Here is a 119,174-nt window from a genome sequence, read left to right as displayed (position 1 = left end):
TATTGTTTCACTGTGATCATGCACACTCCAGCTTGTTTCAGTACTTTTTATCAATGTGCTAATTAAAATTTCCAATTTTTTGTGAACTAGTTACATAAGCCAATTTCATGTGGTTCGCAGTGTGGAATGTGGTTCATTTACCCCTCTCTTTTTTCTACATTTGGTGGACTTGGTAGGGAGGCAACTATATTCTATAGCCGTTTAGCTGATTTACTCTCTAAGAAACATTGCACACCCTATACCAAGACACTTTCACTGATGCGATGTTCCATCTCATTTTCTTTACTCCGTTCTGCCATCTTGGCTATCCGGGGCAGTAGGACCGTGAAACCTGTGGAGCGCACCATGCACTACCTCTGCTGAACTGTGCTTGGCATGGCGAGGTACAGCTTGACTCATCTGTTTAATGTGTTTATTTTATTTTGTATCTATTAATGTGTTCGTTTTGTAAAATTAAACTGGGGAAAAAAACCATTGTCTGCTCTCTTGATCCTCACTACATTAGTGTTACATTAAAGAAGGTGTTAACCCATAAGTAAAATGTATATATGAATTATTTCAAATAGTATAAAAAGCTACTAGTTACATTCCCTCAGTCACTGTGGTGATATTGGCTTATATTCTACTAAGGTTTTCTCTCCAGTGACTTTGTTCAGTAAAAATGGGATCAGTATAGGTGTTTGCTTCAGCAACTTCAAATCAAGCCAGATATTCTCATCTCCTGTTTGTATGCTTGGTTATAGCTGAAATTACAGACAAAATACTATTTATCTAGCTTTGTTCTACCTGTAACTTTTGTAGAGGGAAATACATTGTAGCATCGTTCACCTGATCTCTCATTTCTTGTACAAAACCATTGGGAGATGTTCATCTCTTTGATATATTTGGCATTAATTGGCAAGGCTCAGGCATGAGCTGACTATAGTTACATAAGATGGCCATGGACTGTTACATGTATATACAATTACAAAATTGCATGTGTGGGTTGAATGTATTTGATGAATGAGACTTGGTATGCAGTAGTATTATTACTCATAACGTTTTTAAAACGAAAGTAATAACGTGCATATGACGTCATAATTCAAACCCACAATCGTATATCACACGCTAGGGTATATAAGCAGTGGCCTGTGCATGCAGGATAACTTACCTGGCACAGGGGATACCATGATCAACAAGGTGGTTCCCTCAGGTCGAGGCCAGTGCATTGCACCCCGCCTGGCTGAAGCCTGCGATCTCCCCAAACGTGGGAGACTCGGGTGCGTAATTTTTGTTAGTGGGGGACTGCGTTCGCGCATCCCCCATTGAAAAAAAAACTGAATGAAACATAAATAAGTATCACGCCCATTCTTTCTTCTAAGCATTACAACTAATTATAATTACAAGAAACTAAACTACTTAAAAGCTACATTATAAAACCTAAACATAATCTAGTGTCCTCCGAGCAAAGAGCGTAGTAGTAGCTATACCGTCTAGGATCATTTTGGCATTGTATTTCCATAAAGTCATGCACTGATAACCGTTGTAACAATTGCCTCCGAGCCAACTTCCGAGGCAAACCATTTTTAACTGTAGTGCGATCAGCAATTGTAAAGAGTGGACAAAGCAAAAAGAGACCAAACACCGTAACAGATTCCGTAAATAACGATTGTCGTTAGCTTCCTCAGTCACCGACAGCAGCAGCCACCCCAGCCAGAGGATATAAAAGCAGGCTGAGCCGGTTGCGCACCTGACAGAGAGGTCAATGTAAGCTGGACGAGCCAATGAGAAATCAGGGTGATAAATAAAATTACGTTAGTTCTAAAAATCGATGCGGCGACTATTCGATTTTGACCACCACTCGGATGTTCGAAAATGATGCTATTTTTTTAAACAACATAACGATAAACTAAAACAATCACTGCACCACTGTTCAGGAGTGGATTTAGGGGAAGGGCCAAGGGGGCTGTATATAGCTCCATTTCCATTTTATATTAACGAATACTTGGCCATCATAACTCAATTTCTTCATCAAAAGCAGACTTATTTCAGAAACTATAATGCCTATTTAGCATAGATAATACACGTAATATTATTACGTGTATTATCTATGGTTACAGAAGAGGATGCTCCTTTTCCCCCTAGAAATGGTTTGATTGTGGGTTACATCTCCATAGTTACGAAAGTTTTAATTGTGGGTTTTGTTTTATTCAGAAGATAACTAGCAGTATTTTCCACTATGGCAATTAGAGGTAATTCTTAATCAATGTATGATTGTTTTAGTTGGCTCAATTTGGTTAGAGCTTTATTACTTTGAAATTCATAGCTACCAACTCAGCCATTTACCATACAGTCTGATAAGGTAGCTATCATGAGCACAATTTAGTTATTGAGCCACAGTTGTATAGAATCTGTGTGGAGTGCATTCTGATATGATCTCATGTGGTTTTACAGATGACCAGATGCATGTGTAACTAGGTTAGTCTTGAATGTCCAGCAATTTCAGAAACCATAGAACTGAAGAGGCATAAGAACGCAGTGAAGCACAATCGTATACTGTAGCTACTAGTATATAGCTAAAGTAGTCCATTCTATGGGTCAGGTGTTTGTTAGCAAGATACAGGCTCTAGCTACAGTGTCCAATTTTTAAAAACATCAATGTCACCTCTTACTTAGATATCCGGCACTGTTTCCATTTCGCAAACTAAATTAGAAGATGACTAAGAGGAGCTGGTATACATCCAAGAACAGATCATGATCTTCACATCAGTTATAAAAGCAAAATGACATTGGTCTAAAAACTGCTGAAAACTGATGTCAAATTCAATATTAGAGAGCCTAATTTTCAAAATTTTCTGGGGGAGCACCCTCCATAAGTTGGCATGCTTCGCGCACTATCTTCTTTCCACATAATTTTACTGCACACACTAGATGAATACTCTTGCATTCACAGTAACCCTTGGCATCACAGATTGGCAGTTACAAAATTGTGCCGTTCGTTTTATACAAATATGACCGCATTACAGAATATCACAATTGTTTATATTGGTCTCACCTTATCAACTTTAACTTAGTTTGTACTGTGTTTCATCAGTATACCACTCCACAAGAGGGATTCCATTTCTCCCTTCGATTCAGTTTGGTAATAAAACTAACTACAACACTAGGACTGCACCATATTTTGCTTGCCAACCCATAGTTTAACTTTTATGCAAGGATTTTTTCGATACAAAGCCACTCATTTGTGGAATTCCTTGCCAGCCAAAAGAACTTCATTCTTTCAGAGACTTTCGAGACTATGCAAAAAGCCATTTCTTGTCATCTATGAATTCAGTGTTGTGTGCATGTGTGTGTGTGTGTGGTGTATTGTTTGCTATTGTCTTGCTTTGTGTTTGCATATTGTGTGTTTAGCTTGTTGTTTTTTGTATCACTCCAATAAGGAGGAACAGCATTGTGCCGATTGTTGTGAGTATAAAATAATTAATCAATCAACCATTGTTACATTAGTCACCTATGTCCATGTCCGGCTCAGTAAGTTAGCCCCTCCCCCTTTGGAAAATGCCTAGATCTGCCCCTGCCACTCGAGTGCAGCTGCCAAATGCAAAACAGTTCACTGAGGACCAAAAGGCTATCAGTGAAGTTCGTAATCAGAGAAAGACAACATCTGCTGAGATGAAGAGAAAAAAGCAGCAACCATTGTCTGCTCTCTTTGCAGAATTGTAAAGTTTGTGTGATGTGCAGTGCTTAACAGAATCATTTCAATATAATTACAAGAATATTATCCTATTAGTTATGATTATCTATGGCTTACAGAAGGAATGGGCATTACAGAACAAGGAGGTATCTGGGCTCAGAATTGGCCAATAACTTGCAGTTGTGGTCAATACTGATTGGTCATCCCCTTTATTTTCAACTTTGACCATGACTTCAAAATTGGCCATTTCTTGATATTTAGTTTGGACCTAGCCTGAGAAAGGGGATGGTATTTGAGGGCACCAGGCCACAAAATAGCCTTTCAATTACAGTTAATGTCACAGAACACACATTCGGCACCCTATATTCTCATATGTCCATAGTGTTTTATCCTCCAGAGTGTATCCCCTGGGGCTTCTTCACAAAGCCGTATAGGCACATCTGACATAACTGTACAGGCTGTCAGAACACCAGCTTCTAAAAAGCAGATCCAACAAGTTTTAAGTATGGAAATTGTTAGCCTGATAATGCAGAAGTAAACGCAAAAATTTTGCTTTCATTGTTTATCACATTATACTCCATGCATATTTGTTTTATTTAATGTGCTCGTAAGTCTATAGCCTATCATTATTTGAACAAGCAAATGAGGTAGTTTTGTGCACCTAAAGTATATTATAACTACCTAGCTAGTGACATATAGCTCCCTATAATAGTAGACTCTAATTATACCAGCAGACACAAGCAGAACTAAAACCCTGTAATTGCTCACTCACGCGTACATTTCTAAAGTTTCAGTGTGGGCATGGCTCCTGAAGATAAACTCCCATTGTCCATGCACTTGCTCTTGTTAAATTTTTGGACAAGTTTTCTCTATATACATCCTTGCACTCAACCTTTGAAAAACTCAGGTACACACACAGATAATGGACACTTTATTATAGGTACAAAAATCTCTTTAATGCATGCAACAGTGTAGTGCAGAATGGTCTCTTAGGGCTTGTCACATCTGATGATGTAAATTTCAATATAGATTTTAGTATTATAAATTGTTTATCTAATGTGTGTATTTATATAGTGAAGATACTATCATAGTTTGACAGCATTGTAGAAGGTACATCTCTCAGAGTAATATTGAAATGAAAGATTAAGTGAAACAAAATGTTTTGTTCTTGTTTAGAGCTGTTGTTATGCAGGCATAGGTGCTGGATACAGATTACTATAGGAGTATAGAGTTTTGGAATGACTGAATTGTATTTAAGATGACTGAGTCGTATCATGACTGAATTGCAAATTATTACAACTCAGTCATCTTAAATACAATTCAGTCATTCCAAAACTCTATACTAGAATGTTCATACTTCTATTTTTAGATTAATAGCATATGTACGCATTTAAAATACAACTGTGTTGGCCAGCTATAAAGTCACATACATAACTAGCCAAACAGCAATGTACCTCATGGCCATATGCATCCACGGTTAGGTATCATATCATGTATATACCATGCATGGGTGCTGGTACCAAACTAACATTCTTATGGTGAGAGGGAAATGCTCTGGTATGAATTGTAGCAGAGCTTCTTTATATTACTTCATATGATATGAAGTTATGAACACCTCAGACACTGACACTGGGTGGTGAACTCTGATTAGTCTCTGTGCTTTGCAATGATCATGACCATCAACAAAACTCAGGGCCAAACTTTTAGGAGTAGAATTGACTGATGATGGCATTACACATGGAATGCTTTATGTATATAGCACTGGCTCTCCAGACTGCCCAACACTGTTGGTAAAAAGAGAGGACCACACAACACATAATGTAGTATTATAATGAAGTTGTAGTTTATTAGCTCTATACTACTTATGCTATACTACTGTTATGTTGCTGTTGGTATTGTGGGTCAGATTATGTGGTTGTGGTGAGGAATGTATCATGGTAAACATGTATCGAATGTGAAATGTTAGTTCAGTGTACTTAATGGACCATCTTACTTATGTGCATGACATTACAGATTGATACCACTATATAGAAAGTGTCTGAATGCTGTATATCACTGTGCATGTGATTGTTCCCAATTACAAGTGCATGCATGTCTATCTATTGCAGGAGTACAGTCATATCAAATAGCCTAATAAACAGCTTGTATCTTCATCTTTTACATTGCAGGAATGATGTTAAGGTGAATTTGTGTCAACTTGATAGCACACTGACATGTGAGCTGACAACCTTACAATTCTGATTTTACTAGCTAAATATGTATGGAAAAATAGAAGGAAAATGTGAGTGAGTATACAGATGCAGGCGATGGACAGGAAGCAGAGAATTTATTTGGAGTGGTCCTTAATATGTTTATTTTCACTGTAGGGTAAGAAGAGATTGGGAATAGGTGAAGGAAGTGTTCGATTTCACTAGTCTTTGTTCCTTATAGTTTAGAAGAGGTTTAATGGTGAATGTTCTATTAGAGTATTTCGATTTTAGTAACTTTATAGCAGAAGAGATTAGCTTTTCCTTTCTTGCTCTTCCCGTCTTCTTATTGCCTATGCATTTTGAAGATGTAACTACACCTGTATATGCTGATAGTAAATTTTTGGAGGAGCATCCCAAGTGCTCCCTAAATCTGCCCTTAATTAACCGTAACACTGTTGAGCTTTGTACATGTAGGACATTTGTAGTAGTAGTTGCTGTAACTTTTGTCGCATTCTTAAGATACTAGCTATAATAATATACACTTATACAGCTATATGGCATACTATCAGTGGACAACAATAAGTGAAACTGAATCCTCCCTGCAAAAACAGCTTGGCTGTAAAAAAGCACATCCAAGGAAGTAAAAGTAACTGGCAATTGAAAAGGTTGATATCTGGAGTGGTCAAGAATGAATGTTAATTATATAACTGAACCAGTATGTAATGAACACAGTTGTAACATTGCATGGGCCTTTATCGTTGACTTTTGCTCTACATAGAGTCTTGCTGCATTACTAAAGTTTGAACTTAATTGACTATTATTTTATTATTATTATGACTGTTACTAGGACTGGGTCGCATATATACAACAAGTACATACACCAATGTGACAACCTCAATAGAGCATGTACAAACAGTATTAGTGATATAGCAACAGTGTGTTTGCCAGTGAAATATCAAGAAGTTTGCTGACATTTTCTATATTTCGTTCATGCCCGCTGGAACAGGCATGTCCAATACATTTTGGTTAGAAACCATTAAAAAGTATAGTATATACCATCTACTTTGTGTCTGTTTAGTAACTTTCCAGGTGTGATATGTGTAGAGCAACCCTCTGTGAGTACAATGATGCTATAGAAGAAGTCCAATTTGTGGAAGTTTAGCAATTCCCTCATACATTTGTATTTGGCATTTCGGTGATAAATGGCATAATAGTCCACGACATGTGATAGATACCTGACCAGATTTGGAAAAAGCAGCAAATAGTGATTTAAATGAGCTATAGCAGAAGGAACTTAGAGGAAATTTACTGAAGCACAAGATTGAAAACCGCTTTCTTTTTTCAATGGCGAATTAATGGTAGATATTTGGAAGGGAGCCATTCTGATGTCTTGACCCTCACTACATTAGTGTTACAATTGTATTAAAGGAAGGTGTTAACCCATAAGCAAAATGTATAATCATTTCAAAAGCTATATACTAGATACATTCCCTCAGTCACTGTGGTGATATTGGTTTATATTCTGCTAAGGCTTTCTCTAATGTAGCAGTTCTTGCGTTGAGCCAGTGACTTTGTTCAGTGATATAGGTGTTTGCTTCAGTGACTTCAAGTCAAGCCAGGTAGCTATTCTCATCTCCTGTTTGTTTGCTTGTTTGTAGCTGAAATTACAGACAAAATATTATTTATCTATATATAGCTTTGTTTTGCCTGTAACTTTTGTAGAGGGAAATACATTATAGCATTGTTCACATGATCTTGTACAAAACCATTGGGAGATGTCATCTCATTGGTATTACTATATTTGGCAGGGCTCAAGCGTGAACTGACTATATAACATAAGATGGCCATGGACTGTTACATGTCTACAATTACAAAATTGCATATGTGGATCTAATGTATTTGATGACTCTGTGAATGAGACTTGGTATACAGTAGTAGTAGAAAGTGTGTAGCTATTACCTACATAGATTATTAGTTATAACGTAGTAAAAACGTGCATATGACGTCATAACTCAAACCCACAATCGTATATCACACGCTAGGGTATATAATCAGAGGCCAGTTCATGCTGGATAACTTACCTGGCACAGGGGATACCATGATCATGAAGGTGGTTCCCTCAGGTCGAGGCCAGTGCATTGCACCCCGCCTGGCTGAAGCCTGCGATCTCCCCAAACGTGGGAGACTCGGGTGCGTAATTTTTGTTAGTGGGGGACTGCGTTCGCGCATCCCCCATTGATACACTTTAAACAAAATAATTATACGTATGTTACCAACTTTTCCAAAGAAGGTACGACACGGTTCACGTGAGCCATAGGTTTTTACAAAGAACCCATTTCGCTAAAAACTTGTACCAATCGAAAAGCTTTTATGTTAAATTCAGTGGTGTAATTAATCAACCCCGATGGGCGATAAATAACCTGACGAAATGGAGGACAAGCAGCCACCAGGCAAGGAAGCACTGCCGGTAAAGAGTGCCCAGGGAGTTTATTTCGTGTAGTCTCGCGTAGCCGCCAGACCACGACGGCGCTTATAATGCAATCGATAAGTGCCGTCATAGATTATATATACTACGTACCCGGGATTGGAAACGCCGGTTTTTATCCAAACTATCCGCGTTGGAGCGCACCCTTATGACAACGAAGCGCCTAGCCAGGCGAGTAGTTGATTCTTTTCATCTTCTTGTGAGTTCATAGCTAGCTAATAGAGATATAAAGGCTACTTAACTCAACATTTCGTATTTCGTAGGTTTACTAAATGAAGGCATTATTTGGAGTTAGCTGACCAGGTGAACTCTACAGGAATGGGCGGTCAGCGGCGGGGTCACCAGTTCTTTGAATTCTTACTCAGACCATGCTCAGACACAATGGTACGTACGTTATTGTTACAGAGCAGACAGCACACGTGATATGGCAAGGGAAATTACAAAACAAATTAAATTTTATGCAATTAGGAAAGTAGCCCTTAGAGTAGAAATTTTACTTGTGTGATGAGTTTGGGAGAATGAGACAATGACATTGATGGTATAGCCTGGTGAATCTTTCCATTGTAATGAAATAGTTGAACCATCCAGTTGGTGTCTAAAATTGTATCGGAATCTACCAATGATTGAAGTCTTCTGGTTTTATCATAATGTAATGTAATTTAAGCACACGGGGTCACTAATACTGCATGCTTGTGATGTAACCTCATGACATGTCAAGACAAATGGGGATTTGAAACAGACCATTTCTCCCCTACCCAGTGACAAAGAGAAAAAAAGTGGTCTGGCCTAACGGTATGGGTACCGGTCTTAAAACAACTACAGCATGTTCCATTGACGGGGTAACAGTAACTGTAGCTATGGTTACAAGTATGGTGCATTTCTTGTACAATATTACGTTGTAATACAATTAACCATTGTGGGATTCTTCCATTGCTGAGGACAAGCTAAGTGTCCAGAATTACCTGTCCTACTTACCTTAAAGTGAATGTGCCATAGTAGTGACAAGAGTAGTGGTGATAAACGTACATGGCATCTCTGCTTAGCACAGTGCAGTATATGATTACTGTGATTTCCCTCTCTTTTGACTGTTGCATTGTGAATGCATGACATCAATGTGTTTGATGTACAGTGGAACCTGTCCTAAGCCGGTCACCTTCAGGCCAACATTTCTTGACGTTTGCTTTATACAATTGGGTTAGTGTGTAGCTGCCTCACTAAAGGAATTAAAGTTAGCCAATTTCAAGAGGTGACCTTTCTATACAGGACAGGTTCCACTATACATTATACAATGTTAGTGTTGCATTTGCTAATGTAGCTCAATCTTTATATGTAGACTGTTTTTGTAGGTCAACAAAACTCTTCCTGTGCTGTGTCTTTCTACCACTTGTCAAAGGATACAGTGACAGTGGTTGTTGCTGTGAAAGATTCATCTCACATTGAAACTGATAGGATTTTTGTAGTGGACAAGTTGACTATAGAAAAATTATATAATTTCTATGCTGTACCAAGCTCAGGCTGTTCTTAGTAATAAACTAACAACATGACGGTACGGCACAACAGTATATGTTGCAACATATTGCTAGAGGAATGGTTGTGTGTATCCAGCAATGGAGTCGGGTATGACATGTCACGTATCTAGACTCTGTAGTTGCTGTGAATACATGTAGCTAAAACAGCCACTGCCGTGAAATTGAGTATGATGGTAGGATGTAACATACTCTATTACAATATTCATTATGTACACTCAATTGACTTTCTGTTCCAACACAGAAACATTGTGCACTTGTCTCAATCAGTGCTCCATGTGACTATCAAATGTTAAAACTGTAGCTATTAGTAGGTCTTCTTTGGATAAATATTTTGACTAGCTGAAGTATTATTCAAGTTCGAGAGCTGTACAGTACCACTCTATATGGAATTGCCTATCATTTTAACTACTGAAATCGTCCGGTTTACAAATGATTGAGACCAGAAGCACTTAAGAGTTTTACCATATTCTTGTAGAGGGGGTAGGAACAAAACAGCTAAGAAAGGGACATAATTACTTAGCTAGTACCACTTGGGTAACTAAATGTTAACCTCGTATACATTTTTTGTGGGTTTGAAATGATCCCACTACACTGCACACTCCCGATAACTTTTTTGAGTCCATCGGCTAAATGGTTTAGACGCGACAGAACAACGAATTCGCTAGGTACGAATCTCTGGCCCCGGTAGGCGCCTAAGTAGCTATTAACCTACCAGTATTGGTGGCTTTAGGCGTATCTCAACCTGGATATTAAGCCTTCTCCTTCGTCTTCTACCATTCAAACACTTTGAAAATGGGCGGTTATTTGGGGGGTGCGCTCCAACGCGGATTGCTTTTAGCAAATGTACACGAGTAATTGGATCACGTGTCTCCGTTTCCAATCCCGGGTACGTAGTATATATAATCTATGGTGCCGTGCCGAGAAAAAGTGGTCTGGCCACGCGAGACTATATTTCTTGTTGTACCTCCTCTGCTTTTTATATAACACTCAACATATTATAGGTGGATATGGAGCTTACTCAGCTTAATCAAGAGCAGTCAGTGGAAACTGCATTGCAGCAATATACATAGCTCCTCAGAATAATACTCTCTAATAGAACAGTCACTTTTGTAATGGGACATGAAGAGCATACAAGGTGAAATTATTTTGGTAAAAATTTGAGTATATTTGACTCAGGCCTGCAACTGAGAGACTGCCAATGTTTGATTTACTCACTGGTCCATGCCAATCACTATCGCACACAATTAAGTGACTAATAACCAATACTAGATTTTGACTGGACCCTAGTATTGACATGATTGTAGAGGTTAATCTAGAGGGGAGGTGGGTTAAACTATTGCTCCCCCTAGGTTTATACCTAAAGCCTTGAGAAATGGAAAGGTTTAATTGATCCCAGAGTTGTATAATTGAATGGAATTACAGTAAAATTTCACCAAAATTGAGTATATTTATGCCTTGGGGAGCATGCCTCCAGACCTCCCTAGAATTGAAAGTGGCTTACTTTTCCCCTCCACTATAGCTTAATATTTGGGGTTGAGCCCTAGATTGGTATCTAGTACAATGGCAAATGCAAAGATCAAACAGGTGAATATATTTGAATATCAAAATAACACAGGTGCTGAATCTATACAGTGACAGCGTACAATAATATTTTACATTTTTATTGTTGTAATTATATAGAACTGTTATGAAGGAAATATTAAGCACTGCACATAACACAAGCTTCACGGTTTTGCAAAGAGCAGGCAATGGCTGCTGCTTGTTTCTCTTCATCCTTAACTGATGCTCTCTTTCTCTGACTACGAGCCTCACTGATAGCCTTCTGATCCACAGTAAACTGTATTGCATTAACAGCTGGTCTTGTTCGCAAATAATACATCCCAGTTTTTAGTCCCTAAAGAGAATATTGGCCAGTAAAGTTAAGAATCAATAAATATTCTATCTACCTTCTTCCAGGCATAGAAATGCATGCTTGTAAGCTTGCCAAAGTTAGGTTCAGCAATATGAACGTTGAAGGACTGGCTCTGGTCAATGTAGGCACCTCGGTCAGCAGCCATATTAATCAGTGTCTTCTGTGACAACTCCCAAACTGTCTTGTACAATACCTTGATGTCGTCTGGTATCTCAGTTATGTGCTAATAAAAAGAAAGAATTAGCTAAAACAATCTTTGTATAAGTAAAATTAGGATATTGGGGTTAAATTCCCCCCTAGTGTATCTTCAAGGCTACTTCATGTATCTATGATCCCTATTCTTCCTTATACTTGGTTAACTTTTTTTTTGGTACCATTATGACTGGCGAACCCACGCACACTGCACCAAAAGAAAGTATGTTTCTGGACATGATGTTTTTATCTGAACGCATCCCCCAGGTATCAATTACAGTTTGTTTTCAACTTTGCTGCTCAGCCTGTTACAAACAAAATACAGTACAAGAACCTCTATAATCAATCCAGCCACAAAGGAAATATAGATGATTTCCATGTATGGAAGCCATCATGTGCTACCATGAATCAACACCTTGGACTGTTGGCAAAGAGAAATGGGACACAAAGTAGGACAATGGTAGCCCACAATGTGTGCATTGTATGTACTGTGGTATGCCAAAAGGAACATGTTTGACTGAAGTGATGTCTAACAGTCAAAAAAAAAATCAAGCCTATAGAATCAGGACACTTTTGGCTTGGTCCTACCTTACCAATACTGCCAAGGCACCATGGAAGAATTGTGAGTGAGGTCAGTTTCTGGTTACAGTGGAACCTCTCATATCCAAGCGATCTACTGTCCATAACTAAGAATTGCATACTAATATACTAAAGCAATTAACCTAAATACAAGTAATATTGTTAGTGCTATGCAGTTTATTGGGCAGATGGGAAAGTCACTACAGTGCATTCATGGTCACTCCCTTGGGCTATAAAAATGCATTATCACCTAGCAACCAATTGATAGTTATTATTAGTAGCATAAACAAGCCACCAAACAGGTAAATAGCAACCTTTAGGCTCTCTCCTTGTGCTAAACCAAACTTTACTATGGTCAATAAACTACAAGCCCCTACTTTAGGCTGTCTGACAAAGGTGCCTGGATAATAGAGGTCTGGGTTCCACTGTGATTTATTTTTGTGAGGTGATAAACTTCCATGATTCCTAATACACAATATTACTATAATGTATGATAAAACAAACCTGCACAGATCCATTGTATGCTATAATCTTCTGTTTCATTGTGTCATCCCACAAGCCCAGTTCTGTTAGGTCCTTCAATAGATGGTGATTTACAACTTGAAACTCTCCTGACAAAACACGCCTGCTGTAGATGTTGCTAGTGTAAGGTTCAATGGATTCATTGTTGCCCAAGATTTGTGCAGTGGATGCAGTCGGCATCGGAGACACTAAGAGACTATTGCGGATGCCATGCCTGTAAAAAAACAAGTTAAATAAATCTAACCACTATTACACATACTTTGCAATATCTGCTTTTAGTTCATCCCAGTCCCACAAGTTTGTTGGCTGCACATCCCACATATCATGCTGAAGAATCCCTTTACTGACTGGGGATCCTTGATAAGTTTCATAAGGACCATGTTCTTGGGCAATCTCACAAGAGGTCTGTAACATAATGATAGTATACTGTATTTCACAGTGGTGTTGTGTTACCTTCAAAGCAAAGTAATAGATGGTCTCAAATATTTTCTTGTTCAATTCTTCAGCTTCTGGACTATCAAATGGGTAACGCATGAGTATGAATGCATCAGCCAAACCCTAGGAGAAAAAAACAAGACTTAACTTAAAAAAGAAGAAGCTAAACACACAGGGTACCTGTACACCAATTCCAATGGGTCTGTGTCTTTTGTTAGACTTCTCAGCTTCAGGGACAGGATAGTAGTTGACATCAATAATCTTGTTGAGGTTTCTTGTTACAACACAAGTCACTTCACCAAGTTTTTTAAAGTCGTACTTGCCACCAGGTAGGATGAACCGATTTAAAGCAATAGATGCAAGATTGCACACTGCAACCTAAGCAACAAAAACATATCCACCAAATTTTAAATTCTTTAAAATTTACCTCGTCTGGGCTGCTGTATTCTACAATCTCAGTGCAGAGGTTGCTGCATCTGATGGTCCCAAGATTTTGTTGGTTGCTCTTTCTATTACAAGCATCCTTGTAGAGCATGTAAGGAGTGCCTGTCTCTGTCTGTGCCTCCAAGATGGCAAACCACAGTTTCTGTGCTTTAACTTGCTTGTGGAATTTACCCATCTTCTCATACCTACAGAAGAGATAGTTTAAACATTTGAGTTACACACAATTAAAGTCATTACCCTTCATAAAGTTGCTCAAATTCATCTCCCCAGACATCTGCTAGGCCGGGACATTCATTGGGACACATTAACGACCAGGTCCCATCTTGTTCCACTCTTTTCATAAACAGGTCTGGAATCCAGAGGGCATAAAACAAGTCCCTAGCTCTTTGTTCTTCCTTCCCAGTGTTCTTCTTTAAGTCAAGGAAGTCGAAAATGTCTGCGTGCCATGGTTCAAGGTAGATTGCAAAAGCCCCTGGTCGCTTGTTTCCTCCTTGGTCGACATATCGTGCAGTGTTGTTGAATACCCTCAACATTGGGACCAGCCCATTTGATGTACCATTAGTGCCAGCAATGTAACTACCACGTGACCTGATACAGTGTACATTGATGCCAATTCCTCCAGCAGATTTAGAAATGTTAGCGCAAGTCTTGAGAGTCTCATAAATCCCCTGAGATACAATAGATCATATGGAATGCATTGCTAAATCTATTAAGATACCTCAATGCTGTCATCTTTCATGGTTACCAAGAAACAGCTGGACAATTGTGGCTTGCAAGTGCCAGCATTAAACATGGTTGGTGAAGCATGAGTAAACCATCTCTCTGACATCAAGTTGTATGTCTGGTGGTGAATAGGAGTGCTTTACATGACATGAAACAGGATGGAGCACTTTCTACCTCAATTGCTGCATCAATGTCTCGTTTGTGAATGCCAACTGCAACCCGCATTAACATTTGCTGTGGCCTTTCAGCAACTGGAAAGAACATTTGATAATAATAGCACCAGTACAAAAAAAAAACTAACCTTTTCCATTGATTTTCAACAAGTAAGATCGTTCAAGGGTCTAAAGAAACCAAAGTAAAAATAAATAAAACCACACAAGTGTTGAATATGCATGCATGCATAAACATGTACCAGACCGCAAAACCACAACAGCCTTGAAACTGGCAGGGTATACCATGGGCTGGGTGGGTGAAGGAACTGGCTCTGTTTACTTTATGACAGCTAAAATTGCAAGACAATTTTCCTTCATGTAATGCATGAAACGTTGCTGTCAACTGTCAGTAATGATGACAAAATGTTTACCTTAAATCCAAAATACTGGTACTCAAAGTCTCTGTTGTAAATGATGGCTGAATTAAGTTTCTAGAAATACACAGGGAAATAAATCAGAAATCAAAGTAAGCAAATATCTTACATCTCCATTCTCTTTAATGATCTCGTAAACTTCATCAGAAATCATTGGCTGGTGTAGACCATTTTTTGGGTTTACATAAGAATGAAGATCTTCCATGACAGCTAAAATATCAACAAATAAAATGTTAACAAATACAAAACCGCTGTGGTTCTTACATGTAAACAGTTTCTTGGTTTCCTTGTGCAAGTTAGAGACGGCGACTCTTGCTGCTAAAATGGCGTAGTCCGGGTGTTTGGTAGTCATTGTAGCCGCTGTCTCTGCTGCTAGAGTGTCCAGTTCTACCGTAGTGACGCCTGGGTAAATCCCTGAAATTACTTTCATCGTGATTTCAGTCTGCAGAACGACACATTAAAAACTCGCTAATCAACACCTCGACCTCTTCTTGCCAAACTCACCGGATCAACAAACTCCGAGTCCAGCCCGTAACAGAGCTTACCAACCCGGGTGGTGATTTTATCAAACATGACTTGTTCTTTTCTGCCATCTATAAAAACAACATGTCAAATTGTGTTACAAAAAGTAGCCAGGTAGCTACCTCGTTTCACAACGTATAATTTGGACATTGTTTCGAGTTAGTTTGACGAGTAGAAAAATAACAGGAGGCTAGGATGGCGTAGCTCTACTACGCGATCAGTCAGGAAATACGAAAAGCGGGAAATCGTTTCCCGCTCGAATTTCCCGCGCATAGTTTAGGTAATTTGCTAAGTCATTCTCCGTATATCTTAAAATAACCGGAGACCGTAAAGTCAAGGGATTTTTAAAATATAATTACATTCTATCTAGTGCTCCCCATGGACCCAGTAGACGCGGTCTTCATCCTTTCTACTTGTATTAAACTACTGTTGATTCCTTCATAGTAAGATAAATAGTGCATTATTGGTGTATCGTGTGGTGATCGTATTGTAGTAAATCAACTGATTTTGAGGTGCACAGGAATTGGCTAGCTATTACACACTCACTACCTTTATCTCAATGGTATTATGAGGTAAACAATTTTTGAGTTGGAAATCCTGCAAGTGTGTTGTGTTTTTAGGATACTTCAGAGTGGACATTGGATTATCCACCATTGTTTGCATGGTTTGAAAAGTTGCTGTCTTTTCCAGCAAGCATTGTAGACCCTCATATCGTAGAGGTGTCTAACTTGAGATACTCTGTCTTTACGTGTGTCCTATTTCAACGTATTTCAGTAATTATCACTGACTGCATCCTATGGATAGCAGTGAAACAGTACGTAAATTAGCAACATTTAGATGCAACTTATTTTTAAAACAGGTATTGCAGTTTTCTTAGAACAAAGCAACTGTCCAGCTCCCTTCAAGATGTGCAGACAACATTGCTGGCTTACCTTCTGCTAGCAAACTATGGTCTCATGGTTGTAGATCGTATCCTTGTATGGTTTTTGCGTTGGTGTTTTGTTTTTCCTTTACTAGTGAAGACATTCATTTTCAGTATAATGGATTTCTTTTTGGCATACTGGTACTCTCAATTAGTTGTGTATTTAAGGTATGGTTATAATTTCATAGTATTGATTCATTGTTTTAATTTTTTTTAGGGTCAGGATCTACTTGCTGCATTCCTGTTTGCTGTTTTACTAAACTTCAAACACTTGTTCTTGTACATGGCTCCAGCGTACTTCATTTATCTACTAAAGCACTACTGCTTCACTAACAAAGGATTTTCACTGCTCAACTTCATAAAACTAGGTACCATAGTAGCCACTGTGTTCCTCATCAGCTTTGGTCCTTTCGTCATATTAGTAAGTTTTAAAAACAGATAAGTATGCAAATAATGAATTATTATTCATAGGGACAATTAGGACAAGTTATTTCAAGGCTGTTCCCTTTCAAGAGAGGCTTATGTCACGCCTACTGGGCAGCCAATTTTTGGGCAATATACAGTACAATAGATAAAGGAGCTGCGATAGTCGGTAAGTCACAAGTTAAATGTATATGCTATACAATTTTGTGTCTCAGGTTCTCGTCTGGGGCTGGTACATAGTACTCAAGGTGGTGGTATGACATCAGGTTTAGTTGGGGACATGACTACACTAGTGTTGCCATCAGTACCCCCTGTTGTAACAGTGATATTGACACTGGTGACTTGGATGGTAAGTGTTCACGGTATAGCAAATTGTTGGTGATTTTTTTAAAACTATTCTATAGCCAGCAGTTATACATCTGTGGTTCACACCTGCAACTCCACGATCATTTTTGAAATGTCTTGTGCTCTGTTCCTATGGTTCATTTCTGTGTGGCTGGCATGTTCATGAGAAGGCTATTCTTATGATCACAATTCCACTGAGGTTGGTACACTTCTATTCTTAGACTTATAAGCTATTTTAAACTTTTTTAGTATTTTAGCAGTGGAAGATACCAAAAGTGCTAGGGTGTTCATGCTCATTTCAACAGCAGGTCATATAGCACTGTTTCCATTACTCTACCAACCAGCTGGTGAGCTATACAAGACACAGTCACACAGCAATTCCAAAAATGAATGTGATGAAGTGTACGATGATAGTGGCCATAATGAAAGTTCTTATAAAACTGATTTTAATACAGCCTCAGGCGTGAGAGTTTTCAGAGTCACTAGGGTAATGTGGTAGCCTGCAATGTTAGATTAGCTATTTCTAATCAATTGTGAAACCTTAGAAACAAATAATAGCACATTACACAGTGTTATGGTAACACAACACAAAAGCATGGCATACCATACACTTTGAGTCAAACATTAATAGTTTTTAACATTTTCAAGTCCTGTCTGCTATGCTAGAAGGACTGGACAAGTTGAACTTGTGGTGACTCCACTCACTTCAGCTCTAGCGATGCACAAGTCAAGGCCTGGTACAGGCATGGAGTTAGTCATTTTTGTATGTTAGCAGGCCTGTAACCTGCCGTATTGTGTACAACAGGCCTGTGTTACATTTTATACAGGCCTGTATTATAAACTGGTAACAAGCCAGTGAAATCGTCAAATTCTGTGGCAGGCTTGTAAAGATTCATTCATTTCGAGGTGTGGATGTAAAGTCCTGTACCAGGCCTGTACAACTGATACAGGTCTGTAAACACTGCCGCATTTCGAATCCTACAATGACAAGTTTACTTGTTAGTAAGATTATAAATACAAAACGAAACCTTTAATATAATAGGAAGATGGAATGGCAAGTTAGTCAGTATGGTGTAATCAAGAGTATGTAAATTTTTTTTCACAGTCTATATATAAACTACATAATAAATAAAACGTTGAAATAAAAAAAATCAACAGTCAAGCTGTAGTTCTCCTTCAGCAACAGCCAGGGATGCATCATTTTCCAGCATTGGGTGTCCAGCTGAAGAGCGGCTGCCCCGAATGCACATAATGGCACATCTCAACATAGCAAAGGAGATTCGACATTGTAGCTAACCCATAACTACTGAATAACTTTCCTTGCTTTTGACTTACACGCTCAGCCAAGAGTATATAATTGGTATAATGTATAACTGCTTCCTACACTGCAGGGAACTTGGAAATCTACCAAGTGAGCTAGTTAGTAACTAAGCAATACAGTAACTAGTAGCAACAGTGATCACCATAGCAACAAATTACATGTATGTTCCAGGCCTGTTGTGACAATTTTTTTTGCAGGATACCCTGGTCTTTGACAGGCCTGTGAATTGAAATTACATACCTGCCACAACACTAATACCATCCTGCAGCAATCCTGTCAGATGGGCCTGCCCCAGGAATGGTACAACAGTGTAATCTAGAATACAGTGCTGTGACAGGCCAGTGACATATAACATTGACAGGCTTGCAGAAGGCTAATAATTTTTATAAGCTTAAGGGGAGCTGTTTTTCCACATTAATGTCTTTCTGGTATATCGCATGTTGGCACGGCCATTTGCATTTATATTGGAAACCAACCTTTACCCTAGGTTATAATAGGGGTTAGTGTAACTGCCAGTGAGCAAGGCTTCACTGTATGTTGATGTACTGAAGTCTCTTTTATTGTAGAGTTACCTATCAAGATATCACTGTGCTTTGTGTACTGGTGTGTGTCATACATTGGACTAAACTACACGATCAGGTTGGACTGGTTTGTAAATGAAGTATTAAAGTTATCATGGTTTATGCGAATACAGTTTCAGAAAGAGACCACAACGATTGTTGTCAACGTTCGATAAATTGTACCTCCTTTCACTGGTCTTCATTCAAATCTATTGCTGTTTTCTACATGATCTATTGGGACTACATTCAACCCTGCAATTCCTGCCTCTTCTATTGACTTCAGTGTCGTGTGCTTTTGGTGTGGCTTATTCTTGGGTACTATTTTACTATAATGTACTAAACGTTTAAACCACTAGAACAAGTATGCGTGTACAAAATGATGTATTTTTATTAAATTATTTTTGTAACAACTACTTAGCTATGTGTACAAATCAGTTAGTTTCTTTCTTGATGTAATGGACACTTCACTTAAATATAAAACTACAACAAAATAATATACAATACATGTTACTATAAATAGACTGGGGTACTTACCTATAAGGATATCCTTGGTATTTCATTCTAAAAATGGATAATGTGTATCCAAACACAAGAACTACAATGGCTAGCCCAACCATGTAAGAACCTGGAGGAGCAATAGCATGTACTAAAGAAATATTAGAGCATTAAAAGTGTTAACCTTTCTGTATGGTTCCTTCTACAATTGAGAAAGACAGTTCTTTATTCATTAGTATTACACCAATGGTGATACTGCCATCTTGAAGTGATAGTTAAAGAAATGCACTAGGGGGTGGAAAAGATGGATACCATTGTGAATCTATTTTTGTCCTTTGTAACGAGGGATGTGCTGTGTATAAACTACTGTTACATGATTTCGAATCTAGATAGGTGTTTTTCATAAAGATGCTGTTCAGGGGTGTCCATTAAGAAAGGTTCTGTTGTATGTAATTTAAACATTACTAAAGGATACACAATGCCATCATGATATAAGTCTCTGCCACAAATTGATACTGGCTGGTGCCACTGAAGTAGCCCTGATAGGAAAATGGTTCAATAGATACGTAGACATTTCTAATACATACCACTTCGCCTGTGTGTGGATTCTTATGTGCTATGGGTGGCCCTCGAATGTGATTCCACATCTGTCCAGACACCATGTAGAGAATAATGATCTGTAGAAGACAAAATCAGATGAAACAATTGTGCACTTTTTGTACACACGTACAATTGCCAAGAAGGCCCAGTTCTGGCTGTTGTATAAAATAGTCAAATTCTCCCTCTTCCAGTAAGCAAACACTAGCACAACAATTACTACAGCAGCCCATATCATCAGTACTGTGTAATTTGGTGGCCGCATTATGGAAATCTGTAATGACAGGTAGCATTATACAGTGACTGTTCTATTAGAGTATTTTATAATCACTTGTATTCCACTCCTCTCATTGACCCACTTTGCCAGTGCATCTGCCTGGTAACCAACTCTGATGTCCGACAAGTAAAAATTGATTGTGAAGCTGCAAGAATTTCAACTGTTGCTTACCTTCCGACATCAAATCGGTCTTCTGGCTTTCTCTTTCCAGTTGCAGGAAAGTGAAAGTACGTTGGAGCAGTTGTTAGCCTTAGCTAGAGAACACACAATATCTTATAAACTAGTTACTCAAATCACTAAAGTTCTTACCCATTGGAACACCTCATAGCCATCTTCATCAATATCCACCATCACAAAGAAGAGACGGTTGGAATACACGTTGGAATAATGATAGGAGTTAGCTAATATATTGTACTCATCGTTAGCATCCCTAATGTAACTTGTAAAATAGCACACAAAATGTTTTCATATAACATACTGGCATACGGAGCACTCTCGTTGCGGCTTTAATGCAGTCATCATGGCGACAATGGAATAATTTCGAGGTTTACTCTTTACGTACGTGTTAAATTTCTCTGAACTTAGCTTGATGACGGAGTTACGTTTGTTCCATTCCAACAGCTGGGAGATGCGGCTTTCCAGTTTGGACGAACTGCTCTGTTTGGAATTTAGAGATACGTTAGGCAGTCAGCTGAACGTACCTAACCTTCTGAGCAGCTCCTAAGCAAGCACATGCTAGCAGCAGAAGAAGACACGTAACCCACGCTGCTTCCTTCATTTTCAAGCGACCGAATATTAATAAAACCCACAATCGGTAATTTCGCATAATCATGTATATTAAAAATACACACACGCATACACACATATAATTACACGAACACATATTTTTTAAACTTCAGCGGACGCGAGCCCAGTTAAACTAGGTCGGCCACCAAGCATTTCAGCATAATTAGAACTATAATGCATACTATAAGATGAGATATGTGGAGAGAATCCATTTGTTGAACTACGTGAAGCCTTTTTTGTTGAGGGAGTGGTGGTACCTGAAGTGTGAACAGCTTGAGTTAAAAACTGTCCCCCAGTTAAATAATTATGATGACTGTTTTCTTTTGATAAATGATTTCGTAAGGGATTAGATAACAGTTCGTGATGGTTGCTGACAAAATCTTCAGGTTTACTTTCCAGTTCATGTGAAGCATTAGTGACACTGTCTATAGTATTAGTACTCCCTCCACTAGGAGCATAGCCACTTTGTGATAATGATGTGCCTGATAGTGGTCTTGAAATGTGGTGGCTGCTTGGTGTGTTAGACTGTGATATGTTGGGTACCGAATTCTGCCTCCGTAAGTTGCTAAGTCCCTAGATGAAAATAAAATTTAAACACAAAAGTAAATACATGTACCATACTGTAAATATCACAAATACAGTGTATACTACATTTATGCTAATTAAATTTGTGAGGACAAGAAAGACTACACTGCTGCATGGTCAATTGTTGATAATAACATCCACACAATTGAAAAAAAATCATACATTGACTGGATGATATTTCAGTGAAATACTCTTATGTACGCATGTACTCTAGACATACATGTCCATATGACTGGCTCAGTTCATCATTAACAGATGATAGAGAACTTGATGCTGATACAGCACGTTTTAGTTGACCAGTTGAGGAGACAATACTGGAAACAGAGGTTGCCACTGTTGTCCTAGTTGATGTTGTTCTGATATTGTTGTTCAGTGTAACAGGTTGTTGCTGCTGCTGCTGCTATCAAACAAAAGTACATTTGTAATGCATAATCAGCCTCACAATGTCAGCTATTATATTGATTATACGTGGACCTCTTTTTTTTTTTTTTTTTTTTTACTAGAACACAATCATTTGTAAAGCATTTAATGGATTACACCAGTTGTGGTTAGGCTTGAATGCACACTAAACATTTTAGGTGTACTTTGTTTTGTAACTTGTTAAGAACAAGTTCACTTGTGACAGATTGAAATTTACAAACATTTTAGCAGTGTTGTATATAGTGGTAAGAAAAGCCAATGTGGGTGCAGCCATTGCACTACAAAATCGTTCTTATATGATACACATGAGTAACCAGTGATCATTCTCAGAGCAATTCTAAACCACCCAACCACCCACCAGCATCAGAATTGCTACTTTTCCTGATGAGTCTTAGCCAAAACCAGCCAGAAATTTTGAACTTTCAAAACAGCATGTGACAGTGAATTGCTTTGTTAACAATTGTATTCAATATTTGTTGCTTACTTTTTAACCACACTGCTAAAAATAATGCTCAACAACCCCGACACCATTTTATCGCTATTGGAGCTAATAGACGTTAGTCTGGCCAATTTGTGTCAGCTGGATTGGCTTGAAACCAGTTTGAATAGAATTTCTGTTAATTTAGTTTAAGGTGTGAAATCGATACACGCATTCAATGCATATTCGACTATAGTGGCAATTACATTCTTAACAAACCCTTACAAAGTGACCACTACTGGTACAAGACTAAAACTAGGTGTACACCACTGGCATTGAACAACACACAAAGGCACATTTATCTCGTGGTGTAAACAGTAACACTTGAATAACCACCACTAATATACATGCCCACACGATGTATCAACAATGCCCTTTAAGTGGTAAGGAAGGGAACACAATAAAACAGGGACAACAGAAAACACCTTGTGTTGCACACAATATTGGATACCATATTTACTTGGTTAAACACCACAGGGTTTATTTTCTTAGTTCAAAAAATCGATTATTCAAACTTAACCACTACTCGATGCTCAAAAAACAATGTTCAAAATCAATTGTAACGCCACCCAATGTGGCTACTATTGAAGGTGTGGCATTTAACCAAGGAAATATGGCAGTGGATTAAAGATGGGATTTACTGTCAATGAAAATGCCAAACACGATCTACACAAATACTCTTCCATCACAATTGACCGCTGAGTCTAAAACATGCAACTACAGTCATCGTAATTATGTTTCAGGGGGTACACCTGACACTACTATTTCATTGCTAGAACAATAAAGTTCATCACATATGAAAGCTGCGGCAAAAAGTATAGCAAATTTGCATAACCAAAATGGTAGCCAAGCACTGAATGCTTAAATGGCATGGTAGCTATGTGGTCACAATCATTAAGCGACTTAGGACTTATCTGACATACAAACACAACACTGAAATCACAATTTTTCTCACAGATAAAAGTTTTCCAGAGTTATGTAACTAAGAAAAGATCATTTAGCTAAGAATAGTAAAAAAATAATTAATAACTTATAGCCATTTGGACCAGGTATAAGGTGCATATGAACTTCCAACTATCCACCCAGTATGTACCTGTGTGCCCCTAAGTAAAGTACTTGATGAAAAGGAACTCATTATGTACAATGTTTTCAATGTCAAGATGATTATAGACACAACACTAGCCTAACAAGAGTTTAGATGTAACTTCTGGCATGCTTATAACAATGGTATGATCAATAGTTGAAACTATATATGAAGCTTTCTCTGCTCAAACCCTAGCAGTCACAGAGGGTAAACTACTAATAAAATTATGCTGGTACAAATATTTTGGAGCATTTTTTGGACCACATAAAATATAGGGAACTTAAAAAAAAATAATACAACTCCTTCAATGGATCAAACTACACATACCCTTGCAGACGACATCATTAGTGTAGATAAAGGGAAACATTTAGTGAAATAATCATCTGAAAATTTTTCAATAGAAAGTTAGTAGACAGAAACTACAGCAGTGTTGCTACATAATGAATATATAGTTACCATGTCAACACCAAACACAGCTATTGTACTTCATGACCTCAAAAGTAAGACCACCCTATTATAGTAACCATGGTCCCAAGCATACTGAACTTCATGACCTCATCAATAAGATTAGAGTCTTGTCTCCCATAGGTGACCCTATTAATGGGGTTCACTTGTAGTAGCTGGTAGATAAAATGAAGCAACGTAGGTATATAATATTTGGGACCTACTTCACATGGTCACTGGTCTCATTAATGGCTACAGTAGGAACGAATTCTATGATGAACATAATTACTTTGCCAACACACAAATATGCAGACATGAAATCCTAGAAGGGAGCACAAGACAAGACTGCATTGCTTGAAATTTGGGCAGTGTCCCAATAGTATTCCAAAAATTTGGTACTGACCAAACAACTTAACGTCCTTATGTACCAAGAAACATTAGAAAGTTAATTGATAGGTGATAGGTCCATCCACTCTTGAGTACTTTCAATGAATAGTCTGTTAAACGTCTGGGAAAACAATCCAGCATGGCTGGTTGCCAAGAAATACTACCTCTTAAAAAACTATGAGTGTACCCTATAGACACAATATCCTGTGCTAAAGTGGACAGTTGTTATTGTGTGTGTGTATTCACATACATCACAGCTGGGTGATTATCAGGTATCTGTGACTTGAGAAATGTTTATCCAGTTGTACATTCCACGTACACGACAAATTGATGGAAAGTAACCCAATATGTGCATATACTATACTCTATATAACATGTTTGTCGACTAGAACGTTTGTCAATTTAAATCTATAAATGTCACAAGTCAGCAAATTGTAAGCAAATCAAATAAAGCAGTAATCCTCATTAAAGTGATTAACAAACTATTGCTAGGGGTGAAAGTGTAAATTAAACATTAACTAATATATTTTTGAAAGCTGTATTACCAAGACAATTTGAACGCTATCAAAAAAGAATATCTGTCAATAATAACAATGCACATTTCCTAAAACATCACAGGGGATAAAAATAAATGCAACCTTTGATAGTGAAACTGATATAAGAAGACTTTGAAACTTACAGAATTTGACAGTTTAAGAAACAAAGTATAACTTGCTAACGTCTGCACAAAACAGTAAAAATCAACTTATTATGACTAATAGATCAGACAGGTGGTGTACTTGATTAACCAATTTTTAAGGTTAAAAGTTCTATTAGTAAAAAGTTTAATGGTGCAAAGAACAGGTCATGAAACAACTGAAGTGCACCCACTAAAATGTGATCTACACCACCCACGTACACTCCTGAAACAATTGAAGTGCACCAATAAAACTCAACTGCTAGTACTGACACTGACACGTGTGCAAATGTGTACATACTATCTAATAATATCGTGTTGAAATGGTATAGCCAGTTTAGGACAGAAACATTCGCACAAATTGATTCAGATAGTTTCTGTTTAAAATCATGGTTTACACCATCCAAACCAGAAGAATTTAATGCCACCAGAAATCCATTACAAGTTTAACTATGGGCTATAGTAAAAAATTCAAGCAGTCCCAATACTTCACAGTAAATGTTTACTTAAAATTCCACTTGTTGCTATAGACACCAAGTTCAAAGGGTGCATTATTATTATTTGCCAGGCAACAGTTTAAAATATCATAACAATACATCCAATCTTTGAAGAACCTAAACACAGTGTACTAGCACATGATAATTTCTCTGATGTTTCTTGTTCAGGTAATTAGTTTAAAGTACAACATGGTTCATTAATTATACCTAAAATGGAATCTCTGAATCTATTGTCTCTAAAAGGAACAGCAAGACTCAGACAACAAAACAGAGATTTTCAGTGCCTGGTTCCACAAACTTAAGAGCTCCTTGAACAAAGTTGCAGGTCACACACAATGTACATTTAGTAGAGCATTAATGAATTTGTTTCTGTCTGACATGTACTTCCCAGAACATGGCAGATGTCAGTTCAGTCCCTATAACTTTTGCTTCATGTCCTGCTGTTGTTGATATTGCAGAAGGAAGTACCCCATCATGAATTTATAATAATCTATGATGCAATATAGTGCCAGTAAACATGGTCCAGTGTAAAGTGCAGAGTATTGCTATTGATCCAACCATCCTGGAGCCAAGAAGCTTTCTAGATATATTTACTAGCGCTGACAACTGTATCAAGTTTACCATGCAGGTTTTAACACTATGGCCACAGGGATTGATGCTTAAGTACACAGCCATTTTTTTTTCTTCTACATTCTGACACTAAGATGAGATATTTCAGGGTATACACATACAACCAATATACCTACTTCAATATCACAAAAATAATTATTATAAAGAAATATTTTTATGAACAGTGTTGTGTTTTATTGTGGTCAAAAACAATGGTGAGAAACAATGGTGGGAGAAACTGTTAACAGCAAATTTAGTCGTTGGGAGCAGATTTGGGGGAGAATACGCCAAGTTAACAGCTAAATTTGCCAATCTTTCTCCCACAAATTATTCACTACCACAAGAATACACTTAACAGGGGCTTGACTTCCTTACCCACACCATGGAAACATAGTCACTCAGTATAAAAATATAAGTTAATACCCAAACCATAGTTGAAGTTAGACTAATTAATTTTTCACAGACTGGGAATAGGTAATTAAACTATATGGTGGTGTGATTGTTACTGGAAGTTTCATAACTATTGTTACATAAGCATTTTTGATATTGCTGTAAGTTATAAAGTCATGTTGCATAACGATAAAGCATTGACTTGTGTAGCCATGTATTTGCTTACTTGATTAGCTTTGGTTGTAGTATGGGAATTTGGTGGTTGTAGCTCTGCAGACGAAGAATGTGAAAAGTTGTGGAGCTGTACTCTATTTTCCATTGGTAGGTTAGGATTCCTCAGGTGCACTGGCTACAAAAAAAGTAAATAAATTATTCCACAAGAGTGAAGAAATCTTACTATTTCTGGCGTATCCTTGGTATCTACTACTGCAAGATCTTTAGGTGGCTGCAATGTAAGTGGATCTTGGTATAAATGCCGTTTCTTTTTCTTTGCTTCATCCGTACTGCCGTTACAATTAGTTTTAGATCTTTTTGCTCTTCTTTCCCTCTCTAAGGAAGAATTTGTTTGTGGTCTATGGAAGCTCCCAGGAGGGGGTCCCCCAGATGTAGGCACAGGCGGCTTAGGTTGAAACATCGTTTCATCATCACTAGACGATGGTGAATGCAGCCTATCACTAGCACCACCTAAAAGTTGTTCATTTCTATTAGAGTTCTTATTATCCAGGGATCCAATAGGGATTTCCCCTGTGTGTACAGTTCCATTGGGGATCTTGTGCGGTGGTGAAGTGAAGTGAATATGAGAAATTGGTAGTGAACGACTTGGCGAACTTCTTCTATTCGGCGAGTTGACACCATTTGGCTTTGTATTGCTAATCGGAGGTGCAGTAGAATATAGTCTGTGTGTCTTCCGTGTATTCTTGTATGACTTTGTAGAAGGGAGCATCTCCTTTAAAAAAAAAGAGAAGAAAATTGGTATATGATAATGACGTGCTAAACAGAAACATTGCTGGTTTCAGCACACCTAAAATAACCAGGCAATTACCACAGTTTTGAAAGGCTATAATGTGGTCACAGCTGTAAGTCTTCCTACCCCACAGCACATAAACAACAATTAATATGCGGTTCCATCCCACCCAGAGTTGTTTTAGCCCCTCACTAACTCACTTCTTCATAGTTGGCAGCAGACTGGGCCAACTTGGCAGCAGATTCCGCCAAAACTGCAGCAGTGTACATGTTCTTCTCCCGTTGGGTCATCTCTTTGTTTACATGCACTTGGACATCAACCTGTTGTAGAAGAATAAGCAGCATCAATAACTACTATGAAATATCTTATAGAAAATGTCACTCTTAAAAGCCATAGCAACAATAAGAAACCAGCTAAAAGTGTATATTATTGTATTAGAAGTTCTAGAGATCATAGCAATTAAATGCAAACTGTATGAAGGAAAACAAAGAAATTAGGAATGCAAGGAATTTATACACAAAAGAACTATTTCTTAATTACCGCCACAAAAGGGTGCTCAGGAGAGTCGGTGGTCTGGTAGGCTCCAGCTGATCGCAGGGAATGGTGAGAATTATTTGAGTTTCCTGAATGAGTAGAAGAGTTGCTGTTTGTGCTTGTGACGGATAAGCTGCTTCCGCCACGACTAAGACTAATGATACGAACTTGGGAACCAGATTTTCGTCGGCTCATCCGTGCAACTGAAGGCTGCATCTGTTGCTGTCCCCCAACTCCAGTAAAGCTCTACACAGAACAACACACATAAAAATCTATATACCACATGGCATCAATGTACCTGTGCACGACTTATTCTATCATTATGTGTGGATGAAACTGACGCCAACGATGACACACTGGGGGTCCCAGTGACATGCTAGTAAGCGAAAAGAACACAAGTATTTAACCTACTTAAATAGAAGGGAACATAACAATGCAATTACCACTAAGAATTCTTAAGGCTATCAATTTACAAATGTTTTTGTATAACACTCCCTTGAGCCATTCACATTCTCATAATGATAGTGACTCAAGAATTGATGAGACAGACATTCACTAGTTTATTCCATTATATACTCTTGGTAGTACCCATACCCTTATGGTCTCTTCACTGCCTGAGCTGTTTCCTGGAGAGTGGTTCTTCCTGCGGCCATATTTCCCCGTTATGCTATTGCGTGGTGAACGCTGGTGTTGGTGATTCGACAATGACGACATGAACTGCAACTGTGGAGAAGCTACAGGAGTATGTTCAGAAGATAAGATACCTATAGCAACGGCCACAAAAGAGAGGCATAATTAGTCTTATGTGGTTGCAATATAAACACCATATGTTTTAACACATAATGCACAGGTAATTAGAACTTGGCTTGAAAGTGAAGACTTATAAACTACTTAAGTAATTAGTTGTGGTGATTTCTAATATTACAAGGTTAAAAATATTCATTTGACAAAAGTGCTTACTAATAAAGTCAATGAAATCAATAAAACTCTATGTCAATTCACATGTTAACAATAGTACAAGAAACACTTAGTGACTTCATTAAAGGCCATGTTTATTTTGCTAAGTCGACAAACCATATCTAAAGCAACAACTAGATTCACTATGCAAACACAACAACTTAAAACTGATGAGTTTCTCAAAGTCTCACTTACCTGGGCTCACCACCAAGTTTCCATGGAAACTCTCAGGGTCACCAACATTGTTTGAAACAGGAGAAGAGAAGCCAGTCAAATTAGGTGAAGGCAGAGATGCTTTGATACTAGCGTGAAACACCATACATTAAATGCATTTAATGCAACATGGACAAATTACCTTGATAGCTGAATTTGTCCCATATCATTACGAAGGTGTCCTTGCTTGTAACAACAGCAGATACAGGCAAGCAACACAAGCACAAACACAGCAATCATTGCAACCAACAGCCAGTACCAATTCTCCCCCAGCCAACTTTCACCACTGCAACATACAATATTTATGAATCATATCTTGTGTTGCTGTTTTACCTGTTGGTGCCTCCTCCATCTGTGCCGTTATTTGCTTGCCTTGTTAGGCGTACCAGACCATTAGAATTTCCATCTAAATAGATTAAGTAGTCGTCAAACAAAATTGTGTGCCAACATTGATGATCTTTGTTGGCTTGTTGTGCATAATGAAAACGCTGTTAATGTATTTTTATGTTTTAGTTTAATTACCGTGTTTTTCTGTTGTTCTAGGCTGGGGGTTGGCTCCATCTATCATCTTCGCGCCGGCCAAGACGCAACAGAACAATGCAAACGTGACATAGCGACTATACTGGTGGTCCATTCTTTCATCTCAGCCTCAGCACTCACTTACAAAACACGTGCGTAGCATCAAAACGATCTGTAAATTGTTGATGACATTGATAACTAAAGATACTTCAATTTACACCAATTTATTCAACTATTAAACTACTACATCGAACAGTTGGCTCAATTGTCACTGTACAATCGTCTTTATCTAAACCAGTAAAATTCACCTGTTAACTACTATCGTCCCACAGCCAGTAATAGCCAGACCTGGTGGTACATATGTTTATCTAGACCTTTTACGTTAATTATTAATCTTATCGATTATCGACATTCATATAAAAATTTACCGGGTTACCCGTCTGTTTTAGGGGTTTCCCATGTAGGGTATCAACATTGCTCGTTTTGAATTATGCGCAAGGTGGGCAGAAATTCTGTGAAGTGGAAAAAGCGTAAGTTAGCGTGTTTAATAAGTAACGTGTGTACAATTTAAATAATTTGTCTCGTATAGCGCCTATTACATATGGAGCCAGAGCCAATACTTCTTTGCCGCCTTCAGTGGAGGGACCAATTACAGGGTATCTTAACGTGCAGTTGTTACAGATAAAATGGGACTTCAATATCCCGCCACCTGCTCCAAGACTGCACGTGCGCCTGAAATGGTGGGGAGAGGCGGGCGCCGGAACTATATTCAAGTTAGCTGGAAATATAAAATTAGTACAGGTCCTTAATATGTACTGTTTTTGCAGAGTTCCAGTTGTTGGATCGTCTGTGCGTCCTGTGAAGTCTAATCAGTTATCAATGAGTGCACGTTATCTTATTAAAGCAAACTGGAAGAAAATGGGAGCCTACCTGAATGGTAGGGACCAAAAATGGAAGAACTAAAATATAATTTTATGTTGCTGTTTAGACATGGGTTCACTTATACTGGATATTGGTCTTGGAGATGTTTCTAATGAAGCAATGTTGATTGGCCAAACAGTTGTCAAACACATCGGCAGATTAGGGCTTGATACCCCAATAGAAGAGTATGCATCTTTTAGAATACTTTTAATGTGTTTTATTGAAATACCTCAGGTATTGTGAAATTGCCAACGCTGATGGAATTACATTGGGAAAGATTTGGGTGAAGCTTTCACTGAGTATTGCCAAGATTGAAGCAAGGAAACAGCCATCTACAGAACCATGTGAATTTTTAGTAGGACCAGCCCCCACAAAGAGTATACACTGCAATAATAATTCTGCTCCAAAGGAAGATGGTAGCAACACAGATGACAGCATCACTACAAATGACACACTTGTAGACAAAGAACAAGAAGTTATACAAACTACTTCCAAAACAACTGTGGGAAAGGAAACAGTCTCCTTATTACTTGACCGCAGCAAAAGGCTTCGCGATGCTATGATTAGCTCAATACTGGAAACAGAAGATACCATCAAAGCAGCAGAAAGACTTTATAAAACCAAGGCCAGTATCCCACAGATTAGGTACAAATTGTACAATGTAAATTCATTGTGTTGGTGGAGGAGGTAGACACTTGGGTGTTAAAAATCATTCTCTCCTCTCCCTAAACAATTTGTGACCGTTATAAAAACTTATCCAGCTACTGCCCCCATCGTTACCTTTGTGGTCACACCAACAATGTATTATAATGGTATTTATGGTGTGTGTAAGTGTAGAATTATAATCATGGTGTGTCTAGTACTAGTTTTTATTATATAAGTGCTTATATATGTTATCTCTATGAATATACCAACAGTCCTGAGCAAAATGATTTGGCACTGGACCATCAACCCATAGAGTCATTGGTAACTGTTAATCGTCATAAACATGATCATAAGAGAGATGTTAGACATGATGACAGGATCATTGATCTAGTTCTGCAAGGTTACAAAATGGATCAGCGCAAGAGTCAAGACTGTGTGCTTGATCAGTGGTCAAGCTCTGACGATGAACATTTAGATGACAGCATTCTCACCGAGTCCAGTATACCAACAGATAATAGTGGATTACTGCAAGAGTTACTGTACACTCATAAAAATAAGATTGACTCATCCGAAGTGGTACTCCCTGCTGAAGCATTTGACAGTGATAGTAGTAGCAGTACTAGTTCTGGTGATAAAAGGGACACAGCTGAGAAAAATGTAATTACAAAAGCATTGAAGGATGATATTGCAGCTACATGTAGAAAGCCCTACAATAGAGATGCTGTGATAGACAAAGGCTTGGGCAGAAGAGGAGAGCTAAAAGAAAAGAATATCCTTGGTAGTATAGGCCTAGACAGGCTAACAAAACTAGGAAGAGTAAATGCTGCCAGAGTACTAGTAGGTCATGTCACTATCAACAAAGACCAAGCAACCAACAACAACAGGTGGGTAATATTTTAAACCTTACGTAAGCATATCCATCTGTCATTTTGAAATGTGTTTTTCTTTTCAAAATCCTTTTTTGTTGGTGGGTCTTCCTAAGAGTCTGTGTTACTTTGGCTGCTGTTTTCCTTTGTATAGGAGTACCTACTTTGTGGAATATCGGTTTCCAGTCATGGCCAAGTCCACGCACACACTCACACCATCTCAATACGAAGTGACCAGAGTAGCGTCGAAGAAGACACTCAATGGAAGTGAGATTTAATTGCAACCACTAGAAGTACACTTAGCTTGTATATCAAGTTTACACACTCTTAATTAGCACTGCCTATAAGGAAGCCTTAGTATGACAGTGTTAGACATATAGAAAACTCTAAGGTCTCAGGACTTCCAATGTATATACTTACACTTCCAGGAATTTGGTGAATTTCTTTTAGCCTTTGTATAGATTGGGGATGAGCCCTATATCTGTAGTCATTTCAATAAGTGTAATGGTAATGTATGGTGTGATTAGGGAAGATTAGTTGGTGTATTGCAGAGAGCCAGCCAGGCTAACTACATTTCAACCGCTTTGTTCCAAATTGTATTAGGCCTTGTAGCTAACCGATTTCTCATGCCAGTAAAATGATATTGTTATATTTTTCTACAATGACAGACAAATTCAATATTGACCACCAAAAATTTGTCAAAGTACCTATTCTAGTATTTTGTGATTCACGAAAATATGTTATATTAATTTTTTTATGTAGCAATCGGGTTTAGTCATCGTTCTGTGTTCCCAGTTGTGTTCAACAGTGTGGTAGTTAAGAAATGGTGGAATAATGTCCTCTTCTTTAGACTGTACTGTCGTTCTCCTGGTGAACGAATGGTAAGACAATGTATGAAAATGATCATTAAATATTTATTTTCCCATCTCTTTGTTTCAGCCACAGTTAATCGGAAGAGCTTGTCTGCCACTGCGACGGATAATGCGTGCATCTCATTTCTGTCTAGACACATTGTTACATATTCACAGGATGAGTCTAGAGCAGGCAGCTAGTGAAGAATATATTGACGAGGACTCCCTTCATGAGATTGGCACAATGAAGGTATGTATGTGTGCTGTGTGTAGATTGTGTGAAATGTGTGTGATCTTCATAAGGTCTGTGTTGAATTGTTGCCTACATCTGGAAGTGTTAGCAAAGAAAGTGCATTTGATTCTTCACTGGAAACAGTACCCAGTGAATCTGACATAGAGAACGGAGAGCACACAATGGATTTGGAACCTGGATTGGGGACAAAGAATGCTGTAAAACAAGGAGTCAGCACATCTAGTGGTCCACCATTGCTTCAAATGTTACTGATGATTCCTGATGCCTCTAACGTCACTCTCCCCACGTCTTCTGATCAAAAACAACCAGACACTATCCCACCCAATCCATACCTGATCTGTAAGACCTTCTGCTGCAATCCACATCCTAAAACGCAAACAATCTGGAACTCAACAAACCCACAATTCTCTTTCAAGCAGGTTTTCCCTCTACGTCTATCCAAGTCACTACTGGTTAAGATGTGTAACAATTTTATGGTCATCGAAGTATGGCATAAAACAGCAGGCAGCGTCCCAGATACAGTAAGTGTAATTGGCTGGGAGCCTTAGACTAACTAAATCAACAGTCATTGCTAATGTGATAAATGGATTTAAAGACTTTGTCAATTATGTTCATAAACACAATTTGTTCAGTACAAAGTTATAGCTAAACTCAATTGGACACACGGTCACGTTTTTGGTCATTCAAATTCAGTTACCTCTTAAGTAGGGCCAGGTCAACAACAGGTGGATAAACAATTCCAGTGTGTTAAATGATTTTGGTCTGTCTTTGATAACTTTGTAACCAAAGAAATATTTATCACCTACAATTCACTTATAATTTGTGAAATAATCTGTTAGGAACATCAAAGGCTTGAAATACCATCTGTTTGTCTTCAGCACTTTAGCTGTAGAAATTTTGATATGGGTGTGTCTTTTGTAGTTGCTAAGTGTCATACTCTAAACTGTAACATTAGACAAGTATATAGTCTTAAGTTTAACATATGGGATTAGGTTTCATGTTACCAACAGAGCAACAATCATGTATATTTTATCTCAACCACTTCAAATTTGTCTGCCATGAAACTCACAACCAATAATGGGATAGAAAGTTGTGTATTTGTTGTATATGGCATTTTTGTGTGATGTGCATGTGTGTTACATGTGTTTTTGGTGTGTGTGTACATATAATGTGTGTGCATGCATGCATCTCTGTGTGTGCGTTAGTGTGTGTGTGTGCGTGCGTGTGTGTGTGTGTGTGTGTGTGTGTGTGTGTGTGTGTGTGTGTGATGCATAATTTGTTGTTGTGCTTTTTAGGTTAGCTTAATACCACCATACTCAACATTCTTTAAATAAAAATAATTTGTCTACTGACTCATGCAGCACCACAAATATTTCATTAAATGCATTAGATCTAAAATAACTGGCAAATAATAGCATTACATTATTCGGTCCATTAGCCACTGTATTCATCACAATATAACATTTTGTAAATTTAAGGTTGGTGTGTGCTGGCTGCTGATAGTGCAAGAACATAAGTGTATATTTTTTTGTGCGATGAAGGCTCTACACTTACACTCCAGGCTACTACAGGAGTCGTGAACACAACAGTTATTGCTAACAGTTACAAATTTTTCTATCAAATTTAATAGCTGTCAGCAATTACCTAGCAACATAATTCTTTTGTTCGAAATTAAATTACTGTCAGACCTCAACGAAAAAAAATCACAACTAGGCCAACTAATTGAAGTTGTGTGTTTTAATTTTTCTAGCTTGTAGGGCTAGTCAAATTGTCTCTTCATCAATTCTTCCTGGCATTCTCTGATGATGACATGTTACCGTCAGTACTCCAGACGGAATATCCGGTGGTTGCTGTGGACAGTTACTGCCCCATTGTGGATCCGATCACAGCAAAGACACAGGGACACCTCGGGGTACTACTGGCACTTGGGAGTGATTCACAGGTATTATAAAAAATTGAGTTAAAGATAGGCAGCGAAAAGAGTGACGAAGTATGTCTTATTAAGTCACTATAATAAAGCCACCAGTCTAAATCTAATTGTCTTTTATGTACAAAGTTACGTACCTACTAGCAAACTTTATTCCAGGTTTCAGTCTGCAGTAATTGAGTGGGTTATGTTGTACATTAAAAAATTTTATGAACATGGGATGACTTGATAGTGTAAAGATGCCACAATATTTTAATCCCTGATTTCAGTTTCACTAACAACATGATAGGCTAATAGATGTTGATTTATATGTTTATAAATTACATTTATGTGTTGTGACATCATAATTCAATATATTTTGAGTAGGGAGATGTGTAAGCCTTCAAACTACCTGTAAATTACAGTTTAAAACTTTTTACTGCCGCCATACAAGTACTGGATTGTAAATCACGTAATAGTGTGTTAAGCAGAAAATTTATCAAGAAAGACGTCATCTTTAAATGGATACGAAGTCTCCAATTTTTACATATTCCTAGAAATATAATGATGGTTTACTTGCTGTTATGTTGTGTAAGAAGAGTATTCATAATTAGTTATGCTATTCCAGTCTGTTCACAGTGTTTTGTACACACACAGATATCTCGTATTACAAAGGAGTTCTTGTCTGGTCAATACTCTATTCATAGACAACACTATCACCACTATCACGGTAATGTACAGCACTCACAATCTCATCCTGTTGATCCAATAGCTGACAATGAAAACAATGCAGACACTGATGTTGTTAAAGCAAGTAGTCAAAACATCCAGCATATATTTGAAATTGTTATTGAAGGAATTAGGGGCTTGTCAATATTCATGAACAGCGTATGGGGAGAGGCAGACTGTTTTGTACAATATCATTTTCCTAAACAGCTACAGCAAACAGAAAACAGGACAGACAAAGACACAGACCAAACACAGTCTACTTTATCATGCAATGATGACATACAGTTATATCCATATCGTACCAATACTGCCCTCTGCACACCAGACCCATCCTTCTCCCATGAAACAAGACATGTGCTAACCCTACCAATGGACTACCCTGTACAGAAGGCATTAATGACCAGCTATAGAGCAGGTGGTATGAGTGTTGAACTGTGGAAGAGGTCTTATTATCCCAACATTAGAGATCAACTGGTTGCCAAGGTACATGAAGGTGTCTAAATTACTGTATCATGTAAAGTAATTGTGGGGTACAATATGGCTTTGTTAAGTGTTATGGCGTAAAATTGTTAACAACGCTCATTGCTTTCTAAGAAAAATGAAGCAACTTCTCGTAATCACTCTATGTTGCATGTCATTGTTTAAAAATAAAATAATGTAGTACGTCTTCTGTACATGTATTGACATATCCAATGCTCATTGCTTTTCTAAGAAAAATGAAGCAACTTCTCGTAATCACTCTATGTTGCATGTCTTTGTTTAAAAATAATGTATTACGTCTTCTGTACATGTATTGATGTATCGTGCATAGTGATAGAAAAGTTATTTGTTAGGATCTTCTTACTAGATGGTGTTAGCGTGTGTGTGTTGTGTTGTGTTGTGTGTGTGTGTGTGTGTGTGTGTGTGTGTGTGTGTGTTGTGTATAGTGTGCCTGCACACATACGTGCTTTCAAGCACAATTTTTTTTGTCTGACATTTAACTGCTACTTCATGTCTCTTTGTACAGGCTACCCTCCCCACTGCCAAGCTGTGTGCTGTGGTCACAATGAGGAGAACAATCACAGCCAGTATTCAATCATTCTCACTACCACTTGTGTTAACACTAAAAGATCACCACACAGACACTGGGGGATTACTAGATCTCACCATGAAGTATTATAATGTAACTAGTGGACAATCAGTACCTGCACAACTCCCAATTAGTGAGGTTCAGAGCCAGGTGACACTTTCTGTAGGTATCCTACGAGCTGCTGGACTGAAGGATGCAGCATTAAGGGCTTGTAAGGATAGTCCAGTATCAATGGCTTTTGCTGCAGAAGTTGGAGTGAATGCCTACATCAAACTGAAACTACCAATGCTGTCTGCTAGGGTAAGTATGTATTACTAAGAGTAGGGTTGTGAATTGTAATTTATTAATGTATTTCGTTCTTTGCTAAATATTAACTTGGTATATGCCTATATCAGATTTTTATAGTACAAATTATCTTAATTCCAGAATGAATATATTACCAAGACTGTTGCCAGATCATTTGCTCCAGAGTTCTCCCATTTTTTTGATGTGTCATTACCGGTCAAGCTGGACACTCATGGACACACATCAATGGTGGCTACTTCACTTGCTGAACGACTGGAGCACACCAGTGCCTTGTTGGAGGTCTGGCACTGCATGCCCAAACACCAAACAACAACAACGTCGTCTTCAGATGGAGGTCACACAAGTCATGTTCTATTAGGTCGACGATTAGGGGGTACCCTTCAAGATGTATTGTTAGGATCAGTAGAGATCCATCTTAACTCATTGCTACTAAAACATACTGGTGAGATATTAAGCAATTATTAATATTTATATCAGAGTGAAAACTTGGCCATCATCTGGACCAAATAAAGCAATCGTGTATTTGAATACTCTCTATACAAAAACCTGTAGCCATACTTACGTAGTGTGTATGTGACATGTTTATACTGAACCACACGAGCAGCTTACAGTTTGTTTGTTTTTTTGTTTTTTTTTTCAAGTAATAGCAATGATATGCATACGCACTTTGTTCCTGACAAACTAAATCCCACCAATCAAACTACATGGCCTTCATGGTATCATTTCTTGATGCATCATGTGAGCTGATAAATAATGGACTGTAATGATAACTCAAGTACCAATTTTACTACATCAGAATATTTGCAGTATTTTTTCAACCCTATAAATAGTATGTATTGTCATAGTAATGAAGGCGAAATACATTAGGCCGCCACGAAGTCATGAAATTAAAACAAGCCATTGCTATTCTTGTCATCTACTTAGTAACATGGCCTCTATTATGAGGTGGTGTACTTATTAGATAAGACCATGAATCATCTAAGGTGCCTACTCACTATGACCATCATAAAGTGGTGGTTAATAGGTGGGGTTAGATATTATATTACATATGCTTGTCAGCATATCAAGAGAATCTTATTCCATACAGAATCATTAAAAAAAATTTTTTTTTCTGCTTAGGAATCAGTGGATGGTTTCCATTGGTCGCTTCAAATATTGGATATGATGTGTTGCCAGCTACAGAGCAGCTAGCTGGTAGTAATTGTGTGGGAGGGTTAGAAATGAACATCAGTTTCAGTAGTGCTGAAGACAGGATGGCTATCCTACAAGCTGGAACCAAACTGGGCTGGACACCAGCTGTGAAAGGCATTGCCACAGATACCCTTGCTGTCACTCAGGCCATGTCAACTTCTCTCCTTGAGATTCATGTAGAAGGGAGCTTACTACCAGTTGAGTTGGTAGCCATGTCTGCTAAGACAAAAGAGAGATATAAACTCTGTTATGTACGGTACAAATTTTATGACAGAGGTAAGTATTCTAACACATATTACTGTTGTTCATCTTCTTGGTGTTTAGCTCCTGTGGTGTCTAAGCCATACCCCATCACATCACTCAAAGAGAACAAGGCATTTTATAAAATCTTTCACTCATCCAGGGCTGAACTGACAAATACAGATACTCTAAAATGGTGAGTGTTTGTGTGTGTGTGTGTGTGTGTGTGTGTGTGTGTGTGTGTGTGTGTGTGTGTGTGTGTGTGTGTGTGTGTTAGTGGTGTTAGGGTCATTGTTGAGCCTCAAGTTCCACAACCTCTCTCCGTGAGACCTGGACAGTCCTCTTACGGGTTACTAGTCCTACCTCAGGAAGGTCAAGTGTCTGAGTGGTACATGTGCTGCTTGTGTGTGTCTGTGTGTGTCTGTGTAATGAGTATAACCCTGATTTCCATATAACCGCAACACTACCAGTTTCCTGACAAGAGATCATAAAATACAACATTGTGATTCAAGTATCAATGCCACTGTGTTAGAGTCAACACAAGAATTGAAACAGTCTTTTCATTTCTCCTCACCCAGCAGCAGAACAATAAACGCTGCTACTGAACACCAGCAAATGTTTGACACATAATCTTATGTTACTAATGAGTTGTATTGTAGTCACTCATGAAGAAGTGCCATTATTGCCAGGTTTTTGTGAATATTTATGAGTACTGAATGGTTTAGTGCACTGTTGACTGCATGAAGTAACATTAGTAGTAGGAGACTTTCCCTATTATTACCCAGTGTGTAAATTTGCAGTTGAACCGAAGTTTGGAATCACCAAGTGTTCAATTAATTGAAAGTTTATAACTCTGAAGTTATGAATAAATTTTGTACCTCGACTGCTCTAAAAGAACAACCATTTTGGTGTTAAAAGTTAACTGACAGTTTAGACAGCTGGTGTTCAGATAACTGAGGAGCCACTGTATTGTTGCCCACATAATATACATTGATGCCTCACTGTATGCTCTATTAGAGTGTTTAGTGATCCACTGCTAACATGTACAATGACATCTAGGTATCTAGTGGAGGAGTGTCTTGAGTTACAGCTGTGGTTATGTGAGTCAGTAAAGGATAGTAACAGCAGACCAAACTCACGAGACATTCTAGTGGGTACAGCCTCCATACCACTACTACCACTGGCCTGTAATGAAGATCAGCCAGTCACCATCAAGTGAGTTGTGTCTACGTGTCTGTGTGGTGCCACTTATTATCATATTGTAGGGACTCATTTATGTTGTTTAAAGCTGGACTGAATAATCTGTATGGACAGTGTATGTATGTTAAAATCACTATTACACCTGTTAACAAAGACCATACCAGCAACAGTGAATCAGATAAAGCTATGACCATAATGGTATGACATGATCAAGTATTGTCCATGCTAACTTTGTTCTTAGGAGTCGGAGGATTTAGCTAGTGGCTACCAAAGCAGTGGACCATCAGATGACAGTCAGGATGTACCATCATCGGCTAAACTTGTGACCACTAAAGAAGAACACGTGAAACTACCACCTGTCCCCCTGGAGGAGATGTTTGAAGCTTCCATTGCAATACACCAAGCATTGCATGTCTGTCTTCCCAGTACATTTCAGTGAGTAGTATTACACTATTGCTATAGAGTCATTTTCTTTTTTTAGGAGTGGCGGTACTGTCTGTTGCTTTGTGTCCATGCAACCTCACGCTGGTCTGGACAAAGTGGTTACTCCTACAGTGATGTTTACCAGTCATCAGATGGTATGGGAGGTGCAGGCTTTGACACATATACCTCTCAACTGTCTCTCCAAACATGTAAGAGTTATTGTATCTCTAAGTCACTTAACAGTCACTTTATTTTATTATAAGTAGGTCCCATGCATAATCTTAACCAGACATGGGGCCAAGTACATTTGAAAGTACTTAAGTAAAGTACAAGTACTTTTGAATTTTCCAAGTATAAGTACAAGTACTCTGGCGACAATCAAGAGAGTACTTAAGTAAAGTACAAGTACATTTTGCTGTAGCAAAATATACACTTATTCAGTGTATTGTAGTATGTAAGTGTACCTAGTGGGGTTGGTACTTTCAGGTTTTTGTCAACTATTCACTCTCTTAAACACTTAAAATGCACTAACTTTAGCAGCAGCATTGTTTTTATTTGCCAGAATTCTATGACATCATTAATCGTGGCTACATGATACATAGTAAGGTTAGGGAAGGCACTAGAAGAATTGTACTATGCACCTTCATGCAATTTTGTTATGTACCCACTGTGTACAAACTACGTACAATGTTTACAGTACTTACAAGTACTTAGCAAAGTACTTGAGTATAAGTACAAGTACACTGGGGAAATTAAGGAAGTATTTAAGTAAAGTACAAGTACTTTCAAATCTGTACTTAAGTGTACTTAAGTATAAGTACTCATGTACTTGGCCCCATGTCTGATCTTAACTTTCTTTTGAAACCTTAGTAGAAGACGGCCAGTGGAACCAGAACGTGATAGCCTTGTTATAGACAAGAACATGAAGTAGACCTTTTCTAATTATAACTCATAGCTAAGCCACAGGTTATATATGAGGTCACCTCACTACTACGTACATCACATTTTTGATCCCCACTGGTAGTTGTTTTGTGATGGTTATAGATGTTACTGTGCTGTTCTTGCTGTTCCAGTTTGGAGGACTACAGTTTCATGTGTGGTGTAAGGACATAGCTGGCAGAGAGGAACAGATTGGTATAGTCCATGTTGACCTGACTCCTTTAACTTCTGGTCTACGACAATTGTGTGGATGGTACCACATTGTGGACCATACTGGCCAACCTAAAGGACAGATGAAGGTAAGACAAGCTCTATGTACTATATAGGCATCACAAGATAGCTACAGTGTAAGCATGTGGGGGTGGGGCTAGGTTGTTTATTTATTTATTTATAAAGGCTTTACAGCACAAGTGCTGAAGGTCTGTAGGACTGTTGAAAGTTGTTGCATAAAGTATGTTTGAAAAGGTAGAGAAAGGAGAAAAAAATGCATTACTGGACTTGGGAAGCCTCGAACCTGCAGCCATCCAATTAACGCTCGAATGTTTAAGTCCCTTCTTAGTTGGCTAAAGGGGACCTAACCTCCACATCATCAGATGCCCAAAAAGAGTGAAACTCAAGTTGAACAGCTGGTTAACTAGTAGGACAAACTAGTGTAACGTTTATGCCCTGCCACACAGGCAAGCATAACCTCCTTGGTGCATTCCAATAATTTGAGTATGCACTTCAAAGTACCTATAAATGGAGGTTGACATATTATTCCAGCTCATCTGCAATCAACAGCTGACAAGAGTCATTACTATTTTCCTGTCCACCCATCGCTGTTAGCAGGGTTGGCAGTGCTCCTTTCTTTTTTCATCTAGCAGTGGGTGGACTATCCCCAAAATGCCAAACAGACTATTTTCTAGTAGCTTGAGAGCCTGAGACAATAAGAGGACATGCTTGCTAACACAATAGCCTAATTGGGGTATACACTTTACCCAAGAGAATCTTCCAGCATGGCCCTATACAGGTTCTTTAGCTTACTGTGTTTACTCATGGAGTACCAATTTCAGGCCCATAATCCCAACCCTTATTATAGCTCACACGCACTTTGGTCCAAATTACATTCATTAAAGTACATCCTAAAGCAGCATTCACCTTTATCTGGTATCAAATGTGTTACCTCTTGTCTACAACTTGTGTACATTATCATTGTGTCAACTCTTCACCAAGTACCTTTCTCACTGTTTACAAATGGTCCGCATGTGTAGCCACCCTAACAAATTCTATTCTTCACTTGATAAGTTGACCTATATAAAGTTATAGAGTAATCTTATTTCTGTGAACTTTCAGAGATCAATTGGCTGCAGCTTGTGGAAGGTTCCCTACTTCCCCCAAACCCCACTTTCACATTAAACCTAGGATCATAATGCATGGTTTTACACAGCAAAAGCCCACACAAACTTTGTACCACAGAAAAAATTTACAATAACAATAGGTATTTTGCAATCGACTTTATTGTTACATTTTTCTACTCATAGTTGAGTCTGGTTCCCACCAGTAGACTAGTGCCATCAAAGAGTGCTCCAATGTTGTCCACTAAAGTCACCAGTGATCAGGATGAGTTTGGTGATGTACCTGATGATTGTACATCATCATTCCTAGTCAACCACCTCAGGTAGTGTTACTAGTATAGTACTATAAATGTTAATAGATTTTATTAAAATATTCCAACACTTTAATAATGAATGGATATACACTTTTTAGCTGAGTGCTTGCAATCTGAGAGAGTGTATAGTGTTGAAGATCCAGTGTATATGGCTCCATGCAGTGATCTGTGCTGCTTTAAAATTGTTTTAATGCCCAGGACATAACTATACTGGCTGTGAACATGTACCTCACTTTCCTCATACCTTAATAATTTCTATATTTCTTACACAAAATTTTGCAGAAGATTGAGATATTCTAGTAGAGCAGTCATTCACAGAAGTACTTTTACACGAAAGTTTTGAATTATTATTTTTTTTGCAAAATAAAGTGAATTATAGTATAGTAGGTTGGGTATTAATCTCTCACCACTACACAGCTTTTGTCAAGAGTTCATATACTCTAATAGAACAGTCAACAGCAGTAAACTACTCTAACAAAGCAAATGTGGTTAGGAATCTATATAATAATTCTCTAACTCTTTTCCGGCACTGCCCTGTCATTCTTGATCGGATTCCAATCGGATCGGTACCATTCAAATCTAAAATTTGCTGCAAATCTTTTGATCCGGCGATTCGTTAAACTACGGGAAATATCCTTTATACCACCGTAGCTACCCGAGGAAGACACGAATGTGTCCAAAACTTTCTGGAGACCTTTATCGTGTTACCAGCCTTCCCCATCCCAGACGTTTCTCTCCCCTTGTGGACGACAGAACAAGAAACGGAAAATCGAGGCCATAAAATTTTTAAACAAAATCTCCCTGGTTTTTTCCCCGATTAGCTTCAAACTCGCTAGACCAACTACCCATCCAAATCAATGTGTCATAAGGTGGTTTTCGTGTCTATCATTACGTACTAACTTTAGTTACGAGATACTTATCACTGTCAATGGCCATTATAAGTTTACAATATGCGTATTCGGCGTTCCAGTATACACACGTTGCCAATAGTAATCAGATGATGTCAAATGACGTCATATAGAAAAGCTTACAATAAAATAGGATCAATCACTTTTTCATGATTTAACCAATCACATCAGCGAATTTGATCATGTGATCTGGTGTGTACGCTATCATCTGGAAACTTAAAAAAAAAATTTTTATTACACCCACCAGTATAAAAGGATAGTTTCGTAGTGGGTGTGGCAAGTCTATGAGCAATGATCAGGTTACTTGACAGACTACAGAAGGAAGACTCGCCGGGAATACACACTCTGCACCCTGCTGTGCTGTCCACTACAGGGATAGACGTCACACCACTGTGCACCAGATGAAGTATTAGCTACTGTGACACGAATACAAGCAGGATTACCAGCAACACCACCGCAAAGGAGAAGGAAACAGTCGTAGTGGGTGTGACAATTTAACGAGCTATGGTCACTCCAATCAGGCTACCTAACAGACTACACAAGGAAGATTCACCATTATGAGAGAGGGAGACGGAAGGTTACGTTCAACTACTCTAATAATACATACATCTACCTTACCGGGCTATGAATCGTGGACAAAATCATGAAGTTACTATTGCAGTCTTCAATGTGTAGGGAGACACAAGACATGTTTTCACTCCTTGGTAACTCCACAGGGACAGCTGAAACTTCTAGAAGTTCTATTACTTTATCTCCGTTGAACTACCCTAATAGAACACACACAACCTCTCTACCAACAATCAATTTTCAATCAGTCAATCTCTCTCTCAACCTCTCTAGAGTAACCACCCATTATGAAGGATTCATCTTGGTAACGCACCTTGATTCAGAAAGCAACAAAAGACAACTCTTCTCTATCCAAATCCACGTTGTGTTGACCTTGCTCAGTACAGCTGATAAACTTGAATACCCATACTCAATAATGTACTGCATACACATTTGGTCATGCAATAAGTAAACATCACAATACCATGACTATGATGTAGAAATGAAACTACAATTCAGTTACTCAAATTGACTACATCGATATACAAAATGTATGTGACAAAAGCAAGTTGAATTCGAACATAGCTCATTGTGGTGATGCACCAACTATTGGTAAACTGATCCTCATACGACACTCAGACACTTTATGTTAGTTCATGCAACACCATCGTCAAAATGAAGTTGAATACATCCCTGCAATGATGTGATTACTCCTTGATCATTAGTAATGTTCAAATTTAAGTGTATTGACACAATAGGACATAACAATTGTCTTAGTATCACACTCAGTTTGCGTGGGTACCACTAGTTAATAATAATAGCAGTAACAGTTTCGATGTTTTGTTACCAGTTGTTATACTTGTTTCTGCAATATTGTTTTAAGATTGAGTTGTATTTCTTTAGACAAAATATCCATGAATTGGATGCAATACATAAGAATTTGGAGGCACGTCTTAGACAATTGCAGTCAACAAAACCAACATCTGCACCTGTGTGTCAGCCAACCAATCAACACAGTTATCATTTTGATCAAAGCAGTGTATGTACTGATCAAAGCAGCTTGCATACTGATCAAAGCAGTTGTCATTCTTTACAAACTAATCAAAGTAATCAACATTCAGGTAACAGTCAACTATTACATGATATTAGAAGTAGACATATTGATCAACACAGTCAAGTTATACATGGCAATCAAGTAACTTCTCGTACTGATCAAAGTAACTCCCTGATACATAATAATCACCAACAGACACACTATCCTGTACATAATACAAGTGAACCTGTCACATCATCACACAAACAAGAAGACACAGTATATACACTACAACACACTGGCCAGTCTATTAGTGAACACTCTAGTAGCTCCATGGACTATAGTAGTGATGATGAAAGTATTAGTAGTTCAACTGGTTCTTCCATCCACAGTGAAGTTCATCCTATACCATCAACTACACAACAACCACCACACAATACCATTGACACTCATACTAACATCACCCATCATTCAACCAGTAGTAACAGTAGTAGTTTATCAGCTAGTAGTGATGATGAGGAGTTATTAGTTGAAGCTGATGGACCAGCTCATAGTGAAGCTGTACCACTCAATGCTCTTACACGCAGTCAGGATGAGCAGACAGCAGCAATGATGCAGAGTATCACCTCCAACCTGACCACTGTAACACCTACTGAGTTGAGTTGTGACAGTGATGGGGAACACCAGTCTAAGTCTGAAGGAGTTGAAGTAGTAGTGTCTTCTTCTGAGAGTAGTGAACAAGTAGAGGAATCATCTACAGCTACACTAGTTATCAGTCAGCCATTACTGGATCATGATGATGATGATGATGATGATGATGAGAGAAAGGAGCAACAGCAGTCAGTGATTACTGGCCTGAGGGATATCACTAATAGTCTGTCACAGTCACCCCCCATGACATCACAAGTTGATCATGCCATACCCTCATCATCACATTCAACACTCCAGCAGTCTCCTCCTAAGAGGTGAGCAAAGTAGTTTGCTTTTAAAAATAATGAAACGAATGGTACCTATTATGATAAGGTTGGTAGGTTTATTCTCTCACCAGATAATCAGATAATTTAAATTTAACAACCCTCTTATCTCTACATGTAAATATGTCTCTGTCGTATCATTGTCTGCTTTGCTTATATGCTAGTTGTTTTACATTTTACAGGTTTGGACTAGGGAATGCTCCACCGAAGATCCACTTACCAAACTTTTTCTTACCACCACAAGAACTTGAACAAACAATGAGACAACTGAAGATGACTGCTCTAACACGACCTCCACCACGTGGGCTTGACCACACCAGTGTCAGTGACAAACACAAGGAATCTCAACAACCAAACATGGTCAGTGAAAAAACTAGACCAGATTTGTCTTTACAGGACATGCAAAGAGTAGCTAGAATATTTGCATCCAAACCATCTTGATTGCTTACATGTTGTTTAAATTTTCTAACAATTAACTGACATTTATTCAATGTATGTATGTTGCTATACGCTGGGTGCATGCAGGAATTTTGGTATAGAAGTTACGAAGAAGCCGTACAGTAGCTAAGCAAAGTTAAGTTAGTTCCTGTGTCTGAGAAAAACATTATGGCTTTACCAAACACTGTATTTTAAGAAGATTCATTATTCCAGCATGCATGCTTATTAATTTAATATTTCTGGACAAAAGCTTACACACAATACTTAAGCAGATTTCAGCCGTCACTGATGAAAGATCAGAAAGTCTGTATAGAAATTCCCATACATGTATTAGGGATGCCACGATAGTCGTGACATACGACATGTCATGACATAAAGCTTCATGATATGATATGACATAGGCTTCTTTATGTCGTGACATAAATATCTCCTAATAATGCACACTTTCCCATTCATTTTGATCAAATTTGATACAATAAATATGAGAAAAAATTAACAAATAAGTATGAGCAATGTTGGTTGTCGATGTCATAATTAATATTACTGATGTTTAAGTTGATATTTTTGCATGTTTAAATCAAAATAACTATACAGTTTCATAAATAACAGTTTCAGTTGCGAAACGTTAATTATGTCGTGACATAAACCTCTAAGACATGTGAAATAAAAATTTCTATGTCGTGGCATCCCTAGTATACATACACAGTTATAAGAGCTTGAGATGTGCAAACACTGCTCTTGTTCCTACAGCTGTATAGCTATAATACAAAGTACACTCAGCTGCAAGAAAATACACTAGTGTTGTTATGTATAACTTTGATTTGTACTCTTATGTATGTATACACAGCATAGATGTTTAGTGCTCGAAAGCACCACCAGCACCTTTTGCTTTGTATAATAATCTACACAACTAGTGTAACAATATTTTAATTAATATGGCGGATTGCTGTTAAACTGCTCTAAGACTAGCTATACAATGGAGCATGTCGAATTTTTAAGTGTAACACTTGAAATCGTTTCTATTTGGACTCAATGAATATGTTAGAGACCAAGGGAAAACATGAAGTTTCCATATAAATCAGGAGCAGATAAGTAGCTATTGAGAATGTTGGACATCTAGCTAGCTATGCATACATGTAATATTCTGTGCAAGAATTAACATGTATGGACCGGAGCTGTGTAGCAACAATTTCAGCATACTCTTTAACATATCCATTGAATCAGAATAGAGATTTGTGACAATTCCATTTGTTAAGCATTTGACATGTTCCATGTGATCCTAGAGCAGTTTAACATGCTGACTTGTTTGACTCCTGTTTTTCTTTTGTTTTCCAGTAATTTATATTTCCCATATAAGATAGACCAGCCTATGAAAAGGTTCACATGCTATGCATGTATATATCACTGTATATTTGCTTATCATAACACTCAAGGGAAGTAGTGCCTGTACTGTAGATCAGGAAAGATGAAGTTGACAAATAATCTAACAGCTAGTATTTTTAAATTAATCAAACCACACAAAGCAGTGGAAAGCACAGAGCCTGGAATAATTCGTGTTCAGGTCTTGCACACTGTACAAGAACAAAGCTGCTGATTCATCACATATATAGTTGCAAATTGCATGATCTAGATCCTTTCAAAGTTAATGCCACCTGACATGCACTGACTAAATTTGTGTTCTTTTCAACAAACTCAAAAAAACATTGCATTCATTGATGTAACATCACATAGCAAGTAACCATGAATAAAGTTATAGTAAGAACCAGAATTATATGAATTACATGTGTGTCTACAGTTTATTGTTTAGTAGTGGTATGGCTCATAGCAATGGGCAATTTCATTTGACTTTGGAAATGCAATAATAATGTTTCCATTACTTTTCATGGTGATCCCAGCAGGTTCTCTGCAGTTTATGGTACAAACACGTATTCCGTCTTCAGTTAACACAACAACACCATTCCTAGTACTGACCAGTACATGACCATCTAAAGTGCAGCATATTCCAATCGGATGTGTAAAAATAGAATAGTAAGTTATCAGGTCAGTAAAACAAGGGAGAACCATGAGAAATATGCCTGGGGGAGTAAATACTTGCACCCTGTGGTTTCCGGTGTCTGCAATAAACAGCTTATCTTCTACATTGTTCAAAGCCAAGTCAGTGGGACATAAAAAGCAACCAATTTTACTTCCACAACAACCAAATGTGTAATTAAATGTCTCGGCTTCATCTTTGCTGAAAATATGAAATACTTGAATACGATGGTTACCTTTATCACACACAAACAAGCACCCTGATTTTGATGTAGCAAGGCCTTGTGGAGACTGAAACTCACCATTCTTATTTCCTTCTTTGCCAAACTTAGAGGAATAAAAACTGTTGTACCTTCCAAATTCCTTATATTTTAAAATGCAACAAGCTTGAGTGTCTGATACATAAAGACAATCATTGCAGCCTACAGCAACCCCGCCTGGGTAGAAAAGCTGATTTTGGTTTGTAATAACACAGTTGTACACTCGGCCAGTAAGAAAGATCAACCTGTAATCACCAGGATCACTGATCACTATACCATCAGGGGTTTCTGCTACAAAAAGTGGTGTTTTCATGTTACGCTTGTTGTATCTTCCAAGGCAATCCAATGTAAGAGAAGCATAGTTGTGTAATATACCAGGGACCTCCAGTGGTTTTTCACACAATTCAACTTCTTTCCAAATAATTGACACCGTGTGAGTTATCTTTGCTTGAGGGAAGTAGTTAAAAGTGTATGTACCATTTGTTTGATCTTTACTTGAAAACTTTGTAAAAAAATTTTTATTTTTTTCAGAATGCAATACAAGGTGAGGCAATTGATTTGATACTGAAAGTTTGTACTTGTCCTTCAGTTTGACTTCTATGCTGACTGGAACAGTACACTTTGATGCCATTTTAACAGTACAGTTAGGTGGATATGGGTCATGGAATGCATGATGTACCATAAGGGAGTTGAGCATGCTAGCAAACACATCAACACAATCTGTATTGTGCGAAACACACAAGTCATCAACATTGTAAGCTGGGTCAAAATCATGATGCTTTCTAAAAGTCAATCCCAGATCTTTGATCCAATCAATATAAGAAATCACTTCAAAAGACCTACAAGGCTGCAGCACACCTGACACATGTTTATCACAACTTCTCATTTGGCTCTCTAACTGATTCCAACCAGCTTTCTGTGATTTTAACAGTGCTTGAGTGGTGCTCTTGATCGTTTCAAGATTCTGCAGCAATTTTTCTTCATGTTCATCAACTAACTCTCGAATCTCTTGAAATCGCATGTTAATCCATTTTGCTTCTTTGTCTATAGTTTCTTCTAACGTTTGCTCCATCGCTACATTCTTTTCAATAGCTGCTCTTACCTTTGGCAATGCATGGTGCAAAGACTGACGTAACTGTCCCAGCTGTTTCTTGTACAGCTCATATACATGACCAACAGTATCAACATCATGTTTTTTGTTAGGGTCAACTGGTGTGGACATGCAATTGCAGCTTTTGCATGCAAATTGTAAACAAGTTTGGCAATAAAATTCAGCTACCTGGCCACCATGTTCTTTACAGCGCTCAAGTAGTGGACGAAAATTTAGAATCTGACTAGGGCTCCACATAAACTCCTCCAATGTAATGACCTTGTGTGAATTGAAGATTTTCAGCCTGCAGTGACATTTATAACACTCTTCACACATTTCTGATTCTCTACAAGTTAGACACCACATGGTAGCTGGGGCACCTTGATCACATTGACTGCACGTGATGAATCCTGAAGCGTCTTTGCTCCAAGACTTGTTGCCTAATTTGTCGCCGGTCTCAGCTAATCTGTGTATATCATGATATTTTGTAGTAATCGTAACAAGACGCTCAATATGAATGTTCACAGGAAATTTGGCTAGTTGACAATAGGAGAAATTTGTATGGCAAATAAAGCAACTAAAACTCCATCCGTCATTGCTAGATTGAATATTACATTGAATATTAGATTGAACATTAGATTGAATACACTCTTCGCAGAACGTGTGCAAACATGGGATTGTCACTGGATTTTGAAATAGACTGCAGCAGTGAAAACAAGTCAACTCTTCTTCTAGTTCTTTCCATCCAAATCGGGTATCACTAGACATCTTTTCACACGCTTGCAATCGATCGCTTAGGACGTGAGCTCTTAGACCAGATGGTCAAATCAACACGCGACCACTCTATTTCAAGGGGGTGTCACTCCAATAGACACTGTAAGGTAAGTAAGGGGGTTTCCGGACAGCTGCGTATTCCGGACACTTCGTTTTTAATCCGCTACTGAAGGATGGAATGGAAACCAATCAGGCTATGGTTTGAGTACCTAAGTACCCCACTTGTGTGCTATAAAATACCGAAGTGTTATCTTGATAGCTTCAAGGATTACTGAGATTCGTCATGATTTGCTTGCGCATGTAGAATATTTTTGTGTAAAAAACTTTCTATATAAATATACGCGTGTTTGAGGGCATCGTTCGTAATTCTAAGCGACCATATGCACCACAAATTGTCAATCACACTATACAGTGAACGGATATATGGTTTAGAGATAGTACAACTGGATTCCAAGCCCATTACCCTCGTCGTGTAAACTTGAGTGCGCAATCAACACAACCAGCAGCCCGGAGAAGCCTGCAGCAAGGATCCGCTGGGCCACATTGCTAAAGTATTGTTGTTGAAACCATCATAATAAATGAGACATGTATATACATTTACAAATTCAGTAACCCTCGGTCACATGCGACCACAAGGCTGGTGATCAAGTGATACCAACGTGGGCATGGCAAGGGAGAAAAGTAATTACAATTACAAACAAAAACAACGATTACAAAACAAAACAAAAATATTAAATTATAAGTACATTATCACAACCACTCTCGGCAATCACTTGCCATAAAAATCTTCTGGGATGCAGTCATACAAACCTTCGAGGCATCATCCAGCATCCGTTGAACCAGTGACCTTGTGATATTGATGTCCTTATCAATAAAATGTAGTACATTGTAAGTGTTAGTGACTGAAAATTGCTGGAAGTGACCTAAAACGCTGATCTCAAGAGTCTCATAAAAGTTGGTAACATTTAACCGATCTAGCTCTGATAGAATTTGGTGGTATTCAGCCTTATTTTGTTTGCGAGATCTAGCCTGCTCAAGATGGTGGGCACTGTCCAATGGACATGTCAGTTCAAATAAAAGTATACTAGAAGTGACGGTATTATGGATAACAATGTCTGGTCTAAAGGGGGTCACAATCACATTAGGTGGAAGTGTAGATGGAGGTGACTCACTGGCTCGCAAGTTAGGAAGGTCAGCATAAACCCGGATATAAGGCAAGTCAATGTAAACCCTGATGAAACTGTCGACCAAAGACTGAATAACTAAATCATGTCGATAAGTGTACCTTTCCTGAGATAACGCAACCGGGCAGCCCCCCAAGACATGAGCAGTAGTTGGACGTGAGGAATCACAAAGTACACATTTTGCATGACACTGTATATTCCACCTTCGCAAGTTCATGGCAGTTGGCAGAGTGTCCGAAGCCGCCCGCAAAAGAAATGACAGCTGACCAGGATGCATACTGGATGCTATTTCTGTGCTCAGGTAAGGACTGGTACAGATTTCCAGGCAGTAGATCAAGCGTCGCATCTTTGAAAGCGTTGCAAGACAACTGCAAGGTCCGGAGCAGCACAACGCAATTCTGCTGCTAATAAAATCGCTGCCATAAACGAAGTAACCAGCCAAACAGAACGCTATCAGTCTCTGCTGGGCCACGGCACCCAGTGGAGTACAGCAATTCCCATAGCATTGCCAGATACGCCTACTTTTGCTGGTGTCCGGAAACCCCAGCCACATAATTGTTTAGCATTTTCTCAAATTACAAATTTAGACCGTTCTTTCTCCTAGCATCCTACACTTTACCACTCACAATTTATACCACTGATAGCCTATTTCATTGGCTACAAACAAATCAACCTGCAGAGAGATCAGCTACAAACAAATCACTCTGTAGTGTAGAGAGATCAGCTAGAAACTAGACACAATGTAAGGAGTTCAGCTACAAGCAAATCACCCTTTAGAGAGTTCAGCTACAAACAAATCAACCTGCAGAGAGATCAAATCACCTTATAGAGAGTTCAGTTACAAACAAATTGCCCTGTAGAGAGATCAGTTACAAACAAATCAACCTGCAGAGAGATCAGCTACACCGTGGCACAAATCAACTTGTAGAGAGAAGAGAGATCAGCTACAAACAAATCACCCTGCGGAGGTCAGCTAGAAACTAGACACAATGTAAGGAGTTCAGCTACAAGCAAATCACCCTGTAGAGAGTTCAGCTAAAACAAATCAACCAGCAGAGAGATCAGGTACAAACAAATCACCTTATAGATAGTTCAACTACAAACAAATTACCCTGTAGAGAGATCGGCTACAAACAAATTAACCTGCAGAGAGATCAGCTACACACAAATAAACTTGTAGAGAGATCGGCTACAAACAAATCACCCTGTAGAGAGATCAGCTAGAAACTAGACACAATGTAAAGAGTTCAGCTAGAAGAGGTCACTTTATAGAGAGTTCAGCTACAAAGAAACCATCATGTAGAGAGTTCAGCTGCAAAGAAAGCACCATGTAAGGAGTTCAGCTACAAGCAAATCACCCTGTAGAGATTTCAGCTGCAAACAAATCACCCTGTAGAGAGATCAGCTAGAAACTAGACACAATGTAAAGAGTTCAGCTAGAAGAGGTCACTTTATAGAGAGTTCAGCTACAAAGAAACCATCATGTAGAGAGTTCAGCTGCAAAGAAAGCACCATGTAGAGAGTTTAGCTGCAAACAAATAACCTGTAGAGAGTTCAGCTAGAAACAAATCACCCTGTAGAGAGATCAGCTAGAAGAGGTCACCTTGGAGAGAGTTCAGCTACAAAGAAATCACCACGTAAAGAGTTCAGCTGCAAACAAATCACCCTGTAGAGGGATCAGCTAAAAGAAGTCACCTTGTAGAGAGTTCAGCTACAAAGAAACCATCATGTAGAGAGTTCAGCTACAAAGAAATCACCCTGTAGAGAGTTCAGCTAGAAGAAGTCACCTTGTAGAGAGTTCAGCTACAAAGAAACCATCATGTAGAAAGTTCAGCTACAAAGAAACCACCATGGATGTAGAGAGTTTAGCTGCAAACAAATAACCTGTAGTGAGTTCAGCTAGAAACAAATCACCCTGTAGAGAAATTAGCTAGAAGAGGTCACCTTGTAGAGAGTTCAGCTACAAAGAAACCATCCTATATATAGTTCAGCTATATATTAAGTCACCCAGTAGAGAGATCAGCTGCTAAAAAATATCCTGTGGGGAATAATGGGCATGTAATAAATATATGTATATAATTTGTATAATTACTAATGAAATCAAAAATAATTGAAGTATTAAAAATCTTCTGTAAGTTCTTTTCTTCTTCCTGTGGTAAATAAAAAAAAAACACATGGGTTAAAAAAGCCCCAAAGCCAGCCATAGGCCGGCTTTACAGTATACAAATACAAAAAGTAGTGATATCTAATCAAAAACAGCCAAGCTGTAAAAAAAGTGCGGCCCCCAAAAAGGCCATGGTGAAAAAAGATGTGAAATCCAAGGTGGCGGCCAAGAAATGGCTGTGATGGTAGGTTAATGGTAAAAAATTTTAATAACGACAATTCAGGTGAATTTCACATACCTTTTTTCACCATGGTCTTTTTGGGGGCCGCACCTTTTTTTACAGCTTGGCTGTTTTTGATTAGATTAATATTTACAGCAAGAAAGAAAACGTCATTTTCACACCTTTTTATCTCAGTGATCCCTTATCTGATTGGAACCAAAGTTGCTACAGAGTTGCTCGCCAGCTACAGGGGCGGATCCAGGAGCCAGCAAGGAGAGGGGCACAAACAGGCTAAGTTGTAGGTGGTTGGGGAGATCCAGATTCTCTTGCTAGTTGCTGCATTTTTGAAGCAGCAAATAATTACCTCTTAGTAGTATCTCACTGCCATTTTGGCCTTTGAAGATCGTTGCGAAGTCTTAAAAACTGTTAAAAGGCTCCAAACGTCTTAAAAGCAACACGATAATTAATTTTAGAGGCGCTTAGTACACACGAATATGCTGGGTAACAATTTAACAGCTAGTTTGACAATGGTTTGCTTCGGTTTCAGGTGTAATTGTAATAAATGCTAGTAAAATGTGCATATTTTCATGAGTTGTATAGCTAAACTGATCTTGGCCTGACAAAGTTTTATTGAAGTATGACTGGCTTTTCAAGGTGAGAGGGGGGGGCAGGGGGGGGGGGGGGGGGGGCATTTGCCCCAAATGCCCCATCCTGGATCCGCCATTGAGCTAGGGGAGTCTATATTTCAAATTTGAAGGAAATCGCTCCAGCCATTTCGAGCAAGGAATCAACCCGTGTTCTTTTTAGCCTTAGAAAACCACCCTCAGTGTTTCTCATCGACTCTACCGACTATCGTTCATGGCATTTCCAGTGAGTACGTGGCTTGAAAATTAAAAGGAAGCATACGTTTTATGACAAAAGTTGATTAAACACCCCGAGCTCTTGCTTGGGGTGTGAAAACGAGTTTACGTATTGATTCTGGACCAGACCCTATTTCGGAGTAGGCGCTTATAATCTCTAATCGATAAGCGCCGTGACGAAGAAAAAGCGGTCTGGCCACGCGAGACTAGTTCAGGAGTTATGACAGATTATTTGCGTAAAACAAGATCGATTTGTTGTCGCGCCTACAGGGTAAACCGCTTCATGGAATGAGTTGAAAATTGCTATGTAGATGGAGTAACCATCGTAGGAGTGCCTGTTGGTGGTTTGAAAGGAATCGAGATAAAGACCATGGAGATATGACTTTAAAATCCAACCTGTGTCACAATTACGCGATCGATTTTTATGAATAAAAAAGTATTAGTTTTCACACCTACTGGGCAAACCGCTTAGAGCAATGAGCTGAAAATCGGTGTATAGCTGGAATAATCTTCATAGAAAGTACTTGCAGTAGTACAGAAGAATTAGTCTCGCGTAGCCAGACCCTATTTCTCCGCACGGCGCTTATCGATTGGAAATTATAAGCGCCTGCTCCGAAAGGAGCAGGCGCAACAGGCGCTTATAATTCGGAGCAGGCGCTTATAATTCGGAGCAGGCGCTTATAATTTCCAATCGGTAAGCACCGTGCGGAGAAATAGGGTCTGGCTACGCGAGACTACAGAAGAATCGGATTACAAATCACTGAGTTATTTCGAAAGCCAACTCCGTGTAGCAAATGCGAGATCGAGATACTCTAATAGAACAGTCACCCTAATAGAGCATTCGGCTAATTTATTTACTCCATTATAGAATTCTATTACATTACAACTACAAGTTATTCTATAGGGATTTCAGCTGCAAACAGTTAATCTTATAGACAGTTCAGCAAGAAGCAAGTCACCCTGTGGAGAGTTAAGCTACAAATATATCACTGTATAGATTCAGAACATTACAAGTCACACTGAAGAGAGTTCAGGTCATGCACCCTGTAGAGAATTCAGCTACAATTAAGTCACTCACTAGAGAATTCAGCTACACACAAGTCACTGTGGAGAGAGTTCAGCTACAAACAAATTACCCTGTACTACAAACAAATCAACCTTTAGAGCGATCAGCAACAAACAAATCAACTTGTAGAGAGATCAGCTAGAAACAAATCAACCTGCAGAGAGATCAGCTACAAACAAATCAGCTTGTAGAGAGATCAGTTACACACAGATCAACCTGTAGAGAGATAAGCTAGAAACAAATCACCCTGTAGAGAGTTCAGCTACAAAAAATTACCCTGTATAGATATCAGCTAGAAACTAGACACAATGTAAGGAGTTCAGCTACAAGTAATCACCCTGTAGAGAATTCAGCTAAAACAAATCAACCTGCAGAGAGATCAGCTACAAACAAATCACCTTATAGACAGTTCGACAATCCCCTTTTCCCCTAGTAATAGTTCCCCCCCTATAGCTAGCTGTAGTTTATGTAGTTGTAATAGTTGTTTGTAATTGTAATAGTTATTTATAAGATCATGTATATCTTTCTGGAAAAAAAAATAAATAAAAAAGCTACAAACAAATTACCTTGTAGAGAGATTGGCTACAAACAAATCAACTTGCAGAGAGATCAGCTACACACAAATCAACTTGTAGAGAGATCAGCTACAAACAAATCACCCTGTAGAGAGATCAGCTAGAAACTAGACACAATGTAAGGAGTTCAACTACAAGTAAATCACCCTGTAGAGAGTTCAGCTAAAACAAATCAACCTGCAGAGAGATCAGCTACAAACAAATCACCTTATAGACAGTTCAGCTACAAACAAATTACCTTGTAGAGAGATCAGCTACAAACAAATCACCCTGTAGAGAGATCAGCTAGAAGAAGTCACCTTGTAGATAGTTCAGCTACAAACAAATCACCCTGTAGAGAGATCAGCTAGAAGCTAGACACAATTGTAAGGAGTTCAGCTACAAGCAAATCACCTTGTAGAGAGTTCAGCTACAAACAAATCAACCTGAAGAGAGGTCAGCTACAAAAAATCACCCTGTAAAGAGATCAGCTAGAAACAAATCACCCTGAAGAGAGGTCAGCTACAATAAAATCTTCTTGTAGAGAGATCAACTACAAACAAAACACTTTGCAGAGAGTTCAGCTGCAAACATTACAAATCAACCTTTAGAGCGATCAGCAACAAACAAATCAACTTGTAGAGAGATCAGCTAGAAACAAATCAACCTGCAGAGAGTTCAGCTACAAACAAATTACCCTGTAGAGAGATCGGCTACAAATAAATCAACCTGCAGAGAGATCAGCTACACACAAATCAACTTGTAGAGAGATCAGCTACAAACAAATCACCCTGTAGAGAGATCAGCTAAAAACTAGACACAATGTAAGGAGTTCGGCTACAAGCAAATTACCTTTTAGTGAGTTCAGCTACAAACAAATCAACCTGCAGTGAGATCTCCTACAAAAAAGCACCTTATACAGAGCTCAGTTACAAACAAATTACCCTGTAGAGAGATCAGGTAGAAGAATTCACCTTGTAGAGAGTTCAGCAACAAAGAAACCACCATGTAGAGAGTTCAGCTGCAAACAAGTCACCCTGTAGAAAATTCAGCTACAAACAAATCTCCCAGTAGAAAGATCAGCTAGAAGAAGTTACCTTGTAGACATTTCAGCTACCAACAAATCACCCTGTAGAGAGATCAGCTAGAAGAAGTTACCTTGTAGACAGTTCAGCTACAAACAATTCACCCTGTACAGAGATCAGTTAGAAGCAGTTTCCTTGTAGAGAGTTCAACTACAAACAAATCACCCTGTAGAAAGATCAGCTAGATTAATTCACCTTGTAGAGATTTCAGCTACAAAGAAACCACCATGTAGAGAGTTCAGCTGCAAACACTTGAAGCCACCCTGTAGAAAATTCAGCTACAAACAAATCACCCAGTAGAAAGATCAGCTAGAAGAAGTTACCTTGTAGAGAGTTCAGCTACAAAGAAACCATTCTGTAAAGAGCTCAGCTGCAAACAAATCACCTGTACAGAATTCAGCTACAAACAAATCACCCTGTAGAGAGATCAACTAGAAGAAGTTACCTTGTAGACAGTTCAGCTACAAACAAATCACTCTGTAGAAAGATCAGCTAGAAGAATTCACCTTGTAGTGATTTCAGCTACAAGGAAACCACCATGTAGAGAGTTCAGCTGCAAACAAGTCACCCTGTAGAAAATTCAGCTACAAACAAATCACCCTGTAGAAAGATCAGCTAGAAGAAATTACCTTGTAGAGAGTTCAGCTACAAAGAAACCATTCTGTAAAGAGCTCAGCTGCAAACAAATCACCTGTACAGAATTCAGATACAAACAAATCACCCTGTAGAGAGATCAACTAGAAGAAGTTACCTTGTAGATATTTCAGCTAACCCTGTAGAGAGATCAGCTAGAAGAATAGTTACCAGTTACCTTGTAGATAGTTCAGCTGCAAACAATTCACCATGTAGAGAGATCAGCTAGAAGAAGTCACCTTGTAGATAGTTCAGCTACAAACAAATCACCCTGTACAGAGATCAGCTAGAAGAAATCACCTTGTAGAGTGTTAAGTTACAAATTAACCACCATGCAGAGAGTTCTGTAATAAATATATGTATATATATAACTTGTACATTTACTGATAAATTCAGAAATATTTAAAGTATTTAACATCTGCTTCATCTTTTCTTCTTCCTGTGGTAAAGAAAAAATGATCGGTTAAAAAAGCCCCAAAGCCGGCCTATGGCCGGCTTTGTGGTATACAAATACAAAAAGAAGTGAAATCTAATCCAAAACAGCCAAGCTGTAAAAAAAGTGTGCAGCCCTCAAAAAGGCTATGGTGAAAAAAGATGTGAAATCCAAGGTGGCGGCCAAGAAATGGCTGTGATGGTAGGTTAATGGCAAAAATTTAATTACGACAATTCAGGTGAATTTGGTGCTGAATCCTAGTAGAGGAGGCAACGCAAATTCACCTGAATTGTCGTAATTAAATTTTTTGCCATTAACCTACCATCACAGCCATTTCTTGGCCGCCACCTTGGATTTCACATCTTTTTTCACCATAGCCTTTTTGAGGGCCTCACACTTTTTTTACAGCTTGGCTGTTTTGGATTAGATAATAATGGCAGTAACGGTTTTGATGTGATAGAAATGTTTGTTACCAGTTGTTATACTTGTTTCTGCAATATTGTTTTAAGATTGAGTTGTATTTCTTTAGACAAAATATCCATGAATTGGACGCAATACATAAGAACTTGGAGGCATGTCTTAGACAATTGCAGTCAACAAAACCAACATCTGCACCTGTGTGTCAACCAACCAATCAACACAGTTATCATTTTGATCAAAGTAGTGCATGTACTGATCAAAGCAGCTTGCGTACTGATCTATACAAACTGATCAAAGTAATCAACATTCAGGTAACAGTCAACTATTACATGATATTAGAAGTAGACATATTGATCAACACAATCACGTTATACATGGCAATCAAGGCACTTCTTGTACTGATCAAAGTAACTCCCTGATACATAATAATCACCAACAGACACACTATCCTGTACAGGGCCGCCCAGAGAAATTAAGGGGCCCAGGGCAAAGAGTTGAAGTGGGGCCCTTGACCCAAGTTGTAAGGTGAAGACCAAAAAAAAAAAAAGGTCACAACCTGCTGGCAATGACAATAACTTCCCATCACCAACCATATCTCCTTATCTATAAGCTTGCTACACTGCTCCTCTGAAGAATACTGTGACTGCTCTATTAGAGTATTTAGATCTGACTGCTCTATTAGAGTATATCGATCTTTTAAACAGGTATTCAGGGGGCCCTTCATGGGGCCTCCTGGGGCCCCTTTCAGGCTGGGGCCCGGGGCAAAATGCCCCAGTTGCCCCCCCCCCCCTGTGGGCGGCCCTGATCCTGTACATAATACAAGTGAACCTGTCACATCATCACACAAACAAGAAGACACAGTATATATACTACAACACACTGGCCAGTCTGTTAGTGAACACTCTAGTAGCTCCATGGACTATAGTAGTGATGATGAAAGTATTAGTAGTTCAACTGGTTCCTCCATCCACAGTGAAGTCCATCCTATACCATCAACTACACAACAACCACCACACAATACCATTGACACTCATACTAACATCACCCATCATTCAACCAGTAATAATAGTAAGTTTATCAGCTAGTAGTGATGATGAGGAGTTATTAGTTGAAGCTGATGGACCAGCTCATAGTGAAGCTGTACCACTCATTGCTCTTACACGCAGTCAGAATGACCAGACAGCAGCAATGATGCAGACAGCAGCAATAATGCAGACAGCAGCGTATCACCTCCAACCTGACCATTGTAACACCTACTGAGTTGAGTTGTGACAGTGATGAGGAACACCAGTCTGAGTCTGAAGGAGTTGAAGTAGTACTGTCTTCTTCTTCTGAGAGTAGTGAACAAGTAGAGGAATCATCTACAGCTACACTAGTAATCAGTCAGCCATTACTGGATCATGATGATAGGAACAACAGCAGTCAGTGATTAATGGTCTGAGGGATAGCACTAATAGTCTGTCACAGTCACCCCCCATGACATCACAACAAGATAATCATGCCATACCCTCATCATCACATTCAACACTCCAGCAGTCTCCTCCTAAGAGGTGAGCAAATTATAGTTTGCTTTTAAAAATAATGAAACAAATGGTACCTATTATGATAAGGTTGGTAGGTTTATTCTCTCACCAGATAATCAGATAATTTAAATTTAACAACCCTCTTATCTCTGCATGTAAATATGTCTCTGTCGTATCATTGTCTGCTTTGTTTATATGCTAGTTGTTTTACGTTTTATAGGTTTGGACTAGGGAATGCTCTACCCAAGATCCACTTACCAAACTTTTTCTTACCACCACAAGGACTTGAACAAACAATGAGACAACGGAAGATGACTGCTCTAACAAGACCTCCACCACGTGGACTTGATCACACCAGTGTCAGTGACAAACACAAGGAATCTCAACAATCAAACATGGTCAGTGAAAGAACTAGACCAGATTTGTCTTTGCAGGACATGCAAAGGGTAGCTAGAATATTTGCATCCAAACCATCTTGATTGCTTACATGTTGTTCAAATTTTCAATACTAATCTAACAATTAACTGACATTTGTTTATTGTATGTACATTGTTGTATGATTGCTTGCACATACACTGGGTGCATGCAGACATTTTAGATAGTTGTAAGTTACAAAGAAGTTGTGGTTTGATTCCTGTGTCTGAGAAAACATTGTGGCTTTACACTACATTTTGTATGACCATTTTATTAGTGCAGCATACAACCCTATAAACTTGATTGAAAACCCTCACATGCAAAAACTTGTCAAACAGCCATTCTGCATGTTGCTTCACCTACTTAACTTATGTTATTGCTGTGCCAAGCTAAGCCAAAAATTCCTGTGCATGCTCTCTTACCATGTCTATGTTCTAAGCCCTGTGCGCCTACCCCCCCCCCCCCCACTGGATTTTTAACCCTAATTAACTTTGCATATTTCCTTCATACTTTCAGTTGCACAAAATGACTACCTTCATTCACAAACCATTAAAATAGCCAAGTCATTTAGCAGTAATTTAAAATTTTATATATATTCCTGTTACTGCCATTCACATAAAAAGCACCTATAGATTTTATACACCAGGTAACTGCATATATATATAGCTGTAAAAAATACTATGTTTTGTGTTCTAGTATCTATATGCTGCAAGCATCTTTCAGGATTTGTACTCTATTAGAATTTTTGTAAAAAGAGTGGGTATTATCTGTTATGAACCACTACACACATACAGTGGTCAATATTGCACATAATAATAACTTGTTCCATGAAATGCCACAGTGTACATAATATAATGTGAGTGTTTCATGGAATGTCATATGACACCACAATACTCTTCCATGTACCTCAGCATGTCCATATATGTACAGTTAACTACATATATAGTGTAGTGTGGTAATACATAGAATCAACTGCAAGTCTCCACAGTTAAAATAATAATAGTGTATTGAATCATGTACTTGCATTTATTCTGTAAAAGATTGAGACTGGAGTTCCACACATAGGTGCATGACTATATGCATGCTTGTAACCAGATGATTAGTGGTGACAGTGAAGGTGTCAAGAGCAGATGTGTATGTGTAGATTAGCTCCAGTATGGAAAAGGGACACAATTAAAAGTTGATTTTAGGCAGTATCATTTCCAGCTCACACATAATAGCATGCATGGTCTTTTTCCAGTTGAGCAATGCAATCCTGGATGTTCTCTCAGAGTACTTGACTGTTCGTTATAGAGTACTTTAATTTTCATATTCCTACAAACAAATTAATCTCTTAATCCTATCTTTCCATTGTTTTTGCTTAAGATAATAAGCAAAGCCTCCAGCAGCCATGCGAAACATAGTTATTGCCACCCAGTGAACCAGCACTGGGATGCCTGTGAACCACTCAGACACTTGAGCCTTGTGCAGGAAAATCCTCCTGGAGCAGGGCTAGTAACCCACAGGAGGACTGTCCAGGTCTCATGGAGAGAGGCCGCGGAACCTAAAGTTCCACAAAGACCCCAACACCACTAAGCAAGAAAAGGACAGTTGGGCATTTGCTTCTCCAGTTTACACCAGGTACCCATTGATATCACAGCTGGGTGGGCTGTTTCCCCAGTTGACACCATGCAGGCCACCAGGTCCCCATTTAAACAGCTGGGTAGACTGGAGCAATGTGAGTAAAGTTTCTTGCTCAAAGAAACAACAACAACACCAAAGTGGCTCAACCGAGAATCGAACCTAGGACCTTTTGATTACCAGGCCAATTTCCTAATCACTTGGCTATGCTGCCCACGATAATAAAGCTACAATTACACCTGCAGTTTCTACTGCCGCTTTTGTACATGGTAAGAATTTGAAGAGTCTGAGGGGATGGAGTGTACTTCAGCATCTCCTTAATCCACCCTAAAAGTGCAACAAAATTATACAAAACAAGCCACAACTCTGCATGCTCCTTTATCTAGCTTTGTACTGACATGTATATTATGTAATGAACAGCAGTTTATCAATCCAGTTTGGAATGATTCATGCTCTAGACTTGTCTTGTGCATGGTCTCAACCAGCTAGAAAAATATGTCGATACAAATTTTCTGGAGTGCCAGAAAATAATAAAATAATTTGATTGGTATCATCTTGAAGTTTAAGTTGTTGAGTGAATTAACACTGTCACAGATACTGCAAGCATGACTTGCTGGATTAGAATATCACAGCATAATGTGAATATTCTATCCATCTAGACCTCCTCATGCATTAATAGCTTAATGCTTGCATGCATCTTTTACTATTAATTTATGCATGCATGCATAGTTGGCATGGTGTATATATTATATAGTTATACAACGGCCACGAGTGCTCTGCCTGATATAAACGCACGAGCCTGAGGGTCGTTAGGCCCGAAGGCAAGTGCGTTTATACAGGCACCTAATAGGTGGGGAGAGTCTCACAAGACAGCTGTAACACTTATAAAGGCCAGGTTTCTAACATCGATTGTGGGTAACCAAGCCGGACGTTGCGATGACGTTCCCCCTGCAGTACTGCAGCCACCTGAGATATTGAAAGCTAGTACGCTATGGGTTATATCACTAACCTGCATTCGCTGTTCGACTCTCATCATGTAGTGCTCAGCATGCCAGCGTGATCACTCAATCGCCATATAGACTAAGCGCCAGACTAATCACCATAGTGATTCTCTCGAGCAAAAAAAAGTAGCTAAATAGACGTTTTAAGTAAACAAAACCTAACTATACTAAACGATGCTAGTCTAATTCTTACTATTCTCACTGGCTAAACTCGAATCAGGTGGCATGGCAAAACTGGTTACCACAATCGAACGTAAAGGTTAGTATTATTTAGAATATATTTATTTTATTGAGTCATTGTCGAAGTGGGCTACAGTTTAATCTGGGCTAAGATGGCACCAGACTAGTAAGGTGTATAAGTACGTTTATATTTATATATATATATATGTAGACTAGAGTTGTGGCCACCCGTGTTGGATTTTTCAATCGCCATTGGCTGCTTGTAAAAATTATACGTATTGGTGACGTTATGGCCCACAATCGACCTTTACATGTCAGGCTATAAAAGAATTCGAGTGATCTGTGAAGTGTCTTTCCACCTATTAGGTGAGGTGTCGTAGTGGTCTTCGCCACCGGCACTTGTGCTATGCTGCACAAAACCGCAGCCAGTGCAATATCTGTATATTGCACTGCGGTCGGTGCATTATAACTTATAATGCACTCGCTGTGGTCTAAAAAACCGCAACCAGTGCGTTATAAGTTATACTGCTGATTGCACGAATCTTTAAAAATTGCGTGACGCATGCGTGTGTGCGCACACAGGATTTAAAAACATTTTGTTTCACGGAACAGGCTGCTGATGTCGGGGACTAAGATTCCCAACTTAAGAAACTTGTTCCGTGAAACAAAAAATTTAAAGTCTTTTGTGCGCATACACGCATGCGTCACGCAATTTTTAAAGATTCGTGCAATCAGCAGTAATGCACTCGCTGCGGTCTGCAGCAGTGCAATATACAAATTATGGCACTGGCGGTGCCTTTGAACTGCCCACGCAGAGTGGTACATAATAATCTATTCTGCAGTTTATTCATTAACACTGCCACGAAGATTATTTTCCAGGTTTGTCACTAGCTAGTACAAGTACTTGGTTGGTTGTGTGTAGTATGCATGATAAGAAGTGTATACTGCACATGCAGTTTGTTTCATCATGTTTTTATAAGTTAATAACTGTGTAAATAGTGACCAAAATGTGTTGTATGATGCGTGTATGCGTAATCTGCCTTCACAGAAAACAGCTAAAATGTCAGCTGATAGGTCCAACTGGAATCTAGGATCAAGTGCAGAAAGTGATCCTAGTGATACTTCATCAAGCACATCAGAGGCAGCAGCAGTGCTAAAAAAGCTAAGCAAATGCACACTTAATGGCAATCCATCTGTTTTTCAACTCCCTTTGAAGATTATGCATACCAGTGAAAAATTATTACGAAATGATAACAATGACAGTGAGGACGACAACGACGACAATGATGATGATTGTGTGTACAAAGATGACAATGCTGAGGCTGAAGGTTATAACATTGTGCTTGCCAGGTACTTGGTTGGTCAGTCTCCTACACTTCAGAGATCTGGTACAGAAAAGGTTTTAATAATTGTAGGTGCAACTGGAGCTGGTAAAACCACTTTAATTAACTCTATGGTAAATTATCTCCTTGGACTTAACTACGATGATGATTTCCGATTTAAACTTGTTTCTGAAAAAAAATATGATCGGTCACAAGTACATAGCCAAACAAATTCCATAACTTCATACACTATTTATACAATGAATGGCTTTAAATTACCGCATACTTTGACAATTGTGGATACCCCTGGATATGGTGACACACAAGGTTTAACAAGGGACAGACTGATAACAGAACAAATACAAATATTTTTTTCTAATTCTGACAAGTATGGAGTTGATCATCTTGATGGGATTGGATTTGTTGCACAATCTGCTTCAGCCCGCCTTACACCATCACAGCGTTATGTCTTCGATTCTATTTTGGCACTGTTTGGGAATAACGTGAAAGAAAATATTTTCATAATGGTTACATTTGCAGATGGTCAACATCCTCCAGCTTTAAATGCTATCAGTAAAGCTGAAATACCATATAATGCTTTCTATAAATTTAACAATTCGGCTGTTTTCTCAAAGTATGAGTATGAGAGTGGTAAAAACTTTAATAGGCTATTCTGGGAAATGGGCACAAGTTCATTTGAACAGTTCTTTTCAAGCTTTCTCAAATCAAAGCCAGTAAGCTTATCACTTATTCAGCAGGTCTTAGATGAAAGAAAAAAGCTGGATTCTACCGTTTATGAAATTCAAAAGCAGATAGAGAAGCGTATTGAAAAAATCGAAAACATAAGAAAAGAAATGAATGCTTTACAAGAACATCAAGCAAAAATTGACGCAAATAAAGCATTCACATATAAAATTAATGTAACAAAAATGAGAAAAGATGCTCTTCCTTCTGGAAAATATGCAACCAATTGTGCTATATGCCACACTACATGTCATTACCCATGTGGTATTCATGATGACAAACAAAAATTCCAGTGCTCGGCAATGCAAGGCAGTGGTGAAAATGCAAAATGTAGAATATGTTTGAATCAGTGTTCATGGAATAATCATTTCAGCAATAGCTATAAATTTGAGTTTTATGATGTTACAGAAACAAGAACTTCTGATGAACTTTAAAAAAGGTATCAAGAGGGATTGCAAGGAAAAGCCACAACAGAAAGTCTAATTAAAAAACTGAAAGATGAGATTGTTGTTATACAAAAGAAAATGCAAGAAAAAATGAAACTGTTACAAGAAAGTTTACAGAAACTAGATAAAATTGCCTTAAGAACAAATCCATTAATTGAAAAGAATATCATGGAAATGCTAATAGAATCAGAAAATATGGAATCAAAACCTGGTTACACAGGTCGTATAAAGCTTTATCAATGAGTACTTACAGATGCCCAGTTAGTATTAATTGCAAGAGGAAGTAAAGAAGAGACAGTAACATACAAGAAATATGACCAAGTGATGAAATTTTGTTGAATAGTATACTATAGTAGAGTTTTTAAAACTATATTATTTTATGTGGAGTCCTTTGTTCACACATAAATATTTTATCAATATTGTTTAAAGAAACATTACACGTACATATACCACAAAGAATGTATCACAGTAGAGGGTCAATTATTCATACGTTGATTAACTGAACAGTTGATTACGTTAATACCAAAATGATCATTAATTTTGTGAGTTCCTTACCACATATACATAAGATTAAAATTTTTGAAAAGATTCACTTCAGTTATGCCTTCTCGGAAGTCATGCAAAGCTCAGAAAAGCACAGATTTTTTTTTACAGTTTTGGTGTTTTAAATAGTAATTTAAAACTCTAGAGAATTTATTATATATATCATAAATTATGTCAGAAAATTTAAATATTTATCATTACTTGCATGTCTGTCTGTATTACTCTATTGAGCAGTCAGACAGTTGTGTTATCAGTCATGCCTGCTCTAACACAAAGATTAGTGCATCTTTATTCTGGTTTAATTGCTGAAGAGTTGAAGTCAAGTACATGCAGTGATGTACTGTATATGGTCTAAAGAGGAGCACTCCAATCTACCATTAACCTTGGACCAATGATGGTATGATGATAGCAGTTATATATATACTAAAGTTTTACAACTGTCATAAATACATAAAAAGTTACTTAGCTATGTGTTGTTAGTTCCACAAGTTCTCTGTCACGTCAACGTTGAGCTTCTGAATCAATTCATTTATATAGTCATAAGGAGGATACTTTTTAGCTTCAAAGCTCCCATAATTAAACAATTTCCTTTGTGCAAATCATGATCTTTCCTTTAAGTTCAGCTTTAAAATTATTAAGGTCAATTGTTAAGTCCTCCAAGACTCTGGAATATGCAATAATATGAAGTGTCAAGAGTTTACCTATCACTGAAACAATTCCTGCATGGGCAACTGTCTTACAAATAAAATAATGTGTACCAGCCCTCCATGAGCAGATATTGCTTTCATAAAATTCTCTGGAACAGGGTTTAGTGAAGGTTCACAAATACACAGGACATTTTCAGCAGATTGGCAGGAAATTACAAAGTCTAAAATGATGCTTAATCTAACTTTACAGGATTATGGAGACTTTGAATGCAATTTCCAGTGCTATTCTCTTCCATTGTTGTTGTTTACCTACCATTTCCAAATTGTGACTAGATTCTTATACAGTATGCTATTGCTTCTGTTATTTACAGCTGTATAGCACAAAGTACGCTTACCTGGGTGTTGTTATGTAACTTTGATTTGTATTGAATCATGCAGCTACAGCTTGATGAGTCATTTTACATAATTATACACAGCATAGATGTTTAGTACTCTGAAATATCAAGCACCACCAGCACCTTTTGTTTTGTATCATATATATTAAACAAAAAAACTATGAGAATGTTTCTGTATAGCTATCATGAAGTATATATACCACACACTTTATAGACATGGCAGAGGCAACTATATAGCCATAAGTAGTTGATCATGCAAGTCACAATCACCCATGGCTTTTTTCTCATTAAAGAATACATGTATACGTAGGTATGTGACTGGGCCTGCAAAAATAGGGTATGTGGGCACATGATTTTTAGTTACTGTTTTAAACTCCCATCGCTCATAACATTTTATACCGTTATGCTATGGCAATTCAATTTTCTACTCTTAGCAAGCATTTAATAGGCTATACGACGCAAGTTTCAGAATGGAAATATTCTGCTCCTGTACTGAGATATGACCTTTAGTGTGATGGGGTGTAGCTTGTGCCCTGTTTTCGCAGGTCCGGTCACGTTGTGATTGGCCAAGTACCGTATACATATTTGTATTTGGATATGTGCATTTCAATTGCCTAAAACTTTCAGACTGAAATCCTTTTTTTCTGATGAACATTTTGTACTGTGGCCAGCTATAAAAATACTTTATTATCATTTGCAATCAGTTTCATCCTGGCCCTGCTCACTAAGAAAGTACTTAATGAGTATTTATGACATGAACATCTTTACAGGATATGTTTATTACTTACGACTTGACAAGACATATATAGGTATATGTAAACTACATGTACGGACTATAAAATGACATGGAAACTGAAGTGTGGAACCACTATCCATTATCAAGGACTGAGGAGTATTTTGCATTATAAGTTAGACTAAATTTCTGTTGGGGATGTTCTATTAGAGCAGTTGACTGTTCTATATTTCAATTTTATCTCGGTACCTCCTATAAATCTAATGAACCCAACAAACAATGCTAGAAGTTTCTCAAAAATATCCTGTGCTTTCTCTCTTGTCCCATGCCATATAATTATTAGCTTTAGATGATATAGTTACAAGTTCCCACAAATATGATGTGACATCTATATCAAGTTTTAACAGTTCCTTACTATACAATGACTCAGCTAGAGTATGATTGTAACTATATGTATGTTTTTTTGTGTGTTGTAAGTTGTTTACTTTGGTTGTCTTTGTATCGGTTATACCTTGCTTTGTTTAGTTTTGTGTGTACCATCTATATATTGTAATGTGTCCCTCCGGGCAAGGAAGAATGGCTGTAGCCAATTGCTCGGAAGTTAAATATATAAATCAATCAATCAATCAATCAATCAATCAATCAATCAATCAATCAATGAGCTGCATATACTACTCAGTTATACACATACAGTCACATACATTCTTATAGTACTGTGCTGTATAGGCATTCCAGCCAGCATACAACTATTTGTGCATGTTAATTAGCTATGAAAGCTGAATCAATTCAATTTTGAGGTTGGGTGATAGCCACTCATCACAGTTGAGTGTGTTTTAAAACAAATTTGATGTGACATCTAGATTTAATTCTTCCCAATTGTGATGTGCCCTTGTACTTTTGTCAATGTCAAAACCATCAATAAGGAATAATTTCTTACCAGAAAACCTCTTCTTTAGTTCAGATTTAACATCATCTTTACTAAGATGTGACAACTTATAGGAGGCAAGCTTTAATAGTAATTCTGGATCCTCTTGGAGGATGGCACGTACAGCAACATGAAATGCCAACGGGTTAGATGAGTTCATTATCAAGGTAGCCATTCCTTCTTGGCTAATGAATGATATATGCAACAACACATGTACTAGTCCACCATGAGCTGATATTGTGTTCATAAAACTGTCAGAAACATGAGAGAATGTTGAATGAATAAATAGCTGTTGTAAATTACAAGAAGAGACGATCAATGAGGGATGTGTACGCATGCCTGGAGTTTTCAAATAGCAGCATCTAAGATATTTCAGTTCTTTACAATTGTCACAATATTCTTCATGGTATCACTACAACGATGTGGTACTGCATTCAATAAGCAACAAGTGAGGGAAGGAAAATGAGACAGTATTATTATTATTATTATTATTATTAATGGACAAAAATTGCTTGGCAGTACAAGACTGTCAAGCTAGGCCGCAGGCCTTTGAGAGTGCCCATATCTTGTTGTTCTCCATAAATCATCAAGATTCTTCTTAAACAATGCCACAGTTGGTGCAGAAATAACATCTGCTGGAAGAGAATTCCACAAATTAACTACTCTGTTGGTGAAAAAATTATGCCTCACTAGCAGCCGAGATCGAAATTTAAAGAGTTTACGGTGGTGACCTCTGGTGGTATCCGTATTACTCAAAGTGAAAAATGAGGTAGGGTTGATGTCATAGTAACCATTCAATATCTTGTAGGTCTCAATTAGATCTCCCCTTTGACGTCTACAATACAGTGAATATAAACCAAGTCTCTCTAGACGAGTTTCGTATGATAAATCAAATAAACTAGGTAATAACTTGGTGGCATGTCTCTGTACTTTCTCTAGGAGATCAATATCTTTCGCCAAGTAAGGGCTCCAGACCTGGATGCAATACTCCAAGTGAGGTCTGACATACATTTTGTACAAAAAAGTCAACAAGTCAACAGAAAAACAGTAGCACAGCATGTTTATCATCATAAGATTTGCATCCCAAGCAAGAGAAGTGTATGTCATGCACCAAATGAAGTGCTTTCAACTGCAAAAATTTCTGATATAAAGTAGTAAGATTTGTATCATTACTAAATTGCTAGATGGGTCAACTTCAAGTCACTCAGTATCTCCCATAGCTGCATATGATTCTTCATGTCTGTCATGTGTATTCCCAACAAGTTCAGTCCTTGTAAGCTGTGACAGCGTTTGGCAATAGAGCACATACCTTGCAAGTTTTCTAAACAATTAGTGAATGATATGTCAAGCCTCTGAAGGTTATAGGACATGCCACAGCTAATTGATCCAGGTCACTATGATCAAATTTTACTGAGCTGGAGAAGTTACAGTCTGTCACAGACTTGAGACTGATAGAAGTGATGTTGAATTGATGACCATTAATGTTATTGCCACCCTTCCATAACCCTACCTTGTATGCTATGTTGCCACCATGGTTATACAGTTGCTCAGAATCATCAAGTCATTCTTTAACCCTACTAACCCAAGCTTGCTGGCATACACACACGGAGCTTTAGCCTCTTGATCAAAGTGCAACTGATCATGAAGTACAGGCAGAGCAGGAAACAGATCTAAAGGAGCTTTAAGGTCACTATACAAGTGCAGATCAGCGTTGAAACCGGGTCACTACTGCTGACCCGGATGACCCACTGACCCGGATTAATTAAAGCCGAGGCGTGCGATAAGAGCTATGTTTCGGCTAGTCTCGAGCGAGCGAACGAGGCTACGTTTTGAGCGTTCGATTCGTATTGAGTAAATATTGCAACTTCAGCCTAGCTGTAGGTTGAAGACCAAAAAAAAAAAAGGTCATCACCTACTAAAAATAGCTACCCCTCAGGCTGAGCGTATGTTGGTAGCGCGACAAGTGGGCGTGGCTCACGAAAGAGCTACTCGATAGCGTTTATAAGTTTCCACGTCGTCAAACGAACAATTTCGTGTCTCACGTGAACCAATCCGGGTCAGACCCGGATGACCCGGAGAAAATGTGACCCGGTTGACCCGGATGACCCGACCCGGTTTCAACGCTGGTGCAGATTACCAGTGTGGCCTGATGGTAAACTGGAATTTGAGGCTGGCCACAACTCTAACACTTCATTTATCAATGATGAAAGACCATTGTAGCACACTATATTCAAAATTGATGGCATGAAGCCTTTCTCTTTCCATTTGAACAGAAAGGAACTTACAGCAGCTTTCAACTGTATATAATCTGTCATTCAATAGGTAGACTTCTGTACCCTAATGGTAAGTAATATAGTGATGCACCGATACCACTTTTTCACTACCGATCCGATACCGATACTTTGCCCCACGGGCATTTCTCACAAGAAACAGCTAGTGATTTAGCTTACTAAACTCATTTGCTAATCCCATCAACTGCAGTTTGCTGGTTTTGTGGCTATCAATTACGCGAAGATAATAGTTTATCAGTGGCTTCAATGAATCTTATTTCGTGGCTTACTTCAGTTTCCACTGTACTAATAATGCTAGTGGCTGGCTTCTTTTATAGGCCCCTATTTGGTGATTATTAGTTTCTCATCCACTGCCCGCATCCTTCTTAAGCTACCGCATGCACGGGGGCGTAGCCAGGATTTTTTGAAGGGGGGTTCCAGCACCAGCATTGAGTTACTAGAAGCAGGGGTCTGGGGGCGCAGCCCCCAGCCGCTGAGAGACTTTCAGTATTTTAATAAATCAAAACTCAGCAAATTGCTATATTTTATGCAAAAAGTACATTAATTATGATGCATTAAGTGCCCATGGGATGAAGGTAGTACCAGATAAAGTCACCTAGTGGAAACAGACAGCATAACACATAGAGACACATATAGTAATCTGTAAGTGATGGTTATATCTCACTGTGGTATAGGAGCCATGAATCCACTGATACAAATGACAATCAAAACAATATAACTATACAAATATGCATAGCATGAATTCATTTTGCATAACACAAGTGATAAATTACTGGAGCTCTATATCTTTAAACACTGCACACCAAAGCTATAGCAGTATAAGGTCATGCTAAGTTTTGCATTTAATGTTGGAATGTCTGAAAAACTTCATATGGACATGGATATTTACATGCATGTTCTATTAGAGTATATCTGACTGCTCTGTTAGAGTATATACCTGACTGCTCTATTAGAGTATATCGATCGCTTTGAAGAGGTCTCATGCTACCTATGTAAATCCTTCCCTGAGAGATGAATGTAGTTTTTATCAATTGTTGTGCTGTGCCATTACACTATATTGCTCACTCATTTTGTCCTGCCACACTAAATGGTGTGTTAGGATCCTGCTTGCAGAAGTCTAAATTTTACAGGGGGGTTCCTGAACCCCCCGGAACCCCCCCTCCCTACGCCCCTGGCAAGAACAAGTGATACCAAACTGTTATAATTGTTTGTTGATGAACGCTACAATTCTCTATATATCGCCAGGAGAACTGTTGTTTCCTTAGCAAATTGCTGCACTGTGCCAGTTGCAATCGTGTTTTATCGACTTCATCAAAGCAGGCTTTCAGTTGACTGTCGAAAAACAGTTGGCGATCACGAAAAGTAGTGAAGGAAATGTTTGTAGTAAGAAAGAAAGACAATTTGGACAAGGTCTGTACATCAGTGTGTTAATATTATAAAATAATGGTATAATGATAATACCCTCCCGCCCGCCCGCATCATAATAATTAGAAAGGCTGGATGAGAAACTAATAATCACCAAATAGGGGCCTTAAGGAATTCATGGCTTATATCAGCTTTTGCTCAACGCGCTATGTACTGTGACGCCGCTATGTACTGTGACGCCGCCATCTTGATAAGTAATTAAATGACGTCATCCAAAGTATCAGCTGGTATCGGGAATTTATAGCTTTACCGATACAAGTCCGATACCACCAAAATGTGCTGGGGGTGGTAGGCAAGGGCAGTCCATCAAGCCCGGGTAAAAAAAAAAAAAAAAAAAAAAGATACCACCAAAATAGGGCCGATAACGATACTAGTATCGCTATTGATGGTAAGCTCTTCAATGTTAGCACAGACTAACAGTATTAGCGTCAAGTCATTTGGTGCATTGCAACAATAAACATCCAGCTTCTGTAATTTCTCCATGTGCTTTATAGCAGTATGTAGTTCACTAGGACCTAATTTAGCTGTTGGGTGAGTAACTAGATCAAGTTGTAGGACATTCACGCAGTATTGGAACATGTCTAACGGTGGCACGTGATCAGGAAATGATAGTCTTGATGTAAACTCCATGCGACTTCAACAAGTTACACACACAGCATTCTTCACAACTATCGTAATAAGGCCACAAAAACTCACTCCATAGTGATGGTGTTTCCATAACACCTCGCAGTCTACTTGAAATGCATTTGATCTTTGCTTTATCACGTGTGGTTAAAAAAGTGACAATATAAATCAACGACTCCGTAGGTAAAGTCAACAAACCGCTGAGAGGTTTACGGCTGTGTTCCATCATGTCTGCCATAGTTAAGTGAACTTATAAGTCACTTGTAAAGCTCTTCTCCCAAACACACAGCCCCACCTTCACGCCACGCACGCGGGTTTATCATGTGTCACTTGGACATGCATGCATGCAGTCATATTAAAGTGCGCCTGTGCTTATCAGTATGTATTGTAGTATTTTTGTATATGACATTGCATTTATCGGGTATACAGGCTGTGCCTTAATTTTACCTGTGTTTAGTCATAATCATAAATCAAAGTGTAGTGAACTCATAAACGTATACTATAATTATAGCAGCTATATTATACTGAACTACAGCAAATACCGCTTTCTATACTTGTGACGTATTTTTAGTGCAAATTGAGGTTCACTGAGGTCCCATCTGATTTAAAGTAGTACACTGTTAAAATGAAGAGTAATCACATAACACCCCTGGGTAGTAACCAATTCTCTAAAGGAGTAACACATGCTCTGAAGGTGGTGTAACTTATTCTTCAGAGTAATGGTTATTCTCTTCAGTGTTGGTTACTCTCCAGAGGTGTTAAATCCCCCTACATGCACTGGGAACTCTTTAGAGTGGTTGTTACTCTTCATTTTTAACAGTGTAGTATCTTGGATTTAGAAATTTTCTTGCAGTTTTATTCGAACGAATGTCTTACAACTAGAGTGCACAATTAAGTACGTATATGTTAAAGCATAGCCGCGAGTGCTATATGAAAAATAAAGCACAAGGCGCGCGGCCGAGATGCTAATAAAGCACGAGGCGAAGCCGAGTGCTTTATTTTTCATATAGCACGAGCAAGACTATGCTTTAAATGATTTATGGAACTTTCTAGTCGTGTAGCTTCACCATACGCTAGGATTCATAATGAACAAGCGTTGCACGAACTATTAGCAGCCTGAATACACACGAACTAGTTTAACAAAGTAAATCACGCATAGTTCACCATAGTTTGGCATGGTAGACGTTCATCGCGTATTTTGGCAGGTTTTGCTCGCAACCCACAATCGATTCTATTGTGAGTCACATGGCGAAATATTTCCGTGATATCTCCAGGACTTGTACGTTTACATTAACAAACATAACAGCAACGTTACCTCCATCATCGAAGCATTTAGGTAAGCAATCCAGTGGTAGAACTCGTATTGGCTGGGGTGATTGATCACTCAGCGCGTATCAACCTTCACCGGTGTGGGTGAGTAGTCGGCCCCGCAGGCTATTAGCCTGCACTAAGGCACGTGGGCAACTGTGCTTTATTGAACAAATAAAGCACTCTTTGCAGTGCAATAAAGCACTCTTTGTGGTCACGAAACACTGTTGGCCGGCTGAGAGTGTACTTTATGAAATATAAAGTATACTTTTTCCTTTGATCACGCCCACACAAAGTTCTGTAACTAGCACTGATATAGTGGCTACAATATTCTTCTGTTATTTGGTCTCCATGTACACAGAGTCACATCTATCAAGTTGAAATGGTCTAAAGGAGAGTGGCCAGGCCGAGCTTTGCTTTCAGTAATTTTTGGCTAGGTATTCACTCTAGATAGTGCACCTGTAGTCCTGTAGCTATTTTGTATGACATTCATATTTCAGAATTTACAGTGTGTGACGAGGGATGTCAGCAATATCATTAACAGTTTAAAGAACGTAATTAAGGAGGACTGATTTCTAGTTGGAGAGATGGCCAGTCAAGGTAATTGGCTTAAAAGTGATGACACTGTGTCATCACTTTTAAGCCAACTTGACTGGCCATGTCTCCAACTATATATGTATCAGTCCTCCTTAATTATGTTTGTTAAATTGTTAATGATATTGTTGACATCTCTCACGCTTTTCTATGTAGAAAAAACTACAGCAGCGGCTACAATTACAAAGCTAACATCACAAAATACAGCCCTGAGAGCAAAAACTGTTTCAGTTGCCTTTGGGCCACACCTAGGGCCATGCAACCATGCAATTTAGGTGTTCCATTAAATTCCATGGATATATAGCTGCAAAAAGGAGCTAGCAATGAAAGGCATTTGAGCCTGATGCATAATCGTAAGGAGTGTTATGAATCATGTAGCTATAGCTACACCATTCTTAATACGTCCTTTCACAGAACTGCCACCAATTGACTCAGTGAACATTCACTAACACAAAAATATGATGGCTCAGAGCAATAATATCATAGATACATATACAAACAGAAGGAAAATTTGAGGGATCAAAGAATAGAAACAAGGGTAAACCAAACAGTATAGTGCCAGAAACAAGAGAGCTATAGGTTTCCTATACCTGCAGATATAGTACTACTGAACATTTAATCCCTATACTTCAGCCATGCAGAATCAGCCTATAAGCTCACTTTCTTCATACCTAGTAAATGGTACCTCCCTAAAGAGCAGGGCTATTGATGTTGTCAAAGACAATCCCATCATCTCTGTGTGCTTACTTTATTGTTTCTGATTCTTAAGAAAGTCCCTTCTTTTCATTGTGACCTTAAAAGAAAGTCCCTTTTCATTGAGACCTTAAAGCCCCACATATCACAAAGAGGATATCTATAAGATTTTGCAGAAAAGCAACTGAAGTAAAGAGTTATAAAACAATGTATTAAAAAGACCTTGCATAAACAGACTGCTATAATAAGTTACTAATTGCTAACCTGCAAAAGCATACAAATGCTTGTTTGCTATTAATTTATCTGTTCTGGGCATGAGATCGATGTACACAAATAAAATTATTATATACTCCAAATGCATAGCTATGGCTATTATTAAACAATGTATGTATCATATTATCAGTACTATATCTTCCTATTCATTTGCATGTAGACTTGGGCTTTTAAAATTGCAATTGCCTATGATGCATCATAAGCATGCAGTTATGCTTTAACATGTTTCCTATAATGCTCTTTTTATTTGTGCTCCATTATGCCCCAGCTACAGGGGTGTATCCAGAAGGTAGTTTCTAGATTTAATAGTGAGGTATACGTACAAGAATCAGGAGGCTACATCCCCAGCAGCTGACCAATTTTAGATTCATGATTTCATGGATAATAATTTTATGCTTCAGTAATTTCCTAAATGTCAACCATTGCTGTTGTTACAAACTGTAGTGGTCCAAATGCACATTCAAATTCTCCAAATGAAATAAAAAATTCAAGATTTAGATTTCAAGTATAAGTCCTATACCCAATTTTAATTGTATTTATTGTGAATGTTTTATTAGAGTAGTTCTGACTGCTCTATTAGAGTAGTTCTGACTGCTCTATTAGAATACATGTGATTGAGTATCTTTATAAATGAATTTTCAATATTATACCCTTGTTCCTTAATCAACAGGTTGATCCACTTTTTGAGACAAGTTTCTTATTACACTGTAACTGCCCTGCACCCATAATATCTGTATATTGTGCTGCTAAACTAAGATATAGTCTGGTGTTCCTGCTGCGAGCCTACAAGTACATTACAGAAGAGAGGTTCTGGATCCATAGGAAACCCTCTAAATACACCCCTGAGCTATCCTCTATAAATATTGTATACTTCATAATCTGCAGTTATTTAACTGAGTATCTAAGATGCCTATGGACACTCTTTTGAAATATATGTGAGGGGGCATAGGAAAAGGGACCTATAAGAGACTTTAAAATCTTTTGAGTAAAAGTCAGTAAATTTCCATATATTGATAGGTAATTAGAGTAAATTATATACATTAGGAATTTGTACTCAGTAGTAATAGCATGAGTAGCAGTGAAATTTGGGATAAATACCACGAGTGTTGTATTGGAAATGGGGCGAGTGAAATTTACCATTTCCAATACAACAAGAGTGGTACTTATCCCAAATTTCACTGTAATACCATACTTGCTGCATATACGCATGCTGTGCATTAGCGTTGCTATGTACGCAATTTGTCACTATGTACTAAACATGCGTAAACACTAATTGGCGCTACATCGTTAACATAAATTCTAGCCAATGGAATTGCAATTACAACTTTTTCACTGCTACCGGATAAAATTCACTGCTACTATTGAGACTTTTATATGGGCAGTGAAACAGGTATGGTATTAACACTTGTATTTAAATTCTTCATAACTTTATGAAACAATTGAGTAGCTATTAATTGACTTGAAATATAAATAGTTGGCAAGTTATGGAAGCTTTTGATTAGTATAACTCAAATTCCATGTCTAACTGCTATAGCCACCTATAGGTCCTCTTTTCCTATGCCCCCTCACATATATATATATATATATTTTGGTGACTGTTCTATTACAGTAGTTGGACCTTGAGTCCTAACAAAAATCTGACATTTTCTTTGTGTAGTATAGAGCATCCCAATAACAACTGTGCAGAGGTTCAGCTTATCCACTGTACCAGTTATGCCAAATATTATACTGCAATTTATTCTCAATGCTTAATTGCCTCATACCAACTTAGTTTTCACCCACTATGGCACTGTGATCCTGGGATATGAACTATGTTTCTACAGGTGTACATGCAGCTACATTAATTTCATTTCAAGAGTTGACGTTTCAAAAAAAATGATATCCTTATCCAAAAACATTTTGGTTGTAAAAAGGAGAGTTCAAGAATGTACAAGTTACTGAATGACCCAAAGAAGTGATATCAAAATGAGGCCAAGAAAAGTAATGCTGTCTATCTGCAAAGGAGCCTTTAGCATTTGAGTTATATCTTTCCTTATTACATTATAGTATAAGACAAATCACAGATATTAAGTTGCTCATACAAACTGAGTATACAGTCTGTAGGTTTATTGCCTAACCAGTAACTGATGTTTGATAATTGTAATTGATCGCCTTTGTAATGGGAAGTCAATTACAATTATCAAGCATCAGTTACTGGTTAGGCAATAAACCTACAGACTGTATACTCAGCTTGTATGAGCAACTTAATATCTGTGATGTGCCTTATTATTATAAGGCTGATTTTTTAAAAGAAAAGATAACTCAGTTGGCTAGCTTTTCTTGGCTTCATTTTGATATCAGCTCTTTGGGTTGTTTATGCTTTCTTTAGCTCATCTTTTTTTACAGCCAAGATGTTTTTGGATAGGGGTTAGCTTTACAAGGCAGGTGCAGATATAAGATTTCACAAAGGGGTGCTAACAGGGATAGTATCGGGGGCTAATAGCTGGCATTTGGTATGGGGAAATATCACTTAGGGAATTTGGCACGGATGGATGATTATAGAGATGGATGTTTATAAAATACTTAAGCAGTTACTTTTGGTGAGCTGACTGAAACCCACCCAAGACACAGCCCTAAGAAATCATGGAGAGATCAAGCAGTGATGAATATCAGGACACTTGGAATTGAGGAAGATTGGTTTGACATTGCACAAGGTAGACAACATTGGTCAACAATTTGCAAACATATCCACTTATCTGTTGATGTTGGGAAGGTCTGTGCTGCTAATTGTCCCTCACTAACTCAACTTTTACTTGTACATCAGTACGTGTGGATGTTCCTTTAAGCATTCTGGAGATCTAACAAGACACCAATGCTTTTGTGACAGACAACGTCTGGATCATGAAAGCCTGAATCCCTCCACTCTTCACTGTCCCTGTGGAAGGATCTTTCATAAGAAGGGGGATTTCACCAGGCATTCAAGGCAACATACTGTAGTCATCTTCGGACAGGCTACAGGTGTGTGTGTGTGTTTGTGCATGCATGTGTGCGTGCATGCGTGCATGTGTGTGTGTGGGTACACGTGTGTGCGTGTGCATGGCATTGTGCGTATGGGGTGGGTTCAAGGTGCCAATCTTTTTGCAGCATTGTGTTGTATGGGCATGCTTGAAGCATTCTTCAAGGTGTAATCTTAGTGCAATATCATGGGTGGCTCCAGGAATCTTAGTGACTGGTTTCTGATCCAGACTTTTTGTAATGACATCGACAGAGCCTAGTATTTTATGTAGAAATGAAGGCATACACCTTCACTGTATTATATGAGAAGCACACAATACAATACACAAAGCATGCTAGTGTAGAAGGTGTGGGGATCATGTTTCCTCAAAGAAGTTTTGAATGTTAGACCTGGATTTAAGAACAATTTCAAAAGTATATTATATTAATAAAGGGTGACTGCTCTATTAGAGATCTTGTTTGACCAGTTTGTGGAAACCTCCTAGAGTTGTTTCTAAATATTCCAATATATCCTGACTTAGTTAAATAGTTATACTTTTAATTATGTGGACATGACACATGGGAGCCTAGGAGAAAGGGTTGAACTTGAACATATTTGTGACCGGGCCTGTGAAAACAGGGAATGTTGGCACAAACTACATTCTGTTAAACAACGAGACATTTCTCAGTACTGAAACAACATATTTTATTTGCACTCTATAAAGCCAATTAAATTTTAACTTGAGCCTGAAAATTTCATGACCACAACATGATTAAGTTAATAGTTATGAGTCACGTAAGTTTGAACAATTAAGTAAATTTTATATGCCTACATGTGCTGTTTTTGCAGGCCCAGTTGCATTTCTATATCTTCTGTCTCTGCCTATAAAATGTATAGCTACATAAGTGGATTTGCATTTTTATGAAGTACCTTTATTTGTTTACACACTACGTATACTGTACATGTGCTCTAGCTAATTTCAACATTCTGCAGGTATGTATGTGTAATGATTATCACAGTGGCTTCATATCTATTTGCGACCTCTCATGATATCTTGTGATTGAACTATACATGTGTATTCTAATTTGTTGTTGCAATAATTTTGAACTGTTTACAATGGTGCCAATGATGGAGCCGTCCCATTGCATAGATGTTAATGATAGTGGTGTGAAATAAAGCATACTTTTAATAAGAATTTGCAATTGTTTTGTTTCATGATCAGTTCCATTATCCAAAGAAGTTAGAAAAATTATACATATAACTGGTTGTACTGTAATTCTACATGATGCACACACACACACACAAATATTATACAAAAATTAAATGTGATCAACTGTGTTGCTACGTATACATATCCTATATGCAATCCATCTCATTGAAATTATTTACAAAAGTAAATAAAAATGCATGCACATGTACATTCTGTTAATTCCACAATGGAATGATATCAATGTTAAGTTTTACACTGTAAGACACAAAGAGCTGATGGCCATAATAACTATGTGACTGACTTATTCTAAACATTCCTGCAGTAAACAATTTCCTATTTGGAAACTTCTTCCAATAAAACAGTTCCATAGCTTTGGCATCATTTATCCTTGGCACCACCTCTTTACTGCTTAGGTTACTTACAACCACATAGAATGTCAATAGTTTAGGGGAATTCATTATAAGAGTAGTAATTCCTTCATGTGTTACTGACTTGACATACAAAAGTACATGTACGAGTTCACTGTGAACTGATACCATATGCATGAATTTGTCAGGAATATCAAAAGATGAACAGTCGATTAATAACTGCTGTAATTTGCCTAAGAATGGTACCAAATTAATAGCATGTTCAGAATAATACATTGAATATTTCAAGTACTTTAGCTCTTTACAACTTGTCACTGTATTGTGCATGGTAGCAGTAGATTGAAATGGCATGTTCTCTAGTAAACAGAGAGTGAGAGATGGGAAGTGAGAAAGAAGCAAGCAGTGTTTGTCATCATAGTCTTCACACTTGGGACATACGCGCACAATCTTACCTCGTTTCAGCTGCAATGCTCGTAGATGTGAACATTTTTGATATAACCTGATGAAGTTTTGCTTGTGTAGGTCGTCATTTTCAAATGGTATTATTATACACAATTCTATTGCTAGGTGTGTCAACTTCATGGTACTCAGTATCTCCCATAACTGTATATGATTCTGCACTTCTGTCACTTGTACTCCTATCAAGTTTAGTCCTTGTAAGCTGTGACAGTAATTTGCAATAGTTCGTAAACCTTGCAAGCTCCTTAAACAACTAAAGTGGTCTTGCAAGTTAAGTCTCTGAAGGTTGGGACACACCACAGCTAGTTGCTCCAAGTGATTAGATTGAAGTAAATTAGAGGAGGAGAAATCAAATTCAGTTATCATGTTGAGACTGCTAACACCAGACTTTAGTTCAATGTTCATGTGATGCTTCCACAACCTTGCCTTGTATGCTGTTGCAGCTGCTGTCACATTACTACAATTACCAGGTAACAGTAAGAAATCATTCTCTAATCCCACTACTCCAAACTTGCTGGGATTAAGCAGTGGAAGAGTAGCTACTTTACCAAACTGTAGCTGAAAACTAGGGAGGTTAGGAAAAAGATTTACAGGAGCCTTCCAATTGTTATACAACGTCATGTAACCAGCACGGCCAGGTGGTGAATTGTGGTTCCATTGTAACCAACCTTTTAACATACTTTCTTCTAACATTGTTTGAATACAATAAATGTTCACATTTGGTGGTGTCAAACCACCATTTATCCAATCATGAAGAAACAGTTCTAAGTGATTATCTGACTTGAAGCATGAAAAGCGAAATTTCTCTTTTATTCTAATCGTCAGCACTTTAAGGTTTGTACCAACTGAAAGTAGTGGTATTAATTGCTTGCCCCACTGAACTTCCAGTTTCTGTAGTCGTCTCATGTTTTCCGTTGCTTTTGCTAGTTGTTCAGTATCTAAATTTGAATTAGGTAGACTGAGTTCTACCACATTACTACACCAGTCTAACATGTTGACAAGCTCTAAAGGTGGTGGCACATAGTCTGGGAATGATATTGTTTTCATGTATCCTCCACATGACTTCAACAAATTAATCACACAACGTTCCTCACGACTATCATAATAAGGCCACACAAACTCACTCCATAATGATGGTGCTTCTAAAACACTCCATAGTCTACGTGAGACATATTTCATCTTTACCTTGTCACGTGCGGTGGGTAAGAACATAAATATGCAAACCAACATTTCAGTGGGAAGGGTTAATAGAATGGTAAGAGGTTCTTTGTTGTCAGAGACTTCCTCCATCATCCGGCAGTTTAATGCAGCCAGAACCTTCACTTTGGATAGAATGATTTGTGCAATACGGTGTTGTTCAGCCACGCCCTCTTCCAAAAAGCAAAGATGCCACTTGAGATACACTGAGAAGCTGGTGGCCGGTCACTCCGGCGTTTGGCCATAGGGCGTTCCCCATACTATCTATGGTTTGGCACAGACAGAATCACAGGAGTGCACTGATAGTGATTTAATAATAGTCTACCACGTACGATAGATTTGATCTTTTCAATCAACTGTCACTATCACTGTCCATTATACTGTAGGATCGATTGAAAATCAGGCTCGGAATCACTGAGGAGGTAACGCTCGAGATAACGGGCGTCAATAAAAAAAAATAACGTTCAAAACGGAATTTAAAATCCATACGTATTTCAGTGAATTTTACCTGAATTAGTTTTGTTTGCGGTGTATGTGTTGTGTATTATGTGTACTCCAGTACGGAAGAACGGCTTTGCCGAGTACTGCGAGTTTAAATAATCAATCAATCAGTTACGCATTAATACTACTCGTGCAGGGGAAATCTCGAGGGTAAATTTTGTGTGTGTTTGTGTGATACAGGAAGGGCTGAGCTTTATAGTGGCGGGTAAATGATCATATGTAATGGGATAGGCACATTTCAAATGCCTAAAACTGGAGGTCTGAAATCCTGTTTCTGATGAACATTTCGTATCTCATAACTGTGGTATCACGTATAGACTAGCTAAGGATATTGTTTTTATTTACAAGTTTTGACAAGAATAAGTAATAGCTATACATGCTGTACGTAAACTATACATGCATGGACTAAGACAAGTGGAAGCACCATCTATCATCAAGGACTGAATGAGTACTATACGTAAGTTAAAGCAAGAGTCTATAACAAAGAGCAAGAGTCATTTTCTGTTGGACATTCTGTTAGAGTAGTTGACTGTTCTATTTTTACTTCTGCACTCCCTAAAAATCTAACAGCAACACTAAAATTTCCACAAGTTTCTCAAAAGACCCTGTGCTCTCTTATCCCATACCGCAGGAATTCCCATGGTTTTAGACAACATATTTACAAGTTCTCTTTCCTTTGTTTTCACTCTGACTGTCAGCTCTTTAAGGTTGGTTGCCTTCATAGACTGCAGTACTATGTAAACAAATTGGTTTAGGTCAGTGTTCCATCGAATATCCAGTGTTTGTAATTGGTTCATGTGCTTTGTAGCCATTACCAGTTGATCAAGATCTAACTAGGTTGTTGCTAGATTGAGGTGTACCATGTTGATACAGTATAGTAACAACTTTAGTAACGATGGCACATGATCAGGGAAAGATAACCTTTTGACGTACCCTCCACGCGACTTCAAAATTGATTATTATAGAGTGTTGCTGTTTCCAAATTGTGACTGGATTATTATACAGTGTGCTATTGCTCCTGTTATTTACAGCTGTATAGCACAAAGTACACTCAACTGGGTGTTGTTATGTAACTTTGATTTGTATTGAATCATGCAGCTTGATGATTTGTTTAACATATATACACAGCATAGATGTTTAGTACTGTGAAATTTCAAGCACCACCAGCACCTTTTGTTTTGTGTCATATAAATTAAACAAAAAAAACTGTGAGAATATTTCTGTACAGCTATCATGAAGTATATATACCACACACTTTATAGACATGGCAGAGGCAGCTATATAGCTATAACTAGTTGATCATGTAAGTCACAATCAACCATGGCTTTTTCTAATTGAAGAATGCATATATATAGGTATGTGACTGGGCCTGTGAAAATAGGGCATGTGGGCACATGATTTTCACCTACTGTTCTAAACTTCCATCATCACAACATTTTAAACCATTATGCTATGACAATGCAATTTTCCACTCTTAGCAATCTTTTAATTGGCTTTACAATGCAAGTTTCAGAATGAAAATATTCTGCGCCAGTACAACCTGTACTGAGATATGACCTGTAGTGTGATGGGGTGTAGCTTTTGCCCTGTTTTTGCAGGCATGATCACATTGTGGTTGGCCAAATACTGTATATGTATTATGTATTTGGATATGTACATTTCAAATGCCTAAAACTGAAATCCTTTTTTTCTGATGAACATTTAGTACTGTGGCATTTACAACCAGCTATAAAAATACTTTATTATCATTTGCAATCAGTTTCATCCTGGCCCTGCTTACTAAGAAAGTACTTAATGAGCATTTATGACATGAACATCTTTACAGGATATTGTTTATTATTTACGACTTGACAAGACATATATAGGTATACTGTATGCAAACTACATGTATGAACTATGAAAAATGTCTTGGAAACTGAAGTGTGGAACCACTATCCATCATCAAGGACTGAGGAGTATAAATTTTTGCTGGATGTTCTATTAGAGCAGTTGACTGTTCTATATTTCAAAATCAGCACCACCTATAAATCTAATGAAGCCAACAAACAATGCTAGAAGTTTCTCAAAAATATCCTGTGCTCTCTCTCTTGTCCCATGCCATATAATTATTATGATATAGTTACAAGTTCCACATATATGATGTGACATCTATATCAACTTTTAACAGTTCCTTACTACTATGACTCAGAAATTCACCAACTTCAAAGCTTCCCAGAATCATATTGGAATACTAGTAGTGGTCGTGGTCATTGAGTATGATTGTAACTATATTGTATGTTTTTTTGTGTTGTAAGTAGGGATGCAACAATACAGGTAAATACCATATTGCGTATTGCCTTAAAAAATATTGCAATATATTGCTGTATTGCAATATTTGGATTAGGGCCTTTGGTGATATTAAAGTTCTATACTTGTGTAAATAACTCATGGATTTAAGCTTCATAAGATACCGCAGATAGCATTAGTGTTATGTGGTGTACACCCACCAGTCAAAAGCTGCTTATAATGGCCAACAGTTATTAAATAGGTATTACAGTACAAGTAGGCAGTACTGCAACCAACACTGTTTGTTTAGGATATATGGCTTCTAAAACATCAACAATTACATTCTGATGGCTTTGATTCCTGCCCTCCAGGAGGGTGGCAGCTGAAGAGGCTAATTATCCACAAGCCACAGCTCATTACAACCCTGCAATATAATGCAATATATAACACAGCAATATATTGCAATATGCAATATATCGATATGTTTCATCACACATATTGCATTGTATTGTGATAAAAAATATTGCAATATCGATATATTGTTGCACCCCTATAGTTGTAAGTTGTTTACTTTGGTTGTCTTTGTATCGGTTATACCTTGCTTTGTTTAGTTTTGTGTGTACTATCTATGTATTGTAATGTGTCCCTCCTGGCAAGGAAGAACGGCTGTAGCCGATTGCTTGGAGGTTAAATATATAAATCAATCAATCAATCAATCAATCAATCATTGAGCTGCATATATACCACTCTGATAAAGCAGTTATACACATACAGTCACATACATTCTTATAGTACTGTGCTGTATAGGCATTCCAGCATATATACAACTATTTGTGTGTGTTACATAATTAGCTATGAAAGCTGAATCAATTCAATTTTGAGGTTGGGTGATAGCAGCCACTCATCACAGTTGAGTGTGTTTTAAAACAAATTTGATGTGACATCTAGATTTAATTCTTCCCAATTGTGATGTGCCCTTGTCCTTTTGTCAATGTCAAAACCATCAATAAGGAATAATTTTTTACCAGAAAACCTCTCCTTTAGTTCAGATTTAACATCATCTTTACTAAGATGTGACAACTTATAGGAGGCAAGCTTTAATAGTAATTCTGGATCCTCTTGGAGGATGGCACGTACAGCAACATGAAATGTCAACAGGTTAGATGAGTTCATTATCAAGGTAGCCATTCCTTCTTGGCTAATGAATGATACATGCAACAACACATGTACTAGTCCACCATGAGCTGATATTGTGTTCATAAAACTGTCAGAAACATGAGAGAATGTTGAATGAATAAATAGCTGTTGTAAATTACAAGAAGAGACGATCAATGAGGGATGTGTACGCATGCCTGTAGTTTTCAAATAGCAGCACCTAAGATATTTCAGTTCTTTACAATTGGTCACAATATTCTTCATGGTATCACTACAACGATGTGGTACTGCATTCAATAAGCAGCAAATGAGGGAAGGAAAATGAGATAGTAGCACAGCATGTTTATCATCATAAGATTTGCATCCCAAGCAAGAGAAGTGTATGTCATGCACCAAATGAAGTGCTTTCAACTGCAAAAATTTACGATATAAAGTAGTAAGATTTGTATCATTACCTTCAAATGGTATTATATTACACAATTCAATTGCTAGATGAGTCAACTTCAAGTCACTCAGTATCTCCCATAGCTGCATATGATTCTTCATGTCTGTCATGTGTATTCCCAACAAGTTCAGTCCTTGTAAGCTATGACAGCATTTGGCAATAGAGCACATACCTTGCAAGTTTTCTAAACAATTAGTGAATGATATGTCAAGCCTCTGAAGGTTAGGACATGCCACAGCTAATCGATCCAGGTCACTATGATCAAAGTTTACTGAGCTGGAGAAGTTACAGTCTGTCACAGACTTGAGATTGATAGAAGTGATGTTGAATTTATGACTATTGATGTTATTGCCACCCTTCCATAACCCTAACTTGTATGCTATATTGCCACCATGGCTACAGTTGCTCAGAATCATCAAGTCATTCTTTAACCCCACTAACCCAAGCTTGCTGGCAAACACACAGAGAGCTTTAGCCCCCTGACCAAAGTGCAACTGAAGTACAGGCAGAGCAGGAAACAGATCTAAAGGAACTTTAAGGTCACTATACAAGCGCAGATTACCAGTGTGGCCTGATGGTGAACTGGAATTTGAGGCTGGCCACAACTCTAACACTTCATTTATCAATGATGAAAGACCATTGTAGCACACTATATTCAAAATTGATGGCATGAAACCTTTCTCTTTCCATTTGAACAGAAAGGAACTTACAGCAGCTTTCAACTGTATATAATCAATAGGTAAGTATGGCTTCTGTACCCTAATAGTAAGCTCTTCAATGTTAGCACAGACTAACAGTATTTGCGTCAAGTCATTTGGTGCATTGCAACAATAAACATCCAGCTTCTGTAATTTCCCCATGTACTTTATAGCAGTATGTAGTTCACTAGGACCTAATTTAGCTGTTGGGTGAGTAGCCAGATCAAGTTGTAGGACATTCACACAGTATTGGAACATGTCTAACGGTGGCACTTGATCAAGAAATGATAGTCTTTTGATGTAATCTCCATACGACTTCAACAAGTTACATACACAGCGTTCTTCACGACTATCGTAATAAGGCCACAAAAACTCACTCCATAGTGACGGTGTTTCCATAACACCTCGCAGTCTGCTTGAAATGCATTTGATCTTGGCCTTATCACGTGTGGTTAAAAAAGTGACAATATAAACCAACAACTCCGTAGGTAAAGTCAACAAACCGCTGTGCTCCAGCGTGTCTGCCATAGTTAAGTGAACTTACAAGTCACTTGTAAAGCCATATAGTCTCCTCCCAAACACGCAGCCCCACCCTTTCACGCACCACTTTATCCGCGCACAGGTATATCACGTGTCACTTGGACATGCATGCAGTCATATTAAAGCGCGTCTGTGCTCATCAGTATGTACTGTAGTCAAACCTGAGTTGTATAACTGTGCTATTGCTGCATGGCCACAGTGCAATGCTAGCTATATAATGCACCTGTCAATTACATGCCCCACCCCTCCACCCCCGGGCGTCCCCACACCCCAAGTGGGGATTTGACATTGCTTCTTGTCCCCACCCCTGGGGGCAATTGACAGTTGTCCCCAGTCACTGACCGATTTTCAGTAGTTGCTTTTCTAAACAGTAAAATCGCACTCGCTTTGATTTTACTAGCTACAGGTGTCCAGGTTAATTACTAGTCGCATGCATGAAATATAGTATATTTCATGCATGCGACTAGTAATTAGGTGTGTGCAACACACCACATTTGTTGAACTACCAGGGTCGGAGGAGGGAAAATTGAGTTGGTCAGGCCATTGACTATAATGTTGAAATTGCTACTATATACATGCTAATGAGAGAGGAGCTGTTGCACAGTGTGCGAAGTGCGAAGCACAAGCATTCTAGGGGGGGATTCCCCCACAGGAAATTTTTGAAAATTAGACACTCAGATATGCAATTTTAGTGATATTTCACTGCTAGCTAGCTATATAAATATGCTCAAGCCTATCTGTTGTTCTTCAGACTTTCTATACCATGTATAATTGTAGACCTGACATACAGGGGACACAGCATGAAACTTGCTGTATGGTTCATTTAGTTATAGCTATAGCAATTAGAAGTTCAAGGGGGGTCTGGGGATGCACCCCCAGGAGCTGCAGAATTTTTGCAATTTAAAGGTTTGAAAATGCCTTAAAATTTAAAATTGATGCTAAATTTTAAAGTAAAACTAGCTATATAGCAACTTGCAAATTTTCCCCCAAATTTCACAGGGAACCCATGCAGCATGGCCCCCCTTTAGCTGGGATATAATTACTATATAGTGAATTCACACAGCTACAATAAAAAGCTACACAGTTACAAAAATACAGTATACTACTATACTGGTTTGTATGAAGTGAACGGATCATCACGTAAATATACTGGTAGACAGTCACGAGACCAATCAGTATTCGAAAATGGCGCGATGTGGGTGAGACTGAGAGTTTGCTTGATATCTCGACAGGACGAGTGGGTAGTTGAAGAGGAGTGATTTCTACTCAACATCTCATCCAGATGGTCACCATTTAAATGTATGGGTGTACAGCTTCTTGCTGCAAATGAATCATCCGGTTTGTCACTGCCAGCCCTTCTCCCAGTAAAAGAAGTCAAGAGAGACAAGCCAAGGAATGCTAATGACTATTTTATGAAGATTGAATTGTGATATAAGTGTGCTGGTTTAGAATCAAAAAGGCACCTGTCTTACACGTGATAAATTCCAACTGTCAGCACACGTGATACTGTACGTAGAACTCACAGTCATTTCTGTACAAAACGATACGAATGCTATGCTGTACTGTAAGGTAATTGGAGGTACTATACTTGTAGTTCTGTGCTTTAGTTAGGCTGAGAAACTAGGTAACTACTCGTGTCATGCATTTTCAATAACATCTGTAAAATGGTACGTAGCTACATGTAGATGTGATCATCCAAAGATTGCATGAGAGTATAAATGTAGTTCGAGCTGGTCAGCTAGTTGTCATAAAAGTATACTATAATTATAACTATATTATTATTATTATTACTGTGTAAACCTCATACAGAGTATACAACACAGATAATCATGCAAATGAGTGCTATAACAAATAGTGTGTTAGTTTATCTTTAAATTCATCTAAATTGTTGATCATCGCCAGTGACTCGGGGAGATTATTCCACATCTTGGTAGTTGAGGGTAGGTAGGAATGTGCAAAGGTTTCAGTTCTGATGGAAGGGATGGTATAGCAGCAGGAGTGACCTCGTGTGACTGAATCCAATGGTGTCAAGCTTATGGTAGTTTTGACAAGAGTCTTCTCAATTTTGTAAACCAATAATAGTTTTGAGGTAAGCTTGCCTGTTTGCTAGTGTGGGCCAGGATAAATGGTTTAAGGTTACGGTATAGTCACGGGCAATCATTCAAAATTTTGAATGCCTATCGATACTTTTTGAGAAGCCCATAAAACCAGTCTAGCAGGGTGAAAAGTTTTAAATGAAGATGAAGCCCTTCATATTTAATGTTTTTATGTAGCTACAGTGTAGTTTGAGGCAGGTGGAACACTACAATTTGTTGTAGTAACACAAGTAAGCCAGCCCATACATCGCTCAGCTCCAGCTGTCACTACTATGTTTTTCCGCCGCCAAATACAGCAAAAGCTGTAGGCTCTATTGGCTTTTCTGGGGCATAGTGATACTGTATATTAAATTTTTTAGGTCCTGTGGAAGCGTTTTTGGCGTGTTTCTGAGTCCCAAGTGACTCGGATACAAGCCTTCAAAGAGCTTGTTTCACCCGAAAAAACTACTAAAAGTTCAATAAAACGTCTATACTACCAGTAACTTAAAAAATCGCTTCCACAGGACCTAGATATTTTAGTTGTTTAGCCACTTGTGTTGAAATTATAAGGATTCAGTAATCTGTTAGCCTGGTTTTTGGCGGCGCGTTTTTATAAAACATCGCTCTATTGTAGACCACACACCCCAAGAACAGTCGTTGTTCTGTAGTAAAAACAAACAAGCACAATTAGTTGTATTGCTAACACAACACAGTTGTTGAAATTATTTATCCCTGCTTGGTTTAAAGCAGGTTTTGTAATTTGTTCCGCCCACGCATTTTAAACTATTCCGTAACCTTAACATACTTGTACCACTTCTGTATCAGGAGTAGTCATTCATCACAAATCGTGCCATATTGCGCTGTATCCTCTCTATTTGATATATCTGAGTTTGTTGAATGGACACCATGCAAACTGGTGCAGCATATTCAAGAATTGGTCTAATAAAAGATTTATAACAGTTATAGACTTAATTGTTGTGGAGCACTGGTATATATTCCGTTTTAGGAATGCTTTGGCTGAGTTGGCTTTGGAGCTAATTTTGTTAATGTGGTCCTTCCCAGTGAGATGGCTGTCAATAATGATCTCTAGGTATTTTGCTGAAGTAAAATGGTTTAACTGTTGGCTATAGATACTGTAGTTATATTTAAGGAAAGTTTTCTTGTTAGTTATGGCTAAATGCACACATTTACTGGGATTAAATTTCATTGACCATATAAGTCTGCCCAGTGTTCCAGTTTATTAAGGTCATTTTGTAGCATGTGGCTGTCATTTTCGGAGTCAATAACTCTGTATATTAAAACATCATCCGCATACAGTTTGATTGTACTACTAGTGAATTTAAAAATTGTTAATTTAGAAATGGAAGTAGGGATCAAGCGATAAAAACTACTGAAACAAGTGATTTGAATGATGGCATGCAACTATTACAACATAGCTTTGTGGAGAAATCCTTACATTGGCATCTCACCATGTCACCATATATGTTCAATGCCAAAGTAGGGATTTCCCTACAAAGCTATGTTGTAGTAGTTGCCATCATTCAAATCACTTGTTTCAGTAGTTTTTATCGCTTGATCCCTACTTCCATTTCTAAATTAACAATTTTTAAATTCACTAGTTTGTTAACTTTTTTTGGTATAGGTATATAGCTATTATTGATCTTTGGCACTGACTGCTCTATTAGAGTATCTCGATCTTGCTGCTTGCTTTATGCAAGCTGCTCAATTACTAAATTGAAAGGAATGCAGGGTTTCTATCTCCTGTTTTCTACAATTAGTTACAGCTGGACCATTAATAATGGACGTGGTCCACTGATCGTTAAGTACGAGCGCGCGCTCTGATTGATAAGGGCGTGGCCGTGTGTTCTTACTTCACTAGGCTGTTTGATCGCTTTGCAAGTGTTGCTATACAGGCATCTACTTGCCCTTACAGTACGGAATCCGTTATTAGTTTTGTGGCGTCCGAATACGGCTGCTCTAAGGAAAGTGTCGATACGAATTATTAACGCCTCCGTGACTGGAAAAGAAGATGATCCGTAATTGAAGATAAAAGGAAAGGCAAAGCGCAGAAGGCAGACACTCGTCGGAACCCGAAAAGGCACATCCCAGCAGCGAGTTAAATATTGTGGCAAAGAATGGTGATCCTTCGCTGCTTCGTTTGGCCTGTAGCCTTGCGAATGTGGTCAGGCAGGCAGGCTGGCAGGCAGACGAAAATTTCTGTTTTAGCGATTTTTTAGAAATAAACTTCCAGCACTTTTCTAGTCGTTTCCTGATATATAACGCTAGAAATAAAGTTAGAAACTTGAAGACTCTTTAGTAAAAGGTTTATTTGCTGTGTGAGATATTTCTAGGATGATTTTTGAGGGATCGAAATTTGAGGCGCGCGCCAAATCCACCCGGATCCCTACTTAATCAGTACTATCGTACTGTTTGATTAACAGAAGTAGTTATGTCATTAATGTAGACTAAAAATAGTAGTGGGGCTAGTACAGTCCGACCCTTGCGGGACACCTGAAATAACTGAAGTTGGTCTACTAGATAATCTATCAAGTACTACAGATTGAGATCAATCAGATAGGTAGTTCTTGATCCATGATAAAAGTTGACCATTGATTCCATAATGGGATAGTTTGTGACAGAGCTTAGTGTGAGAAACTTTGTCAAACGCTTTAGCAAAATCAAGAAAGATAGCGTCAATGTGTTTTTTATTGTTGAGGCATTGTTGGAAGTCAGAGATAGCACTAATAAGTTGAGTTTCACTGACATGATCGTTGTGTACGAAACCCATGTTGGTTATCAGTTAATATTTGGTGGTTTTCTAGATGTGAAAATATTGACAAGTATACTACGTGTTCAAGAGTCTTGCAGCAGACACTAGTCAGGGAAATTGGTCGGTAGTTTGATATTATACTGAACAAATACAGTTGAACAAATAGTTTTGAACAAATACTGTATTTGAACAAATACTGTTTTGAACAAATACTGTTTTGAACAAATACTGTTTTGAACAAATACTGTATTTGCTGTATTTGATCATCACTGAACGAATACAGTTTTCTATACTTGTGAAGTATTTTAGTGTAAATTGAGGTTCACTGAGGTCCCATCTGATTTTAAAGTAGCAGCAGTTGTCTTGGATTTAGAAGAAATTCTCTTGCAGTTTTATTCGAACGAAAGTTTTACAACTAGAGTGCATGGTGTAACATCTAGTTCAGTATCTGTAACATCTGGTATACCTCAGGACACAGTGACAATATCATCCTTTGCATTTTATTCTGCCCACACACCATCAACAACATCATATCAATAATCATAATTACTGAAGATCAATCGTCAAATTTACAATGGTAATATATACACACTAATAATTTGCACCACACCTAATAAATTTGTGTAGGCCAGCCCCTTTGCAAAAAGGGGGCGGGCGCCGCTAGCGTATTATTATTTACTGCTACGCAGATGAAATAGTGGAGTGTCAGAATTCACAGACGTTTTAGCAAGAGAATCTCCCCCAAGAGAAAGTGCTGATAGCGACTATAATCGTTCTATCAGCAGTCACGTGAGTCATTGCGTACACACCCCTTGCCTTAAATATCACGGAATTCCTTGAAATGGCTATCAATCAGTACAGTGATGATCCTTATATTACTGCCTTCAGCAAGTACTATCAACAGTTGACTACTACTTTGCCAGCTGAAGCAATGTACACTACGTTTGTAGAGAAAGGATTGTTAGGCAACGATTTGATACTTAATGATAAGTTTTTGACAGCCACAACTGATAAAGACAGGATGACTTTGTTGCTAACTTCCATTAGTCCACTCCAGATTGATTCTGTGAATGAATTTCGAAAGTTATTACAGGCCATGAACGATTTTATTCAGGGAAACAATGATCCTGTTTTGAAAAAACTCATGGATGATATCTACAAAGACTTGGACTTCCGTTCCAATTCCTCATCTCCTTCAGATTCAATGGGTTCGTACATAGTGTCAAGACCCACGGTATTAAGCAAGGGGTGGCACTTCAATATATACTATACTCCGATCTTCATCCTTGATCAAAGTGGTTAAACATAAGCTTTGACTTTCACTAAATGCATTTGATTCTTGACTGCAAATTTTTTAGTTTGACTTTTGCTTTGACCAACGACGAAGATCAGAGTACAGGATATAATGGAGTGCCACCCTCTTGTTGAGTTGCCCAGTCAAGAAAGTAATGAAACACATGCCACAATAAACAAGTGCAAAACCACTACTGTGAGTTACAGATGGGTTTGCACAATGTTTGCAGCAACTGAAAACCGTTAAGTGCCAACTGAAAAACGTGATCCATCAACTTTGAAATGTGCCCAAATTATATTTCCACAACTTTGATTGGTCACATTTCTGTTGACTTCCTGTATTGCAAAGATTCTGCAATTCTCTGTATTTACTGTTGGTATTTAGATGTAGCAATGGTTTCGCATTCCTCATTTAAAATAATTCATGTGATCTGTATACCATATAATAATCCAGCTTACAAACCTACGACAAGCTTTACACTATATACAAACAGTCTTAGTATCCATGTTAATTCACTCGCCTAGTATAAGATGAATTGGTGCTGAGGAACTTGGTTGACTGAAAGGTGAGGTGAAGAAACAAAGTGCAAAATCATGGTTTTATATTTTCAAATCTTGTGAGGAAAACCTAATCAGGGTGTGTGACAGCATTCTATCATTTAATACAAGTACACAGAAAGTTTTGGAATTTTCAACTAGAGTAGGGACCATAGCACACCGATAAAAAGTACTGAAACAAGTTGGAGTATAGTGCACGATATTAAATCACAGTTAAACAATAAGAAGTGTGATATCCCTACTGTGCTCAAGATACCATAATGGAAATGCACAGTAGGGATATTATTATTATTATTATTATTATAATTGCAGGACTCTGAAAGAGTATACGTGCAATATAGTATGTAGTTTAGTTAAGTAGTTAATTAAGTATAAAAAGAATTATAAATGATATAACACTTCTTATTGTTTTACTGTGATTTAATATCGTGCACTATACTCCAACTTGTTTCAGTGCATTTTATCGATGTGCTATGGTCCCTACCAGGGCCGCCCACAGGGGGGGGGGGGGGGGGGGGGGCAACTGGGGCATTTTGCCCCGGGCCCCAGCCTGAAAGGGGCCCCAGGAGGCCCCATGAAGGGCCCCCTGGATACCTGTTTAAAAGATCGATATACCCTAATAGAGCAGTCAGATCTAAATACTGTAATAGAGCAGTCACAGTATTCTTCAGAGGAGCAGTGTAGCAAGCTTATATAGATAAGGAGATATGGTTGGTGATGGGTAGTTATTGTCATTGCCAGCAGGTTGTGACCTTTTTTTTTTTTTTTTTTTTTTTTTGGTCTTCACCTTACAACTTGGGTCAAGGGCCCCACTTTAACTCTTTGCCCTGGGCCCCTTAATTTCTCTTGGCGGCCCTGGTCCCTACTTTAGTTGCTATATTAATTATCGTCTGAAAAGTGAAGTATCCATTACGCTTCGTTGTCAGACCCGTTACACAGTATTTCGGATCAAGAACAGCACCCCTGCAATCCATGCACACCGAAAGAAATGGCGCCGCGCGCCCCAGCTATATTAATTATCGTCTGAAAAGTGAAGTATCCATTACGCTTCGTTGTCTGCTTTGTTCAACCCGAATCAAGAAAAGCACCTCTGCAATCAAAATAGCCACTACGAAAAAAATGGACGATTTCCGTTACGAAGGGAAGCCATCACGTGCTACTCAGCACTAAATCGACACTTTTCGCTGTCAGCAAAGATGAATGGGGCACAAAGGAGGGCACTGGTAACGGTAAGTCCATGAAGAATGCATTGTACGTACTGCGGTATGCCAAAAGGCACCAGTCGGGGCCAAGGGGCCACTCACGCTATGAAATTTCGTACAACCACTCAGAAATTAATTTCGAGATTTGAAATTTGGAGTGAAATCAAAAATTTTTGGCACGGACTTTTTTCATTAGCGCGCGCCCCGTTATCGTAACATCATCTGCATTCCCATGTCTATGCAAGCTATTACATAATAGAAATCATTTAAGTGTTGTACATATAAGGCATCTTAGAAACCACAATTCTGTCTTCAGTGAAATTTACAGCTCAGATTTCAGTCTTCATAGGCGTAGCAGATTTCAGCGGACCTCACAAGGAGCAACTGATTTGTTTGTAGCTTTTATAGTAGCTAATAAATTATTCATTCAAGAGGTATGCAAGCTATATAAATTTAACTATACTGGATTTTGTATCTGTGTATGGTAGCTTTCACCTAGGGAAGTGCATGGGCTGCTAGCTTAAATTGGCTATTCATAAATGTGAAATTGAAAAAAAAAACTGAAGCTAGCTATGTAGAATTCTTTTTATTTTACATCTAGCACTGAGCATGCACTTGTGACAGTCATACCACTCTGTGCTGACATAAGCAGCATGTCTTTATAATTATATAATGAGAATAGGCTTAATTCTGTGGTTGTTATTATGATTTACGATAATTATAAGGCAGTATATAACCTCATTTATGGCTCTATTCAATTCTACATATATATGTACGTATACTGCATGTGCCAACTAAGGTACCTATACTGTAGCTAGGGTATAGATCTATATTGGTGTTTCATTAATTTAACCCTGTAGTTCTTAAAGGGTTAAATTAATGGTACTGTGATACCTTTGTGTATGCATGCAAGTAGTGTATAAATATTAATTTTAGTCCTGCAGTAATTAACTCTGGGTGGTCTAAAAGTACTTAGACAATGTTATGCAGCATTTCGTTTGATGTGTGGAGGTCTCTTATTTGCGAAGAAACCTGGTATCAGGTGTCTTACTGGTAAGACACCTGACAGTTGTTTACAACCACAATGTGACCCACAGTAATGCAACTAGCCTTTTGTGGACAATTAGTATTTGCACATCAGTAAACACCAAGCGATTGCGAGCAGATTATAAGAAATTACAATCAGGTACGCTGTTATCGTGGGTAGCTCAGTGGATTTATAGACCATCGTGGTAACTGGTTAATCAAAAAAGCCATTAAAGCGCGCTCTGTAGACCAAGACAGCCATGCTGGCACCGGCTATTCCCATTCGCTGCCATTCACACGTATCTAGCTATAATGCCTCAAACATACTTTTTATCGACTTTACAAACCTTCAGTTATTCACTCTCCATGGCTTTCGCAACCTCACCATCTTTTGCTCCCTCGGTGTTTACAATGGGAACTCTCTATACTAACTCCCTGCTTCTACGCCATTGTCTAAAACACTTAGACACTCACAATAGGCGTCTTTGAGGATTTAAAAACCATCGGTGGTGTCAATAATTACCTCGGCTGCGCCTCGGTAATTATTGACGTCACCTCAGGTTTTAAATCCTCGAAGACACCTATTGCGAGTGTCCAGGGTGTACAGCATATTTAATATCATGCCTAGAAAATGGAATTTTGACTGAGTTTCCAGTGGTTAGAAAAAGAAGATTGATGAGTAATATGAGAACACAGGTGAAGTTATTTCTGTTTACAGCCAGACGATGGAGGAACAATGGTGTTTTGTGAGCAATGTCAAGATGAATATAACCAAAACAAATGCATATCTCCAAAATTAATGATGAAGTTAAAGAAGATGCTGACCGGTTCTGTGAACAATGTAGACAATAATGTATTGTATTATACATAGCTAATGCTGTTTGTCACTTACCTGGTACCCAAGTGGATCGAAACAGCAGTTGTTGCTGAGCTGAATTTGAGCTTTAAGGTTCACTATTAATAATTGTTAATGAAGGAGGGACCCAAGCAATAAAAAGTAGTGAAACAAGAGATGAATGATGGTATTACAGCATATCATGATGGGAAAATCCCTACATTAGCATGTATTTTGTTGAATGCCAAAGTAGGGATTTTCCCACTGAACTATGCTGTAATACCATCTTGTTTCACTACTTTTTATTGCTTGGATCCCTACCTCATTTTAAAATTAATATACTAGTTTGTTTGGTTTTTTGTTATAGGATACAGCTATACATGTGTGACTGTTCTATTGGGGTGACTGCTATATTATATTAGAGTATCTCAAGTCAGCCTTTCACCTACCAAGGTGTGTGTAAGTACAGTGTGCGAAATAACTTTTCAAACATGTCCTGTTGTACTGTCAGGGCATTGTGAAAATTGAGTGGACATCAAGCGATTTGACCAGACATTTTAACTTTTGCTTTTGTTGTTTCTCCTTTCCTATGTTTCTATATACCAAGTTACAGTAGATGTTGGACACCCATGTACTGTATGTATATAGAGCTGATTATTACTCAATCATTCACACTAATAGTCTGATACTATAGCATTTTAAAGGGTAACTACTGGTCACATAAAAGAGCATCTATGGAATTGATTCTATAGACTATATGCACTGCCGAAAACATTTTAAAAACCACATGATATCTTAACACGTTTTGTTACATTTTAATACATCATGACAGCGAATGACTGCAATAAATGTACGTAGAAAAAATGTGAATCTCAGAAAATAGACCACTTACAAGTACTTCTTCCAGCCTGATAGAGATTTACCTACCTGTATAGGATAGTAACTGGAAAGAAGAGCCAAGTCCGTAGTGTTAGTGGTGAGTTATAACTGGAGTCGCATTTGCTAGCCGCACTTTTGTATGGGGTTTGCATCATCAAATATTCTCGGGCACTCTACTATTTAATGCAAATTGATTATTTTTTGTTGAATAGATAGACCACGCATATAGTCAATTACAAGGAAAGGAGTCATAAGGACTTCTCTCAAGACCTTTTACATAGCTATATGTGGTAAAACTTGCTTATAATTATGCTACCATGGTTCAGAATGTAATTGTACTGGCTTTATCCCTAATACAGTATATGAACGTAAGAGATGCACTGATATCTTAGCTTAACATATAGACTGGTTGTAGAGGTGATCATTGAATACCACAAGTAAAAGTACTACTAGCAATCAGGTTATAAATACATTTTACTACTGTAGTACAGGTGACTGAGACAAGTAGGCTGGCATAGCATAGTAAACTGTTAACTCTCGGGCATACCTTTGTGGCCACCACAGACCAAAAGCAATAACTAAGTTACATGTCAATATCATCATTCCTGGTCTCCCTCCTAACCCAATATATCATACAGTATGATAGTACTGTATAGTAGGTATCGTACTGTATAGTAGTGACCACAAAGGAGTAGGCATAGCCCACAAAATAACATCACCCAAAAACCAGCCTCAATTTTCCCAGACAACGATGAAGCAGTATTGGTTAGGTAAAACTAAGCCCAAACAAGCTTTCAGATCGACCCAAAACGCTTTCAACAAGTTGCTACGGAATTTAAAAAAAATTTTTATTCAATGGAATTTTCTACTGACTGACTGAGTAACTGACTGACTTATTCCTTCAGACAAGCGTAACTCGATAACGGCTAAGGCTACGAGCTTGATTTTTTCACTGTTTGATGTCGCTTCGGCCCGACTGGTGCCTTTTGGCATACCACAGTATGCACAATGCATTCTTCACAGACTTACCAGTGCCATCTTTTGTGTTCCATTCATCTTTGCTGACAGCGAAAAGTGTCGATTTGGCGATAACACGTGATGGCTTTCCTTTGTAACGGAAATCGTCCGTATTTTTCATAGTGGCTATTTTGAAAGCAGAGGTGCTTTTCAAACAGTTCTTGATTCATACTGCTGTGTAATGGGTTGAACATAGCCAACAGCGAAGCGTAATGGATACTTCACTTTTCAGATGATAATTAATATAATTTGGGTGCGTGGCACGATTTCTTTCTTTTGGTATGCGTGGAATGGAGAGGTGCTTTAAGAACAGTTCTTGATTTGAAATGCTATGCAATGGGTCAGGGCCGAAGCCCATGGTCCGGCCAATTACTTTTCAGCTACTTGATTTTAGTGAATAGATTGAGATACTCCAATAGAGCAGTCATCAAAATATACTCTAATAGAGCAGTCATCATGACACTCTAATAAAGCATTAAGTACTTATAGTCTAAGCAATGGCATCTGTGTTAACTATCTTAAAATTACCCAGTGAGTCATCTGCATGGCACACTGCATTGAGCTAATTGATCATGCATGTCATGCATTAGCATGCTGTTACAATCTAAAACTAATCTTTCACATTGAGAAATTTTTGTATACATCATGAAAATAAAATCTAATCCAAAACAGCCAAGCTGTAAAAAAAAGTGTGCGGCCCTTAAAAAGACTATGGTGAAAAAAGATGTGAAATCCAAGGTGGCGGCCAAGAAATGGCTGTGATGGTAGGTTAATGGTAAAAATTTTAATAACGAAAATTCAGGTTAATTTGGTGCCACTTGGTCTTGGCACAAAATTCACCTGAATTGCGTTATTAAAATTTTTACCATTAACCTACCATCACAGCCATTTCTTGGCTGCCACCTTGGATTTCACATCTTTTCTCACCATAGCCTTTTTAAGGGCCGCACACTTTTTTTACAGCTTGGCTGTTTTGGATTAGATTTCATTTCTTTTTGTATTTGTATACCCCAACTATGGCCGGCTTTGAGACTTTATAACCTATCTTCTTTTTCTTTATCACAGGAAGAAGAAAAGATGAAGAAGATGTGCTTTAAATATTTTATCAGTAAATGTACAAATTATTATATAATACATATGTGACCAGATTTGACAAAACCAGGCTTCCACACACATCCAATTCTTCGACTTTAATCACTTGTAACTTGATCACTCAGTATGCTATTTACCTACAATTTTCACAACATTCTGTCATTGCATTATGTAATAACAGGTAAAAATGTGAAAGTGATAGCTTACTCCTACATTGAGTTATGGTCCTTCAAAGTCACACATTTGGATGTGTGTGGAAGCCTGGTTTTGTCAAATCCGGTCACATATATTGATTACAGAAATCTCCATGGTGGTTTCTTTGTAACTGAACACTCTACAAGGTGACTTCTTCTAGATGCTCTCTCTACAGGGTGAATTGTTTGTAGCTGAACGATCTACAAGGTAACTTCTTGTAGCTGATCTCTCTACAGGGTGATTTGTTTGTACCTGAATTCTTTACAGATAATTTGTTTGCAGCTGAGCTCTTTACAGAATGGTTTCTTTGTAGCTGAACTCTCTACAAGGTAACTTCTTCTAACTGAACTTTCTACAGGGCAATTTGTTTGTGGCTGAATTTTCTACAGGGTGATTTCTTTGCAGCTGAACTCTCTACATGGTGGTTTCTTTGTAGCTGAACTCTCTACAAGGTGACTTCTTCTAACTGATCTCTCTACAGGGTGATTTGTTTGTAGCTGAACGATCTACAAGGTAACTTCTTATAGCTGATCTCTGTACAGGGTGATTTGTTTGTAGCTGAATTCTCTACAGGTGATTTGTTTGCAGCTGAGCTCTTTACAGAATGGTTTCTTTGTAGCTGAACTCTCTACAAGGTAACTTCTTGTAAATAATCTTTCTACAGGGCAATTTGTTTGTAGCTGAATTTTCTACAGGGTAATTTCTTTGCAGCTGAACTCTCTACATGGTGATTTCTTTGTAGCTGACCTCTCTGCAAGGTGATCCTTCTAGCTGATCTCTCTACAGGATGACTTGTTTGTAGCTGAACTCTCTAGAGGGTGATTTATTTGTAGCTGAACTCTCTACAAAGTAACTTCTTCTAGCTGATCTTTCTACAGGGTGATTTGTTTGTAGCTGAATTCTCTACAGGGCAATTTGTTTGAAGCTGAACTCTCTACATGGTAGTTTCTTTGTAGCTGAACTCTCTACAATGTAACTTCTTCTTGCTGAACTCTCTACAGGATGACTTGTTTCTAGCTGATCTCTCTACGGGTGACTTGTTTGTAGCTGAACTCTCTACAAGGTAACTTCTTCTAGCTGACCTTTCTACAGGATGATATGTTTGTAGCTGAATTCTCTACAGGACAATTTGTTTGCAGCTGAAATCTCTACATGGTAGTTTCTTTGTAGCTGAACTCTGTACAATGTAACTTCTTCTAGCTGAACTCTCTACAAGGTGACTTGTTTGTAGCTGAACTCTCTACAGGGGGATTTGTTTGTAGTTGAACTCTCTACAAGGTAACTTCTTCTAGCTAATCTTTCTACAGGGTGATTTGTTTGTAGCTGAATTCTCTGCAGGGCGATTTGTTTGCAGCTGAACTCTCTACAATGTTATTTCTTCTAGCTGAACTCTCTACAGGTGGCTTGTTTTTAGCTGATCTCTCTACATAGTGACTTGTTTCTAGCTTAACTCTCTACAGGGCGACTTATTTGTAGCTGAACTCTCTACAAGGTAACTTCTTCTAGCTGATCTTTCTACAGGCTAATTTGTTTGTAGCTGAATTCTCTACAGGGCGATTTGTTTGCAGCTGAACTCTCTACATGGTAGTTTCTTTGTAGCTGAACTCTCTACAATGTAACTTCTTCTAGCTGAACTCTCTACGGGTGGCTTGTTTCTAGCTGATCTCTCTACAGGGTGACTTGTTTCTAGCTGAACTCTCTACAGGGTGATTTGTTTGTAGCTGAACTCTCTACAAGGTAACTTCTTCTAGCTGATCTTTCTACAGGGTAATTTGTTTGTAGCTGAATTCTCTACAGGGCGATTTGTTTGCAGCTGAACTCTCTACATGGTAGTTTCTATGTAGCTGAACTTTCTACAATGTAATTTCTTCTAGCTGAACTCTCTACAGGATGACTTGTTTCTAGCTGACCTCTGTACAGGGTGACTTGTTCCTAGCTGAACTCTCTACAGGTGATTATTTGCAGCTGAACTCTCTTACATGGTGGTTTCTTTGTAGCTGAACTCTCTACAAAGTGACTTCTTCTAGCTGATCTATCTACAGGATGACTTGTTTCTAACTGAACTCTCTACAGTGCATGTGATCTGTTCATAGCGGAACTTTCTACTGGGTGATTTGTTTGCAGCTAAACTCTTTGCATGATTGTTTCTTTGTAACTGAACTCTCTACAAGGTAACTTCTTCTAGCTGATCTCTCTACAGGATAATTTGTTTGTAGCTGAATTCTCTACAGGGTGATTTATTTGAGCTGAACTCTACATGATGGCTTCTTTGTAGCTGAACCCTCTATAAGGTACTTTCTTCTAGCTGATCTGACTACAGGATGACTTGTTTGTTGCTGAATTCTCTACAGAATAACTTGCAATGTAATATTACTGAGTAAATTATAAATGCAGCTGAATGCTTTATTTGGGTGACTGTTCTATTAGAGTATCTCGATCTCGCATTTGCTACACGTAGTTGCCTTTCGAATCATAACTCAGTGATTTGTAATCCGATTCTTCTGTACTACTGCAGGGACTTTCTATGATGATTATTTCAGCTATAAACTGATTTTCAGCTCGTTGGTATAAGCGGTTTGCCTGGTAGACACGAAAATTAATAGTTTTTTATTCATAAAAATCGATCGCGTAATTTTGACACAGGTTGGGTTTTATGTCATATCTCCATGGTCTTTATCCCGAGTCCTTTAAAACCACAAAAAGGCACTCCTACGATGGTTGCTCCATCTACATATCAATTTTCAACTGATTCCTCCAAGGGGTTTACCCTGTAGGGGTGACAGACCTTCGACCTTATTTTACGCAAATAATCGGTCATAACTCCGTGAATGTTCATCGGATTTCTACCAAAGTTGGTAGGGAGATCCGCCATAATGAGCCCTTAAGTGTGCCAAATTTCAGCCCAATCCGAGTACGCATTCGTGTTTTATGGAGAATTTTGCGAAGTGTGCGAAATGAAGAAGATGAAGAAGAAGAAGAAAGAAACGAAGAAATTAAAACGAAATTTTATTCGCTCGTATCTCGGAAATGGCTGGAGCGATTTTCTTCAAATTTGGTATGTAGACTCCCCTAACTGGGCGGCACGTCTCTAGAAAATTTGGTTCTAATCGGGTAAGGGATCACAGAGCTACATAGGTGTGAAAATTGCGTTTTCTTTCTTCCTGTTAATATACTCACTGTGTGGCGCGCCGACTTCTTGGGCCTCACGACACTGTCTTGATTTCTTTCTTCCTGTTAATATACTCACTGTGTGGCGTGTTGACTTCTTGGGCTGCACGACACACTACCGTGTGTCTTGATTAGCTACTAGCTATAATGGTCAGATATGAAACTCAATTAATTGGTAATGTAACACAAAAATTAAACTTGATATTAACAAAAAGAAGAGACTTTGCATGTAAAAATAGCCTCCAGATGCCATTTCAGAGTATATATCTATTTTCAAAAGTTTCCCTGGAGGAGCATGCCCCCTGACGCCTCTAGTTTAGCATGCTGTGTGTACATATAGCACATGCAGTTAAGTATCACACCAAAGCAGATAATCTCTGATTTACAGATCATATTAGATCAATGAAAACTGAGTAGTGTGCATGACTATGACCTTTACTGCAGTACATGGATGGCCGTACACTCAAAATCTCTGGGCTCCGGCCCTGCAATGGGTTGAACATAGCTGACAATGAAGCATAATGGATAGTTCACTTTTCAGATGATAAGGGGCTGGGCATTTCAGATGCGGTATGCATGGGTTCACCAGTCATAATAAAATTATTGACAAAAAAGAGTTAACAAATAAGTACACAAAAAAATTTGGAATTTTCAACTAGAGTAGGGACCATAGCACATCGATAAAAAGTACTGAAACAAGTTGGAGTAGTCCATGATATTAAATCACAGTAAAACAATTAGAAGTGTTATGTCCCTACTGTGCATTTCTGTTATGGTGTCTTGAGCACAATAGGGATATAACACTTCTAATTGTTTTACTGTGATTTAATATCATGGACTACTCCAACTTGTGTCAGTACTTTTGATCAATGTACTATGGTCCCTACTCTAGTTGAAATTCCAAATTTTTTCGTGTACTTGTAACCTCTCCTACACTTTGAAAGGACACTATTTGACAAATTCAATTATGGCCTGACACCTATTGTAATTGACCAGAAATTGTCTGGTGTCTAGACGTTATTTCGCACACTGAATTATTTCATATTTTCACTGTGCCAGTTTATCAATACAGCTAGATCAATAGTGACGGGGTGTATCATTGCAATTGAGTAAATAGATTGTTATAAGAGGTGTGGTCTTGGTGCTCAATCATTATCAATCAACCAAAATCGCATTAGTTGGCATGGTCTTGAAGTTACAGGTATCTACTGAGTGTAAGCGCTTAATTAAATTTGCAGCATCTAAATATGCTGCTCAAGGAAAGTGCTAATAGGAAAAAATAATGCCTAAATATGGATTCATTGCATGAAGAAGGATGAAGACCAGCCTGATTGAAGATAAAAGGAAAGACAAGGCGCAGATGGCACATGCTCGTTGGAACCTCAAAAGGCACATGCCACTGGTGAGTTTGTTATTGTGGCATAAAATGGTGGCTGTGCACTGCTTCATTTGGCCTCCAGCCTTGTGACTGTGGTCAGGCAGACAAATGAAAATATGAGTTTTGGTGATTTAAAACTGAATGTGTTTTCTTGTTGTATTGCACTAATATTATTCCGTAAAGGTGATATTCATCACATAAGATGTCTCTAGGATGATTTTTAAATGTAGCATTTTAGGCGGCATGCTTCACTTTTGGGACTTAAAACAGTACTGCCGCACCATTTGATATGCAACAGTGACATAGTTCTGGCCACTGCTACTTACAATTAATTATAATATAACCTTTGTATACACACTTACATAGCTGTAATGCAGCATGAGAAAGTCTGGTAGGTACAAGCTATAAAGTACCCCGCACTCATATCTCAGATGAAGTAGGATTGTTTGTGAGTCAACTTTTGAGTCAACTTTGCCTGGCCTAGACAATGCTTACCTGCTCATTGTCTTATTTTGCTTTGTACTTTCACATTGTAGTTCACATTGTTATTCAAGTCATCATAAGAAGACGCAACCTTCACTGATCCTCCAGGTCATTATGCTTATCACCCACAATTGGTGAGCCTCCTTTTGTTGGCCCATATAGCCATATATAGGTAGATAAAGGAACTATGGTTGGCCGGGTACTAGTCTTCTCCTGTCCTTGAATAATATACTTGACTTGGTACATATTAAACAGCAAATCCTACTTGCAGTCTGACTCAGTTATGCCCAACTGCTCTATTTGAGTATTTGACTGCTATACTAGAGTATCTCAATCTTACAAAGTAAAAAAGCTGAAAATCATGGGGCTTTAGCCCACATAACTATACTTTTCCACTCCTCTATTATTATGCATTGTATTTATTGCATGTGAAAATGAACTCTGCACATAATTCAAAGTATCACATGACCTGATCATAAATAATTAAGAGCAATTTTGCAATACTATGTGGGTGGCGACAATAAACTTTGTCTGGCCTTACCTATGGTGTGTGTAATTAGTCTGTTTTCATAGTTAATATATCGTAGCATAGTCACAGCAGATTGGTGAAAAAGTGTGCTTTTAATGATAAAAGCATGAAACTTGGCACACAAGTACATTATAAGTTAGTTTAAATTTTGGGCTATAAGAGCATCTCACATTTGACCTTTGGTGACCTTTATGGCCATTTTTGTAAGTAAATTTGTTTGGATAAACAAAGCCCATTTATTTATATAGAGTACTCTAATAGAACATACACTTACTCTAATAGAATGTTCACCTAATGAAGAAATACTCTAATAGAGCAGTCACTTATACTGTTTGAATAATTGAGGGTTCGGATAATCAAGATTTGAATAATCGAGGTCCTACTGTATATAAGATGAAACAATGACTGCTCTATTAGACCATTTGAATGTTATATCAAGATGAATCACATGGCCAAGGAAAGTAGGGTGCATGACTAGCGTGTGTTATTTACATGAATGACTAACTCTAATACAATGCTCACTACAGTAGAATGCTAAACCTTTATCTCTAGTAAACAACACCTTGCAATACCATACCGTATATGCAGAACTGGGCTTTTCCAGCTAAAAATATCACCCTAAAACCAGCGTCAATTTCCCTTTATGACAACCTGGTGGTATTGGTTAGGCACAGCCAAGCCCAAAAATTACTTCAGACCCTTTCAAAAAATTTCTATTGAATTTTTAAAATTTAACAGAATTTTATTCTGAATAATGATGCCTTCAGCAAGCATAACTCGACAATGTATATAGTTATGGACTTGATTTCTCCACTGTTTGATGTTGCTTCATCTTGAGATGTGCCTTTTCACTAACCGTAAGGTGTACAATACATGTATCATGGACTTTCCTTTGTCCCCAGTTCTTTTCGCTGACAATGCAAGGTGTTCATTTATTCATGATAGTGTATTAGTGACTTCCTGCTAATAATTTATTTAGTATACACTGCTCGACTTTCTGTGCTGGCCGGTACATTTGTTTCACGTGTGATTGAGTTCAACTGATTGTTCCAGATGATGGGTGTAGATAAGAACTTATTTTTAACAAAATAGAACAGGCATGCGCTGATTAGTTGGCATGGTTTAATCACTTGCATTTTTAATGCACTACTGTGCCATGTAAGTTGTACAGACTATTAATTGTTTGTTTGCTGTGTGTTTTTGAGTCCAACTGACTGTTCCAGATGATGGGTGGATAAGAACTTGTTCTTAGCAAGATAGAACAGGTATGTGCTGATTAGATGTCGCTTGCATTTTTAATGCACTACTTTGCTCTGTGTGTTCTCTATACTAAGGTATTTCATTCACTGGCTATGAACACCGATGTACTGGCCTGTATTCCCAGCTTGTTACAATTGAGATTGATTGTTTAGGACACTTTACACCTGCGACGCTGAACAATGTATTGTGCATGCAAGTTACCATCCAGAGCTTTTAAGCCATTGTTTGATCAATCTGCCAGAATTGCAATATCCTGCTCATACAGAATTTTCAATGCTTGCTTCTGGGATCTGTCAGATCTGTTAGACTAATTAATTTAACTACTAATTGATATATGTGTGTGTTTTGTTTCTTTTTGTGTGTGTGTGTGTGTGTTTGCCTTGTCAGGGCTCCAGCTGCTTTAAAGTTTCTTGGTACCCCCGGCTGTGTCTAGGCCCCTTATTTATTTCCTTGAATACTTGTCTTAAACCATAAGATGTACAAATCAATCATTTAAATCAATCGTTGTAGAACATCAGTACACCAATGTATGTGAAAAATTACAGTTCATGTTCAATGAAAAAATTACTGGCATCTTCTTTGATTGACTTCCCATAGCTACATCAGTTCATCTTTATGAAACAAACCAGTTATGTAGATTGACCACCAGTTCTATAAAAAGAACAGAAACAAAAAATAGGAATTTTAAACTAGAGTAGGAATCAACTAGAATACAGTGCACCAATAAAATGTACTGAAACAAGCTTGAGTTAGTATATTATCACAGCTAATTCTGTAACACACAAAAAAGTGAATATCCCTACTGTGCATTTCAATTATGGAAACTCCACAGCACAGTATGGATAATCACTTCTTTCGTATTACAGTAATTTGCTATCATATTTTGGAAAACCATACATCGGCCAATTTTCTTTTTTATAGCTACAATGAAGCACTGAGTGGTTATCTACCTTGTGTGAAAATTTTGTTATGATACACTGAAGCATTCCCAAAATATGGCTAATTTACTGTCTAATACATAACAAACTAACTTTTCATTATCACTTTATAGTGACAAATTGATGACAAATCACTTTGTTGACAAAGATTCCCCCTTCTTACAATCTAAAAAGAGATCCTTGAGAGTTTAATCATATGTTCTTTGTGCTTTTCCTCAATTAAATCACTTGTATTGTTGCAGGGGTGTAGCTAGCCTTCAGGGTTGCCTGGGCACTGGTATACAGCAGTCCCCATACAAGCTACTTAGTAAAAACACGAGCCCATCTCTGTGGAGTCTTTATTACACATTTACTTTTGAAAAACTGTTTAAAAGTGCATACGTGTACCTAGCTTGCTACCACACTGCTGTTTATGCAGCTAAGCTATTAATATTACTGCATGAATATTATAGAAGCAACTGACTTAATGCTCCAGCCCCAGTAACGACTTCTTTTTCACTCTTCCGTACTTATATACAACTTTCTTTAGTACTTCGTACTTTATATATCCAACACTAATATTTTAGTCAAGTCTTGGTTCTGGAATCCTCGACGATGACATGACCGCAGCTCTTCTCACCATGATCGGTCTACCATTACATCCAGTACTGTTTTCAACTAAGGCAGTTTACCAAAATTGTGTGTGTTCAACCCTCCACCGCTCAAATTTCAAAATGTGATCACGTGATGCTGTGGATTATATAAACTTTACTTAATATTGACGAAGGAATCTTCAGAATAGGTGACAGCAACTGCTCAAAAGTGTCACAGATGCGCAGAAAATAGCAAGTATGTATTTTAGTCCGTTTCAATAGGGGCGCACCAAGGCGGGCGCCGCAGTTTACTATGCTCCCAGCCCGGGAACCAGCAGTGATTACCCGGGCCTGTGCCCGGGCAGGCCCGGGTGTAGCTACACCCCTGTATTATTGTCTAAAGACAGGAAAATTTTTGGTTTTGAGAATGAACAAATCACCCAATTTGTAAGTTAATTGCTGTCCCACGCATTGTGAAACTACTACATGGTCTGATATAATTGAGTATATCTCCTAGAATAAAGAAGCTATGGGTGTGAAATTTCACAGCAAGAAGGCTTAATAGTTGCTTTATCAAAATATACAAAAAAGGTAATTAAAAAAAATCACTGAAATTTTCAATTGAGCATTCCCACAAATTTTGCATGTGCCCAAATGTATGGTTTTCCAAAATATGGTCACATATACTACTTCTTGTTTCAGTACTTTTTATTGGTGCACTATATTTTAGTTTATCCCTACTCTAGGGCATTACTAAACTATGAGAGGGATTATTTACTTACTAATATGCTTACAAGTATAAGAAAAAAATAGGAATTTTGAGCACATGACATTTTGCACAAAATGTCGTATTCTTCTCTTCCTTCGCATAGTTGTTAGCATAAGGCCCTGTGAAGCCAACATTTCTAATGCTTATATTTTAGACCATGTTCATTCTTTGAATTTACTAACACAAGTTCTTTGGGGAATTAAGTTCTTCAATACAAATCTTGGAACTCCATTTCTCTTGTGAGAACCACCATAGCAATTTTCTCAAAGTTTGATTCATTCACTTTTGTGCTTCATGGGACAGTCTTTGATATGTAATTAAACATATGGAGTAGTTTTACTTGATTCTGACCTGCTGTTTTTCTGGTAAGTGGTGAGTTAATTTCCATAAATGCACTCATAAAAATAATAATGTAGCCTACGCTAATTGCTGATTCATTTTGTGGTCTTCTAGAACCCTTTTAAAATTTAAGGCATCTCTAAATTCAGTAGCATTTATCTGAGGGCAGACTGGTAAGATTAATACATTTGCTTAATGTTTAGTAATTTATATAGAGTGGCCGTGATGTATGTTTGTGCTACTTGAGTCACTTTGTGACAAATAAATTAATTAGAAAACAGGTACTAAAATCAGTGGCTTTTTGGCTATGATTCTCACTGGGATATAAGCTACCAGCAATATCTTAGTTATCACCCTCGTACTGGGATATAACTATAACTTATCACTGTTGTAATTAACCATCCAGCTAATCCAAAACAACCAAGCTGTGAAAAAGGGTGTAGTCTTTCTAAAATAGGATAGTATATATGAAAAGGATGCGATAGCAAAGGTGGTGGCCAGGAAATGGTTGCAATGATATTATAATGTCACTATGGGATGGTCATGCATGGAAGGGATTCTCAGGACAGTATAAAGAATCATTTTGACAGTGAGCGCAACTACAAAAGGGATATTAAACAGCTTTAGGATTGTGTGGCAAAACTGCATGGACATGACTGCAGGTAATGTCACTTAATTTGTGACAAATTTAATTGACCTAATATCATTGTAGACTGCCACCTTTGATGTCACACCCTTTTCATACTATCCTATATTTTAGAAGGACACACCCCTTTTCACAGTTTGGCTGTTCTGGATTTCTTTTTGTATTTGTATATGCTGGTTTTTGGCTATCATTTTTACAGGAAAAATTATATTATTTTGTAATTATTTTTGAATTTTATATTAGTTGTTGAAAGTCACATGTAGTCTATTAAGAGATCTTGAAATGTGCTTGTTATGTGCATGCATGATTAGATTTTATTTTCATTGATATTTGTACAGATATCCATTACAATACTGAAGGTTTGTACTTTGAGAGTAAGCTGATGTGTGCAAAAAAATTCAACTAGTTTGTATAAGCAGCTTAGCTGGACAACAAATTGCACTATCACACTGACTGCTCTATCTTAATTACATGAATCTTATAGCAGTGATGATCTAGAAACTTTTAGAGAGGGTTTCAAGTTTAGGCAATCTAGGATGTTCTTACATGGGCATTAGTGGAAGTCACTCAACAAGTGTGTGAAGCACACTCAGCATGCTCTAACTAAAGATTCCCCCATAGGAAAGATTAGCCTTCTGAGATTAAATTTGGTAGCACTTTTGTTTGAATTAAGCACTACTAGATATGAATTACTGCATGGTGTTATATTATCCATCTCTAGCAGTGGAAATTCATGTAGAGGCAACTGATTGTGTTTTACAGGAAATTTTTGAGATTTTAGCTTATTAATTTTTGTGCAATTTGGCTGAAATTAAAATTGTTGAATGAACATTGCAAGTGATCACATGTTTGAAAGAAAGTTTATTATTCAATACCAGTCTCTAGAAGTGGAAAGTATGAATCTGCACGATATCCAATGCACGTATGGGGCACAAAAAAATTACTGTGTCTGTAGCTAGTAGCTATATAGCATGATTTCATGTGTCCAGCTAGTAATTTCCTTTCACTCCGAGTTTATAGGCATAAGTTCTACCAATGAAGATAAATTTTGGAGAAGTTTTCAGAATAGTTACTAGGGGCGGATCCAGACTTTTAAAAAGGGTGACTCCACTCTGGAACATGACAATTGTACTAGCTATTAGCTATACCTACTGATATAGCTAGTAATATTTCATAACAAAACATTACTTTCCAGCAATATTTCACTGTTAAATCTTACCATTAAGCCTTTAAAAAAAATGCTAATTAATCGTAATTATCTTAAACATCAAACAATTATTATTTTTATAGTCACTTATTACACACAAAGAGGTTGCCTGATGGGAAGCACCAGAATGGCATCAAAGGGGTTGTCAGCTACCGGTATTATAGCAAACGTAATTTACACACTTGGCTGCTAGTCTACAAATTATAGGTACGTAGTTTCACCCACTCCGTAAACTAAACTGATTTCGAGTGCATGCCTTATAGATGATATGAGCATTTATTATTTGAACAAAAAATGACCAATATAATGAGATTAGCAGCGTGCCCAAGAATTTTTGATCATGAACGACTATCATGAATCCCATACAAAAAGTATGTTGGGGTAGCAAATGCGGCTTGAACTATAACTCACTACATGAACTATAACTCGCCACATGAACTACGGATGGGCTCCTCATTCCAGTTACTCTGTTATACACGTAAAGGAATCTATCTCTCTGGAGAAACTCTTGTAACCAGTCTATTTTTTGTGATTCGCACTTTCTATGCATACCTACAATACATTCATTCACCACTGATTGTGATATGTGACATCAATGTTTTTATTTGAATGTTTTCTGTTATAAAGTTGTGCATATCCCCTATTGTCAGAGGGGGTTTCAGCTGAAAACATTGCAACCCCCCCCCCTATCCACCACTGTTACGATACATATATGTTAGGTAAATAGCTAGCCTATTATTAACTTCTAATGCAACACACATAGAATATTCTAGAACAATCTTGAATTCTCATTGATAGTTAGATCTATGAAATTATAGAACTTTATCATTGTAGTAGAACTTTCGGTAGAAATTTTGGATGAGCAGCTTACAGCAGTTGCAGAGTGGTAAAGGGTTTGGGTGTATATAGGCATGCAGGTACTTGGTTCAAGCCCAGATTCATTTTTGGAATTAATAATTTTCAAAGCACTAGTAAAATCTGATCACTATGTTTATATGCTTGCTAAGACATCTTAATCTAATATGCTTTCTAACAATGTACAGGCATACACTGACATTGTTACTACCTGTACCCGTTTACAGTAAAAGTGTTTGTTACTAATTAATATTTTATCTGGGAAACTGATGTAAAGATGAAAAATCATATCAGTGTTGGGTTCTAACCTTCGCACACTGAGTGTACAAAAAACTCAAAGCACATTTTTATGCAACCTTCCAACATGCACCAAATCGATTATTTGAACTATTGAAAGGCTTATTGTAGTAAATTATCTGTATAAAACTTGTGATATAATATGGGTACTGATGCCAATATACGTAGTATTGGTATCAGTTGTAAAATGTAGTGACATAAGTTGTCTATTGTAGAAGTTGTAACAGTAACAGTGGATGGTGCAGTAGAAATTGATAAAATCAAAAATAGTGAGTAACTAGTATTATGTATTATCACCATCATCAATGTTATGTGTGACCTGTAGAGGATGATACTCCAACAATGAAAGACCTTCACAGATATGTTATCAAGAAATATGCTGCTGACTGGAAAGATATTGGACTAGAGTTGGGCTTACAGTGGGATACTCTAAGAATTGTTAGACAAAACAATCAACTAAAAGTTGAAGATTGTCTTGAAGATGTACTGGATAAGTGGTTGAAGTTAGCTCGTAATGCTACATGGAAAACACTGGAGGTTGCTCTTACTAATGTGAGAAGACAACAACTTGGTCTTGATCCAGTTGATAGTGGTGAGATTAATATATTAAAAGTATTCTAATGTACCAATTTTGTTGTTGTTAGTTTCCAATGTGAACAGTACAAGTAGTACTGTCTGTGGTAGACAATCAGATGCTCCAAGTAAGTAGTAATGTTGTTAAAGTTTTTATCCCAAAATATTTCCTACATCAACATCTCATCTAGTTAGTAGGACAGTTCTCTTAACTTTCTTTTCTCAATTAAGTCTTAAATTCTGAATACACACATATATACAGAGTACTAACACAAGCTGTGGTGCTTACTGTGAAGTTTAATTACAGCGATTATACAGAGAATATGTCAAAAAAGCCTGCTAATTACAGTAATGGAATACAATGTTTCAATAGCTACAGAGAGTTAATTAAGCATGAAGTTACTGTTGTGTATGTCTACTTCACCATGAAAACCATAAAATTGATTGTACTTATTGTGGATCAGTGCAAGAGGATTCATGGTGCCTATACCAGTGGGATATCTATCACTTACAGATGTCTATACGTGTCTCTGCTGTTGGAAAACCCCTTCAAAAAATCCTGGCTACACCCCTGTATCTATATAGTACTGCAATCCAGTGCTCATGCATGCATCATAGAGGATCATAACTGTCATATTATCTACAAGATAGTCACCAAATATTTGTTGATGATTGTTTTGATCAGTATGAGAAGTGCCTTGGGGTTTCCCCGTATAACTTGACCTATATGTCTACCTTTATGTGGAAGAGTTTATTGATTGTTGGGTCTGGATAATGACAACTGTTCATATGCACCATTATGATGATTTAAGAAGCTTTTTACTAATAATATGATATACAAAGCTATATATGCACAGTTTACGCCAGGGGAGTAGCCAGACTTTGGTGATGCCAGGCCTAGCTACATGACATTGTAGCTAGTAAGTTATAGGGAAAGCATGCCTTATAGTGTGTGAAGCAGCACACTATAGCATGCAAAATATGTCAATCTAAGCAGGAAATTCTGAAAATTAAACCCCCTGAAATAGAATCTGAGAGTGATTTCAGCAGTCTATCACATTAGTATTTATTTCACTGCTGTATTAGGGTGATTGTTTTATTAGGGTATATATACATATTATATATATATGTAATAGTTATCTAATCCAAAACAGCCAAGCTGTAAAAAAAGAGTGCGGCCCTGAGAAAGGCTATGGTGAAAAAAGATGTGAAATCCAAGGTGGCAGCCAAGAAATGGCTGTGATGGTAGGTTAATGGTAAAAATTTTAATAACGACAATTCAAGTGAATTTTGTGCCAAGACCAAGCGGCACCAAATTCACTGAATTGTTGTTATTAAAATTTTTACCATTAACCTACCATCACAGCCATTTCTTGGCCGCCACCTTGGATTTCACATCTTTTTTCACCATAGCCTTTCTCAGAGCCGCACTCTTTTTTTACAGCTTGGCTGTTTTGGATTAGATTTCACTTCTTTTTGCATTTGTATACCCCATAGGCCGGCTTTAGGGCTTTTTAACCTGTCATTTTTTTCTTTACTACATGAAGAAGAAAAGATGAAGCAGGGTGATTTCTTTGTAGCTGACCTCTCTGCAAGGTGATCCTTCTAGCTGATCCCTCTACCGGATAACTTGTTTGTAGCTGAACTCTCTACAAGGTGATTTGTTTGTAGCTGAACTTTCTACAAGGTAACTTCTTCTAGCTGATCTTTCTACAGGGTGATTTGTTTGTAGCTGAATTCTCTACAGGGCAATTTGTTTGCAGCTAAACTGCTGAACTCTCTACAATGTAACTTCTTCTAGCTAAACTCTCTACGGGTGGCTTGTTTCTAGCTGATCTCTCTACAGGGTGACTTGTTTGTAGCTGAACTCTCTACAAGGTGATTTGTTTGTAGCTGAACTCTCTACAAGGTAACTTCTTCTAGCTGATCTTTCTACAGGGTGATTTGTTTGTAGCTGAATTCTCTACAGGGTGATTTGTTTGCAGCTAAACTGCTGAACTCTCTACAATGTAACTTCTTCTAGCTAAACTCTCTACGGGTGGCTTGTTTCTAGCTGATCTCTTTACAGGGTGACTTGTTTGTAGCTGAACTCTCTACAAGGTGATTTGTTTGTAGCTGAACTCTCTACAAGGTAACTTCTTCTAGCTGATCTTTCTACAGGGTGATTTGTTTGTAGCTGAATTCTCTACAGGGTGATTTGTTTGCAGCTAAACTGCTGAACTCTCTACAATGTAACTTCTTCTAGCTAAACTCTCTACGGGTGGCTTGTTTCTAGCTGATCTCTCTACAGGGTGACTTGTTTGTAGCTGAACTCTCTACAAGGTGATTTGTTTGTAGCTGAACTCTCTACAAGGTAACTTCTTCTAGCTGATCTTTCTACAGGGTGATTTGTTTGTAGCTGAATTCTCTACAGGGTGATTTGTTTGCAGCTAAACTGCTGAACTCTCTACAATGTAACTTCTTCTAGCTAAACTCTCTACGGGTGGCTTGTTTCTAGCTGATCTCTCTACAGGGTGACTTGTTTGTAGCTGAACTCTCTACAAGGTGATTTGTTTGTAGCTGAACTCTCTACAAGGTAACTTCTTCTAGCTGACCTTTCTACAGGGTGATTTGTTTGTAGCTGAATTCTCTACAGGGCGATTTGTTTGCAGCTAAACTGCTGAACTCTCTACAATGTAACTTCTTCTATCTAAACTCTCTACGGGTGGCTTGTTTCTAGCTGATCTCTCTACAGGGTGACTTGTTTCTAGCTGAACTCTCTACAGGGCGATTTGTTTGCAGCTGAACTCTCTACAAGGTAGCTTCTTTGTAGCTGAACTCTCTACAATGTAACTTCTTCTAGCTGAATTCTCTACGGGTGGCTTGTTTCTAGCTGATCTCTCTACAGGGTGACTTGTTTGTAGCTGAACTCTCTACAGGGTGATTTGTTTGTAGCTGAACTCTCTACAAGGTAACTTCTTCTAGCTGACCTTTCTACAGGGTGATTTGTTTGTAGCTGAATTCTCTACATGGTAGTTTCTTTGTAGCTGAACTCTCTACAATGTAACTTCTTCTAGCTGAACTCTCTACAGGATGACTTGTTTCTAGCTGATCTCTCTACAGGGTGACTTGTTTGTAGCTGAACTGTCTACAGGGTGATTTGTTTGTAGCTGAACTCTCTACAAGGTAACTTCTTCTAGCTGAACTCTCTACAGGATGACTTGTTTCTAGCTGATCTCTCTACAGGGTGACTTGTTTGTAGTTGAACTCTCTACAGGATGATTTGTTTGTAGCTGAACTCTCTACAAGGTAACTTTTTCTAGCTGAACTCTCTACATGGTGACTTGTTTCTAGCTGAACTCTCTACAATGTAACTTCTTCTAGCTGAACTCTCTACGGGTGGCTTGTTTCTAGCTGATCTCTCTACAGGGTGACTTGTTTGTAGCTGAACTCTCTACAGGGTGATTTGTTTGTAGCTGAACTCTCTACAAGGTAACTTCTTCTAGCTGACCTTTCTACAGGGTGATTTGTTTGTAGCTGAATTCTCTACATGGTAGTTTCTTTGTAGCTGAACTCTCTACAATGTAACTTCTTCTAGCTGAACTCTCTACAGGATGACTTGTTTCTAGCTGATCTCTCTACAGGGTGACTT

The 119,174-nt window shown here is 38.1% G+C and overlaps 9 protein-coding genes, 1 long non-coding RNA gene and 2 other non-coding genes across 17 annotated transcripts; 7 read left to right on the top strand and 5 right to left on the bottom strand.

The window, feature by feature from the left end:
• Positions 1–1,142: 1,142 nt before the first annotated feature.
• On the top strand, positions 1,143–1,305 carry LOC136239662 (U1 spliceosomal RNA). The gene has a single exon (XR_010693563.1). It is a non-coding gene; the product is annotated as a U1 spliceosomal RNA (small nuclear RNA).
• Positions 1,306–7,935: 6,630 nt separating this feature from the next.
• LOC136239660 (U1 spliceosomal RNA) lies at positions 7,936–8,098 on the top strand. Its single transcript, XR_010693561.1, has one exon. It is a non-coding gene; the product is annotated as a U1 spliceosomal RNA (small nuclear RNA).
• Positions 8,099–8,391: 293 nt separating this feature from the next.
• Positions 8,392–9,909, top strand: LOC136238464 (uncharacterized). The gene is made up of 3 exons (XR_010692993.1): positions 8,392–8,546; positions 8,611–8,731; positions 9,694–9,909. It is a non-coding gene; the product is annotated as an uncharacterized lncRNA (long non-coding RNA).
• Positions 9,910–11,446: 1,537 nt separating this feature from the next.
• On the bottom strand, positions 11,447–16,072 carry LOC136237903 (ribonucleoside-diphosphate reductase large subunit-like). The gene is made up of 16 exons (XM_066028156.1): positions 15,914–16,072; positions 15,774–15,862; positions 15,534–15,711; positions 15,379–15,479; positions 15,267–15,326; positions 14,985–15,024; positions 14,858–14,934; positions 14,679–14,801; positions 14,198–14,628; positions 13,944–14,145; positions 13,697–13,894; positions 13,535–13,639; positions 13,341–13,486; positions 13,064–13,295; positions 11,823–12,011; positions 11,447–11,770 (listed from the first exon to the last, which is right to left on the bottom strand). The coding sequence occupies exons 1-16, from the start codon at positions 15,939–15,941 to the stop codon at positions 11,576–11,578; spliced, it is 2,394 nt and encodes a 797-aa protein (XP_065884228.1). The 5' UTR covers positions 15,942–16,072; the 3' UTR covers positions 11,447–11,575.
• Positions 15,568–19,874, top strand: LOC136237908 (dolichyl pyrophosphate Glc1Man9GlcNAc2 alpha-1,3-glucosyltransferase-like). Of its 2 annotated transcripts, none has more exons than XM_066028165.1 (12): positions 15,568–16,234; positions 16,285–16,363; positions 16,412–16,605; positions 16,651–16,760; positions 16,814–16,881; positions 16,931–17,134; positions 17,185–17,305; positions 17,352–17,485; positions 17,541–17,680; positions 17,731–17,828; positions 19,369–19,441; positions 19,497–19,874. In XM_066028165.1, the coding sequence occupies exons 1-12, from the start codon at positions 16,170–16,172 to the stop codon at positions 19,708–19,710; spliced, it is 1,500 nt and encodes a 499-aa protein (XP_065884237.1). In that variant the 5' UTR covers positions 15,568–16,169; the 3' UTR covers positions 19,711–19,874. The 2 variants fall into 2 exon arrangements, with proteins under 2 accessions (XP_065884237.1, XP_065884238.1); XM_066028166.1 differs by having other exon boundaries at positions 15,569–16,234; positions 16,660–16,760.
• LOC136237911 (tumor suppressor candidate 3-like) lies at positions 19,745–21,566 on the bottom strand. The gene is made up of 11 exons (XM_066028169.1): positions 21,438–21,566; positions 21,210–21,388; positions 21,041–21,161; positions 20,903–20,985; positions 20,786–20,843; positions 20,588–20,728; positions 20,445–20,534; positions 20,333–20,396; positions 20,042–20,119; positions 19,897–19,987; positions 19,745–19,842 (listed from the first exon to the last, which is right to left on the bottom strand). The coding sequence occupies exons 1-11, from the start codon at positions 21,561–21,563 to the stop codon at positions 19,827–19,829; spliced, it is 1,047 nt and encodes a 348-aa protein (XP_065884241.1). The 5' UTR covers positions 21,564–21,566; the 3' UTR covers positions 19,745–19,826.
• On the bottom strand, positions 21,542–30,743 carry LOC136237904 (uncharacterized protein DDB_G0289357-like). Of its 4 annotated transcripts, none has more exons than XM_066028157.1 (13): positions 30,583–30,743; positions 30,278–30,446; positions 30,089–30,161; positions 29,898–30,041; positions 29,738–29,844; positions 29,180–29,349; positions 28,884–28,961; positions 28,592–28,831; positions 28,252–28,371; positions 27,485–28,033; positions 27,314–27,436; positions 22,323–22,502; positions 21,542–22,090 (listed from the first exon to the last, which is right to left on the bottom strand). In XM_066028157.1, exons 2-13 carry the CDS (start codon positions 30,387–30,389, stop codon positions 21,620–21,622), a joined length of 2,367 nt encoding a protein of 788 aa, XP_065884229.1. In that variant the 5' UTR covers positions 30,390–30,446; positions 30,583–30,743; the 3' UTR covers positions 21,542–21,619. The 4 variants fall into 4 exon arrangements, with proteins under 4 accessions (XP_065884229.1, XP_065884230.1, XP_065884231.1 ...); XM_066028158.1 differs by having other exon boundaries at positions 22,323–22,499; XM_066028159.1 differs by having other exon boundaries at positions 22,323–22,496.
• On the top strand, positions 30,693–47,417 carry LOC136237900 (C2 domain-containing protein 3-like). 2 transcript variants are annotated; one of them, XM_066028151.1, is made up of 24 exons: positions 30,693–30,804; positions 30,864–31,047; positions 31,102–31,211; positions 31,263–31,380; positions 31,430–31,840; positions 32,113–32,724; positions 32,861–32,973; positions 33,469–33,587; positions 33,646–33,807; positions 33,861–34,331; positions 35,561–35,752; positions 36,374–36,928; positions 37,452–37,814; positions 37,941–38,262; positions 38,940–39,287; positions 39,336–39,447; positions 40,311–40,466; positions 40,517–40,649; positions 40,693–40,886; positions 40,933–41,083; positions 41,948–42,112; positions 43,334–43,470; positions 45,819–46,913; positions 47,105–47,417. In XM_066028151.1, the coding sequence occupies exons 1-24, from the start codon at positions 30,765–30,767 to the stop codon at positions 47,361–47,363; spliced, it is 6,522 nt and encodes a 2,173-aa protein (XP_065884223.1). In that variant the 5' UTR covers positions 30,693–30,764; the 3' UTR covers positions 47,364–47,417. The 2 variants fall into 2 exon arrangements, with proteins under 2 accessions (XP_065884223.1, XP_065884224.1); XM_066028152.1 differs by having other exon boundaries at positions 30,703–30,808.
• A 1,746-nt stretch (positions 47,418–49,163) lies between these two features.
• Positions 49,164–50,873, bottom strand: LOC136237680 (E3 ubiquitin-protein ligase TRIM71-like). The gene has a single exon (XM_066027896.1). The coding sequence runs from the start codon at positions 50,871–50,873 to the stop codon at positions 49,164–49,166; it is 1,710 nt and encodes a 569-aa protein (XP_065883968.1).
• A 1,392-nt stretch (positions 50,874–52,265) lies between these two features.
• LOC136237679 (uncharacterized) lies at positions 52,266–53,045 on the bottom strand. Its single transcript, XM_066027895.1, has one exon. It carries the CDS (start codon positions 53,043–53,045, stop codon positions 52,266–52,268), a length of 780 nt encoding a protein of 259 aa, XP_065883967.1.
• A 7,142-nt stretch (positions 53,046–60,187) lies between these two features.
• LOC136238809 (uncharacterized) lies at positions 60,188–62,114 on the top strand. Its single transcript, XM_066029410.1, has 2 exons — positions 60,188–61,624; positions 61,818–62,114. Exons 1-2 carry the CDS (start codon positions 61,551–61,553, stop codon positions 62,074–62,076), a joined length of 333 nt encoding a protein of 110 aa, XP_065885482.1. The 5' UTR covers positions 60,188–61,550; the 3' UTR covers positions 62,077–62,114.
• Positions 62,115–65,872: 3,758 nt separating this feature from the next.
• LOC136237678 (uncharacterized) lies at positions 65,873–67,312 on the top strand. Its single transcript, XM_066027894.1, has one exon. The coding sequence runs from the start codon at positions 65,873–65,875 to the stop codon at positions 67,310–67,312; it is 1,440 nt and encodes a 479-aa protein (XP_065883966.1).
• The last annotated feature ends 51,862 nt before the right edge of the window (positions 67,313–119,174 follow it).

Source organism: Dysidea avara, chromosome 11 (assembly GCF_963678975.1).
Source record: "Dysidea avara chromosome 11, odDysAvar1.4, whole genome shotgun sequence".
Lineage (NCBI taxonomy): Eukaryota > Metazoa > Porifera > Demospongiae > Dictyoceratida > Dysideidae > Dysidea > Dysidea avara.
This window is presented reverse-complemented; position numbering and strand designations above follow the sequence as displayed.

What these genes read in the sequence shown, in the direction of transcription:
- LOC136237900 (XM_066028151.1), top strand. Translation starts at nt 30,765, where the DNA reads ATGCGCAAGGTGGGCAGAAATTCTGTGAAGTGGAAAAAGC. An exon ending in ATTGCTACTAAAACATACTG is followed by an intron (nt 38,263 to 38,939) that starts GTGAGATATTAA and finishes TTTTCTGCTTAG; the next exon opens with GAATCAGTGGATGGTTTCCA. An exon ending in TGTCTTCCCAGTACATTTCA is followed by an intron (nt 40,887 to 40,932) that starts GTGAGTAGTATT and finishes TTCTTTTTTTAG; the next exon opens with GAGTGGCGGTACTGTCTGTT.
- LOC136237908 (XM_066028165.1), top strand. Translation starts at nt 16,170, where the DNA reads ATGGACCCAGTAGACGCGGTCTTCATCCTTTCTACTTGTATTAAACTA. An exon ending in TTGGTCCTTTCGTCATATTA is followed by an intron (nt 17,135 to 17,184) that starts GTAAGTTTTAAA and finishes TATTATTCATAG; the next exon opens with GGACAATTAGGACAAGTTAT. An exon ending in TAAAGGAGCTGCGATAGTCG is followed by an intron (nt 17,306 to 17,351) that starts GTAAGTCACAAG and finishes TTTGTGTCTCAG; the next exon opens with GTTCTCGTCTGGGGCTGGTA.
- LOC136238809 (XM_066029410.1), top strand. Translation starts at nt 61,551, where the DNA reads ATGACATCACAACAAGATAATCATGCCATACCCTCATCATCACATTCA. An exon ending in CAGCAGTCTCCTCCTAAGAG is followed by an intron (nt 61,625 to 61,817) that starts GTGAGCAAATTA and finishes TACGTTTTATAG; the next exon opens with GTTTGGACTAGGGAATGCTC.
- LOC136237679 (XM_066027895.1), bottom strand. Translation starts at nt 53,045, where the DNA reads ATGCGACGCTTGATCTACTGCCTGGAAATCTGTACCAGTCCTTACCTG.
- LOC136237904 (XM_066028157.1), bottom strand. Translation starts at nt 30,389, where the DNA reads ATGGACCACCAGTATAGTCGCTATGTCACGTTTGCATTGTTCTGTTGC. An exon ending in GGACAAATTCAGCTATCAAG is followed by an intron (nt 29,845 to 29,897) that starts GTAATTTGTCCA and finishes GTTTCACGCTAG; the next exon opens with TATCAAAGCATCTCTGCCTT. An exon ending in CTGCTGCCAACTATGAAGAA is followed by an intron (nt 28,034 to 28,251) that starts GTGAGTTAGTGA and finishes TTTTTTTTAAAG; the next exon opens with GAGATGCTCCCTTCTACAAA.
- LOC136237911 (XM_066028169.1), bottom strand. Translation starts at nt 21,563, where the DNA reads ATGATTATGCGAAATTACCGATTGTGGGTTTTATTAATATTCGGTCGC. An exon ending in CGAGAGTGCTCCGTATGCCA is followed by an intron (nt 21,162 to 21,209) that starts GTATGTTATATG and finishes AAGTTACATTAG; the next exon opens with GGATGCTAACGATGAGTACA. An exon ending in AGAAGGAACCATACAGAAAG is followed by an intron (nt 19,988 to 20,041) that starts GTTAACACTTTT and finishes TTGCTCCTCCAG; the next exon opens with GTTCTTACATGGTTGGGCTA.
- LOC136237678 (XM_066027894.1), top strand. Translation starts at nt 65,873, where the DNA reads ATGTCAGCTGATAGGTCCAACTGGAATCTAGGATCAAGTGCAGAAAGT.
- LOC136237680 (XM_066027896.1), bottom strand. Translation starts at nt 50,873, where the DNA reads ATGTCCACACCAGTTGACCCTAACAAAAAACATGATGTTGATACTGTT.
- LOC136237903 (XM_066028156.1), bottom strand. Translation starts at nt 15,941, where the DNA reads ATGTCCAAATTATACGTTGTGAAACGAG. An exon ending in ACATTGATGCAGCAATTGAG is followed by an intron (nt 14,802 to 14,857) that starts GTAGAAAGTGCT and finishes ATTCACCACCAG; the next exon opens with ACATACAACTTGATGTCAGA. An exon ending in ATTTCTATGCCTGGAAGAAG is followed by an intron (nt 11,771 to 11,822) that starts GTAGATAGAATA and finishes TATTCTCTTTAG; the next exon opens with GGACTAAAAACTGGGATGTA.